The sequence below is a fragment of the Phaethon aethereus genome (assembly GCF_964289735.1).
Source record: "Phaethon aethereus genome assembly, chromosome: 11".
In the NCBI taxonomy this organism is placed as follows: Eukaryota; Metazoa; Chordata; class Aves; order Phaethontiformes; family Phaethontidae; genus Phaethon; species Phaethon aethereus.
In genome coordinates, this window is record NC_138587.1 from 10,602,881 (window position 1) to 10,736,193 (window position 133,313).

Consider the following 133,313-nt stretch of genomic DNA (forward strand, 5'->3'; position numbering starts at 1 on the left):
TTTTCAGGTGATAAGACTTAAATCTTTGGGATATTGCAAGAGGTTAAATTTCTCCTACAAAGGCAAGTTAAACTCAGCTCAGGTAAAGGAGTTGAGATAAAGTTATCTTAGCAAATGGTTTCAGAAACTTTGACATGCTTATTGTTATAATTGATAGGAAGTTCTACAGAGGGAGTTGTGTAGGCTTAAATATTTTCTATTAAATCTTCTAATATTTTTAACTCAAAGAGATCTTTTTAGCCATCTTTCCCATTTCTTCAGGAGCAAGCCTGCCAGTCACAGTTGATTCCTGATTTCCCCGTGCCTCACAAGGATGTCATCCCCTTCATTCCAAACCAAATCCTTTCTAGCATTTCAGAAGAAGGAATAAAATCATCTACTCACAGTTTTAGCTATAATAGTTCTGAATAATTTATATGTAGGAAGAGATGGAAAAGAGATGTATAGCATATGACTGATCATATTACCATAGTACAGCCAGATAAAATGTTTTCCAGAAGAAAGGCAGCTTAGTTGCATCTTTGTAAATTACACTCTGAAAACTGAACAAGGAATCACTTTCAAAATGTAAATATTTCTAATGAAAGCACTGTGTATGAGAGTAGCTTCTCCTACTTTACTGCATAAAGTAGACACTGATTATTTTTCCCATAAAAGCAGAAAAGAATTATTTGTTTATCAAAATTCCCATTAGATTAGGGGACGGTGCACTGAGGTATGGGTCTGAGAAGCAAGAATTCAGTTCTCATTTATCCATCTCACTGGTCTTTCAGAGGCAGTGATGGATGGAGCATCATGCTGAAGTCAAAAGACACGGTCTGTTCCCAATTTTGCCAAGTGATCCCAGCCAAGACACTTGTCCTGTTAAAATGCTATAGTCTTCACAATACAACAATAGACTTTTATGACTTTAAGATCTACAAGACATGAAAAATCTGCTAAGTTTAGTGAGATTGCAAAATTAAACAGATGTGGTACTTGTCCTAGCATGACAGAATTAGTGAATTGCCCAAATAATTACATATAGTTACCCACTCAGGTTAATAAAACACACAAAGTCTCACAAACAAAAAACAAAACTCAGTCCAAATTTGTCTACCTCCATGTGCCTTTGTAGGCTGGCATCCCCATTAGTAATAGAAATTTCCTAATATATGCCTATTGTAGACCTTACTAGGAGGTGACTAAGTCCCTGTGGATGGGTCCTTGGCTCTTTCTGTGCAGCCATACTGATTTAACAAAATGGGACACTTAGAGTTTAACAGGCTCAGGAGATGAGGCAAATTCCACCCTTTGACTCTACAGTACTCCTTGATTGTATCATTAGTGGAATGCCTCCCACCGGAGAGAAGGAAAAGTGGGTGTGAGTGAGAAAGACTGCATTCATTATACACAGATAGAAAACTACAACGGAAGAAGTTGATGTGAAAAAAATTAGTGAAATGACTGACACAAGACAAGAAGGAGTACACTATCATTCATATCTTATTGTGTGCCACTCTGCTCCATAATAGCATCAATCATGATGGTTGCTGGAGTGTACATGGTGGAAGCAATATCTTTAGATATTAAAAAAACCCTTTTTACCATTGGGTCAGACACCTGAGAGAGGAAATAGCACAAGAGACACTTGACCGATTCCCTGGGAAGGGTAAAAGCATTGCCTTTAAAATTTAGTCCAAAGTGACTGCTCTTCCTTTTCTGTCTCTCTCTCCTGAAGTTGCCTACTGAGAAGTGACAGCTTCCTCACCCTCATCCTGAGCCCCACTTGCAAAGTGGATTCTGGCAGGAAATAAAGGTTCTCAGCTCCTATTTGGACAAGGCTGCTATGTGTTAGTAACCCCGTACAGCAGCCAAAGCAGGCTGTATCGAAGTGTCACATCGTAGCCAGTCTCTGCTTAGCACACTGGCTTAATGGAAAACAGTAAGTGAGACACTCTGCTTCCTCCTGTGTCTCTGTAATAGCAAAAAACAGAAGTCAAACTTAGTAACTCACCAGGAAAAGTGAATCCAAAATTGATATTCAACTTTTTGGAGACTTTTGGCATCCAAGGAGGTCTCTTCTCATACCTCTGATACTTCTTGTTTTCCAGACATCCTAGACAGTGCCATGAGGAAACGGGTAATTGACTGGGGCCTCATGATTTAATGTATTCACTGAAACCTGGTCTACTAACAGCTCATACTCATCTCAGTACAAATTGAGTCAGCAGGTCACACCATGCCACCAGGACAACTACAGACAGAATGTGTGATATTTTTAAAAGCTGCTATTTTTTGTGTAGTTTTAGTTTATCAAGCATGAATGACAAGGAAGGTCCAAAAAGGTTATAACAAATGCTTAGCACAATAAATGGACAGCAGAATACTGTGATACTCAGACCCAATCCTGCTATGTTTAGTGAGTCAAAACACAGTTATTTTCAGTTGGAAGATTTTTTTTTCAGTGTTTTTTGTTTGCTCAAATAACAACTGCAAGATTTGGCCCTATTCACATCTGAACCTAGAGGCACTTCATTACAATTTATAGTGAAACTCAGGGAGCAAATAGACATTTAAAAGTATTTATAAAAGCAATCACTTCTACAGTCCACAATTTCCACACTTTAATTTGGATCTTATTTCTTCACATTTTGTTATTTAGTCAGTAATTTCTGTTTATCCAAGAGTGCACCGCTCAGATGTATTATCTCGCTTTCAGCAAGTCCCTGCTTCTTACCCAATTTTTCACAGCTAAGTTCACTGGAGTAGAAGAAGGTCAATAAGCAACTCTCTCAAGAGTCTTAATATATAATCCAAATATTTTATGCATTCTTTACTTGACAATGTGAAGGGCTGATAATACCAGAGTTAGATAAACACACTGGAAACAGATGTGGCGAGGAGGTAAACTCTTCTGGCTCCCTGGTCTCTGGGTGCTACCATTGGTCAAATTACAAGACTCTTGTTCATCCATACCAAGAATAGTTCTTTACACCCACTAAGTTACATCACTAGCCTAATGACTTTAACAGATCTGTTCCTGTGTTAGTTAGGTACCTACATGACTGAGTTAGGTACCTACATGACTTTGCTGAATCATGACCAGGACCAACTTTGCAGTAGTTCTTGTGGAGCTGCTGCTAAGTGCTGACATTTCCATTGTGCATATAGTTAGCATACAGGCAGGGTTGAAATGATGCTATCAGAGCATTAGGAGCCAGACAAAGCCTCCTAATATTATCAAGTACTTTCCAGTATTACAGAAAAATAACTTACCCCTGAAGAACAATGTTTAGTATAACTTAGACTTTAATGTAGGCAGAAAAAATTGTGTCTAACAGGCCAGCTGACCAGAGGTAAATCCTACAGAGCTCTACTAACAGACAACCTTACTTTCACAAAAGCCTCAACCCACAAAGCCACACTTAAAGTATTAATGTATTCCTCACAACTGTGTTATAATATGGTCTAGTTTTTTTACTGAAGACCAATACAGACGGAATTATGCAGGTGAAAGGTAAGTGATGAAGTAAGGATAACGCTGTCAGTAAATCAGAACAGAAAAATGGCTTCTTGGCTGGTCAACCGTAACTCGCGTTGAGTTTTGTCCATTGCTACCACATAAAATCAAAATACTCCTGTAACCTTTTTTCATCCAGAAAAAAATCTCTGCTTATCTAGTCTTTGGTCTTTCTGAAGGAAAGATAGTATTTTGCACATAAAAACTGCAAGAAGTATGCTCGACATAGACATGTGTATGGCTAAGATCTAGACAATTATTCTGATTCTTTCTGCAGCTGAAGACTCAGGTTCAAAAAATCCCATACTACTTCTTTTTAACTTAAAGATTTTTCAAGGTCCTTCCAGCATGCAAGTATAGCACTTCTTTTGATTTATCCTGTCTGGTCAAAGTAACAGAATGATGACCAGACTTAGAGGATTAAAGGTAGGACTTTGATGTTACTGTAATAGATTTAATGGAGCTGAGGGAATACTATGCAGAACTCCAGCTTGCTACCCTTTTTCCTACAGCTGAACAGCCTTCTCTGCTGAAGTACAGAAGAGAGTTTATTCTTTTTCAGGACTTTAAATAAAAATATAGGAATTAAAAATCCAAGAGCCCAAGTGCCCAAAAACGGTATCTTTGCATATACATTTAAATCCAGCCTCTGAAAAACTAATGAATGCATTTCTTAGATATCACTATTATGTGGTCATTCTGCTGTTATTTCCAAAAGGTTTTTTCCTTCTCACTCCACTCAATTTATTGCTGCCACATAAACAGGATGCACCCTCAAAGTGGCAGACACTGGCAGTACTGGAGTGATGTCAGAAATAGTTCTATAGCTGGGGAGGTTACATCTTACTGGACACACACATGGGAACACAGCCTCTTCTGCAGAAATGACATCACAGTCCCTGTAATGGAGCGTCATGGAAGCATATACCTCAAATACAGGTGTACCGCACAAGCATACCACAATCCCTCTGAGGATGGCTAAGGAATATTTGAATGGTGTCTTGATGTGGGCATGCAGGTGTAGTAAGTGTGACAGTATCAGAGGTCTATGGAGTCTCAAGGACAGAAGTCTCTTGTTACTGCCTCAGACTAACTGACAGCAATGGCTGTTTCAATCTGAGAACTATGCCCGTGCCCATGCCATAGGAACACAGGCTGTATAATAAGATGACATCTATGGTGCTGTGATTGCCATAAAAAGAGGTAATGATGAGATACAGTAGAGAAGCGAGATTTATAACTGGACAACCTGAAATCTCTTGAGTGACTGAAAGAAATGAAGGAGGCCTGCAGTAATACGAAAAACCTACCTAATTTGACTACATACTAGGGACCAAGAGGAACTACTAATCAGGACAGGCAAGCCTGGCCAGCTTTTTTTCCTAAGTGCTGTATCTGCATTATTACAATGTGTAATTTGTTCACAGTTAAGCCAGAATAGCTGAATTTCCTTTGAATATTCCTTCCTCCCAAAAAATCCTACCAACACTGTCTCTAAGTCTTGGTTAGGACCCAAAGCTATGCCTGTTCTCCTTACCTTTGCAGAGATACTGAGGATTCATTATAATTTCATATCTTCCCTCAACTGTTTATCATTTACTTGTACTAAAAGTCCAATTCTGTGATGTAAACTTGTGTGCAATATTACCACAGCTGCTGGTAGGAATTCAGCACTCCACTATGTTACCTGAGTCTGCAGCCACATAAGTGACAAAAAATCCTTTTCCTTTTTTTCCTCTAAATGGAGTGACAATCATATGAGCTTCCTGGTATGCCTGAAAAAAAAAAACCCAAACAAAAAAAAAACCCAATAAATTATGTTGAGCTTTCACTACAGGTTAATGTATAATTTAAGTGAAAAGTTCTCTACAGACACAAAACAAACACACTATGCATTAACGCTGTGTTGGATGCTTTATTCAAGTGTCTCCTGAGGCCACAATATCTGCTGAAAGTACAATGTAGGGGAAACTTCACCTTGTATGGAGATTTGGTAACCACGCACCCCTTATATACCTTGAAAGTTCACAGGGTATGAAGTTCCCTTCCAGAAGATATTATATATAATAAAAAATAAGGTTTAGAAATTATTTCTCTGATACTCTTCATGGCTGTCATGTAATACCTGAAGAGGAACTTCTTGTATTGCCCCAGTATCATAAAAGACTCCAGTGAGAACGACAATCAGCCACATTCTTTCCTGGTTTAGCAATCAAAACAGGAAGTTTGCTGCTCGTGTTTAATTAAACAATGCATTAAATGCTGAGAAGCAATTTTCAGATGGGGAAATTTCAGGTCATTATGCTGCAGCTTGCTGTTTTAAAGATTCAGGATGTAAATATGGTTAACTTGGTATCAATCACCAATAACCTGGCACAGTTAATCACTGTCAAAAGGAACTGAAATGTTATTAAAATTATCATCGTAATACTCAGGAGTCACAGTTAGGCATTACAAGTCCTTGATATTAGACGCATATTAGATATTTAGACAGAACAGAAAGATGGTACCCACTGAAAAGCTTCGTTTATTATATAAGACAACAGAAGAATGGATAATCTGGAAAACACACACACTGAAAAAGTGTAAAGCTTATAGCAGAATGGTCCGCACAGATCCCCAAGATTATTGGTAAGTTCACACAAGAAAATGAACCCAACTCCTCGTGGAGGAGACCCTTCCAGCTGGGTGTTCCCACATATGTCCGCAGTACATGTGGTATCGCACATATGGGAAGGCAGCAACTTAATCGCATTGATTCACTGCACATTATTTACACTTTCACAGTATAACCCACACTCTCACTGGGACAGTGCTTCCATCTGCCCAACAATGTCAGATAAACATTAATACTTCCCAAAAGTTCATCCAGGATTTTGGCAGCACCTAAGGGCAAGGAATGTATTTCTGTTCACATACCAATGACCTCGAGTAAATAAGCCCTAATGCTCAGGCATATTAGCACAAAGGTGGCAAAATGTAAATGAGGTCACTCTGCTTGAGAGCCTGTATTAGTCCGCGTTCATGCAGGCTGAACGGCTGCATTTTGGTCAGTAGAAGCCAAGGCTTCAGCAGAATCTAACAGTTCCCATTCCCTGCAGAAGGAGAGAGGAATCCACTCATCGGCTGAAACGCAGCCGGACGACTGCCAGCAGTTCAAAATCAGCCCACCTTCCTTTGATACATACGCTGCAATTGCTAGCACATGCCCTTGGCTGCCACCAGTGAGGGAGTTATGTCATTATGATTTGTTGCCATAATTTCTTTTTCTGAGACATTTTAAAACAGTTTGAATCCTAAAGCTTGTCCATTCCCTCCTTATATTGCAATTTTGGGATGCGTACTCTGAAATTGTCATGTGGTGGAATACCACAGTGTATGTTGGTGATCAAAGATAAACAAACTCCATGTGTGGTTCAAAAGTTCAGCTACAATTTGAATTCTTTGGAGTAGAAAGTGATAAAAGAGCCGAGGGGAAAAAGTGGGAAAATATAGGATGAAAAATGCAGTTGAGAGGAGGAAAGAGAAAGTTGCAAATGAGCATAGAAGCAATTTAATTACCATATACAGCACACTTGTCAAATGCTACATTTCCCTGCTTTGATGTCTGATCTACAGAGGAAAACTGTTTGCTGTTCCTTCCAAGGCAGTTTGGTTTTGCTTTAGTGATTCAGTAGATACCATTGGATCCTCTGCTCTGGACTTTTGCCAAACATAGCCCAGAGAATTTCACCAGTTGATTTCTGCACAGAGCTCAATAACTTCTTGTTGAACTGGGGCATGTCTTTTAGGAAGACATCTGTTCCTGACTGGACTCATAGGTGAGTTACTTCAATTATTAATTTCCCTTGCTGTTAAAAAATTTGCACTTTATTTCCCATTTGAATTTGCCAACCTTTGTTCTAATAGTCACAGGTTTGTACCCCGATGACAGCTCATCTATCAGTTCAGCATTAGAAAATTCATACGTGCCAACACAGTTATTGGGAAGGGGATAATTCTGTCTTTGGAAAGACTTTCCTTTAGAGGGGGAAAGAAAAACAACCTTTAATAAAAACTCCTCAGCAAGAAAAACAGCCTTTAATAAAATCTCCTCTGTAACTAAAGAGTGAATCACAAACTACAGGGAGAAACAATACAGGGAGCAATCAGTAATAGGACTAAAAGCTGGAGTGACAAGCTTGAGTGTGTGCAGCCTGAAAGGCAGCTGCTGATGCAAAACCAGGACACCTTCTCAATGATTTTTTAATGACTCGGTGGTCCTGTGTTCGACTCTGTAAACTATCCCTAAAATGGAAGCGATGAGGTACCCAAAAATTGGCTGTCCTTATTACCCAGACAAAGTCACTGTCGCAAAAAGTTGCCACAGTTACTCCTTAATCACAGCAAAAGCAAATCACTCTTGCTGCTTTTAACACCCATCCAATGTTTGTTGCTAGTTGCAAATAGCCGAACACCACTTGTATCATCACCACCAGCTTCCCAGAACAGAGAGTAGTGCTAGGAGCAGGGAAGTGACTACTTACGGACTCAGCGTAGCACCTCTGAGTGAAACCCAGCTGGCTGAGGAAAACAGCTGTGTGATCTTTGTGTAGGGTTAACCTACTAACGGCAAAGGGCTGGGCTGAGGAACACCATCTTGCTGAACTGGCTTTGCAGAACAAGGGGTTTTGACCAAAATGGACAGCCTTCAGGGACATGGATGACTGTTTAATGCACATGACCTTCTAAATACACAAGGACACAATGCAACTATGGGAAATAGTAGTGTACCAATTCTGCCAAATGCCAAAGCGGGAAGAGAATAGACAACTACCCGGGAAAAAAAATCACAATTTTTATAGGTAAGATTAAGTATGAGGGGGCACAGTAATATTGGCTAGAAGGGAATTCATACCAAGACAGCAGAATCTTGTCTATATCCTCTAGTAAATCGCCATCTTCATTTTCCCAGTTCTCCATTAACATGCATGCTATGTGCTTTCCTAAAACCCAGCCTGAAATCCATGCGTCCGTCTATTTACTCACTTGGAAGCTCCACATTTTCTTTCTCCTTCTATTACTATATATATACACACACATATACATACATGCATATACATAGTATGCATGCATGTATGTACTAGTTTAACTGTAGCCAACATAGCACTTTTCATCACAAAAGATGATTGCTCACATTCTCTATCTTACAGACACTCCTCTATCTGCTATCCATTTGAGTTTTATTTCAAGTTCACTTCCTTTTCTAGTTACCATTGTTTTATATTGCATGGATGGAAATGTCTGAAGGAAATGAGAATGTCTGTTGCTAGAACCATACAGCAAGCTGACCCAATGCCAACCAACACTTCCTATATATTCCCCAATTCTGACCTTCTTAATGAGAGATGTAAATGCACATGTGAGATGGAACAACACTTTTTGACCTTGCATGGAGAGCAGACAGAAGTAGTAATTTCAGCCAAAACAGTTCACTTTTTACTCTGTGTATCAGGCATGAAATTAAAAATCACCAGAGCCATGCCTCAAGAACTAAGTTCAAGTTCTCTTGCACGCATCTACAATTTTGTCTATGAGAGTCTGGCAGGTACATCACTGAGCACTGGAAGGGCTTGAATCAATATATGCTTCTGACTGACAAATGGTCAACCACTTCATACAAAACTACACCACAAAGAGCCTCCTAGATGTTGTACCATAGTGGCTAAGCAGCTATTCAGGTTAATGTGGAAAAACAAAATGGAAAGGCCAAATGTGAAAAGCTGTGTACAAGCCAATTCCTGCTCTCTCTTCTGTGGAAACCCTCTCCAGAACGTATGGTAGATCATATAGGACATGTGTTGGATTGCAAGCAAACTGTTGACTTTCTCCATGAGGAATGCCAAACCAGGATGAATGGCTATCATACTGCAATTCAGCTTCTGCTCAGAGCACTTGTCAGATTGTGCTGGCTCACCCAGATTCAATTATGGACAAGCTGGCTTCCAGGAAGATTCACCATGAAGTCCAAATCAGTTACGTCAGATGAAAGGTCAGTGGTGAAAATCCAAGGCTGGTGAATGGCAGGCAAATGCTGACAAGCACCGTATGTGCTTGTTTTACGATGGGCTCAAGGAGGGTTATGGACCAAGACAGAACATGACAATGCTGATCATAAGTGGGGAAAAAAAATGTGTTGATCACAGATTGCCAAGGCATAAGGGCCCAAAACTTTCAGTATTTGTTTAGCAAAAGCACAACCACCAATAGAAATGTGTTGGACTCACTTTTGAGAAGGCTTGGTTGAGCTACCAGTTACAGACAAATTAGCAATACAATAGCATCAATGCAAGATGGTAAATGACATCATTTCTTGAAACATAAAGAGTGAGCTGCTAGGCTCTGCCTAGCAGATTGCAACACCTTTTTTTTGTCAGATTTGGAATGTAGGTGTCACTCCACAATTTCAAAGATAGATACATCATCTAGAGATGGAAGGAGAGAAATCTCACTGTAACTGCAGAGAGTAATCTTACCACTGGCCTGCACTATCCTGTATCTTTCTCAGATCATTTGTTCTTCCATCTTACAAAGAGGAAAGTTCTGGACTGCAGGGTATCTCTAAGGAAACCACCAAACATTTTACATTTATTTTGCCTGTCAGCAAATGAAGAAGTGTTCAAGTTTTAATTAATCTAAAATGGGGAGCTCAGCTTCACCTCTATGACTATGCAAGAAAGTTTCAATCAGCTTTAAGATAACTAGCAATCAAATGTACTGTCCAGCAGAAAACATGCCTCACCTTCTCCCTGTGACAGGCAAGGTTAAACAAGGATGTATCATTTAGGCTCTAATCTATTTGTATTATTTTATATGGCAGAGCTGGATCAAAGTGACCTAAACCTTGTCATGAATATCAAGATTTGCCTTTGAACTGCTCTAAATTTGTTTAACCTACTGGGTTATCTCAATGCTTAACTGATGGAGAACGGATGCTCAGTACTTGCCACATAGCAATCCTCTTTTCTACTATTCCCATATGCAGATCTAAGTATCTGCCTGCTTAACTGTTCACTTTTCTTGTGAGAGCTTTGAACAACTGTGCCAATTCTGAAAGTCTATTGCATCTAAATCAAATTTTCCACTAGACTGAAAGTGTGCAAAACTGTTTTGGCTACCACATTGTAAGTCATGATGTGGTTTTAGAGCCAAATTTATCAGCTGAAGAAATTCTACCCCAGTTAAAGGAATATTCAGATACTTTTCTGAATACAGTGTTAAGCATAAGTGATGATTTCTTGCAACATGTTGATTCTATGCTCACAAGAGCACTAATAATGAAGATATAACTGATGGGTCAGGCACAGTCTCCAGATGTGAATGCCTTACTACCGCTTTTATAGATCATATTTAGCATAGAAAGAGGAAGCTTGTTTGCCTAAGAAAGTGCAGCAAATACATACAAAAGGAATGCTTGTGCAAGTGCCACTTACTGGCTAACCCTCTCGAGATCTTAACTGCAAATAGGTAGCAATGGAGTAGCAATATGAGGAAAGGCATAGGATGTTTGAACAAAAAAAAGATGTAAAAGAAAAGACACAGAATGGCTCAAATAATGAGCCTTGCTAATGAAAGAAATGCTTTTTAAAAGCTTACAAATAGTCCCAATATTGTTAAAGATACCTTTTAGATTAGAACTTTAAGAGTATTGTATTATGTGTGGATACAGTGCAAGAAATTGATTTTAAAAATTCAGATGTTCTCTCCTCTCTCAGCACATCTGTAGTTGATAAGCTCCCACAACAATTCTGAAGTGTACCCTCATCAGCAAGGTTTTATTTTTCCCAGACACACACTGACCTGGCATCCCAGACCACAGAAGAAAATTCTTAGATACACTATATATTGCTGCATACCAACATGTTTTTTTATGAATCATAAACTTGATTTAGAGAAGAACAACAGTTGATTTGTGAAACTTACAATTTAGCTATCATACACCAAAACCAAGATACAGGAATTAATGGAGGGATGCATTCTCAGTTTAGGAATCTATTCCTTTGTCTCAGCTGTCAGTTCTGTTAACCACCAGAAGCTGTGAAAACACTTCTCCCTTCTCAGCTGTACACAACTGTCACATTGGGCTGCAGAGCCAGTTACTGTTCTTCCAAAATTTAGAAAATATAAATCAAAATTTACCTAGTAGGTAGCATTGTCTCTTAGAATCTGGTCCTTGTGTGGCTGCACTTGTATGAGTGTTTGTACATTTAAATTTTAGACTATAGCAGTTTACAATCTAAATTAAGAAGCACAGCTGGCATAAGGTTATACATAATGATGTTAACTCTAAACATTGCACCTACAGCAGGTCTGGAATGGGAATCCTCTCAAATACTTCTGAGATCTATGGGAGTAGGAATTTCATTATTAAAATCAATTGACAATTGTTCTATTTCCATAGATGCTTTTCAGAGCAATGCTGATGACTTTGTCAGGGCCCCCAGCTCCCTCCTGCTGACCTGTATGTCTGCACTTACCAATGGGAGAAACCAGGATTATGACATTTATATCTTGCACTCCAGCAACATGGACTGCACATAATCAGGCTACCGAGTCAAACAGAAAATTATCTGTTAATTTATATATCACCTGCCCTAATCAGCGTCATGAATCTAATATGACTGTATCCACCAGCAATGTGAGAAAGGGTATTCAACGATGCTGAAAGTCTAGAAAACAAAGGCAGCGATTCTATATGAAAAGCAGGTAGTAGAAGAGAGATTCAACAACAAATAATTAAAATCAGCCCTTAAGATAAGGACCAACCCAAAATTCAAACTATACCTCTTACTGGCCAATTTTTAATACGCTGCCCTTCTTCAAATATAGTTTTTTATTTTTAACATTGCAGGTCAATTCTTTAATTGTTCTCACTTTAGCTATAATGTTACCATAGAGCCATTGCCATGGTATATTCAAGAGGAGTCAAAGAAGGAAGTCCTATGGCAAATATTAATTTTACACTATTCCTACAAAATAATCTCAAACTCATGGGCTCCAAGTGACTCTGAGATTGATTTTGTGCAGTCACATCCATGCATACCCCCAGATTCTAGCACACTTCATAAATGAATTCAAAAGGTACAAGGAAACAGACAGACAGGCTTGGCAATTTATGTACCTTACTAAATTTTTAGTTAAGTTTCCTGGCGTGTATTATTTTTATTATTTTATATTATTGTTATTGTTGTTATTATTGTTATTGTTACTATTTGTTGTTGGTTTTGTTAGTTGTTATTAGTTAGTTGTTATTGGTTTTTTGAGGGCTATTATTATTGCCTATCACTAATTAATTCTGATGCCCTGGTAATATTTACAGGCTACATTCAAACTGAGCTGTGCTGTGCTAGCCTCTATACACATTTATAAGCAGCTCACCCTGGCCCAGAGGACATTGAACCAGAATTCTGGATCTTTCAAGGTTTGTCCTTCTCCTCTATTACCTTGGTTTCACATTTCACTTTGCATTGGCTATTCCATCATTTTTCAAACCCTTCTGGTTATTCTACCTGTCAAGGAAATATGCATTACCCTTCAACAGGAAAAGGCCATGTACCTGTAAGTGAAAAGCAATTAAGTCAATAATGAAAACAGTCAAGGTTTGTGTAGCTCTGTCAGAAAAATGAGAGATTTATTAATGGTACATTGGTTGGGGAAGAGAAACCTTAACTCCTGTTTAGTTAACTCGTATATGCTTCATACGCATTTTGCTTTTGTAAGAATTGGGGAGTTAAACTGTATTAATAGATGCCTATTAAGAGGGCAAGTTTGTGTTCACAAAACCTTTGACCCACCAATCAATATTCACTAGTCCCAACCCCACATTGATATAAATGGAGTGTAAGCTTTTTCTGTTGCAATGAGAAAGCACTTACACTTATGAGCTGTGAAAGTTTAAATAGGTTTAGAGCAGGTGAGGGAGAGAATATGAACAAGTTCATCTATGAGACACAGAAGTACACTTGAATTTTGTAGATTTGTGTCAAATAAGTCACAAAATACTCCTGCTGTGGGCAAACTGAGTACTCGAAGATACTGGAAATTTGGATCCTAGGACTAACTTCTTAGGAACTGACTTGTCATTGCCATTGCCAGACTATTTTGCCCAGCATCCTTACCCCACAGTAACTTTAAAGCACATTCTCACTCCAGTTAGCTTAGGTATAGCTCTATGCTAACAAAGTTATACTACTTTAGCTCTGGAAGGTAACCTGCATCTTTTACACTGTTGCGGTGACTCATGAGCCTCTGAGACATGTTTTCATTGCAAGAAACTTCTTTTGGCTAGCAAAGGAAATAACATATCTATTGCCTGCCCCTTCCCTAGCTCCCTTTCAGGTCTCTAGCAAGGGCTTGCTAGAGACAAGGAGAAAAAGACTGAGGAACACCACTTAACTGTATCTTTTACCACTGGAAAATCTAATGGAAGTTACGGAAATCCTGAATGCAGGCCAGAGAAGTCTTGAAATCTCTGACTCATTGCAAGTCACAGAAGTATCGAGCTTTCTCAATAAAAACAGTGTGAATATGGCCTAGAGCCACCTCTCCCTTTCTGCACTTTATTTCCTTTCTGACTTCATTCTTGCACTGGCATAAAGAAACAGGGCCATGTTGCTGAAGTATTTATTACAATCCATGACCACTTGAAATTAGAACTGACTCATAAATAAAGTGGCACAGGCAGATTTGGGGTAAGCATATCTGATTTACAGACTACAATGCTATGCACAGAAATAGCCTTGATTAGTAGCCATCTCAATTTAGTAGCTGCCTACTTACAGCACAGTTTATAATAGACTCTGCCTTCATTCATTAGCTGCTCTTGTTCAGTACAATATTTCCTCCTTTATCACACACACCTTTAAGCAAAGCTGCAGGGGAAAGCAATTAAATGCAATCGAAGCGTTGCCTTCTAAACAAAGATATACAGGATGTTCCTTCTGCTAACATAGCTGAAGGCCATGATTATAATTTATAACTAAACAAATGCCCATATGTATGACATTACAAGCTCTGAACCTTGATGTGCAGGTAATGAAACCGTACAATCCTTATTTATGCTATGAAACAAGCTGTTGCTTTTATCACAACTAGATAAACCCTTCTTCTGTTGCTGTATGCAGGTGCAGCCCACAGCGAGTCAGGCAGGATTTGCAAATGCACCACAGTGGCAGGTAAGGGCTGCTGACTTAAGTATGCACTTGGTTTTTAAGACCTCATACTCACGGGAGATATTAAATTGTCCTAAATGTCCTTAAAACCAAGCAGGGCAAACTGGTCTGAAAGCATTTTATAGCTTTATAGCCTTACAATGCATGTTTTTAACCTTCCTTTGCCCCACTTGGTCCCCTAGTAAACTGTGAAAGAAAGTGTTCAGTCTCAGTTTGTAGAGAATTTTGAGTTCAAGGGATACCAGGTGCTAAGTACTGCAATAGTAACAAGCAGTTGCCTTACTATAATTTCATTGTCATTAACAACCACAAAAAATATTATTATGAAAAAAGCGGTACCAGAACTTTGAATTGGGTGCAGCATATCCTGCTGCAATATCTCCTGATTCTAGCTACCAAAAGGAATGGCAAGTTCCCTAAAAAGCCACCCCAGTTACTAAATTAGAGAAAATGTAAAGAGATTTTTGTCTCTGCCTTGTAACCATAAAACACTAGAGGAAAATAGGAAAAGTGTCAGTGCAGTAGGGTTTTCTTAGCTGCTTGGAAGTGCTAGTAGCTGCATGCTGGAACAGCCCTGGGGTCTCTGGGTGGCAGGCGGGCGCCCTGCGCACTGCTTTGGGCTGTGCAAGAAATAACGTTATGCTCTTTTTGCAAGCCTTCAGCCAGAACCATCTGCTTCCCCACAGCAGCTAACAATGTCATCTTGTGTTACTGTCCTTTAGTTTTGGCTCCATACCCTCTTACTACCTCCTCGTCCATCCCTATTTCTATGGCTGGCACTTTAATAAGAATTAAACCTACTAACGCTTTTCTGATGTTAACTTTAATTTCAGTTTCTTCAGAACAGGTGTCATGAGGAATTAATACCATTGCATTTAGCAATTCAATTAATAAAAGAATATTAAAATTATAGTAGTAATGAATAAAAGACTATTTAAACCTTTAGCAGTGCCAGAACTCCCAAATTTCAGTAAAAATATGCAACCCTAATGAATTAATATTAACCCTGGAGCTGAGAACAAAATTTAAATTCTTTGCCATCCAATCACAACTCTGCTCTCAGCCTAACCAGATATTAATAATTTCTCTGCTGGTGATGAGAGTTATTTTGTAATTTTATTTCATCAGTTTCTAGTAGAGCAAAGAGGACATGTAGTTTGGTTCCGTTTTTCATCTCTGAAGACATGGGTAAATTATCTGTGGATACAGAATTTGAGCTTATGACATCTAAATAAATCATTTTCCCCTGTAGAAGTGATAGTAAACAAAAGTCAAACTCTTATTGATCTTCACCTCACATTCCCCACACTGGATCATAGAATTGGTATCCAGAATCTGAATGTAAAATACATATTTTTTTGGCATTATGATTGTAGAGCTAAGCTTGAATTTGTCACAGTTACCTGTCAGCATATGTGAATGGTTTGAATAAAGCTCTAGAGGTGTCAGCTGCTCTACTCTTCTTCTTCATGACAGCCAGGTAGACCCCACAGCTCTGCAGCTATACCATGCATCAATTATCCAACATGCAAAATACAAAAGTTTTGCTATGAGAAGTGCCCTGCTCCTGGCTCGATGTGGTATGACTTCTGCTACACTCGCTTGTACTCGCTTCAGCTTTCCATCTTTCAGGGAGAAAGGTTAGGAATAACCTGAGGATCAGCTGAGAGGCAATGGAGCAGCCAGGAAGATGGCTCATAAAGCAATCTACAGGTCACCACATATCTAAGAAAAAAGGAGATTCTATGTTGGATTGCTCAAAGAACAGAATTTTTGAAAACGAATCATAAAGTTCTTTCGCAAACTGTTGCAGACAACACAAACTACAAAATTATTGACTGACAGAAACAATCCGTTATACGTTTTATGTCAACTAGTGTTCTCAAATACAGAACCTAATTCTCAAATTCATATTCTCAAACATGCGTGCTTTGGTGACAGCAAGAAAGAGCGAGAATGGCAAACACACCTTGCTAAGAGGACAATTTAAGAAAGTGAAACATTCTGGAATTGCTGGTATCTAAGGAAGGACTGAACGCTGCAGGATGTGATTCCATTTTGCCACAGAGCCTTCACCAAACTTAGGAGCTGCACATGAATGGATTACAGGATCTGATTAATTTCTGTATTCACTTTTAAGAGTTTTAAAAATACAGGTAAAAACACTTTGAGTAAAAATGCCAAAATACAACCCATTACAAAGTCCTGGTAAATGCAAGTGGTAGAAAATGTGTTTTGGACTATTTCTGCACATTCTCATACTTCTTTGGGCTATGTGTGGCAAAAATTTGGCACAAAACCAAATTACTAGGAAAAAAAGCAGGATTTACAAAAATACTTCCCATTAAATCTCAACATTCCCAGAGTACAGGAAATGTTTCTTATACAATCATCTAGATTCCTTCCAGTAGGAAATTTCCCACTAATAGTCATGGAAACAAAACTGGATCCTGAATTATACAGAACATTCGCATCCTTCATTTTAGTAATTGCACAGAATTCATCTGTTTGGCTAAGTGCCAACAAACAGCCACGAGAATATGGTGACCAAACCAAACTCATGCCACGGAAGACTGGCACATCATACACGATTAACGTTACTATAATACACAGCCAGCAAAACTGCCGGTTACTTCAGACTCCTTCCTCTTCCCGTCAAAAGTAAAAAATCTTCTTAAATATTCAGGAAGGGAAAACAGGCTGGTAAGTCAAGTGACTTGAATAAAAAATCTCTGGAACCAGGCTTTTAGCTACATAAAACAGCTGTCATGTATCAAAGTCAAGATGTATTTAGGCAAGGACCACCCAAAGGGTTAGTGCTTTTAGCATCGAAGAACGAAAGGTCCACAGACAACCGCATGCGCAGTGTATGTAATAGCGTTTCTGAGCTGGGGGAACTAGATTCATGCGCCTGTAATTTGTCACTCTAAAATGTGAGCAATGGTTTGCCCTCCACCAGAAGTAATGTACTGTCACAGGGTTTATCGTCTGTAAATATCTGGGACCTTCATGAGATTTCCAGGACACTATTTCCCTCAAAACTCTTCAGTACTTCACAGATGCATCACCCAGGAATTAGTTTTCTTAAACAGCTTTATGATGACTGGTGCCATGACCTGACTCCAATGGAATTAATTCTATAGCCCTTTTAAACTTAATCCAACAAAAACCTACTCATCCCAACATGGGCTCATGGATCATTTTAATATATATATTTATGCTAGCATAATTAGTATTATTAATATAATAATAATAAATGAGAACCCTACCATTTATTTTACACAGAATAGTGATAGAATAATTAAAGCCAGTGAGCATTAGAATTATACAAAATATCTTTGAATACTAAATCTGATGTAGGTCATAGCTGTTTGAAAAGTATATGACCAAAGAGAATTTGTTGATGTAAAAAAAATTTATTTTCTTTTTGTTTCACTTTACACAAGTAATTTTTTATTTCCACATGCTTAAATACATATGTAGAAAATGGTTTATAATATATCACATTGTTAAATTCACCAAGTGAAAATGAAAATCCTTAACAACAGACCTAAGTTTAATTTCCTTAACCTACCTATATACCTGCATGTCTCCACTCAGCCACTACCTTTTCTGACAGAGACTATTGCACATTTTTACTACTGTGACAGAGACCTCCAGCAGATCACTGTGTCATTAGAAACATCAAAGTGTGATAAGAAGTATCTATTCTGTCCACTATTTAATACCTACTCAATTCACAGACTGTTGAGCTCTTTTTCAGCGGTACCCATCTTCCCTGGAGAAGCTGTATGCCACTTTTCCAGTGCCTCCACACCACATGTCTACAAAACACAAACTACTTTTATCTGGATTTTTTTCTCATTTTTAAGGGACAACCATGCCTTCACCACCTGCCCTTCCAGCTACCACTCATCACACAGACCTTCCCTTCTCCAAAAGACCAGCTGAGGGCCACCTCCTACTTCAGTGCCAGCAAAAGCAGTAACAGTCAGTTATTGTTTAATAACAATACACAATATTAATCACTTACTCTCAAATATCCAACTCGTCCTCAGACGAGGAAAGATTAAGCTTCTTTATAGCACAGAATAATACCCTCAGCCACTTTCAACTTCAGCAACACAAGGAACAATGTGGAAAATGATCATTTATCCTAAATAAAAATTCAAATGTCTCCAAGAAGTAAGAATAAACTAAGTTTATGCAGCTTGAGGAGTTCAAAGTGTTATTCTGTTCTGTCTGGCGAAAAGTCTAAAACTGGGCACTAAATTTTATTCAAAATCCATTTTCATTTCATGTTAATTCCTAAAATAATAATGGATTTATTTTAATGGGTTTTCAGATAAATAATCACACTCAAAGATATACTGCATTTTCTGTATGAGGTAAAGGCTGAATTCTTCATTTAAACTCAAGTGCAGACCCTAACTATAAAATCACCACTAGTGCTTCCGGAAATCTCTGTGGACAGATTTACTGGTGTGGAAAAATGCATACTATTACACCAAAATTAACAGGGCCAACAAAATTGTCACATATTTGAAACAGCTTTCTGCATAAACTGCAGCACCTTTGTAAGAGGTGGAGCTAGAACAGCCCTTTATCTTAAAGCTTTTGCTGAGAGAAAGGAAGGTTAAGAAGTATGGTTTTTTTAAACCAAAAGGCAAGTGCAAATATCTAATAAGTGATACACCACAAGTATGTGATAAGAAAGAGGGTTTCCTTGTCAAGTACTGTACAAAATAATAGCTGTGTTTATATTAGGGACAGATACCTCTCAGCAAAAAAGGCAGCATCTGATTACACGAGTAGAAAACATTCATCTGACAGATTAATTATTTTTTAAGAAATAGCAGCAATGAACTGATTAATACATAGAGCTCTTTATCCTTACGCTTCTATAACAGTCACATTAAGTAAATTCCATTTCCCTGAAAAGATTCAGACTTAGTGAAAAGACTTTATGTACTTATAAATGTGTCAACAAAAGACAGGGAGGTAAGGGTTTCTAAGAGGTATTACTGCAATTTATATTTGATAATGAAATTTGCTGGTTAAATTAGCCAAAGAAAAAGTATAAAGGTCTAATGGGCTTAGACTACCTTTCAAAAAAGCACACATTTCCAGCCGTAGCAAAGATATGATGGATACTTTCTACAATAGAGTATCACAACTAACAAGGACAGAGCTGAATTTACCTGTTTGCAAGCGAGATATTTTTACAAATAATTTTGGTCATGAGCATGAACTCTTCTCTTTCACAAACCAATCCCAATTACCATATTCATGAGTTGTAAAAAATAAATAAATAAATATTTTGTCTGGATCATTGCAACTTGTCCACTTCAGGACTCCTGTACTTGATATTCACAGTGGGTCACTGATCACTTAAATCGCCAGGTATTGCTACTGTTCTGATCCCTAACTGGATTATTGAAACCAGAAAGTAATAAATAGCAAACATGTCCATTCTGAACATTTGGATGCTTTCAATTTGTACTGAAATTAATTATATTTTAAGATTTGCAATTAAAGTGAGGATTCACAGACTTCTGGGAGCTGTTCAGAGTGCACACATTGGGAAGTTTATGTCCTCAAAATTAGTAAAAATCAAACTCAAAGCATCTACTTACCAAAATAACTTCAAATCAATCTTGTTAACAGTTGATTAGCCATACCAGCTAAACAGTTGCACCTCAGAGCTACTTATTACACTGGAGAGCAGACCTGCCTAAAAGCGGAAATCAAAATCTGTAGGATTTAAATAGGCAGAACATTGGGGAAGCCATTTGACCAGCACTCATTTATACACTGAGATGATATGACTAGTGGCTTATAAGGAATAATTCAAGGGTCAGAAATGTGTCATGTGACATCATGGTATGCTATTTAATATGTATATCACTTTTGTTACTTCGAGCTCATTGTTTACGAAAAGCAAAAAAACCCTGGTGTGATGTAGTAAAATGGTAATGGTATATTTATGCAAATGCATCCTTCTCATCAAACTTCTCACCAAACAAGATGAATTACAGTTTATTCTCAACTTGAGACAAATGATAAAATATCAGAATATTTTACAATTATGCAATTACTTGCACCTGGAAGAACCCAGTCTAAAGGGACAGTATGAAGTAGTGAAGGGCTCTGGGACAGGCTTTCTGTTAGTAAATACATCCCATATTTCTGTAGGGAATTACCTCACATTTCAGAGTTCTGTATTACTATAAAATAATGAAAAAAATTGTAAAACTTTACTGCTATGTTAATGGACTTCATCTTCCAAATAGGTGCCAGATTTATATTTCTTCTTATGAAAGGCAACAAGACCTTTCAGATTCCTTCTGAGGTGAAAAGAATTAATGTTCATTTCTGGAAGTGTGAGAAATTATGCTTTATATGTAAATATAATATCTTTACAGATTCTAGTGTGAAATTAATACATCACCACTACATAAAATGTATAATTCATGAACTGATACCCAGTCAGATGTAGCGGCCATGAAAACTGAGGCATCTGCAAATCATCAGCATGCAGCTGGAAAACAAGTGATGTCAACAATCTCATAAAAGTGGAATATGTTTTTTTTTAATGTAAAAATTTTTCACTGCATTTACCTGTTATCTTTGCAATGTAAGATTTAAAAATGGAGACAATACTTAGGAAATAAGCTATAAAATTTTTCTGAGAACAGCCAACAAAATCATTATCATGTATAAATAGGAAGCGAATGAGTTGTAACAGACTTTGGAAAACAAACAGCTATATACCATTAATATAATTATGGCACTATCTCTTGGACAATAGTAGGGGCATGTATTGAAACAACGATGTAGCTTATAGGCATTGCTGAGAGCAGAATTTGGGAAATCTACAGTGAGCAAATCAGGAGCTAGTGAAACAGAATATAGGCAAACCCTCACAAATTGACATTTACTTTGACTCCTTGTTGTGGACCAGAGTGAGGAGGGCAAAGGATCCCCCCCCTGCACATTAGGGAGGTGATGGATCGCAGGTAGGATCACCAAGGGCAGATTGCAGGGGTGGGAGAAGGGTAATCTGTTGGACAGACACAAGGCAGCACCAGCAGCAGCAATATCGACATTACACTCTCTTCTTCTCAAGTTTTTCAGACTTCATCTACATTGACAATTTCAAGGGTAGAGTCAGGGGGAGCACTCTGTGCTCGCTGCCAGCTTAGATCCTTAGCTTCTTTTCTAAAACTGCTCAAGTGTGCTTTCTTTAGTGTCACATAGGATGAGGATTACTGTATTGTGGGCACCTGCTAGATAGAAATTTGTGTAACATTGCTACCACATGCCAAACATATTTATTTGAATCAGCCCCATGCATTTACGACACATCATTGTAAGAATTTTCATCCAATTATCCATTATTTTAACTATTGTTCTGTACCAGGAAAACTTAATTATGCATTGTGAAGAATTATAAGTTGAAAAAGACATTTTAAATGGAAAAGAACCTTGATTATATATTCTACGGGCTGCTGTTGCTACTGTTCTAGACAAAGTGTCAAAAAAATAAGATCCTTGCTGAATTCCACTTGTTGGTTAAGATTACTCTGTATTACAACCTTTCCTTCTTGGGTTTTACAGAACTTCATCCCAGATATTCAAATACTTCTGGTAGAATACTCAACTTTCACATATTTAAGTCATTTGGCCCCATCCTCTCTAAGTTTTTCTAAGGATTTATTTAGATTTGTATAACTCTCCTAACCCTCAGAGTACAGTTAAGGTCTCCTCAAGATCTTGTTATTCATGGCAAGTGCTTCACTCTGACAACGAGACTGAATGATCAGCATCCACAACTCTAGGAGCTGGGCAGCTGGAAGCAGAATTGGAGCTGAGCTTTGGGACCAACCCCAAAGGAAAACATGTTTTTTCCTGCAGGCCCTATTAGCTCCTCAGTGGCAACCTCACCAGGGCTGAATCTGGAAAAGCTGTGTCCAGAAACAGAGTGGCACAGCCATAGCATGCACCATTATATTTTAAAATTCAGTCCGAAAGACTGGTTTCTTCTGGGCAGATGCACAATCTTGATATGAGGACAACTGAAGCCATGGAACATACAACATGCACCACAGAAGCAAAAACAGTAGAATATAAATTTGTGGATTAGCTTAATTGTCAGTAATTTAAACAACACAAAGCTAGATATCCCAAATATAATTTTATAAACAAACAAACAAAAAAATCCAAAACAAGCCAGAATCTGTACAACATATTTACTTGGAGAAAGAACTGAGTGGATCTGAGAGAGAGTGTGTAACAGGTGCTCAGTGTCTGACGTAGCGGATATCACAGCCACAGACTGAAAATGAGGGAACAAAATGCCTTGCATCTGCCATGGCTGGAGTGCCAGTGTATAGAGATCACAGCAGAAATAGCAGGAAAAGCCAGTGCAAAATGACTCTTGTGTTTGTAGCTCTTTACAGAGATCTCTTTCGCATTTCAGCTCAGTGCCAATGGTCGGTCCCACATAACCATTCAAAATACGGCCTGAAAGGCAATTGACTTTGTTGACTGACCCTCAGAGTATTCCCCCAAAGCATTCCTACTCATCCTTAGGGAAAATGCTGACACGATTTGCAGCATCTTGCACAGAAGCCACAGGAGACAGAGGCCTCATTCTCCCCTCAATCACCTAAGGCTATATATCCAGAAAAACCCTTCTCACCCCCATTGAACCTGATCCCACTTCACACACCAGCTGCCATTCGCTATGCTAATGGCTTCAAGCAGCCCTACAGCCTGTCAGCCAGGCACTGGCGAGCAGCCTTCCTTGCAGATTTTACATCACCCCAGGAAATGGGACATTTCCAGTGCACCCTGAATGCTCTGCAGTCCTGAGTTGTCAGCACAGCCTTTATAGACAAATCATGGGAGGTGAGCTTTCACTAAGAAGTGCAGGAGAAGTTGGATGGCTTCAGGGTACTTGTGGCATAAAAGACAGCCTTTATGCCACCTTCACATGCATCCACAATGGAGGGTCTGGCTCTTTGCATGGAACTGAAACATAAAAAGAATGTTTTAAAAGGATACAAGAGCAAAGAAGCATTTTGTACTGGCATATCCTGCTCTCCCTGCTGTGATCTCTGCACATTGGCATGCAGATGCAAAGCCTTGACAGATGCAAAGCATTTTTTATTCCTTCACTCTCATTTTGCAGTGGTGGCACACACTACAAGAAACACTGTGAGTGTATTAATCAATTACTCTCAAATATCCAACTCGTCCTCAGAGCAAACAGATGTCCCACAAACTTGTCACTGCATGTGGTGGGATGCCTTTGCAAAGAAAGTTGTTTAGTTGCTTTCACTTATATTACCTAAAGAATTATCCATAGAAGCTACATGGAAAGTTCGAGGAATAAGCAGAATTTGGTAACTTCAGGTAAAAATAATTTTTCAGACAACTTTAATATATTTAATAAAAATATTCATATATAGTTTAATAGTTTCCCATTTTTTTATATGTCTCCAAGATCAGGTGCTGATGAGGTCCTGGGGTCTTAATCCTAACAAATGAAGAGACAAATATGCAAGAAATGGGATTGATATACAACTTTGCTCTTAAGAAAAAAGAAGACAGAACCTCTTGGAGTCTAGTCTGCTCCTCACTCAAGCTACCATGTCATAATAATGCCTTCACACTGTTTTGTCTTAGAAGGCATTAGAATTAGTTTTGCCCCCACATCTTTCACAGGAAAGCTGTTCCAGCATTTACTTCATTGACAACTAAAAATGTCCTTCTAGTTTCCGAATATAATGGTATTCATTATCGCTTTACGCTCATTTGTCCTTTTGCCAACATTAGTCTTGAGCTTCAGCACTTCTTTTGCTTCCTCAGTCATTTCCCATACATGAGCTTGCAACTTTCTAGTCTCCAAATGCATGACCTTGTACCACACAGCACTGAGTTTCATCTGATTTTGACTACTCCAGGCCCTAAATTAATCCAGTTCTTCCTATCTGACAGGCTGCTCCTATTCAGAGTTCTGTCATCTCTATATTTTAAAAGTACACAGCTCCTTCTTGGAACAATGATATTAACAAAAATACTAAAAAAGATTAGTTAGAAGACCAGTCCTTAAAAATTGTCCTGTAACCTCCCCTTTCAACTAAAACTTTCAGTGTTTCCTGTAGTTCTTAGACCTTTACATCATTCTTCACTTACTTTGCAACTTTCTTTCTGATGAGCATTATCTCTAATTTCCCTAAGAGATGCCAAATCACATACACAACTACAGTCCAGCTAGAGGAGTCCAATTGCATTTTGTTATATAGAAAATGAGTTATCTTATCAAAGATATCCCCATGGATTTATCCTCAATGTATTCCATCAAATCAGTGCTGAGCAGTGGCCAAAAAGACAAGCTGCTGAAGGACTGTTTGCAAAAATGCCAGGTGCTATATTTTTTTATCCAGACCAGTTCACCTTCATTGCTCATAATCCAAACCTCCATTAGTGGTAAATGTGACATCAGTGCCAATGTTTGCCACTGCCAAGCTAAGCCAAATTCTATCATCACTTGGACCTGAGTAACCTTACTTATCTCAGCAGCTACCCTGGGGCAGAGAACCTCCCCATCTTCCCTGTTTTTAGATTCATATTGCATAAAGGTGCAGCATATTCTGTAGTCATCAGAAAATTACACCTTTAGCAATAAGCTCAAAAAAACCCCAAAAAGTTCAGGGAGGGAAGGGATGAGGTAAAAATGCGATCTCTTTTCCCAGGTTCATAATGACATTCATGAGGAATTGAGCCAATAAACACAGAGTTTCACATCATCAAGATGTCCCTGGTGTGCAGGACTCCTGTGAACAGTTATCTCCTGAACTATGCCAGTTTGATTTGTCCTAGGTGCAGTTGTTTCTTTGGGATATATCTTCTTGGGAAGAATTTGGAAACACCGAAGAAGGAGGTGATAATGAAATGTAGTATTACTGTATACAGTGATTGGCATCTCAAATTCTTCTACTCTGTGGCACAGCCCCCTGAGCTGAGAAGATGCTCTATCTCTAAAATCACTCTGGTCTGTATCCCAAGCTTCTACACAAGCCAGGGGCAACACAACAGAGACTGAAAAACTTTTCCTATTTTAGCAATTCCCTAAAGCCTATTTGTCTACAGTTTACTATGTGTTTGGCTTTATTCATAGCACCTAATGATGAAAGCATACAAACTATATTAGCAGAGTCCTGCTAAAACTCTGTGGAAGTTCAAATGATCAGTGCACACAAAAGCATTGTGTGCTTTCACCTTAGCAATGCACACTGGTTAAAAGTAAATAAATGTACCTCTCCACAAACTATCCTCTATGAGGGTGGCTGCTCCTCCATAGGTAAGCCACAGAACTTAGTTCATTAATTTAAAATGAAAGTTAGAGTAATTCAAGTTATGCGGCTTTTTTTTTTTTTAAGAGGAATCAAAGTCATACAGAATTCATGCTTCAGAAGAGAGCAATGTATTTATGTCACATTGCCTACTACAAAGTCCCTGCAAGTGAGCATATAGACTTATAAAAGGTATGTCACCTCCATTTCAGTAGGTTTGGATTTGTTCATGCTCTCTTCACAAAAAAAGAATTTGTCATCTCCCTCTTAGAAATGTATGGAAATATTTGTTTTAACTTGTTTAAAACAAATCTAGTACGAAATTATTTAAGAAACAACCCCTGTCGTTTCCACTGTGCTTACAACAGTGTAAGCACTGACTGTATCTGAAAGAGGAACACAACTTTAATCTTACCCATGTTGGGGTTTTGGATAGCCAACCACTCAGTCGTAACACAGTAAATACTGACTTATATTTCAGGTCACAGATATGAACAAAAGGCCATAGTCAGTCAACTTCCAAAATATACTGTACTACAGAGAAATGTAAGACTCTGTACTTAGGTCAAGTACTCCCTGCAAGTACTCAAAATCTTCCTCTCAAAATTTGTGACATTTTTTAGCCGTATTTCATATGGAATATCCTAAGATATTAAGTTCCTGGGAGTTTTATGAAAATCAACAGCAGGTTGGAGAACAGATGTTAGTAATGCTGCCACTACTGAAAGGTGGGAAGAATTAAACCACTATTCATTTTCTTTGGCAGCAGACAGGCTAATACACACTTACTGGCTGTCCACACAGCACACCTACTGCGTTGGAGACACCACAGTACATAATTTCTTTTCTGGCTGCTGAGCAGAAAAAGCACATAGAGGACTTAGGACATCTGGGAGCCCTGCGCTGGGGGAAGAAGAGTTTTAGGAAAACAATAACTGGCCAAGATACAGGATAAGCAACAAGAGATGTAGGAATATGAAAATATTACAGAAGAAAAAGGAAAGACAAGTAGGGTGGTTGTTTTAAGGGAGTCACAAGAGATGGAGGAAGTTGAGGTTGTTAGACTAGAGGAACTTAGGGCACAAATCTGCATGAAATCTGTCTTTGTGAAGACTTTTGTCCACAGAACAATTTCATAAAGCCAAAATGGAGAATGCTGTATGGAATCCAGTGCCTCAGCCCAAAGGAAATCTGCAGATGTACCTCGTTTCTCAAAATTTGTATTTGGGTTTGTAGGTTCATTTGTATTCCAAATGTGCAAAGAGTTTTATTTGAAAGTACTTGTTTTTCTGCAAAATGCAACATTAATTTAAAAAGATTAATTTAAGAGATATCACAACAGAGGCATTTATATGTGGTCCGTACTGTGAGAAACCTTAAACCATAACAATGTGACCAATAAATAAATGAAAAAAACAGTACCAAAACACTAAACAAAAATCTGACAAGTTGGATGAGCAACGTCAAGCTATACATTGACTTCTTCTTCTATCTTGTCAGTAAAAATATAATAAAAAGTGGAAAGAAAGCAAAAAAAACCCCACCCAGTAATCAGAATGAATAAAGGCTGTGTTTATCCTGTCTCAGCACAGAAGAACACAGGAAATGTCAGAATAGAAAAGATCATTTTGACCCATCACAAACAATATCTTGCCTTCTAATACTTCCTGCTACTTCAGAGGAAAAACTTTATGGCATTCTCCTTCACTGTACAATCTGTGTGATGGAGAGATGAAAAAATTCCTCTGTGAGTCTAGATAGCTGTCCCTTTTAACCCTGAATCAGGAGGCTGCTTGTGAAATTGCAATTTTTACCCTTCTCTATGGAAGTCACTAAAACCTTTTAGGCATGATAAACTATCTGCCTTAAGAATGCCTCAATAATAGCAAATTAATAGTTAAAATTTTACTGTATACTTACACACAACAATCAAACCGATAAAGGCCATTGGTTCATTTCAGAGGTGAAATCCTCTGCAGTATTGAGCCTAGTGTGGAGATGGCTTCATTCTGAGAATAGCATGAAGATGTTTTCATTCCAGACTGAGAACACGTCCGACTGACAATAGATAATGTGCTGAGTGCATAATACAGAAAATGTAAAATGATTTCTTAGGAAATCATTAGCAACTTGTGTTATAAATAACAATAGTTTGTCATTTAATGGCTTTACTGGACAGAGAAGAATGGCTACACTATTTAAAGCTCCCACCAGTCATCCAGAGGCTGTTTTCCTTTAATCCTTTTCAAAATTATGTGAATCAGAAGCATGAACAAACTATAAAAGAAATTAGACAAAATCTCCTTCTACACTGTAAAGCTGAAACAAAACAACCAATAAATCAGTATAGTTGGGAGTGTTTGAAGACTACAATTACTATAAAGCACAACAGCAGGTGCAAAGAGTACTTTTTTCACTTTAATATAACATGCCAAACTTAAGCACAGATTGCTTCAATACTATAGCAAACCATGGCAGCTTTTCACTTTTCCTGTACTCTTTCATTGTTATTACGTATCTTTAATGAACTATTCTGAAGGAATGAAGGTCATGAGCACACACATTGCATAAAGCTGATGGGTCTTTCAGTTAAAGAAATTTATTGCCTTTTTTCAGATGTTATCACATTAATTTTATCTGTAAACAGACACCAGTTGTCCCATATTAAACCAAACAAAGCAAGAAAGAGGAACAAATTAATATTCTTTTCAGCTCTCTGCCACATCCAATGCTGGCTAACTAGTTAGGCATTCCCAATAAATATGACTTCATAATTTTCAGGGTTTAAATGCCTGCTCTGAACTGAAATTTGGCCAACTGATCACATGGGTGGATTCCTATAAAGCCTGTCAAGACATAAGTAGCCAATTTTCCAGTTTCGAGTATTACTGTCTGAGCACTCAGTGCTTTCTGGAGTGGTGCAGCACATTTATTTCACAGAAAGAATATGATTTTTTGTACACTTCATGAACAGAATTAGTCTGGTGACAGCAGGATACTAATGTCTTTGTTCTCATCTCAACACCGTCCAGTGTGGTGTAAAGAAAAAGACAGATGCAGAAGGAATGCCTCCACAGCTTTCCCACCCCTACTTCAGCTGCATCCAGGCCCTTAATAGTCCCCTTGACCACGGCCCTCCCTGGAGTCTTTCCAAGCTTGAGCAACAAGACTGCATAGCAGTGAGAGGAAACTTGATGAAAGTCTAATCTTGGAAGTGCACACCACAGAAATTGGCCCATCTTTTTTCATAACTATCCACAATCCTCAAATAAGGCTTCTACTGAACCTCTGTTTATGAAGTATTTGTGGGGCTTAGAAAAACAGGTTGTGAACTAATTCTCGACTTTAACATTACCAAAGAACTGTCTTCTCCAGATTGCTGTTTTCTGAGTCAAAGGTGTTACTCCATCCTACTGAAAGAAAAGCCTTAAGTTAATGGAGACCTCTCAGAGAAATTATTCTGTTCTAGAAGATCAAATAAATAGAGACAGCCAGGATAGCTAATGTATTCCTCTATTTTATTTATTTGAACAGTATTTGTATCAGAAGACCAAAGTACAAATAAAAATGAGACAAAATTCAGAGTTCATGTATGTGGCTGAAGGAGGAAGCATTCTGCTGGAAAATTTTAAGAAATACACAAACAGTAGTGGATACAATGGTGACCACGCAGTTAAATTACCTTGCATGACGTAATCTTGGCAAACACATTCACAGAAAGGTCACTGGCTGAGAAGGAATGCTCAAAGGAAATGAAGATCACCCCAGCACAGGGGCAAATATGCCTCAGCTCCATGGCAGCTGTTACCAAGTGAAGGCTAAGCAGGCAGCAAGACACATGATGTTTATCTCCCCTGTAAGTCAAGAATGGCAAGAAGAACCTACAGAAAATTTCATAGGATGCCTGTGTGTCTTCTTTCTTAGCTTAACTAGTATTTATAATTTATATAGCTCTGAAAACATAACATGGCATTTTGTGAAATACAGTATGAACTAGAAAGACAAGACATTTCCCAACTACATGAAATGACAGAGTAAAAAGGCATAAACCAAATCAGTTCAGAACAGTACACTACAGAACAGACTGGTAAATGGTCCTTAGAGCTGAAATGGAGCTTTACACAGGAGGGAAGGGAGGCCACTTGCCATATATCAACTGGCAGGCTGCTCCAAGTGTGAGCAATGGTATGCAATAAGGCAAAGTCAGGAACGGATGAAGGAAATTACAGTACTATTCCCAAAAAACTATAAGCCCAAGCTATGTCAGTGGGGTTCCTTTAAAAATGTCTGGATTTAATATCACACATCAAATATCAAGTGCACATTGAATACTCTCCTAAATTAAAACAATTCAGTTCCCAGCATGACAATACTAACATCTTAGTATTTTAATTTAAGACATAAGCCCTAACCACACCTTGTGCTTACGGCATTTATGAGAAGAAGGGATGTCCATATGTTCCAATTTCCTACTCCAATACAGTGAAAATATCTCTTCACTGAAATATGTTCCACCATGCAAGGGGTTAAGTTCAGAACATAGAAAGGCTGTATTAGAAGATAAATGTATATGAGTTCTTACAGTTTTCCCCTAATTATTACCCAAGCACTTGCTGAACACTAGTCATACCTTTCCAGAGCTTTAGTAGATGTACACTGCACAGTGGCCTAAAATGCTTATACAAAAATACATAACCCTGCAGCTCAGGTACCAACAGCAGCTGATCTACAGATACAGCCTTAAAGAAGTCAGTATAACAACTGTCCTGATTGTCTGATCATTACTTTTACAGTGTTTCCCACATTACCATAATTCCAAACCAGACTTTGGAAGTATGACGGGCTCAGGCCATAGATGGGCAAAATTTAACGATACAAGGTTCCTTGCTAGTTTTACATTACCTGCAATTTTTGAGGCATAGTGTCTACAACAGATGATATGGGTTTTTTTCTGTAAAACTGGAAGAAACAGAGAGAAAAAATTTCCCCTCACAGTATGTCTAAAACCAGTTTTCTCTGGCAGCTGGCAAAGGCAACTTGTGCAGCCCAGTTTTGCCCCGAGCAGGCAGGTAGCTGCTTCCACACACTACACTCACACCTGGCTGCTTCATGTACCAGGCTCTTCAGCCTGAATATCAGTTTTTAACTGGAATTTCTTAACTCCTCAAGCCTTAGCATAACTCCTGCCACAAAAGATTTGGGCTTTTTAGATAGAGAGTTGTATGTAATGAATTTCAAGATTACTTCAGGTTAAACTGTATATAATGAACTACGTAGTTTCTGTTGGCTACAGAACTCCCCAATAGCTTTTTAACCTTTCTTTTGCTATCATCATATCTCTTTTGTCCTTGTTCTATTAGCTGTTTTTATTTAATAACCTGTAGCTCAGTTTTAGTATTATTGTTTTCCTTATCTCCAGTACCCAAGAACTGTAATCAGTGCAATCCAGTGTATGACAAAACTACACTGGATGTGGTTTCTTTGAAAATCCCAAGGTAAAATGAGAAAGCTAAATAAATCCAGCAACTGATTTAACTCATTCCCTTCCTTGACAAAACCAGGATAGTACCTTTCAGAAGCAGAAGCAAGGAAGGTGAACAGGGTGATGGTGGGCCAAGACATGGCAGGACCCATTGATGGCTCACCACTTTCAGTTCACGTATCATCAATCTGTGATGGGTTACAGGGATCTTAATAATTGCTCTTTGTAGAAACATTGAGATGCACTTTGATGAAGAAAACAATATTCCATTACTTTTTTGTGATGAAGAAACTACAAAATTTCATGAAGAAATACTGTGACCCAAAAAGAAGTCACTTCAAGGAAAGATCTTCTTTAATATGTCATTATATAAATCAGGATCAAATTGGTTCCCCATGGACTTCTTTCCAGAGGTTTTTGAAGCCATCAGAAGGCGTTTGCTTGTTCTTGACAGTGACGTTAAACTAACGGGGTCTTCCTCATGTCCTTCTTTTAGAGAAAAATGCCAGCCCTGCAAGTGCATTCTAATTCCTTACAATCCAAGGACTTTGATGTGTGCGCTCTGGCTGATAGCTTCCTACATCCTTCTCCAGAAAACACTTTACACAATGAAACTTTAAAAGAGTAAACGCCAAACATGCTTCAGGAGTTGAGTTCTTCACAACATTTGCACTTCAAACACCTCCACAGGCCCTGGCTGACGGCGCCATTCACATGGCCACCCTCTGCCTTGGGTGCCCCAAGGGCCACCCTGTTCGGGGTCCAAGCACAGCCTCCTGTGGCAGCTTTGGCCAGGTTTTATTCACTCAGGGAGAGCCAGGGATGCCCGCGGGCAGCCCTGCCACCACCAAGAGACCAGCACCCCCCACATCCTCTGAAGAGCCGCCGACGATGGGATCCGAATCGATGGGCGAAGGCTCAGCCTCACACAGGTAACGGCCGCCCGCCATGATTGATGGATGGAGCCAGCCACGCCCCGCGCGCCGCCATTTTAAACAGTTCCCGCCCTCCCGCCTTCCCCCCATCTCGCAGCGAGCCCTGGGTCCGCCCCCTCCGTAGGTGCGGCTTCGTCCGCAGCCGCCCTCGCCCAGGTGAGAGCTGGTGGGGCCTGAGCTTCCCGGGCCGAGCGGCCCCGGCCCGCTGTGGCGAGCGGTGGGGACGTGGCGCAGCGGGAGGGCGCTGCCGGCCAGGCCCGCCCCAGGCGGCGGCGGCGGGGTGGGGGAGGCGCTCCGGCGCTGGGGGTCGCGGCATCTCTGCTGTAGTTGTGCAGGGAAACGGGTCTGGAGGGATGTTGGTGCGTTTAAACGTTTTATGATCGTGTTTTTTTATAAAAAGTGAAAAGCTTGATTTGAGTTACGTTTTTCTTCCGAATTCTGCTCGTGTGTAAAGGCTAGTTGTGCCACTTTTCACATAGGAATGCCAGTAGTCTTGCTATAGTTTATTAATGGTCTTTCTCCCAATTTATTATGTTAACTTGTATTTTGAGAAAATATATAGCAGTGTTTCACACTCGGCTTTAAATATTCAATATGTGGAATTCATTTGTCTGGAAGATACTAAAACCCTTCATCAGTAATGAACTGCTTTCTCTGGTGTGTCCCAGCCTACCATAAATCAGCACTGGCTTTGAGCCTGTGATGGTGAGTTGTACGCATTAACAGTCTTGAGTCTAAGCCTATGTTCCCTGCCAAACATAGTGTGTTTGTGTTATTTTTCCATGCAAACTCATAGTAGGTGCAAATTCACTTCATTTTGCCCTGCGCGTTTGACTGTGGAATAGGAGGTCTTAAATAAACAGCTTTTTCAATAGTGGGGTGTTGATCAGAAAAATGTACTCATACTTACGTAAATAGTCCCTTTTAAATCAAGGGACTAGCCATCACTACAAAGGTTTTTAGAACTGTGTGAGTCTGTTCATCCCTGTCTCCCTTGGGGTTAGGATGGTGCTTAGTGTTAAGTAATTTAAAGAAGCATGAAGATCTGTTTGCATTAATTGTTTGTGAAATACTCTTTTGCTTGTAACTTACAGAGGACCAATTGTTTGAATCATGGGGCTATATAAACACAAATATTATTGAAATATTTGAATGTGAAACAATCTAGTTTGAAGAAAAAAACATGCATAAGAAAATGTCATAAGATGGAAATATTTTTGCAGGGTCCTAAGTGGTTTGTGTGAATCGAAGGATTAGAGGGCCCTCTGGACTGCTGCTACTTTATTTTTGGTGCAGGAAACATTATGAAACGAATGATCAAAGTCCATGCACAAATCACGATCTCACAAGGTAAATCCCGGTAGGAATCTATTCTTCCAAAAATAAATATATTTCATTATTGCTTAACTTTATAAATTACCTTTTTGATGGTTTGTCATTGGCTGCCACTTTAAGCCTGTATTTCCAGTTGGACAGATGTACTAAAGTACGTGGTTGAGGGCAATGAAAAAATAAGTTTGATCTGAGACTGAAAAATGAGGGAACTGCCACTTCATGGCATTCTATAAAGATGTCATATCTACTTATTTGACAAATACGCAAAAAGTTGAGGAGTTACATTTCAAGATGATGTTGATTTTTTTTTCTAAAATAGCCCCTCTGGATTTTAAGCTGTCTTGCTTTTTAGAATTTCTGGAGAGGCTAGGAGGAAGAAAGATGAAACGGGAAAAAATATTGCAACTATCAATTTTCCAAACTATTCTCTCTCATTTTTAAACATAGGTTACTATAACTAAAGAGAAAGATACTTGCATAATGAAAGTACCTCTTAATGTTATTTCAGTAATTACATGACAAATACGTCATTCACTTCGTGTTTTTGGTAGTTACCAATCTTAATAGTAAAGGTAATTTCTCATCTTCATTTGTAGTAACATAATGGAAATTGGGAAGTTAAAAGTAAACAGTATATGAGCAAAAATGTATCGTAGTGTCACTTGCAGTATTTTTTGCCTTTATGAAAAACAAACTGATGTTTCACTGATGTGTTTGTAGTAATCAGCTTTCTAGTATGAATGAGTTGTCCTGACACAAACGCTTGCAAACTTTGGGTCTAGTTTACCTTTCACTACAGTTAGGAAGAGCCATCTTGTTATGAGCTTGATAGTTACAAGGGTCATCAGTTTTCTGAGTAAGATATGTTCTGCAAATTGGTAAATAAGCTAGCTTGCCCATATGTAGGTCAGTTTAAAAAACAACTGCACTGGTGACAATTTTAAGCAATATTGTAAGAGTGAACTTTATTTGACAATTTGAAGGTTTCTAGTGATGGTATGAGACTTCTTGTCCTTCGATAAGTGTGTATCACCCCAGTTTTTTGTATTTGTTGTTATTACTACGTACTTCCTAGATGTTATCTCTTCATTTATCTCTCTACCCTTTCTGTGATTCATTATGAAAGTCTTTAATTATTTGGTCATCTTTTCTAACTTAAGTATATCATTTGAATGAGAACTTTTCAGTTCAGATATGTGCTTCCTCCACTTAAATTTAGGAATTAATTAGTAGCAGAAGTTTTTTGTGTGATACAGGTGTGTGTCTTCATGGTGTTTTACCAGTGCATGTATGTTCTTTCTATACTCAGAGCCAACAGAGAACTATTTCCATACAATAAAGTGTGGAGATAAATTGGTGATGTCAAGCCAAAGCTAATAAGCACTGCTGAGAGGCAAAGTGTATTATCACAGTATTGAACCCAAGTTAATATATCAACATGGCTTCCACTCACTCTATGCAGAGCTGTTTGCATCTTCCTTCAAAACTCTGATGTGCCATCAGTGGACTGGCTCTTCTGAAAGCCAGGTATACTCTGAGAAAACAGTGAAGAAAACTAAGTATTACTTTCTGTGTCTTATGTGTAATTCTGACTACAGCAGCATCTGCAAATACTGTAGTTGTCCATCTTGCTAGGTAGCTTTAGCCTTTCCGTCCTGAAAGGTGGTATGGTAATGAAGATGAAACTTGGCCTCTACACCCTAAATGCTTGTTCTAACATATATAGTATGATTATAGTCAGCAGAAGACTTCTGACCAGAATATTAATAGTAGTCTCTGAAAGACATGAGTTACTCTTTTCAATCTCAGAACTTTATACTTTCCACACAATGACCCTTATATCAGGATCCTTCACATCTATTTAGCCTTGATATTTTTCCCTGAGATGTAATAAGGTGTAACAGAACTACAGAATATGTGAGGGCTGTGTTAGGTGCATGGTGCTTGGCAGATCTGGAACTGATTTTTAAAACAAAAGCAAGTGAAAGGGCTTTGCTCCAAGGGAAAAAAACATGTCTTCCTTTGTACTTGCTTTGCTTAAAAATAGTAAGTAAAAACTGGGGGATGGTGAAGTCCTAGAAGGACGAGTGCCTGACTGTGTGAGTTACAGTAATACACTCCTTGTAAGTATGTACCATAGGAGGGCATGACTTCTGCTTTGGTTTCGCTACCAGTCCTTCACATTTAGCTCTGGGAAAGTGAATCAAAACAGTAGGTCACTCTGGCGTTGTGGAACTAATCTCATTGCTTCTTACTAAGCATTTAGTGATCATGCAATTGTCATGCCATTTTGAGTGGTACTGGCTTGTTTAAAGATTGTAGATAATAACAAAGATAGGGTTGCAGACAAAAATATGAATGAACAGTCGTTTCCAAAACAATTGCTCTGTATGCAAAGTGAATATATGCAAAAGGAAGAAATAATACACTTGCTTTAGAAGTGCGTTCTTTAAAAGGCATTTCTGAAATGTCTAATTCTTAATCTAGAATAGTTCAATATAGCTATTAATGTAGTCATTCTTAAAAAAAAACAGTTATGCCAAATGAACAAGTGGGAAATGTGTATAGAAAATGGTCTAAAATGCAGAATAATGCAACTGGTATGTTAGATGTGCAGTGACAGTAGTAAAGTAATAAGAGTAATAATTTTTTTTGATAGGCCTGTTACAAATGCTATCACTTCTAAATTTCATCTTCCTTATAATTGAAAAGCTTGAAATGGACTAATGTTCCTGGCAACAGCATGGGATAAATTTCTAATATTTGATCTTTTTTCCATTTCTATTTCATTTACAGACAACTTCAAGACTTAAAATAATTGTTCCTGATTTAAAATAATTGTGATTAAACATTGACAGATTTTGTCATGTTTTCCTAAATGAATAATGATGTGCTTTTTAAAATAGAATGCTGCTTTAATCCTTGAAATTTGTACATTGTTTATGAACTTATGCATATTGTCACTGAATTTCTAGGTCATATGCAGTCATATGTGTCTTTAAAATTTTTTTTAAAACTTTTTGTCACTTTCTCATTGTGAGAGCTAAACTGTTCTTTATGAGAAGCTATACTTACATTCTCCTGGTGAGCATATGTTTTTCTATCTGTTAAGAAAATGGTTTCAGGCTCAAAAAAAAATCCAGTAATTAAAATTAACTTAATACTTTAAGTGGTCTGTGCCTGAACTGAAGCAATGAACATAAAGTATATCAAATAAATGAGACATGGTCTTGTGAAGGATTTTTCTGGAAGTTGATGAGCACTTTCAGTTTCCACAGTGAAGGTGCATGTTGTCTCTTGTGACTGGTTCTACCTGTCTTTGGGGATTGGCAACTGCCTTTTATGTTCAGGGTCCCTTCATTTTCTGTTGAATTCAGGTGAAATTGCAGACACTCAGCATGATCAAAGAGGGATGTGGGAGGCTTCCAGTATCAGTCCCTTTACTTTCTACTGTTCTGATTCTCCAATGGCAGACATCTCTTAATTCACATTGACTTTAGCAGCCCTCAAGCGCTTGGTTTGAGTCTTAAACTAATCATCTTCAAAGAAGAATGCTGAATGTGGAAGAAGTAATTTGTCTCAGAAGTCTCTGCCAAATATCTATAGATGGAGTGGTTTCTATTGCAGCTGTTCCATATGTTTCTCTTTTTCTGTATTAGATGTTAAGCTCCTCTTTAGTGGTGTCTAATGTTTTCCAGTGGGCACTCAATAACAAAGAATAATAACAAAAAAAATGTATTAAAGATTATTTTCAAGCATTTTTAAAACATGAGAAAGCCTTCATTGTTAAAAATAAAGGCTGATGATAAAATTACTAGTTTTACTTGGAATATAAGGAAAGACAGCCCTGAGTACTTGATGCATGAAGAGAACATTTTCTGAGACAGCATCAATATTAATTTTTTTATTTTAATTCCTTTGTGGTAGCACTCTGCAGCTGATACACATTCTGTACTCATGAAAAGTATTTCATAACAGTACTCACAACTATTAAAATATGGTTGGGGTTTCATGATAGGATTTTTTCATGTCAAATCCTATATAAAGTTTTTTGGTTTTCTTTCAGCGTAGTGTGTAAGTGTCTTTACTAAGAAGCTGAAATTATTTTTTGCCTGTGAAAGCTGGAAAATGTTTAAAAATCAGTATCAGGTAAACCAGAAATAGTTTTATTTTTTACCTTCTTTAATTTTGCCTCAGAGAACTCAAAATGGCCTATTCAGGGGGGTGGGTGTGGCAAAAAGTCCAGACACAGAAATGTTTTGGAATGTTTCATTATTCAGTATTTTTATAGAGATGTTATGAAATAGTGTTTAGCTGCTGATGCTGTCAGGTCTAGAATAGACACCAACATGGTGTTACCGATGGCTTTTTGTCTGTCTTTACCCTTGTGGGCCAGGGAAGGCACACCATCTGCTCCTACCCAGTCATGGAAGCAGGCCCAGTTCTAAAGGTAATTGGAAAAGGGGAGTTGGTTTATTCTGTTGGTCCAGCTCAGGGTTGTGACAACACTAACTGCATCATTCGCAACCCTTATTATCCCTCTTACTGTTTCCTGGCCTTCATTTTCACCGCACTTTGCCTCCCTTTATCTGCACCAGTCCTCTCCCAAAAGAGCAACCCACCCCAAATTACTTTTTCCCGCACTGGTCCCAGATGTGCTACATCTGTACCTGAAATTAATGTTTCTGATGCTGGTGCCTAGGCTATCACAGCTGTATATGGTATTTCTGATACAGTTGCCTAGGTGCTGTTGGCTTTGCAGGATTGTGCTCCCCAAAAGATGCCCCATCCTCCCCTTCAACTGACTGTGGAGTTTGACAGTTTCTTGCTTAGCTCCCCCTTGGCCACCCATGAGATCCAGCCGTCTTCCATGATACTAAGTAACTTCTGTCATCTTCTCACACTGGTGTTTGTTCAGCATTTTCTTGTCATGTCCAGTAGTTTTCCATGCTGTTATTTTAAGTTTAAATCAGGGCCTACTCAGGGGCTGCAGTATTAATAAAATGTGTTTGTAAATATGGGAGAAAAGGCTACTTGTTTGTTAAGATTTGCTACAAGCACATACAACTTGGCAGGGAAGAATCTTTTCTAACTTTCAGAGAGCTTGCACCTGTAGTCCTTAAATATGTCAAATAACTTTCAAATTGATAGTATGCCATATTTTTAATTTTTATCCATTATATGGATATTTTGAGTGCAGTTTATGGAATGCCAATTTGAATCCCCTTAGAACTTAATGAAGTCTAGCCACTGGGGTTAGCCAGGTGACTGGAAGCTGCCAGGTGTGGGTGGACAGAGGAAAATACCTAATTCATATATGGTGCAGTGTTGATGTTCTCTGACAGCATAATTTGAAGGCATTTATTTTGCTGCTAAGACTGCTTGCCCCTCTGGCTTGTTCAGACTTGTGTACAATGGTTTGAGCAGCTGAGCATAACGAGAATTGGCAAGTGCAGGCAACTAGGAATGAAAAGGGAGTGGCAGTGTTGTAATGATTGATTAGGTCAACCATGCTGCTGAAAAAATGCATATCAAACTGTAAGTTGAGTTACATCAGATGTCACATTTCTTGTGACATCAAATGGGAAAAATATTGAAGCAAATAATTCCCTAAGAAGAGGTGAGAAAGCCTACCTCCCCAAGAGGGATTAGATTCTTTGATGTCTAATAGGGCATATCCTGTGTAAGGAGTTTTAACCTGGCAGGGGCATTCATAATTTTTTTTCTAGTATTAATTCTCTGCCTCATGAAGGCTGCAGCATGAGTACACCCTTTTACAGTGATACTGGTAGGATCGGATCTACTACGAGGCAATCTAAGTCAGCCCAGAAAAGACAAATTTTTGTTTCCCAGACTGTTTGATCAAATCAGGATGGAATTTGGTAGCTAGTAGACAAGTTACTTGAAAACGTCTTTGACATAGTCACATATGTAGACTAAGCCAAACATACTCACATATGTAGACAGATTGTGTAAACTTAATTTCCGTAGGAAATCAGACAAAACATTCAATCTGCAATGGGTTTTATTTTTTAGCAGTATGTTTTAAAACTCACTTCACTTGGTGAGTTGTAGAAATAAACCATATCCAAACATAAATTACTAATCTCCTGCATGTTTTTAGAATTTTTACAATAAATTTTCTTTTTAGAGAATGACATTATAAATAAAATAATTTAAAATATTGCATGGTATGCCTTCAATGTTATGTTCTTATCCTCTGCTAAAGCCAAGTGTTGACTATATGGATTGTTATATTATAGTAGTCTGAAAGCTGTTATTAATATTCTGCTGTCTGACTGATCAGTAATACTTACTGTGATAACAGCCTGATGTGGGGAGGGATTGTTCTTATGTACTGATCTTGACCATTGTTGATTCAGTGCTGAACATTGGGTTGGATGATGTATCCTTAAACCATTTTATCATAGGGTGGCCCTTTTGTTGAAATATTCAGTGCTCAAGGCAAGAACCCAGGAGCACAGTGGAAGATATTTGGCAATCCCTCAGCTATATGGAAAGTAAGTTTTTAAAAAAACTTAAAACCTAGAGTATTAAACAGGAAAATGTGAATGAAGCTTAAAATTAGAAGGTAATGAGGGCTTTGACCTGACAGTGGAGTTGTCACTTGTAGTTCTGTCATTATGACTAAATGACTGCTTATATTAGTTCTTTATGCCTGCTTGCAGACTAGAGTGCTTGCAGAGTAATTTTATAGTTTAAATATTTAGAAAGTAATTTTGCTAGTCTGATAACTAATGGATTGAGTTGGGCCCATTGGATCATGAGTCCTGTTTGTCAGCATTATTTGTTCATAAAACATGCAAGTAAAGGACATATTTCTATGGATTATATTATTACCATCATATTTGAACTACTGTCATGCTTGCAGTGCCATCTGTCATTTGATTTTTAAAAAAAAATTAGCTTTGCATGTTAGTAGCATGGTTGGTTGTGAGGAGAAGAATTCTGTCAGGATGCTTATGTTTGTTTATTGTTCCTTTTTGTAGGAGTATGATAAAGAAGTAAAAGGCTTTGTTTTTGTACTTGAAGGAAACAGTCAAATCAACAAAATGCAGCTACCAAAGGAAACTAGACAAACTTGTAAGTATCAAAGAATTAAGTGTCTGTGATGTTGTTCTGATTATTAAATCAGTCTTACATTGGAATGTAAAACTTGCATTGTTCTCCCTTACTTTGGGCATAATTCAACATTAGCAAAGTGGTTTTTCACTAACTTCTTAGCAGGTCAGTTACAAATAAGTAAAAGATATAGAAATGACATATTAAAGTAAGTACTATAGGGAATATTCTTGTTGATACATGTTGTCGTAGTGCTGCTAGGTTCACTTCTGTGCTTGATCCTGCTACAGACCGATGTCTGGCAAGTAACTGCTGACTCCATACAGCATTTAAAATCAGTAATTCTATTGGCATTACAGAATGTGAAATAAGTTCCTGTCCCCTTTCTCATTTTACTCTTAAAAGTATTTTTACTTTTATGTATGAAAGCTCTAGTAGTACAAAGAAGTTATACCCAATTTTCAGATGTGTTTATATAATCAGTCTTTGGTTTATATAACCAGTCTTAGCTGGCAGTTAAGTCCCATGCAGCTGCTTGCTCAGTTTCCCACCATGGGATGGGGGAGAGAATCAGAAAAGTAAAAATGAGAAAACTCATGGGTTGAGATGACAGTTTCATAGGTAAAGCAAAAGCTGTGCACACAAGCACAGCAAAACAAGAATCTGTTCACCACATCCCATTGGCAGCCCAGTGTTCGGCCATCTCCAGGAAAGCAGGGCTCCATTGTGCATAGCTGTTACTTGGGAAGGCTAAATGCCATCACCCTGAACATCTGTCTCCCTGCTTTTTTCTTCCCCCAGCTTTATATGCTGAGCATGACATTGTATAGTATGGAATATCCCTTTGGTCAGCTGGGGTCAGCCGTCCTGGCTGTCCCCCTTTGCAGCTTCCTGATCATGCCCAGCCTCCTTGCTGATGGAGTGAGAAGCAGAAAAGGCCTTGACTCTGTGTAAGCACTGCTCAGCAGTAACAAAAACATCCCTGTTACCTACACTGTTTTCAGCACAAATCCAAAACAGAGCCCTATACTAGCTACTATGAAGAAAATTAACTCTATCCCAGCCAAAATTGGCACAGATGGATAGTATGGAATATTTCCCCAGGCTGCCTATTATTTGCACCAGAATAAACCAGAATCAAAGCAGTCAGTGTTTACTGGGGCATACAGCAAACATTATTTATGCCTTAAACCCCACTGCAGGGTATTGTACCTTATAAGGCTTGCAGTAATGAATTGAGCTGCTTTAGAATTAACTACTTGCTTTTGAAGAAAAATTGAGATCGTGATTTTAGGAATCTTCTAGTCTACTTCTCATGCAGGGTATATAATTACAAATTAGTTTTTCCAAACATACACAAAAAAAATAAGAAACTATATGGTCTGGTCATGCACTAAGGCCTTAAAGATTAATCTGATTTTTGTGAAAGAAATTTGCTGTTATCTTCAGTATAATAAATATTTGTCTAATGTATCTTTAGGAAATCCAACTTTAACTTGTTTATTGCCAATGTTACAATAAACTATTACAGCCTAAAATAAGGATTGTGAATTAGTGTTGTGGATTATCACTGCGAAGAATAGTTTGGTTTCAAATTTACTTTAGTGCTGCAACACTACAGTCAAATTTCCATCTGTTACCATTCTGTCTGTCTCTCTTCCTCTCTTGAGGTGTATGTACCTCAAGTATTTCACTTATGTCAAGTATACAATCTCCCAGTTGTACTGTAATCTTTGAATACTCTTCCAAAATAAAAGACATTATATATATATATATAAAAAAGTATAATGTGAAATTTTAGTGTCATTTGACCCACAGAAGAAGGAAGATCTGAATTGGCATTTTTTTAGAAGACGAGCTAATGTTGCTGTTGAGTCTTCTTAGGTCAATGAAGCCTGTACCCTTAATGATAGAATAACTAAGAAAACAATATATGGTTCAGTTCAGACAGCTTTGTACTATATGTTTTCCCTTGATAGGTAGCTACCTGAATCCTGAAAGATTTCTTGTGTTTGTTCCCTCAGTTAAGTTCCTTTGCTGTTCTAAAAATTAGAAGCTTCTGCTGAGCATTGTTGTCATGACCTGGATTCCATTTTTACCCAAGGGTTTTTCTGAAGTTGTTTCAGTTGTACATTGTCACAACCATGAGAGCAAGCTTCATGTGACTATAAGATAATCTTGATATAAAATAAAGTAATACTTTCCTAAATCCTGTGGGATATTTGTTGTCTACATGCTCTTGGAACACAATGCAGAATTGCAAGTAAAAAAAGGTTCCTTTTATTTTCATAAGAATCCCAGTAAAGCCACAGATGGGACTTAAAACAAGACTTTTATTGCAGCTTGAATTGGTTTTCTTGAGGTTTTTCTTGTGTTCGTATGTTGTGTGAACATTGGGAAATAGTGTTGCAGGAGCACAGCTGTATGGTACAAAATTGGAATGCTTGATGGTGAAATGTGCATTTGCATGCACACAGCACATGTTTAATTTTTTTCCTGTTTCTAGTGGGACTGATCCAGCAATTTCTGACACTTCAGATTTTTGTGCCATTGGGACAAGACTTCTCCACTGAGTTACTGTAAGATGCATAAAATTTCCTTGAATACTTAATGTAAAGTGAATGCCTGATTGCAGCCATTAATTGTGGTGGCAGATTTCACATTAAAGCGCAGTGACTTATCAAGTCAATAAGAAGCAATTAAGTTATTTTTTGGATGTTTTAAATACTTATTCCTTTGAAGACAAACAAATCACAAATGAAGATGGTGAAAATCTGAAGAAATGAGACATGAATTTATTAAACATATGAATTTTCAGGAAACCCTCATAAGCCAGTATTTTCATAAGAGATTTATGAATAACTATTCTGGGGCCATTTGCTTCAGGCCAAAAAAACCCCAAACTTTGCATTCATCTGTACCCATAGGTGTCAGCTTTGCTTGATTGTCTGAAGTCTCTTGTGTCAGGAGTAAGGGGAAACGGCTCCTGTAGGTTTAAGTCAAAGAGGACAAAATGAGATGCTGAGAAAATAATTTCTGCTGTACCATAGTAGAGCAACAGTGTTCACTATAATGTGAATAAACTTATTTCACTCAATTAGGATGGTGTGCTATTTTACGTTGCTGGGTAATTCTGTTCTGTGCCTTCACATAAGTAGAGTAATCTCAGAATATTTGTTATTTTAACGAAGAATATGCTAGTGTGAATTGAGTCATATTGTTAAAATCCTTCAGTGGATTTATTTACAATCTATGCAGGCATTTTAGTCTTGATGGTTTGTGAGTTAGTGGGCATTTATAACTATTGGGTTTGCGTGGCAAGGTTTTGGGGGGTGGGGGGAAGTTGCAGGGGTGGCTTCTGTGAGAAGCTGCTAGAAGCTTCCACTGTGTCTGATAGAGCCAATGCCAGCTGTCTCAAAGATGGACACACTGCTGGCCAAGGCCAAGCCCATCAGCGACAGTGGTAGCACCTCTGGGATAGCATATTCACAGAGGGGAAAAAGTTGATATGCAGTGGAGCAATTGCAGCCAAAGAGGAGTGAGAAGATGTGAGAGAAACTGACACCAAGGTCAGTGAAGGAGGGGAGGGGGTGCTCCAGGTGCCAGAGCAGAGATTCCCCCACAGCCCCTGGTGAAACCATGGTGAGGCAGGCTCTCCCCCTGCAGCCCAAGGAGCTCCACACTGGAGCAGATCTCCTCTTGCAGCCCAGGGAGGACTCCATGCCAGAGCAGATGCCTGTCCCAAGGAGGCTGTGACCCTGTGGGAAGCCCATGCTGGAGCAGGCTCCTGGCAGGACCTGTGGAGAGAGGAGCGCAGGCTGGAGCAGGTTTGGTGGCAGGACTTGTGACCCCATGGGGGACCCATGCTCCAGCAGTCTGTTCCTGAAGGACTGCACCCCATGGAAGGGACCCAGGCTGGAGCAGGGGAAGAGTATGAGTTCTCCCTCTGAGGAGGAAGGAGCAGCAGAAACAGTGTGATGAACTCACCACAACCCCCATTCCCTGTGCCACTGGGAGGGAAGGAGGTAGAGAATTTGGGAGTGAAATTCAGCCTGGGAGGAAGATGGGGTGAGGGGAAGGCATTTTAAGATTTAGTTTTTATTTTTCATTACACTACTCTGATTTTATTGGCAATAAAGTTAATTTCCCCAAGCTGAGTCTGTTTTGCCCATGATGGTACTTGGTGACTGATCTCTCTCTGTCCTTATCTTGACCCATGAGCCTTTTGTTGTATTTCCTCCCCTGTCCAGCTGAGAAGGGGGGTGATAGAGAGGCTTTGGGCATCTGGTGTCCAGCCAGGGTCAATCCACTACAATAACCTACATCATGTTGGTAATGTTATACATTCCTCTGGGCATGCTTAATTTCTAACATGATTTTAAAATCTGAACATTGAGAAAATTTTGAAGGATAAATTAACTTACTTAGCACAGATATTCACCAGAGAATATTTTTGCTTCTCCATGGGGCATAGAAATTTGAGCGAGAACACTGGGCTCAAAATACTTGTTTTCAAGACAGCTTTGACTCTGAGTCAAGATCTTGCTGCAGAAAATACTAACATTTTACTAACTTAAAGTGAGAAAGTGTTGGCACGAAAGCTCCTAATTGTTGAATAGACCAGAAAACTGCAGGTATTCAAGAAACTTCCCTTTCTTTAATTTCTCTTAGTATCACAGCCGTTATACACTTTCTGTTGTGTTTTTCTTACCTCATTTTGAATAATTTTTTTGCTTGGGTCTTAAGGTATCTCTAACATAAGCGTACACAACTTTAAAGCTACCTTTTTATTTCCTTGTAACAAATAGCTTCTTGGTGTGTCAAATCATACTGACTTTTCTGTTCTTTGAATTTCCCGAGTGCAGTTCTAGTTAGACTTTGTGCTCCTATGATTTTAATTGCTGCATCATTTCTAAAAGTGTGTAGCAAAAGGGGCAAAACAAACAGGGTATGTCATGCAGTAAACAGAAACAAAGTACATAAATTTGCTTTTCATAGGTATTCTGTAGGCAGAAGGCAGAGATGTAGTGACAGATGCAGAAATTCAGATTGTCTGTAGTGTTGTATTGAGTTTGATTCTTTTGGTATTTGCCACCGACCTATACCTATTTATCAAGAATCTTATCTCCACTTTTCTACTCATTTTTTTCATGATTTTTTAACAACAGTGCTCTAATTTTCTGCCACCTCTCCCACCTTTCTTTGCCTTTTCTTTCCAGCTCATATCTAGACTTCACATTTTCTTCATCGTTTCTTGCTGCTTCCCATTCCCACCATTACTATGTCCTTCTTGTAACAATATATTTACTTCTGTAATACTTGTACTATTTACTACTTGTGTACGTTTATAAATTCAAATACATGTATATTGTATTTTCTACATATAGCTTATGTAATCATATACTATATTACTATGTTTACTATATTTAAGTAGTTATAGCTGTTATTTTTCACTCAACTTTCCTGATTGTAAATTAGTATTATCAGAGAGCCTGATTATCTCTCCTTTTCGTATGTGCAGTGATTTCAGTGTCTATGTGGATGAAGTAATCTCAATACATTTCTGCATACTTTTTACAAACAAGTGTTTAATTCAGTGTAACTGCTTCACTAATGTTATAATCAAATCATGCTTACTCTGATAATTACATAAGTTCATCAATGCATTCAAACTGGAGCTACTTAAAGGTGTATATGCCTAAAAATTAGTCTCATTTGTTGCCCACAGTGCAATTGTAGCAGAAGCTAATAAAACTTGAAAAATTTAGTACTGAGCTTTGTATTAAAAATCAACTGTAACTTATTGATGTACCTATAAACTGCTTCAAGACTTGCAAAATAGGAAGTGTATTTTATCCTAGCAGGCTCATGACAATCCAGTAAATAATGAAGACAAGTCCTTTTTGCTTCATGGAACGGCCATTCAGTTCTTTTAATTTCAGATGTTTTGAAAGGAATTTCTTGCTTGTTTGTGGACAGAATATTGATTGTGCTGGTGCTTCCTGGAGTTTAATGTTTGAAGATGGTTTCTTACATAATCTGACTACTTACTACTGAATCTTAGAGTAGCTTCAAATGAAAATTGATAGCATTCCAAGCCATCAAATTTACTTTATGTAAAAAAAACACTTTGGCAAGTTTTGTAATAGCTGCACATGATGCTTTATGGTACATTTCCTCCTCTCCCATTCTGCATAGAGATAGAAATACGAATTTAGTTTGAGCCTAATCCTCTCTTTTGCGTTCTGTTCGGTGATTGATCTGATCAGCAAACAAGAATTTTTTCAAGGCTATCCATCACTGCTGGCATCAGCTGAGCTAAACCTTCTAACTTGCTGCTATCAACCAGTCATGTGGGATTGCTGTCATAAATACTGAATGTGCAAACAACTGTTTAAATTAGCTGGTTTGCCTTTTCCTCAGAAGAAATTTAAGTAGAATTTTAGATACTTTATTAGGTGGCATGGTTAGTTGAGTATCACCACATTAACCATCAATGTAATGATCTGCCTAAAAAATGTTTAAAATAGATTGTGTATGTAAAACTTGGTGAAGCATAATAAAATCACAACTAAGGTAGAGAGCATGTAATTTATGCAGCCTTTTTGAAGCAAACAATAGCAAAGTTGTTAGTAATGCTGAATATAGCTGTCTCTTGCAAATGTAGTAGCCAGCTGTTAAATCTTCAGTATTACAGATTTTGTTACCTTTTTGAAAAAGCAAAAGTTTGAAAACATTTCTGTGTAAAAAGAAAGCAGCATCTGGCTGGTGTTGGCACTCTTAGTTTGATTCCCAGTATATAGACATGTGCAGGTGCTAGTACTTCTGCTTGGCATTTTGTCAAGCATGTGAACATTCGTTCTTATTAAAATATTGTAATGCCATTGTCATACTTTATTTCTGTTTATTTTTTATGTTGTATCACATGAAATTAGTACATCATTTTATAATTTTTACAGCAAATGATTAGAGCTCTTGCTGTTTGAAAATAAACCTTCAAATGCATCCAAAAAAAGTAGTCTGAGGTATGAACAAGGATCAGAAGCTCTATTTCTGGTTATGTACTGAAATATTATATGGTCTTGTATGAGTCCCTGTAGGTTGCTCAGCATTTTTCCCCCAGTTCTCGCATACAAATTATGGGACTAATATTTATCAATTTATTTTGGAGGTATATTATAAAGAATTAACTCATTCATTGTTGTATGACACCTTTAAATATATGAAGTGATAAAAATAGGAATTATAGTAAATTTTAAAATCTGGTGGTTGATAAAGTACACTTTCATTGATATGCAGGCTGGTATGTACTGATAGTACAGATTTAATCTTTCATATATTATCCTATCACTGAATAGAGGCCAGTTTAGGAAAATAGTGGTTTTGATGAAAAAAGTTTCCCAGTCTTGCATTTGAGCATCGGGACAGGAGATGGTAACAAAATGTGTTCAAACTAATGTGTAAAGTGATCCAACAAGGTTAGTGGCAGAACCAGCTATGGTATTTAGTGTCGTTGCTGCAGTTCTTAAGCCATGCCATCTACCTCAATGACAGCCAACTTCCTGGTGCTTCAAACTATTTCTTTAAATATTTGGATTGTAAACTATTCCATTCTCTGATTCTATAAACAGATATAAATCACATGTGGCTTACTCTGTAAAGTTGGGGAGGTTTGAGATACTGTGTAAGATCCCCTCACCTCTGAAATGAAAATCTGCACAGCAAAAATAGTCAGTGATAGCTACTTCTTAGTCAGTCCTGCTTATGTAGTCCAGAACTTGGTGCCCGATATTAATGTGCCCTGGGACTCTGCTTTGTTACCGCTTCCTAGAATTGCTCACTACCTTATGGACCATGTTGCTAGCATGAGCGTGCTGAGGATCACAGCATGGTTGCTCATTCACTTTAATGGTAACTATGTCTCTCTTCATGATTTTTTCAACCTTTTCTAAGGCTCAGCTGGCTAAGTGCTTACCAACAGGTTTGCTCAGTTAGTATCCCACTGTTCATAGATTAGCTTTGCTTGCCACTAGCCTTCAGCAGCTCCAGAAGGCATCAGTGCTTGTTATATTCTGAGGGGAGCACACAACATTTTACAAGTATTTATATTAATAATGCATTATTTTTCTGGTAGACAGACTAATCTTACAAGGTACACTGTAGTCAGTTATTTTGTCAGATGGACTGCTTTATTTACATTTCAGTTAAAAATCACTATTGCAGGAAAGTGAGGGTGAAAGGCTGTTACCTGCCCTTGAAAAACATATGTAGTAGTAAGGTTTTAATTTTAAAGTATGAAATGATCTATTAAAAGCTATGTCCTATAGTGTGAACTATAAATACTCTGCTTTTTTCAGTATGTTATTTATCAGGTCTTGTGGCAGATAGTTTGCTTGAGTTGTATTATTTCAGTATTTGTACATCTTTCCTTGTACTTGATAGCCATTTCATTTGAAACGTGGACAGAGAACATATTTAATTTAGTATATCCAATTATGAATCAGGAGATCAATTAGATGATCATATCTGCACAAATAGCTTCATAGATATTCATTTTCTCTGTTCTATTGTCACTTTGCAGGATTTTGTCATCTATTTCTGATCCTCTTATTTGAGAAGAAACAGAATTAGGAGTGATTGCAAACACCATCCAACACTCTTAGATCTTTTCTGTCATAAAGAGGTTATCTGTTTGCTTTCTTTGCGAATCTATCATCAAGTCTTTATTTTTCTGTCTTACTGTTGGGTAGAAATGAAGATATTGCTGTATTTTAAGATCCAAGAAAAAACTTTAAAACACAAATTTAATATTACTCTGTGTGTTACAAATCTGAGCTTTGGTAGAAATAGTTTGGATACAGAACTATGTTGTGATGGAAGGAAAGATCTTGTCAGGATGCTAATAAAAATACCTGGAGTAGAGATCAATTCCCATTTATAGTACTACTTCATTCTGGGTAGCAACTTGGAGGAAGGTAGAAGTGAAATTTGCCAGTGATACCAAAGAATAAAAGCTATGTAGCTGGTAAGTAGATGTATAAAACTTATCCTGCTTTGGCAAGAAAGATAAACTCAGCTGAAGATTCCTCTTCAGGACTATTGGAATAAATGCTGGGTATTTTTGTTTTAATCAAGTTAGTTATTTGGCTTCATATGAGGTGTGATTTCATTGGTCAGTGGAATAATTCCTACAGTTTTTTTCTCCCACTATTTGTGGTTTCATGAAGACTTTTTTCCTTTCTGTTTTTCTCACAACCATGTGCTGACAGGAAAAATACAAGGAACCACTGCAGCCATTCACAGAATCAGATCATAGCCGAGGTTGGGAAGGACCTCCAGAGATGGTCTAGTCCAACCCACCAGACTCAGCTGGAGCCGCTTGTGCAGGACTCTGTCCATTTGAGTTTTGAATCTCTGCAAAGATGAATACTGTACAGTCTCTCTGGGCAACCTGTTCCAGTGTTCAATCACCCTTACAATAAAATTTTGGTTTCGTATATTTAAACAAAAGCTCCTGTATTTCAATTTGTGCACATTGCCTCTTATCAGTTCTTTAGATACTGCTGAGGAGGATCTGGCTCAGTCATCTTTATTCCCTCCTATCAGGTATTTATACACATTAGTGAGATCTCCCTTGAACCTTCGCAAGGATAACTGATCCTAGCTCCCTCAACCTCTCCTCCTAGGTCAGATGCTCTAGTCTCTTAATCATCTTCATTATCCTGTGCTGGACTCACACCAGTATGTCCATGTCTCTTTCTTATCACAGAGCTGAGCACTGGATGCAGCACTCTTGCTGTGGTCTTACCAGGGCTGAGTAGAGAGCCAGGGTCACCTCCCTGGACCTGCTGGGAATGCTCTTCCTAATGCAGCCCAGGATGCTCTTGAGTTGTCTTTGCTGCAAAAGTGCTTTGCTGGCTCATGGTCAACTTGTCCATCAGGACCCTCAGGTCATTTTGTACAAAGCTGCTTTCCAGCCAGTCAGCCTTCAGACTCTGCTGGCACGTAGGATTATTCCTCCCTGTGTACAGGACTTAGAGTCTGTAGCTTAAAGTTATGACTTTGTATTTTAAATCTAATTTTGTTTTGGGTTTTTTACTTGTTGAAATTCATCAGAATTAAGGCAGATACTTGCTCTTTGTTCATATGTATTTTTTGCTAGGGAGAAGAATTTCAGAAAGCTTGGGAATAATCAGAGTTGGTAGGTATTAGCTTTTGAAAAATTTGGCGTTTTCCTAACTCTTTGGAATGACACCTCAGAATTAGCATGGCCTGAAACGATAGTTGTAGCTTATTTCTACTCTGAGGGGTGATGGTTTTGATCATACATAGAAACTTAGTGGGTTTATCCCACAAAAAGATGCTCTTGATTTACTCAATAAATGGGAACTGTCTGGGTTTTTAAACCTTATCAGGTATGTTTCAGAGTTTAAGAAGTTTTCTGTCAAAGTTTAGCGAGATATATATAGAGGAATCTGCAGGGGGAAAGGGCTTAAAATGTCCACATTCCTAAAGTAGTTGTACTGGTTGATAAGAAATTTTATTGCAAGGCTTGTAAACAGTGCAGTAGAATATAGATTGTTGTACCATATTTCATTTTTTCTAACAGTTGTTTCTATAAATACAAGTTTATTACTTTCACATTTTTAATAACCAGAACATACTAGATTTTACATGCAGAGCTAATTTATTCATAGACACCATAATGGCTTGAATTTATGTGAATCGCATGCTAACATAATTAGTCAACATTTTAGCTTTGACAGAGATATGGTAAATTTTCATGTTAATCTAAAGACCAAGCCTGTTTTCAGACACAGAACAATAAAAATATGAATCTTGGTTAGTCTTGCAAAACTTAGACCAACCATTTAAAATTAGAAGCAGGACATGCATGCTAATTCTGTCGTGTACATCTGACACTATCTGAAGATTTTAGATACTGAAGGTAAATGTTATTGAACAGATTTAGCTGGAAACATTATTTGAAATTCTGATGGTTAGTAGCATGAGGCTTGCTCCTTGATTTTTTTTTTTGTGAAGCAGGAGTGAAATACAGAAGCGGTCTAACTTATGAAGGAGATTAACTCATATATTTGAAAGTAAACACAGTAAAAAATAAAGTAGGTTAATTAGAATATCCTGTAGTTGTAATTACATTGAGGGTCTAAGGAGACTGCCAACATGGTATGAAAATCTACTTGAGTTAACCCTTCAGAGTATCCTTTTGGTTGATTAGAAGCCAGGTTAGTTACTGTTTGCCTTAATGTGAGTGTTCATGTCTAAATAAATCTTTTTTTTTTATTTGCTCACTTTAATTGTAGACAGTTGTATTTGCATAGTGATTTTAGTCTAGAGGTATCAATCTTCAACCCTTTAAGGAAAAGTGAAGTAATGGTGGAGCCACCTCTTCTCTTTTCTAATTCAAAAAGATAAGGAGTAAGGATTGTTTGTCTATAAAGAATGCTGCTGGCATGGCTGCAATCTGACATACAGCAATAGTGATCGTATATAAGAACAAGGTTAGTGAGGTGCACAAGGACTTCGGGGCTTCCAGCCTTATGCAGCAGCTGTCTCCATATAAGTATTTTCTTGTGTGTGCAATTACCATTTTAGAGACAACATTAAAACTTCAGTTTATTCAAAAAGAAAATTCAGGGATAATGCTTTATAAAGTTTCATCTGTTTTGAGATTTATTCTTGATAGGACGTGCAGCAACTTAAGTTTCAGTTTGCTCTTGTAGAAATACTTGCATGCACATGATAGGAAGTCCAGAAAGTGAAGAAAATAACGTGATCTGACTGGATACCTACAAGCTGTCCTGTGTTCCTGAGTAGGGCATGGCACTGTTACAGATGGTGAGTCAAGCAAGTCATTTAAACAGGCAGCTGAATACACATAACAGTAAATGTTCCATTATACAAATATACAGAGATTCTGCAAAAACTTTAAATTGGAAAGATGGGAACTGTCTTCCATACCTTTATTTTTTACCTTAACTGGGTATGATCCTTTTAAGGAGAAGAAATTCCCATATAGTTGCTTGAAATCAGGGTAGATGATTCCTTGTATTCTTTTCAGGTCCCATTTGGCAGGCTTTCACCATGAGCTCAGTACAGTTGATCCTTTCCTAAATCTTGCCACTAACATTTAGATATTCTGTTTTATTTTAAGTTGGTACACAAAACCATTTCTCTTGCTGTTCTGACCCTGAGATGCTTTCATCCTGTTACTACTTTCAAAAAGGAATCAGAGCAAAAAGGGAGATAAAATCATTTAACTTAATTGGAACACTATCAATCCCTTTCTTAAAGGAAGAGTGCAGTGAGAGTCTAATGGCATAGACCTTGATGGGAATAAATTTGTTAACATCCTACAGGAAAATGAAGGATGGTGTTAGAAAACGTTTACTAGCTTCTTTGATGTAGAGATAAACTAGAATTCTACTTTTAGATGAAACTATTACATTCTTCTGAATATTTAGTGACAAGTAAATTGAGGTTTGAGAAGAAGGAATTACAGGTTATGATAATTCAAGTAATATACTTAGTTTCAAACTAGAAAGGAGATGGTTTGAGTCCAGTTCTAGGCCAGGTGGCTTACAGTGGTTGTGAATTCAGGTTCTTTTTTTTATAGCTGAATCAAGAACATTTTCAAAATAAATTTACGGTTAATATTTGCCCATGGTGTGTCTTGAACCTCGTGACTTCTTTTTAAAACACCCTAAATCTGGATGAGGTCTGATTGCCCTAATGCCTTAAACCAGTATTTTCCAGTCTACATGCTTCTGGTGATATGATAAAGCCTTCCACGTAGTATTCAGCAGAAATTTGTCTCTGCAGATCAGGAGCCAAGGCAGGAGGGGTCAATGTGGGAAGGCAGAACAAGCATGAAAGCAGAGGAAGACTGCTGAATAGGTCATTAAGAGTGTTAGAGGAAGCGGAGATCATTTCTTCAAGGAGGGAAGAATGGAGGAAGAGCCTCTTCTCTTTCCATGCATCAGTCTCCTTTCGGGTGATCACTTTGAGCCTGCATTACCATTTATTTAAAGACCAGAAAACCAAAATGATGAACAAAAATACATTTCTCGGACTTGTTTCAGAAATAACATATTGCTTTCTGCTCAGACCAGAGCATACTCATTAGTTTGCCAAGCTCAAATTAGATACAGTTTGTACAGTGAAATCAACAGCTGTGACAAAAAGGAATATTTCCTTCATGAGGCTGTTGCATCCTCCGAGGCTGATGTTACATGATTTGTGTTGCAGGTGTAGTATCTGCAAATGAACAGCTATTGTAATTGCTTTTTTGTAAGTGCAGTTACAGGCAGTCTTAATTTAGTATAGCACAATACCTTTAGCTCAGTAGGCTGATGAAACACTGTGTCTCCAGTCTGTACAGTTCCCCCTTTTTCCACTAGGCACTTCAGGTGCACGATCAAGAACACTGTCTTTCTGTGTTGCAATATTAATGCATAAGTTTCAAAATGCCCTGAAAGTAATTATTGTAACCAGTATCACTTTATCTTTGCTTAAATATCTTTGATCTGTTAGAACTGATGGGAGAGATGGTTTGTTCTGTTAAGTTTTAACTTGCTAGGTAGTGAATCTATTTTAACCTATCATGATATGCTGTTAAATGAATAGAGTACATCTTATGGTGTTAGGTGATGTCCTGGTGATATTACAGAATAAATTGCTGTCTTCTAGGACTTTAGAGAGAAGAAAAGTACTAATTATATATATTTTGGTTGGTGGATCAATTTAAGTAACACGGAGTAATCTGAATGCTGTTTGTTTGGTTGGAGGAGTTTGTTAGTCAGGATTTTTCTATGCCAAATAAAGTAAATGCATGATCCAGAATAATTGTTTAAAAGTGAGAAATATGGCTGTACTTAAGAGAACTGTTACATATAGCAAGTGTGAACATAACCTTTTCTTTGTCTTTCTAACATGAAAGGACAGATTGTCTCTTTAGAATAGATAAATTCATGGAAAGGAATTCAGCGGAAAGAATAACAGCCAATAAACTAAAAGGAGCCAACAGAATTAGTTCCAGGCACAAATAACTGCATTATAAGGGTAATTTGTTTAGATTCTTGAAAAGTAAGCACTAAACTTTCCACGTATTAATACTCATTAAAGTACTTTGTACAGAAGAAATTAAAAACTATTTTCTAGCATTATGGTTTTCTAAACAATTTGGCACAGTTAGCCATGCTTCAGAGGAACATACCACCATGCCCTTGAAATAGAATTTACTAAATACTTGAAAATAGAGAAAGATGAGATAATTTCAAAACCAAGGATGTTAAAATACTGATAGAAGTTTCTAGAATATGTTACAAATATTAATGACCACTTCCAGAATTTTTTAAATATGTGGAGTTCTAAAAATAATGGCATTTTCACAACAAATTATTCTTGATGAATGAAAATACCTGGTCATTCTTTCAGTTGGAGAATTGATTGCAAATATGTTAATACCTTGTAGGGAGAGCTCAGGAATCACTAGTTCTTCATAATTGCTTATATTTGGAAAGCTTTTTCTATTCTAGCAACCAGATTTGATGATTCATTCTTGCACCTGCCATCTGTACTAATGCCTTCTTATTGATATTGTTTAAGGGGACTTTGTGGTTTTTATTTATCGGTCTCCAGAAAGACGTTATCAACACAAAATTCCAGTATATAAAAATAAAGCTGGTTCTTCACAACTTGTTCTCTAGGTCTAGGTGACATATCAATCTTCCTGATCTCTTATTTTGTAAAGATTCGATTGATTTTTCAACATAACTAAGTCTGTTTTTATGAGGGCAGAATACAGTGCTCTGGATTTCAGATGATCAGACAGCCAGTTCAATAACATAGTATCTCCTGCAAGACCAATTTACAAGTAGTGCATAAAATAAAACATATGTGAAGTACAGACTGCTCCTGAATAAGGAAACTTAAGAATCTGTAAGCATGGGAAATCAGCTGACCATTGTTATTGCTTTGTTTTTCTATCTTTAAAATGGAGATGATGATGATGATACAACCTAATGTTTCTGAAGCCCATACTTTTTATGGAGAAAATGGCACTACAATTGTGAAGTACTAATATGCTAAATACTAATAGTTAAGCTTTACAAGAGGATTCTATCTGGATTTTGACCAGAATACAAAGAAATTTTCATTAATAATAAATTGTAGGGGAGTTGCTCTTTGCTTAGCAACATCGATGTAATAACTGCTTTCATGTTTGGTAAACTTCCAGTTTAAGTCATTTATAAGGAGAAAAACACTTTCATTTTAAGAATAAGTGAGCTTGATAAATGAAGCATCCCTTCAGCTGTCCAGAATAATTTTTTTCTAAGTTCATTTTAAGCCTTGAACATTAACAAATGGTTGTAAATTATTATACATACAGAAGCAAACTGAATAGGTGATCTGAGAAGATGATTTTATCTGTACTCTTGGGTAGTCACTACCACTTACTTGCAATCTCACTATAGTTACCATTGTGAGGAGAATAGTCAATCAAAGTTGAAGATATAAAATAAAATTGAAAATTGGATTGGAAGGTAATTTTACTTTCAAATGGTTTGCAAATATAGATGTTAAGTGTGAAATGACTGCAGCTAATGACCATAGCTGGGAGAGTTATGCACCTGCTGATCACAGGAATATTATTATAAATGAGGTTGATTTTTCCTGTTGACTACCTCATTTTTCTCAACATGGTCTCATTACTTTTCTATCAGATGTCTGACCCTTAGATACAAATACTCGAGCACAGACATAATAAAAATACATTAACTCTTATATAGATTTTTTTAATGCATCGTTGAAAATCAAGGTGTGTGCTGCAGATGTTTCCTGCTTTTGTAGGTTTAACATAGGTCATGCTCTTCTATAACAGGGGAAAAAAAAAAAGTTGTTTCACCACAAGTACTCTTGAGTCATTTAACAAGTGAGTTCTAATGTTCTAACTCCCATTGTCTAAATTACTACAGAAAAAGTTTCACTAGACCCTTGTTTTGTCAGTTACATTGCTTCTTGCAAAGTAAAAATAAATCTGAAAGTTAACACTAACTCTCACATAATTATCTTTCCTCTCCCAGGAAATCAGTTATTTTACAGAATTTTAAAACCATCTTCTTTCTCCAATTTTGCCTGTTCTTCAAATGTTTCATCTACTTTTGCCTGTAGAGTATAAATTTCTATTGTTTTAAATTTATTTACTGAAATAAATTTTAAACTTCTTTAGTTTAAAGGTTTGCTGCTTCTTAACAGCATACATACATCATAAAAAAAATCTTATTTTAGGCTTCTATGACAGTCTGATATAAATGTGTGTATTTTTGTCTAAATGAATGTGTTTTGTATTGCACTTTGGAATGTAACTGAGCTTTTACATTTACTAATAGCCTTTTTATTGCTAAGGTACCTAATATTTTTCAGGATTGAGAAAGATAAAACTATTCATATAAAAATAAATAATAAAATTTAAACATTGAACCAATATTAGAAAGTGAACTTAAGTTTTTATTGGCAGTTGTTTGGAGATATGCATGCCTTAAGTCTAGGTTCCTACTGCTTTGCCATAGCATCATTTCAAGCAACAGTCTCCATTGAGAATTACACAGTTTCAGGTTCAGCAGGAATAGGTTTTTTATTTGTGTTTCAGCACTCAGGCTACTGCAACTACCTGGTTCCTCAGCTATATAGTTGAGTTGCTCAGCTATATACATAACCAGGAGATCTAGGGGAGTTTCAAGCAACCACTACTCCAATTCTTTGAAGTTCCTTGGTGCCTCAATTTCTTAGCACTTCTGAACATCAAGATTTAGAACAGAGTGGAGAGTTTCTGAAGACTACATCCATACTTTTTTCATCAAAGGGTATATGAGAAGCAAAATGATGGATGGAACTGCGCCTTGATCTGGCGCACAGACTTAGCTATGCGGCTAACTTGCTGATGATATTAGGTAAATTATTTCACATCTTGCTTAAATTTCTTCAAAAGTTAAGATGAAGCCCAGAATGCTAGCATTGGAAGACACTTTGAGGTCTTCTGATGTGATTTCATCAGATGTCATCAAAAGTCCTTTTCAAGGACTTGATTGTATTATTCATCCATCTGTAAATATAATGTGCAGCTGATACTGAAATCTGCTCTGTCAAACGATACCACTGGTGAGGATATAATGTTCTTCCCCCAGCACAGTAGTGAAATTTCTGCCTTTGAAGTGCATGTGATTTGTGAGAGGAATTGCTAGTCTTTCAAAATGAAACAGCTAGTAGACTCTTCCACTTTGTCTTGATTTGCCCACCCGTGTTATGAGGATGAATAGATTAAAGATCAGATTGTCTGCAAAGGAAAGGAAAGAATCAACAAGTTCTGGAAAGCTGGTGGACTTCCTATTTGCTTTGCATGATGGTTTTAATGACTATGGGGAAACAAGAAGGTGCTGCTGTGTTTTTATCGCCTGTACTAACTAGTAGAACCTTTTGATGTTTACCTACTTGCAGTATATTCTGTACTGTGCATGGTTGAGCTCTCAAATTGCCAAAAATAGCTAAATCACGTAACTTGCTCCAGAGTTAATGGCCTCCTAAGCTGACCTAAGGTATCTGAAGAACATTTCAGCAAATTTTGGATGACAACATTTCATTAGTTAAGCTACAGGTAGGTCCTTACTAATGAAAAATTGTTTTCAGTAATAAAAGAAAAAAGTCTACAGCACAATCTCACAATTTTAAAGTAAAACCCAGTGTTTAAATATAATGATTATGAGCAATTATTTTTAACAACACTAAGTAGTGACAAAGTTGTTTATTGTCATTAGTTGTCATCTTCTCAGGGGGGTTGCTAATTACAGAGGAATACTTACGTGTCAGGAATAGGCTTGTTCAAAAATAATAGGTAAACTAATCATTATTTTCTCATGCAAATTGCAACCTTTAAAGAAATGTCTGTTCTCCGGTATAATAAGGTAGGACTGCTGGGGGGATATGAAGGTTGTGCTGCTGCTGTGCTTTAACACTAGTAAGCAGCTAAGCCACGCACAGCCACTCTTTCACTTCTCCCGCAGTGGGATGGGGGGGAGAATGACAAGGGAGAAAGTGAGAAAACTCGTGGGTTGAGATAAAGACAGTTTAACATGTAAAGCAAAAGCTGCACACAAGCAGAGCAAAACAAGGAATCCATTCACCACTTCCCATCGGCAGGCAGGTGTTCAGCCATCTCCGGGAAAGCAGGGCTCCATCACATGTTACACTTACTTAAGAGAAAACACCGTAACTCTGCACTTCCCCCCCTTCCTCCTTCTTCCCTTCAACTTTAATGCAAAAAATGTATTGCTTTTTTATTGCAATAAACTTCTGTATTATAATTTACATTTGAAGTTATGTGCTCAGGAAGTAAACCAGACAATGTCCTGTGTCTACCTTTAAGCCAACAAAGAGTCTATATAAAATGACAGAGGCATTTTTAGGAAAAGAAATATTTTTCTAGTTAGCAGGTGACGGGTTGTCCCGAGATGACACAAGCTTAAGGGGCAGAAACAAGTGTGGTTATTAAAGGCTACTGGATTCTCAGTTCAGCCAAATTGAATTCTTTCATAGTCTGGAGGGCTATGGAAATCTAGCAAAGTGTAGACTGTTGAAACAAAATTAGCATGTAAAGTGATTTTATATGTGCAGGGATATAGCCACCAAGTTTGAATCTGAGAAAGAAATCTTGTTACTAATCTTGTAAAAGAAGTAAGTCTTAAATACCATATTTGCTATCACTGACATAAAGGTTCTGCATACGAATAGCTCTTTTGTGATTGCCCAAAGACACTGGATTATTGAATTGACAAAGATCTGTTCCATTCTCTCCTGCTTTTTCTTTTATAGGATAACTGATTTAGGAAATATTAAAAGAAGATTGTATTTATCAACAGTCCACAAGGAATTGTCTGTAACCCCTCTGCATGCAAAAATTCCTCTGTTTACAATCAAGCGCAAAATAGTAGGTACCTTGGGAATATCCCTAGAACTGTGGTCAAGCATGCTTTTTTATTCAAAATGTTTTATGTACGTTTATAGACCTGTTGAAATTACTGTTTGGTTTAGAACTCAGTTCCCGCTGGTTCATGATACATGCATATGTCCCCTCTACTGGATGGTATCAGAACCACTTAATGCTACTACTCTTCTACCCTTCTTTTAACATTAGGAGCTCATTCCCATGTTTCAAGACTAATGCTGTTTGTGATGTGTTTATCTCCCACTTTTGCTGTCTATTGAACCTTTGTAAAGTTCTCTGTGTCCCTGATACTTTTTCATTATAGTGCTCCTGTTCACGTGTACCTTCTCCTGTAGTGACCTTTTATCACATTCACTGGAGCTGCAGGTAGACTGTAGCTGATGGTTACTTTCATGTGCTTCAGGTTCTTTGCAATTTTGGTATATATAAAATCACATATATATGTCAAACTGATGAAAATAAAACAATAGCCGTCAGCTTCTCCCTGTTCCCCTCTCCCACGCCCAGCCACAACATGTGGTAATAGCTGTCAGGATACAAAACCCGATGGTTACCATATAACCTTGTAAAAAGGCTCAAGTTTCAAATATGCTTTAAAAAAATCGTTTGGAGATGAGACCAGTTAGATTTCAAGTATTTTAAAATATAAGTTTGCACCAAGAGAACTGGATAACAGTATACTAAGCAGCTGTGGACTTAAGGCCAGACAGGAGAGAATATTTTACAAAAACCTCTGAAGTTATGACTTCTTTTGAGATAGTTCAGGTGAAAACAGATGTAATAATTTTAGATTGCAGGAGTTTTCTGCTTTGTGGTAAGAACTGGTTGGATTTTTTTCAAATTAATATGCACCAGATTATACTCCTGAAGTTGCTGTTAATTCAAGATCCACTGAAATTAAATTATTTTTCTTCAGTATAATTTCAGTTAGTTGATCTTGGTGTCAGACTAGCACAAATGTTTCAGGATTAAAATATGCATTAATGTACATGAAGTTAAATTCAATCAGAATATGAACCTAAGTTATGTATTTTAATTTAGATAATAAAACATGAATCAGAGATCTGTCTAAATGCTCTGATCAGTTATAATGACAAAGTATGTTAATAACTTTAATCCTTGACTGACCTTAAAGAGTAGATCTGTATTTCTTAGTGTATCTGAATACGTATCTGTTGTCTTTTAAATGGTTATCTGCCTTTTTATTGTTGCTTTTACTTGAAGGAGGGAGTATGTGCTGCTTTCAGTGCTTAGATCTTTTACATGGCTCTGATAGTTTAACATATTGTATACAGAAGCTGATCATTGTTATCAGTATGATTGGTTATGTATAAGAATATAATGTGGTGTTTGTTCCATCGGTAGAACATAGATTACATTTCCATATGCTAGCTTCTTGTATTGTATTCTTACAAATGATGCTGTTTTCCAACCTCAGTAATAGAAATATCAGTTATAATTAAGTACTGCATTTTCCATTCCATTGCTTGGTGTCTTCAAAACAAATATTCCTTTCCTTCCAGAATTTCAGATTTAGAAGCTGAATAGTAATGTCTGGACCTAAATTTTTTGCTCAAAAAATATTTACTATTTGGCATTTAGAAACTAGTACTTGACTTTATAAGGAAATGAGACTTACACAATCATTATGTCTTAGTATTCTTCTCCCTTAATAAAGCTTCAACCCATTGGTCAACTAAATTTTACAGGTGCAAATTTCATGAAAATGGTTGCATTTCTCCTCAAGGCCACCTCTGTTTATTTCCTGGTTATATAAGATGTGTTAGCATCAGCTCGTCTCTCACTAGATACCAGAATTGATGAGGAGAATAATTGTTAGGAGCACCAGGACTATGACCATATGTGTTTTTAAACACCAGAGGGACTCAATGGAAAACATAAAGCCACAAGAAAGTGTATTTTGTTAGTTCTTCTGCTTGTGGAGTTACTTGTTTTATATGAAACTTCATTTTTTTTTCTAGGAGGATAATGGAATTGTAATATGGTCCTCATTCAAAGTAGATACCTGTAACTGCTCATTTCTGTGTTATAAAAAACAGCAATATAGAAGTGTTGAATTAAGTGGAAAAAACTTGGAACTGAGAGAATTTAAAGAGCTACTGGAATAGTGCAGGAGAGCATAGCTCATTGATGCTACTGTTCTAACAGTGTTTCTTGAAATAAATGGAATAATCATCTAATGAGAATTAAAACATACTTAAGTAGGATTTTTAGAAACCTAGGCACTTGTCATTATCTGATTTGTCTTTTGGAAGTGTCTTATCAGGAATGGATGACATTTATAATAACATCTTAAAACTACTTCTTGTTTTATACACTGGGGTCTTGTCCATACTAGAAATTGGCCTGATAGTTTTCAGTGTGGAAGGGGTGCAAGCCTTGGAGAGGTCATTTCTTTATGAATCTCAGAAAGAAATCATCAAAGAATCTCCAACTATAGCTTTTGGAACACTTACGCTGCAGTAACTTTAACTTACGAAGTAATATTGAATAACAATTCTCTTTTTTCCCCCAGAAAATCTTCATTAAATGTACTTTCTCACAAGTTAGCTGCAAAACATTTGGTGGACATGCTAGGTAATAGAGCTCACTTGGGCTGGTACTCACCAGGTCATTATGTACTAATTGTATAAATAATTGCTGTAAGTGCAAAAACAGTATTTGTTTTAATATCAAAATGTTATGCATGGTGAATCACAGTCTCTGAGAATCTAATACCCCACAGAGGCTTCATTTATAGACATCTATACACTATTCTGCAATGATTACTGTTTGGGTTTCATTAAAGAGTATTTTTTCTCTTTTCTAGTGGTGCAATATGTGCATTGACTTGGTAGCATTCACCAGTGAAATATTCAGAGGAGCAGTCTTCCAGTCTTTGGATGGAATTAGTATTTCAGCTAACTGTAAACTGAGGAAGATCTTCACTTTAAAATCCAAGCCTCAAGATACAGTTGAGGAAGATGGTGTGTTACAATTTCTGTGTAGTCTTACTCATAACTGTTCATATTATAAAATCAAAAGCTGCTTAATCATCAGATTGGCAGTTTGAAAAATTACATGATTTCATGAAAATTGAAGTGGTAGTACAGCGTATTAAATCTGCAAGTGTTGGACTTTAGGTGACTAAGTAAATATATTGTGTACTCTTCTGTTTTAAACATTGACTTCCATAGAATTATTTTATTGAAGAAATTCTTGCAAGATTTATCAAATAGAGAGCTTGTTTTAATGAGGGTATCTTATGCTGGTAGAAATCAAGTTTTGCCTAAGAAGAGATTGTCTGAAAGGAAAGAGAAATACTTAAACTTAGTAACATCTGCTGTTTGTTTTAATAATTTTGGACATTAGCAGCTGATGAAAGATTTCTTCTTTAAATAATCCAAGACAGAACTGTAATGAAACAGTATTAAATGAAACAGAACTATGAAGCTATCATAAACACCTCTGTGATCTTTATTCCATTTATCCTAATGTGTCCTTGTTCATTAGGAAAGTAGTATTGGTGGTGAGCTGAAAATGAGAGGTTATGTTTGTAACAGAGCAGGATATTGGTCAAAGGTTTACCAGTCTCCAAATTAGCATCATAATCCTGAACATTATTTTCCAAGGGAGAGAACTTCCTTCCTCATTGATATTTGCAGTAATAGAGGAAGAAGTCAAAAAGCACAGTTGGCACTTTATTAGAGGAACCCTAGGTATAGTTCATCTTCAGTTTCATTCAGATTTTCATTTTGTGACTTTTAAAGAACACACCTGAACAAAGCCTTCTGGTATCTGAAGGAGGGATCATTAGCAGTACCATAAGTGTAACAAAATGTATCTTCCATTTAGAAAACCTAAACCAATAAGGATCATTGTGATTACTCCTCTTGTTTTTGTTGGTGAAATTGGAAAAAAAAAATTAAAAAATTACTACAGAAAGAATCTGGTAAATTCTCAGTAGAAACTGCAGTTAGAGGCCTCACTGGCTTTAATTTGCTTTAATCCAGTCAGTGCATTGTTTTCTCTCTTCCATTCTAAACTGGTTTTGAAATGTGCGTAAATGTTCTAAATGAGTTCCAGAATTCCAAAATGTGGTTAAGATAATGAGTAGACAGCTTTAATAAACTGTACGCATGGTAAAATACTGCACTTCTAATTACTGGATTATCAATTCTATGATTATTACACAGCTGGTGGGCGTTAGTATTTTCTGTATGCTTATGAATTTTCTTATCTAGGCAAGTTTTAAAATTACATTACTGCTCAAGGTTTGGCTGTATTAAAAAAAACTATACTTCATACCCAATTACAGAAAAATCATAGTAGTTTTTTGTTATTTCTAACTAACTTTCAGTTAATAATGATTTGATAAAGTTTTTTCCTCTGAGATGACTGGACCAGTTAGTTGAGCTCCACTGAATGCAATGACATTGCAACTTCTAATGAGGGTCAAGTTCCTTGCTTAAACCTTGGTGGTGGTGGAAGTAGTGATTTCAAGGTGCAATGTGTATGTTATTCTTTCTTAGTAGCTCATATATAGTATTTTTTGCATTCTTAAAATGATTGCAAGTGGAAAGGAGAAACCGCCTATACTAAGAAATAATTTCTGTATGGGATCATTGAGATAGAGGAAAGAATTCACCTTCTCTGCCCCATGATATTGAGGCATATAAGCTTGATACGTACCTAGTCTTTGGTTTCCATAGTAATCCCAAAGTTACATATGGGTTTTTATCACTAAGTGTTGTCTTACAGTGGTAAATAAAGTACTGGCTTGGTGGAAAAATGGTTGCTAGCATTTGTCTTAGTTAAATATGTCCACTACTGAAATATGACATGGGACACTTGAATTTTTCTATTAGGATCTCAATAGTTGATCCATTATTTGTGATTGGTTTGGGGGTTATATTTTACTCTTCTTATCCTTGGAAAAGAGACTAATATTCATTAGCTTACTCTATTCAGTTCTTATAAAATTTGGAATGGATTTGCATCAGAATGAATTTCCATCAGGAATGGTTCTGACTCTGGATACCTTTCTTTGTAGAGAATAACTTTCATAAACTTAGCTTATATTGGTTATCAAAGGGAAAGCAGAGGCAATCAGATCACATTCTACTAGTGTCTAGTGTCACAAGAATAGATAGGCTGACACCTTTATAGTTTATCATGAAAATGTAATGGTGTCCAAATTTTGGAATTAAAGTTTGTAGAATTCTTTATTTGCATATGTGAGAACCTCTGTTTGCTACTTCAGTCCCACTGATATCCGTACCATTTCAAGATGTTCATTTTGTCTGAAAATCAGTATATTAGTATTAGAATTAAAGCTGAGTTCAAATAAAAATTAACTAAAAGTATTTTGTGATTCTGGTTTGCTGTTCACTTGCCAAATCAAAGTTGTTGATTTACTATGGATATTCTAGCCATTAGTGCATATTTCTTAGTTTAAGTTTATTCAAATTTTTGCCCTAGAAAAATACACAGTATCATTTAAAAATTTACATGCTTATTGCCTTAAAAGTGAACAATTGCAGCAATTTTTTCAGATTACCATAATCTATTAAACAGTTATAACCATATGACTAAGATATATGCAAACTAACAAATCATGTAAGTCAAATTTCATTCTGTTATGTCATCTGAGTGAAGTAAAGTCCATGTTTTTTGATTCTAGATATATATGTTGTTCCATTTATGCCATATGATCCCACAGATGTTATTCCCCGAACCTGCCAGCTAAATACAGATGTGCCACAAGTTACACAATTGCTGAACCTGACTAAAATTCACAAGCCAGAAATAAAATGCAGGAGATATCCAGTAACAGTGCAAGAAACAGGTATTCTGTTGCATTAAAATACTGTGAATACGATCTATACAGTATGCATACAAATAACAGCGTTTTGCAGAAGTTAATGTTAAGAGTTCCAGTGTCTTAAAATAAAATGACAGCTCTTGCATAGCTGTAATATCATGAGCACATAGACACGTGTCTGTTCTATAGTTTGAGATCTATGTGCAGCCTGAACAATTATAATTCAACTGTGGGATTTATAATAACAATATTTGAGATATGTCTTCTGAATGTACATTGAAGTGTGTCTGTTCTGTTTTTACACTTTTTTTAAAGTATGTTTACATTAATGAAACTCTTCTAACAATATGACCACGCATAGTCTCCTCATCTTGTACTCTGAAGAAGGAAATCTTGTCTTACTGGTGTCTTGGAGTTATTTGAATGCTTCTGTAAGCTAGAAGATTATAAAACATATAATTTAGACTTTGATATCACTGCATAGAAGGGATTTATTAAAGAAGCTAGGCAATCATGTGCCAAGATACAAACTATTGACTTTGATAAAAACCAGGAGACAGAAAGCAAGCAGAGGATCAAATTTTAAATTTTTATTATAGCTGAAGGCTAACAGGAGGAGGCCTCAATTTTTTTTATTCTAGGCTCTGTGTTGTTTATAGTTATGAATAATCTCAGAAGTAAATAATGTGGGAGCAAAATTTTCATACGATACAGTTACTAGGTTAGTAAAGAGTGGGACTTCAGAGAGTTTTGAACTTGTAAGATGGGCAATCCCCCATGTACTTTTTCATGAAAAACACTACAGAGCAGGTAACATGCAGGACTTGTAATATTTTTCTAAAAGTTTTTTTACCGTTTTTATTTCTTGTGGCCACTGTGTTGAAAAATTGTGACCTGGGGACCACTGTGCTAGGTAAATATGTAACATGATACCATGTAAAATCTAGCTTTGATAAATGCAAAGGGTTGTACATTGGGGAGAAATGCTAACTGTAGTTAAGCTTTAAAATGTCAAAATGAAATGACTCAAGGAAGGAAAGTCATCATCACCATAGATCTTGCTCAGTGGAATTCTTGGATTAATATGTAGCTACATTTTTTAAAAACTAAGATACTGAGTTGCAGGAAGTTCAAATTCGTATGAAATGGAAAAGGTATCAAACCTTTAAAGACATCAGTTTTGCATTATTATCTGAAATACTTTATAGACTATCAGTTTAACCATCTCAGGAAAGGTTTTGCAGGTAAAGAAGTGTTTGAGAGAAGCAGCATGAATAAAAAACTCTCACGTGAAGATATGCTGAAAACATTAAAAATTGGCTTAGACGACTTTCTTTGTACTACTAGTTACTTTGTAAAGTTTGATAGAAGCTGCTTTTCCTGTCTCATGACACACAAACAAGACATGATCTGATCTGATTACGCAGTTGAAAATTAGAAACTAATAAAAGAAAATACCATGTTACACAGAATATTACTAAAATGTGGAATCCACTACTACAAAAAGCTGGTGAAGTAAAGAAATGTGATTCCAAAATCAGTTGGCCATTTATATGAGTAAGGGTAATGTCTGTATCGTTGTATTTCACCCCAGTAAAAATGTGAAGGGAAAATTTAATCTTGTACTTCTGTGTTTTTGCAGCCTTAAACTAAGAACAATGTTGAAGGCAGATTATTTCATAAATCCCTTCTGAAATTATCTTGTGGCATTTCTGAAGCATTTGGGTTTGGCCATTGAAACTGGCTGTTAGACAGATTATTGGCCTGTTCTAGAATAGCACTTCCTCTGTTCTTATATTTAAATTTACGTGTCTGTCTGCATAAGATTTGTAAGGCAATACTCAGTAGAAACTGAACTGTAGAAGCAAATGCCAAGACTGGAATGTGAAATTTCTTAAATAGACTTGGATCAGACAAATGAATGCTTTTTACTAAAGCTGCTGTTTTGCTTTAAAAACTGTATATTGCGTCCTACCTGCAGTGAAGTCAATAGCAAAATTTCACTGGGGCAAGTGTCTTTCAAGTCCTTAATGTTTTGATTTTTTAAAAATGAATATTTCTTTAAAACAATTTTGTAATGCGATAGGTAATCATTAAATAACAGCAATAGAGATATAGATTGTTTGTGTTTGTTAATGGAGCTCTGTAGTTATAAATTCATACTTGTAAACAGTAGTGGTCTTTACATAGTTACCTTAAGAATGAAATAAAATTTTCAGCTATTGACAGGTGTTTTGCGGTTGAACAAAATCAGGTTTTTTAAATCAGTTGATGAGTTTTGAAGACATCGGCTATATTTCCAATGACGAAATATATCAATGTAGGAAAAAAGTGTATTTTTCACAAGTATTACATTTCATTGATTAGAATTCTAAACATATTAAAAATATAACTTCCTTGCTCCCAGGATATTACTGTTTTTGTAAATCCAGTTGCAAATAACTAATCTGTACTCTTTTTTTAATAAAAGAAAGTTATTCTGTAGATCCATTTGCAATAGTAAATATCCTGGAATATGTGCAAGCACTTCTTGAAAAAGAGGGTTATAATGGATTTCAAAATGAGAATATTTTGTATGCTCTGATTCCTGTCCTTCATGGAGAAGTAATAATTTCACCCCTTTTAAAATGTTGAATAGATTGCTATTGTCAGCTTAAGCTTTCCAAGTACATAAACTTATTGCTGCTGAGCTTAAAAATGCACAGGTGAAATCTCTATCTATAGGCACCCTCTTTCCTCTACTCTTTTGTTATGTTATTACTGGCTTGTGTATGAGACACAAGACACGAGACACAAGACTAAGCCTTTAATTTGGCCCCTATAATAATTGCAATGTCTTACTAAAGTTTTTCTTTTCCCCTATACTCTGTTCCACCTTTTATGAGTCGCTGATTCATCATACTAAAACAGGGTAGTCGAACAACTTTTGAGAAGGAAGTAGGTCTGAAGTAGCTCAGAAGTGGGTCTCTACAAACAAATCAGACAAGGACTCTATTTCCAATATATCTTCATCAGTGTAGGCAATGTTAAAAGTGGTGCTGTAGGTAAGGAAGATACATTTTCATTCCACTGGCCTTGAGGATTCTCATCTTTAGTGTTTGAATTCAGTGAATAATCATTTCTACCATTTCTGTTTAAATGCTCTGGAAATACATGTGCAAAGTATTGACCAAAGGAATAAGATAAATTACAGGGAATGATAACCACTAGTGAAATTTAATACTATGAAAGATAAGACTGTTACAGCCAACAATAGTATTTAGGGTGTAGCATCTCATGAAACTCTAAAGAAGAATAAACTTTGAAAGAAGTGTTTCTTTGAGAACACCCTTGATAATATGAAAGGTTTAAGAAAACACTGTTTAAACTTCTTTACTACTTTTACTGGAATATGAAAAAAACAAGTCAAAGATTTTTATCTGCAGTAAGCTACCATGCTGATGCTTTTTCAAGTTGTTCTCTCTCTAGTTATACTCAATAGTAATGGCAGTCGTTGTCCTACAGCAGCTGAAATGAATAGGAGAGGTTTTAAATTTTTGCTTAGAGTAAGACCCTTCATACATTTACTTATTTAAATTACATTCAGCTTTTTCTTACACGCAAGTACCATTTTTGTAATATTAAAGTGTAAATAGTATTTTTAGAGTATTATTGCCCTACAAGTAGTCAAGCCTAAGTTCTGTTGTGAAGTTTGATTGTAAGTTTGCTTTTGAACTAGCAGAGGAAACACTGGAATTCAGTTTCTCAGTGATTGTATTAAAATCAATACTACTTGGCTCGGTTATCAAAATACAAGGGACTGTAAAACTGAAGTGAGTACAATAGTGTGAATGATATATCTAAACAGAAAAATGAACATTCATTTTAAAAAAGATTCAGGTTTTACCATCTAGACTACAAAGATATATAGCCCTTAGGTATATATAGTAAAATAATTAAGGATAAAATCCCTGACCTGCATGAAAATGAGATGCCTTCAGTTTAAGTTTTAATCCTTATTCTTAATCCCATTTTATGAACCTAGCATGTGTTCTTCCAGACATGTTTTTCAAATTTCAGAAGCTGGCCTTCTTGAAAATGGGAGCTTTAGTATGTTTAAGTACATTTTAATTGGAAAATATTCTTTTTATCCACCAACTTTTTGTTTATTTGATAATCAAAATCCCAAACTTTTTTGTCTTATCTACATATTATTTCATTATGACATCAACATGCTATTATGTGTAGATGTAGGTAATTAATTGCAGTCAATTAATGTGTTCATAAACAGAGATTTTCATGCAAATCAGCTTTTATAATTGGAGCTAACAACATCCCAAGGTAGTCAGCAAATTAAAGAAATTGGTGTTAAACCAAGACAGGTCATCTCATCTTGTGAAATGGCAGCTGTTAGCAGCAACCAAATGTCACATCAGGAAAACGGGAAGAAGGTAATGGCAGAAAGCGGTGGCTTCTTTGTTTATTACTACAGTGAATTATGATATTTGGTGGGTAATGCATGATCTTTTTTCATTTCCTTGATGACAGTGGAACTAAATATTTCCATGAAAAATTCTTAGGACAATCAAGAAAATGTTTTGTTCCTACTGTATTGCTTTATGAAGATCTCAAGTGAGAGAGCAATTTAACACTGAAGTTGTAGCAAGAAAAAATCTTCAGACATTGTAAATTTTAACTACTAAATGTGAAGATACCCTTTTTTATCAGCTCTGGAAAGGAGAATTCACTGACAAGCTTGGAGAATGAAAAAAGAGGACAATAGATACTACATGCAGTTCTGCAGCTCTGGTGGTAGAGTTAATACGTAACCATTTTACTGACCTTCCCTTTTCATTTTTTTCCCAGCTGCATTCCATGTTTACTTCTTGTTTGTCTTGCGGACTGGTTGGCATTTTCTGTGCTTGAAAAAAAACTATAAAAATATGTCTACATTTTAAAGGATGAAAAATAAATAATGAAAGGAGTAGAACATTTGACAGGAATAGAGTATGTTTTCAATATGAGGGCTGAGCCCTGGTAATACAGTAGATTCAGTAATTTCAAAAAGCAAGCTACATCTAAATCGTTCTCCTCTGAGCTGTGAGTGATACCTTGACATTCTTGCCTCAGTTTTCCTGTGTTATTTATTTATTCTGTTATTTATTTATTAGAATTGTTTTTCTTCCTGTCACAAGTTAGGTTTTCATTAAGTTCCAAAGAAATCATGCAAAACAATTTTTTTATATTTATAAATAGCCCCTTTTCGTATAAATCTTTAAAGCAAGGAGATTAGAAATATATCTGTATAATAGGCCAAAATTTTCTTGCTTTTATGTTGACACACTTTTATAAAATGTGCATTTGGTATTCCTACATATTTCTAGGGATTGTGCTGTAAAGGAACATAATTTTTATTTATGCTTAGTAGTCATAATTCTTTTATTTCAGTTGATTTGAAAAAAGTATATTTATTCTTTGTAAGTACTGTAATTTTTTTTAAACTATTTTTCTTAACTTAGGCAGCTTGGTTAATAGAGGACAAGGCAATACACGCAGCAGTAAAACTCAGGATGTATCACATATTGCATTTGGATCAAAGATCCTTGGGCCACCTCCATCTTCAAACAGAAGAGTCAGTACAAGGGTATCTGGAGAGGTAAGAAAGCTTAAATTACAACAAAACAGCTGCCACTTCTACAAAGGAAGAGACTAACAAGCAGAGTCATCACACTAAAGGTTTTTCTCAGAACTGATGTGGGGCTGTGTCTGGAGTCCTGTGTTCGGTCATCAGCTCCCGATGCAAGAGAGATGCTGTGACATCCAGTGGAGGGCAAGTAAAATGCTCGGGTGGCTACAGCACATGGCGTGGGTCCGTTCAGGCCACAGAAGAGAAGGCTGAGGGAGAATCTCATTGCTGTTTTCAACTAATGCAGAGTTGTAGAGAAGACAGGCCCAGATTCTTCTGAGAGGTGTACAGTGAAAGGGCAAGAGGCAGCAGGCCCAAATTGCAGGGAAGCTCTGGCTGGGTATAACGATAAAGCAGTTGAGTCCTGCAACAGGGTCATAGGGAGGCTGTGGAATTTCAAAACTTTCAAAGATAACAAAATGTGACAGGAACAGGCTGATCTAATTTCAGCATTAGGCCTACAGAGGTCTCTTCCGAAGAAATCACAGGGTAATTTCATACCATTCTTATTTTTCTGAATTTTTTTGTTCTAGACTGCTAAAATTTATGTGGGTAAATATTTTTCCTTATGATGAGAGCTGTGATGCAGAGCAGAAACTCTGCGTTTCAGTATGCTCTCAGTAGACGATAGTCAGCCAAACAGTAGCTCATGTGATGCTTTCAGTTACAAGGCCAGGGAAGACAGCTGGTCTCACTCTGCCAGCAAACAATACGCAGGTTTTAGGAGTCTGGTCGGGACTACAGTTCCCAGTTTAACACTGTGAATAAAGGATCTGGCCAAAGGAAATAGATTCTTCTGTAGGAAGTTAATTGAAAGCTAAGACATAAAATGAGATTCCTTTCTCCAAAGAAGAAAGAATTCCTTCTGAGGTCTAGAAAACCTACAAGTTTTATTGTCTTCTTATCCAATACTTAATTTATTTTTTCCTTTTCTTTGCCTTGTTTTCCTTTCACTCAGTGGAAAAAACCCTGCCTGCTACTAGACTGTAAAGATTGAAGATAACCACACAGAACTGTACCTACCATAAAGTTTCCCGAAAAGATAATATTTTAAATAAAAAAGTGGAAATATTTATTTGAAAAAGAAGCTTAATGCAAAATGTGTGTTTAGCTTTGAGTATCTTGAAAGCTGTTACGTTTTTGTCTTTCACTAATAAAAGAATGTCTTTCAAGGTAACAAGGACCTCGAGCAGCAAAAGTAATAGACCATGCCAACTTCAAAGTTCAAGAAAGGGAACTGAATCCATACAAGACATTGAGAGATTGGAGCTATCGTTCTCAGCATGCAATGATTCTTTAGATCAAAGAGTCAAGAGAAATACTCCCCAAACAACTGAAGATGTATGTCAAAATGGTAAGAGCATAATGCAAAGAATATGTAGAATTCAAACTACCAAAATTTTTGTGTGATTCTGACTTCAGAATGTAAGCGTTAATTCTCTTCTTCTAATCCTTTATCTACCTTGTTAATTAGTGAAGGCACTTATATTAAATAATGGCTTATTCTCCTGTATGAGCTTGCATAAATGCTCATTCTCTCTGCAGGTATTTGTATTGTAAGTGTTTGAGGCAGGGATCACCTCCTGCTGGCAGTAGCCACAGGTTATACACATAATCCGCTTTTCCTCATGCTGTGTATATAACTGGGCTACTGCAGTGGTTCTTGATTATTTTGCAGACTTTTGCAAGCCTTCTTTTATAGCTTGTATGGTTGGCCCTTCCTCCATACCTAGTGTTAAATTTTTACTTTCTTGTGAATGTCATATTCCTGCTGCCCTACAAGACTCCTGTGCTGTTTGAAAGATATGTGTATCCCAGGACAATGCTCCATATGCTGTTTTTGCATACGTCAAGTAAGAAAAGCACACAATATGAGTGTTCACAGGCATTTCATAAGCTCCTTGTTGTATTTCAGACCCTGTAATTCAGACTCAGCAAACCTCTGAGAGTGGAAGAGCAGTTTTTCAGCTTGCCTCACCACAAGGACCATCAGCAGACAAGAACAGGCATAGAAGATTATCTCTACAAAATGCAGCCAAAAACACATGGGACATAACCAGTGGTATGGTCCTCATTTTATGTTATTTTCCATCTCAGTTATGTGTGGCGTGGGGACTATCTGTTGTAAATTTCAAAGGACGCAGTAGTAGCTAACATAAAATATAAATGTCTGTGTTGTGGAGGATTATGGAAATCAAACACCCTGCAATAGAATTGCTTTTGAGCATTGATAAAGATTTGCAGGATAAAGCAGAGTGCCAGAGCAGTGAATGAATAAAATAAAAATTCTGTGCTGTCATAATTAAAGGAAAAGAACTAAAAATAATTCTTTAAATCCTTATTAAATCTAATGGTAAAGACTCCGAACGTCAAATGTACAAGAAATTTACTTCTCCCAGATAAGAGTTTGGGATATTAATTATGGTACCCATGTAATATCAGGGTTTTTTGGGTTTAGTTTTAAAGTTCAGTGGTGAATTTTCTTTTTTTAGTCACAGAAAGACACCTCAGCTTATGTGGTTTTTTTCCTTTCACACCTATCTGCCAAAAGGTGTGGATATTTTTTGTCATACAATGTCATGTCAATCAACTTGCTTTGCATGTTCATGTCAATCAACTTGCTTTGCATGTGTCTGGAAAGTACATTATTGTGGCAAAACCAGCTCTTGTCTCTATGAAAAAGTAGTGTTACTTTCTGTTAAAAGGCATAACCACCAACTGGTAAAGTATGCAGACTACTCAAATCTGCTCAAAATTGACCAAAGAAATTTTTACTCTTTGGAATGTTTAGAAGCAATTATATACTATGACAATGTCAGTAATCCATAATTACTATTATGGGTTTCATAATTTTACTGAAACAGATGCAAGATGCTAAAGCAAGTAGAGCCTTCTGGACAATTTTTAAATTATTTCCTATTTACCTGAATTTTGAGGATTCTGAGGCAGGAATCACCATCTTGTTCTTCATCTAGAACACCAGGGCCTCTATCTAGTGCTGTAATTTCAGAAAAATGAATAAACACTTGTTGTTTTATGTAAATGTAAGTGATATGAAAAGACAGAGGCTTATGTCAGTAGACTGGCATGTCTAAATGTCCTATTGTAAATTCAGAAGCAAAGAACTGAGGAGGAAAGCTATGTATAAACACTGCTATTTTACTGTTTGTGTTTGTGAGAATGAAAACTGTTTCTATGTAGTCTTAATTGTGTGTACTGGCAGATAAAGTCACTCTGTGACTTTAAGTTACAGCTCACCAAACTTTTTTTTTTTCCCCATATTTTGATTGCTTGGCACTGGTAGCTCAGTTTGCAGATTTTATTTTCAGTACGTGCAGATGCCTAACTATATGTAGATGACTTAACAGTTTCTTTATCCTGTAGTACTGAATTCATCTGTGTTGAAGAGCTTCGTATAGGCAACCTATTCATCAAAGTCCTCTTCTATGCTCTGTTCTGAACTTCTTCCAAAGTGGGATAAACTTGACCTCAGAGAATGATAGAGATTCTCTGAGGAAAAGTTCACAGAGAAGGGGGGTGGAATTCAAGAGCAGAAACATCTAACAAAAAATGAGGAACCCTAATATTTTTTTAAAAAATTACACCATTCAACATATACATCTGCATGAAATATCGTAAAAATAATTTACAAAAGAAAGTGAAGTGTACACTGATATTATCAGATAAGAGGGGAAAAAACACTTCTGCCCATTTCTTACCAAACTGTTTCACTTTTGCATTTACATTTTAAAAATAAATACCTTTCCATTAAAAGCAAAGAAATTATGATTTCTGTGATAACTAGTTTTGTAGCTGCTATTCATGCACACTGTCAGGACTGTAACCCCATAAACCCTCAGAATCAATGTTCTAGTCAGGAGACCCAACAACTGATCTTGCCTCATAGTGAACAACCACAAGCTTCTTTCAAGTGGGGATGATTCAGCCAAAAGTTTAGTCCTGACACTTCTGACAGTGTAAATGCACATACACTTGTGACAAGTCATCGGCACAAAACTGCATTCCCCAAGCAAGTGCAAGCTTGCGTGGTTTCTGGCTCCCTGTTTATACAGTGGTCAAAGCAAGGTATATCAACAGGAATCTCTCATACATTACTCTCTTATCACCAGGCATTTAGTATTCTTGAGCCCTGTACAACCATATCCTATCCCATATCTTGGGACAGTACTGCATTTGTTCTGCCATTAGCTTGAGTAAATATTAATTAAAATTTCATGAGGGGATGGATGTTTTCATAGGTGATCTTATTACCTTAGAGGTTAGTCACTTCTATTTATAATAATACCTTTTAGATTTATTATAGAGCTCAAATCAGCATGTCTTCTGTAGCAGATGTGCAGTACCTGTAGAGGTAAATTTTTTTTTAAGCAAGGAAAAAAATAAAATGAGTGAACATTGTTTATAGTTTGCAAATCTTATTTATGCAATGCTGAAACCTTCATTAAAATGTTAGGCTGCAATTAGAAGCTTTAGCATAAGTCTGACTATGTAGAACTAATTAGATGTTTAGGTGATCGTTCTTGCATTTATCTTGTTTGCTGCAATGTTGTGATTACATAGTAATTTGCATATTTTGCTGAGAAGATACTCCAAATTGTTCATTACAATTGACATGGAAGTGCTAAGTTAAAAAGAAATTCCAGTACAGTTTGTGGTGGAGAGATAATAGGATTTGGTTTGGTCCAAAACACCCCATATCTTTCAGTTGTTGACTACTAACAAAATGCTACACTGACTACAGGTTGCAGAAGTTGCCAGACTCTGTAGCCAGCATAAAATGTCATCTTAAAGCCTTACAGACTTTTCTGTCTTCCCCTGCATGTTTTCTTAAGAAAAAGTACTGTGGTATACAAACTAATATTTGCATTTAACTTACTAGTAACCCAAGTATATTTCTTCAACATCTGTGGAAATGAATGTTGTTCTTTACAGAGAAGACTAGCCTAAAAAAGCAGAATATTCAGGCTAGATACTACACAGACACTAACTCTTTTAAAGTAGTTCTTTATATTTCTGAAGTATTTTTTATCTCAGTAAAGACATTACTTTACTCACAATGGTGAGTAAGGAGTCAGGAGTTTAAGCTTCTGAGTGTCTCCTCTTAAGTGCCTGACAAACTGTTACTTAAGATTTTTTAAATATTTTAATACTTAATTCAAAATTAAAACCACAAAAAAGTGGTTTAACACCTTTTTTACTTCAAATTTCATTATAGAATTTTTCTGTAATGGCCTCTGCAAATTAAACAGCAACAACTGCATTAGAAGTCATTCTAGAATGAGAAGAGAACAGAGAATAAAGACTGCAGTTAGGGAAGTTGGTTGTTTAAGTCAGTAGGCCACAATAAAAATTAAGCCACTCCTCTACTCATTCACAGTCCTTTGTGCATAAAAATTAGCCGGTTCTCATGAAGTGGGTTGTACACTAAATGTATAACCATACCTTAGATGGCTCGTTACAGTGGTCTGAGCTATTAGTGCATATTTGAAAACTGCAAAGACAGCATCATACGTGTCAAGTCTAATTTCATGATGGGTGAAAAGGCGTTCTGAATACTGAAGAAGTATGTGTTATACATCTTGGTCTTAGTCCAGCCACTGCTGTTAAAACCTGGTGAAATGTGCCTAGACTAAACTGTGGAAGGGTGGGTGCCAGACTGGTCAGAAGACTGCAGAGTGCTGAGGTAGGAAAAACTGAAAAAAAATCCAAACATTTTCTTAGCTAGGGAAGTTTTGAAGATATTTTTTCTTTGAAAAATGCAGCAAGCTCAATATTTTAATATCATTGCCTTAGAAAAATAGAGTTAAGAGCATTTCAGATTTAGCATCCAGAATAGTTGGCCAAAAGATCTCTTTACATACAGGAGAGTTGTCCAGCCAACTGAAGTCTGGGGATAAGTAGTATTTTTTTGGGGGGCATTTCTGCACACGACTTTCTGGAGTTGCAGATGTGGCAGCATCTCCAGGGCCAAAGACATCTGAGACAATTTCAGGCTTGGTGGGCCAGACTCCTAATGGACAAATGACTGGGTACGTTAAGATACTGATTTAGTGTGGTATTTTTAGAAATATAGAAAATTAGTGTGTTTTCTTATGTTTTCAGTTGTTTTATTCACATACAACCTTTCACATGTAACTCCAATTGCCTAAGAAAAAAATGTTATCAGAGGAGTGTGACACAATCTTGAGTGATCAGACAGGAGAATTCTGCTCTTGTATCCTCCTTTGAAAAACTTGTAGTTATTGATCAGAGCACAGGTCATTGATTTTACCCAAATGAAGGGTGGTTCTTAGAAGTTTTTACTAGTCTCATTTCTTAAGGCCCTTGAAAAGAACAGTCCACAATATTTGTAAAATAAATGGCATTACTTACAAGTTCATCTTGCAAGTCGTTTACTAATTAAAAGCAAGGTGAGATTTCTGTATATCTACAAAATAGTCTTTTTATATAGATCTACTAGACTGTTTTAAACCAGCATGATCATGTAACACAAAAAGAATTTACCTGAAAAGCCTTGAGGCTCCTAACTGTAGCTGGTCTTCATGTAGAGAGTGAACCAAGTCTCTCCTGGAACAAGTAGGTGCAAGCCATGGATGTAAAAGATGTGTTAAGTACCTACTTTTCACTGTTAGGTGCAAACTACCGTTTAGGATATGAACTGCAGTTTGGTAGCTTTACCAGCTATCTTCAGTAAACTGGAAAACTCCCAGCAACTCAGTAAGAAGACAGCTGTTTCTCCTGGTGTTCTCACTCTTCTTTCTTTTGCCTTCATTTATGGTGGTTCAGACTTAATTTATTTTGCCAAGGTTGATGAATCTGTCTGAAGTGATAATTATCCCTAACAAAACTAAAGAGAGTAGAATACCGTAGTAAACTTACTGTCTTCTATGAGCAAGCATTTTATTATTGGCAGTGCTACTTTTTTATTATGTGTTTTTTTATTGAGCCTTTTTTAATACGGTTGGTGGTAACTTTGTTTTATGGAGCCAGAAAGTTTCAAGATCTAGTGAATAATCCACACCACACTACCTTTAATGATGATAAGGGAGTATTGCATACTTGAGCAATTCTCCTTTTCTCAGATGCTGTTTGAGATTGGTTTTAATCAATCATATTGACTTTTTTCTATACCATCATTCCAAACAATAAAATATAAGTTAACAATGAGAGTATAAAAATGGACTTTTCATGTTTATCTGGTGCACTCAATCTTTAAATCCATTTCTGTAGTTTATTGGTTGTTTTAAAATTGGCAGATTAGTACAGCCTGTGTTCAGGGAAACTTTGTGAAACAGATATCTTCATACATTTTTCATGTCACATTATTTTTCAGCAGAGCTGTAGTTTGAAATTGAGATTTAAACCATAAGTTCTGGATATAAAAGTAAGTGTAGAATTTCAGCAATAAAGAAGCAGCAGATTGTAATATGGTGAACTTTCCACCAACTCTGTATGATTTTTTTTTTTTTAATGTCAGCCACAAAAACGTGTGTAGATGTGGTGCTTAGGGCCATAGTTTAGTGGTGGACTTGGCAGTGTTACAGTAGTGGTTGGACTCAATGATCTTAAAGGTCTTTTACGACCTAAATGATTCTATGATTCTATGCCTGTAGAAAATCAATAGCCAAACTTAATAAAAATATGTTTTCCTAGAATGAAGTTCAGTTGAACAGTTTCAAATCTTAACAGCTAAATATTTTTAGATTTGCAAATTGCAGGTGTGCATGTCATATATCATAGCATGCACCTTTTTTGAGCTGTCATTTGGAAATGTTTTGATTAACCTTGCCTCACTTAGAAAGCGAGGCTGATCTTTTTTGTTATATCGTCATCACTCTTCCAAAAGCAGCCTGATCTTTTTTGTTATATCGTCATCACTCTTCCAACTGTATAAATCTGATAAGCAGAATGTTTCTGTATTAGAAAAACTTACTTTGCTGTACAACTTCCAGAGAAAGAGTGTGATCAGTGTAAAATACTGTTTATTTTAATGGCAAATATGTAAACTTTGTATGTTTCAGATGAATGGGTGTTTCCTGAAAGTTTCACTGAGACTATTCAGTTGAATAGGAGTGAGCAGTTCATAGCTTCTGAAGATTCAGCCTGCCATAATTTAACCTCACCACAGAATGCCTCTGTTGAACATCACAGCAATGAAATAGGGGATCACCAAGCGAATAATAAAGAGATTTTCACGTTTTCATCAAGACCTCAATCAGCTCCTCATGGGAAGTCTTCAAATATGTCACCAGAATGTTGCATTTTCCCTTTGGATTTGAAGCAAGAGGGTAACAGAGTACATGGTAAAACCCAAATTGAAGATAACTTTCAAGGAACTGACAGCAGTGAAGAGGTAGGCCATTTTGTACATGTAATTCTTGATAAAGTAGTCTTCATCCTAAAAATCCTATTCTGTCTTCAAGCTAGACAGAGAGGATAAATCATCTTTTCCCCATATACCTACAGGTAGATTTGTGTTTGTCAGGTTGCTGTGTCTAACTGGATACAGGCGTGAAAATGCAGGTATAACTGATACATATATACATACCTCTAAGAAGTGGCCAAACGAAACCTAACCCTCTGTCAGCCCCTGTGCTAACAGAGACATGAGTATAGTGCATCGCTGCAACAAAAAAGATTTTAGGAAAGCCTGCATCATAGATTTGAGCGAGATGTAAGTCCGTTATGGTTGAGTAAGAGTGCAGGAAATAAGGCTTCACTGTGCCTTTTAAAACTGTAAGCAGGGACTGTTTTATTCACCAATGTTGTTGAAAGTGAATTAAGAAATGTCAGCTTTTTAATGTCATTGGTATATAAAGCAGATTGGTATTTCTGCTTTATATCCTGTCTGAGTGTCGTGGTTTAGCCCCAGCCAGCAACTACGCACCACGCAGCCGCTCGCTCACTCCCCCACGGTGGCACGGGGGAGAGAATCGGAAGAGTAAAAGTGAGGCAACTCATGGTTTGAGATAAAGACAGTTTAATAAGTAAAGCAAAAGCCGTGCACGCAAGCAAAGCAAACCAAGGAATTTGTTCACCACTCCCCATGGGCAGGCAGGTGTTCAGCCATCTCCAGGGAAGCAGGGCTCCGTCACGCGTAATGGTTTCTTGGGAAGACAGACGCCATAACTCCGAACGTCCCTCCACCCCTTCCTTCTTCTTTGTCCCAGCTTTATATACTGAGCATGACGTTATATGGTATGGAATATCTCTTTGGCCAGCCTGGGTCAGCTGTCCCAGCTGTGTCCCCTCCCAGCTTCCCGTGCACCCCCAGCCTGCTCGCTGCAGGCCAGCATGAGAAGCTGGACTGTCCTTGACTACTTAGCAACAACTCAAAACATCAGCACCTTATCAACATTTTCTCATCCCAAATCCAAAACATAGCCTCACGCTAGCTTCTATGAAGAAAATTAACTCTACTCTGGCTGAAACCAGGACACTGAGCTGTGTCAGCATCATTCTTTTGCAATGTAGAAATCTTTCAGCAATAAACTTAATGAAAGAAATGTTTTTTTAACAAATCTATCAGCTGATATTATATAGAAAATCACCAAATTGTTAATGCACTGAATAGTTGCATTGTGTCATTAGTAACTGCTAAAAGTTTCTACTTTTAGCAACATTCTAGTGTATTTCAATTTTAATTATAAAATCTGTTTCTTAACATTCTAATCTGTTGCTCATAGCTGAGAAATAAAATACAACAGTTACACAGTAGCAAGATGGACTGAACTTAACAGAAATACTGCTCTATATTCCGTATTTCTGAGAAACCAAATTGCTGATGATAATTATAAGAAATAAAAATTTTCTCAGTTTTTTTCTGTAGTTGTAGGGCTTTTCCCATTGTCTGGGACAGTGTATTCTTTTTTAACTTCAACCCATAAGACTTCATTATTTTAAACAAAGTTCCAGCATTTCAGGATTAAATCAGTTTTAGTCAAGCTAATAGTTCATGAGCAGTGCTATATGGGATATCATTCTGAAGATACAGAGCTGGTTGGATTTCAAAGAATTTCTTTGGTTGCACTACCATTTACTCAGCTTCAGTAGCTTCCAATTTGATTGCCTTTTTTTTTTTTTTTTTTTGGCGGGGGGGATGAGTAAGCATTCAAGTCCTTTGAAAAGCTGTGTCTCCAAAGGAGTGTAAAAATGGCAAACAAAAATTTCTGAAGAAGTACCAAACAGTAAATGCAATGCTATGAAAAGTGGGTGAAAATGAAATGTCTTTCAAAACACAGTGCATATGGTATACTTAACTGATGTACTATAGAGCAAGACAAATTTATATAAAATAATCAAAAGCTAAATTAATCATTAAACTTTGCTGCTGCTTAAGCCTTTATTGAAGAAGATAACTAACCTTCCATGCCATCATCCTCCCCCGGAGATCCAGTGCCAAACACACAAACAGAAAGCAGTAGCCAAGCACTCCTGCTTTTACAGCATAACAACATCATTGGGGCTCAACATTAATGGCCATTCTAGAGGCTTAATGCAAGAGAGACTGACAGAAGATCCCTACCTTCTTTAAAAATATTTAAGATGTTATATAAACTAAGAACTTTGACTATGTGCTGGGGGTGTGCTAGGGAACAGCCTATGTTTCATTCATTATCTTTGGATGCAAACTGCATTAAATACTATCAGCACTGCAGCTGGAGGTGCATTAGACTTACAAAGGTAGAAGATAATTACATTACACAAGTCTACAGCATGCTAACAAATTATCAAGAGGTTTTTTCTCAGTCTAACTACTACATTAGTAATTCATAGCTAAGCCTTTCTTTCATGTGAAAGAAGTCACTGAACCAACAAATTACTTAGCAGTCATATTTTGCCCATATTCATCCTCTTCCTTGTACAGATACATTCTGTGTTGCTTCTTGAAGTCAGCTTTATATTGATAGTCTATTGAATATTAAATATACATTTAATATTCAGATTTCTGTACTTTGCTTTACTGAAGTAAACTAGAAAACAGGTTTATTTCAAGCGCTGAAAAGACAGGAAAGAAGATGCTGGAAAAGCCGTGATAGCTGAACATCAGACTGCTAACTTATTAGTGTCTATTTGAGCATAATTTAAGGTATATTTGCAAAATTATCAAAATTCTTTAGCCCAACCATAACATATTTCCCAGTTTACTTCATTTATATGACAAAATATTGGTTCAGTTACACTGAATCTTGCAGTGCTTTTTAAAAATAAATTTTAAACTTACATGCTGAAATAAGCTACATTGTTACAGGTTTTCAAGCTATCGTGTTTCTTAGAATCATTATATTACAGCTTTCTTTGAAATTATGTTTGTGTATAACACATGGATATGTACACATTCTTGAATTATATCAAATAAGATAGATGTTTCAACCTATAATTTAAAGAACTGCATGGGAGCATATATTGCCTTTCTCCTGGAAAATATAAGTAAACCTTAGTTTTAATTTAAAAAAAGAACATTTTTGCATATCTTTGTAGTTTAAATATCTCAGACTGGTAAAAAGTCTAAAAGTTCCAAAAGTTTTCCTTGGATTTTTTATGTCGCTGCGCCATAGAATTGTTTGGGTTGGATGGGACATGAAAGATCATCTAGTTCCAACCTCCCTGCCATGGGCAGGGACACCTTCCACTAGACCAGGTTGTTCAAAGCCCCATCCAGCCTGGCCTTGAACACTTCCATGGATGACTTAAAAAAATTAACAGTTAAAGGGGCTAAATCCCAGTTTCATCCTCGCCTACATTTGAAGTTAGTGGAGCTGCAAATGAGAATTATGTACTGTCTTATTGAATCTGTAGAAAAATCAGTATTACCTACAAAAAATATTTACTTAATTGTAAAATATGAGAGACAGGATAAGTTTCAAATAAGCAAGCATTGACTCTCAATGTACATTGGCATATACTGAGAGCCATAAGATATGCACAGTAACTGTTCTAGAATTACATAGTTTCTGTAACTTTTGGCTTTTGTGGAGGAAATGTTTCAGCCTGCAAACTGAAAACAGCACGTATTTATAAATTCCTTTGAGTGGTTTCTAATTAGTCACTGAAATATTTCAATGCTGTTATTCAATTATCAGAGTCAAATAATCAGTCAAGGATAAAAATTGCTTCTTCTCTTGAAACCATTCACCATCAAGTGACTTATTTTGTAATTACATGAATGTCCATGCTTTCAGCTCAAATTTCTGTCTGAGACTTTCTAAAATTAAATTTGTCATGGCAGCATTTATGGATTCTGTCATACCCAGAGCAAAATCAAGAACTCTTGCTGTTCGCAAGAGTTGTGTGACTGGCAGATGTAACCACATGTCACACAATGCTATCAAAAGTGTAACAGGCAAGTTCATCGGTGAAGACTTCAGTGAAGAAATTGAGAATTTTTCTGTCCTTACACAATTCAGAGAATAAAAGAATAAGTAATGTACCCTTACAAAGGCTAATTAGATAATTTCACTCTGATACCTCAGTATTAAAACTCAGTGTACAAAGGGACTATATCCCATCTGCTCCTAGTAGGTGGCCCTCTAGAGTCATTAGAATGATGTTAAAATTACAGCCCAGCAAGAGCAATCAGGTTTATGTATCCAGAACTGCACATCTGGATGTTCTTTGAAGGAATACAGTACTTCATGGAAGTGCTCATCCCTCAGCAAAATCATTCTCAGCTGCAGTTTACATATGCTGCATTATAGTTAATCAAACAAACTTTATTGATGTTTCTGGCACCATTTCATGATTTATTATTTAACAAATTATTCTAGAACCTAAATACATGTGGCTAAAGAGAAAGATGGGAGAGATTTAAGCTTCAGATAAAGCAAAGTGATCCATTTATCTCTAATGTGTGGGGAAAAAATAGAGGATTTCTTTAGTAATCTTCCATCGTAAGTTAACCTAACTTAATATGGGTTTCCAGCACAGATTTTAAGATAACTTATGGCAAATAAAAATCCATGAAAAATAGGGAAGTACAGATTTGTGTTTCACAGAAATTACTAATTGAGGGAATAAGACTATAAACTTCCAAACCATGTATCATTAATAAAATTGAGGAATTGTTTTCATGAATGTTCATTTCATTCTGTGTAATCCAATCCTGGACTTGCTGAAGTCAGTAACAAAGTTGGATCCACTTTCATTTACAGTAGGACTGCACCTTGGCTATGAGAGGCATACTGAAGAGGCTATTTCAGTGTTTCATTGAATCTTGCAATATATACTGCTTTACAGTATATAGGCTATATATATACAGCATATATATATATATATATATATATGCGCGCTACCCAGTGTGGTAGCATATGGCAGAGGACCAGCACGATGAGATGATGAGGCCTCTCTCATCCTTTCTTCCTTGAGAATAAGAACACTGAGGCGAACACTAGATGTGCTTCCCCGTTATTTTTCTTTGCATGTGTTCAGACTTGCTGTTTGTTGTTAAGAGGGGGTATGAGTGATTGATTCATGGGATATTCTGCAGAGACATTGTTAGAAGCATTAGATTAACAAGCTAACCTCCAAAATTTGTGAATGATATTCAAATGGTACTGAATATAATATTCAATGCTATTGCCAGAGGTGAGCAAAGTGATCTCAGCAGGAGTTACTCCTTCTACATTTAAGTTGAAGATGCGATGTGAAAATATGGAATATTAATAATTCAATGGGAAGACATAATTGTTGTAGAATTTTTGCTTACTTTTTGTTTACAGTTGTAATCAATTTTATTGAAATTATTATGTAACACAGGTTTGGGAGGTATTCTAAATTTGGGCCGACATTTTGAAAAGTGTAATCTTGCCTCTCTCTCCTCCTCTTTCTGCTTTCTACTTTTTGCTACTTGAGATGTAAGAATATGTTTATGGTATCCTCAATGTAGTTGCCAGGAAGAGCAGCTGGTTATCAGAATCCTTGCAAATTTAGAATTAGGCAGCAGAGATTAAAGAGCCATTTTGAAATTTTAAGGTTACGTAAAACTTTATTGTGTGATGAGAGGGAATCACTCTTGCTTTGTTTCCTAAATTTAGGATGACAACAATGAATTGATCCAGGGTACTGAGAACCTTGGGATCAGCCACAGCAGGCAAGGAACACCTGATTCAGCAGTTTTTAAAGAGATCCCATTAAAGAGGATGTCATGGAGAAATGAATACTGGAAGAATAAGGGACACAGCAAACATAACCTCGAAGAGTCCGTATTACCAAAACCACAGAGTTCCACTGTGAGAAAAAGAGATTCTGTTAGTTCTCAGAGAAGCTTAAAGCCTACCCTTTCTCTTTCTCCAACTGGAAGTAAATCTGAAAAAAATGAAAAATATGACAGAGTTTCTGGTCAATTAAAAAGATCTGTCAGTAAAAAGTGTCTCAAGAAGATCTCAAGAGAAAATTCATGTCTGACAACACAGAATTGTGTAAGTGATTTTTCCTTTGAAATTAAGTTGTTAGATTGTATAGAGAAGCTATATTAGATATACCCATTTGCATGAAGTGAGAAATAATTTCTTTCATCCAGATATATTCTGGTTTCATTATAACAGTATTTACTGAGCTCAGTCTGTTGAAAGCTGATTTTATAGTTTTTTGTGGCACACAAAACAGTACTCCAAATAAAACAGAAATCACAGAGGTTTATAGATAAAAAGAGGGTCATTGAGCAACTCACATTTTGGAAACGTGAATTAGAAAGTAGTTTTGGGCTGAAAGATTACAAAGACAATTGACAGACTTTGAATTGATATATTAACGAGTGCCCACAGAAAGAGCGTTAATCTAGGTAGTTCATAGTCTCTCTGCAATAGCCCTGAAAAATAATAAATTATGTGATTGAGGGCCAGCAGTAAGGCTGTGTCATAAGCTAAATTGCCAGGCTGCTAGAGGAATTTTTTACCTTCGCCGGTGTTGTTTTATTCCTGTTTTTTGCTTCCTGGATTCTCCTTAAGAAAACATGCAGTAATTCGAAAACCAAGTTTGTCTGAAGCTAATTATGTTATTAAATATTTCATAATAGCTAATTCTTGTCTTTTCAGTTTATAATAATGTGCTTTGAATTGTGCATTGAATCAGGAACTGGAGCTTAAGAATCAAGTGTATTCTGTAAATGTAAAAAAAATAAAAAATAAAAATGTTACTGTTTCATATTTTTGGATAGAATTTTTTTTAGGGTTTAGAATTACTGCAGATCCATATCTGGATGGATGTAACTAACATGTGACTTCGCTAAATGTGTTACAAATAGATTAGATTTATTTCTGAGCATCAGAGAGTGGAACAGGCCAAATTTCGTCCTCAGGCTTCAGAAATCTTTTTTTCAGATGTCAGCTAATATCCTACGGGACCAAAGACTTACATAGCCAGCATCTTCTGTCCAGCAGTGGTCAGTCGTAGATGGCTAGGGAAAAAAAACAGTGCAAGGACAGAGCAAGCACCTAGCAGTACCTCGCCAGCATGCCCTGCAGGCTTCCTTACAGCAGTCCACAGCTTACCAATTCATTCAGTGAGAGATGCTGCCTTTGTGGTAAATAACTGGTGGTGGAATTTTTTTCCACAGATTTGTGTAGTTGCTTTTTGTATCTATATAGCCATTGCCTTGTGACAGTGAATTTCAGAGTTTTGAATGCACAGCCTCATTCTTGGTGCTTTCTCATTCTTGTGTTTGTTATAAGAAACTATGAATAATCTATTTTTTTAATTATTATTCTTACCTGTGCCACTTACTATTTGATGTCTGTATATCGTATTCCCCCACAATTGTCTCCTCTACAGGTCAAGGGGTTTTATGGTATTTAGTTCCAGGATTGCTGTTTTGTGATTTTTTTTGTCATTTTTACCCAAGGATGTTGAATCTAGCTACTGCACAGTCATTAATGTAAGAGTGTTTTTTGGGTACTACTATCTTGAACCAGGTGTTGCACACTACTAAGGACCAAAAGAATGGATACTTCTCTTTTTTGTGGTTCTATGAAGCAGTTACGTATTAGGAAAAATTTAGCTACAGTATTGTCTTGCAACATGATATATACCGCATTTGTATGAAGGAAATGAACATCTTCCATGATTATTGTGTTTTCTGTCCCACCTGCTATAGGATACCACAGTCACTGTTCCGGTCAGGGGGATACACTGTCATTCTGCTATGGGAATTTTAGTCTGTAGCAATTAGCAATTCTGTTACTTGTTGATACAGTTAATTTTAGTCCTCTGATTTGACAGCATCTGTGAAAGGGGAAGCAGGAGTGACTACTGCCATGGGACGAGGCTGCTACTGCTGCGGCAGGGTCACCATGTAGAACAGTTCTACCTATGTACCTAACGGCTGCTATGGCTGCTGAGGAGGGACCACGCTGCAGCTAATCGTGGATATAGAAATCTGGGCACTGGGCTAGGAAGAACAATCTGAACTGGGCATCAGATTAAAGAATTCTGTCCAGGAAAGCGTATGTTCAGCTTTTCTGTGTATCTTTGGTAGGGAAATGCACATACTGTCATGCCACTTACACTTCAGTGCTTTTTTTGTGAAATGAGGTGCTTTTAGTACTGGTATAGGGGTTGGGTTTTATGTATCTTACAGTCCTATGAGATAGTCTCTCCAATGGAGGGTTCTCGAAATTTCTTCCTGTATTCTGCAGGTAGTTTATTGGATTGTGTAAAGACCTTGCACTTTTCCTGATAAAAACAAAACATCCTTTTCCATGAAAGGTATGGAGACTGTTTTCCTTTAGGAAGGAAGCAGATTAGGGGGAAGCAAGGGGAATGGAATACAATAACACAGGTGAAAATCAGAAGCAGTGCTGAGACCTTAGGTTGATGAAAAATATCAGTGGCTGGTGATCTTAAAGACAGTAAAAAGAAAAAAGTTTTAAAAAAGCAGAGAAAATCCTACCAATAACAGCATATGTTCTATGTATTTATTATCTGGAAAAGACACTAGAATTGCCACTAGTGATGTAGAAAACGTGGAAGGATGCAATGCATGTGTTCTTTTGTATTTGGGAAGAAGTAAGATAATGTTTCTGTAATTTTTAGTGATAGGAAAACCCCAGTTGATAATCTAATTCTGTTTCTTAGATGTGTTAATATCCATGTATTTGTTTGTAAGTGTATAATAAAATTTGTTTACATTTTTACCTTCCCTTTCCCTCCTAATTTTATCTATAGGATTTTTTTTTTCCAGTTTCTAGTAAGTATTCACATTTTTGTGATTAAATGTATTCTTCCCTTGTTTCCTGATTCTTTTCAGTTTTGGAAAATTGTTCCACTTAAAATTCAACTATATTTACTACTAATCATAACTGTAATCTATTTGTCCATAACAAATGAAATATGTTGATTACTTTCCTAAATTATGTTATTGGTGTTTAATGCAGTGATCAACTTTGTGCTGTAGAACATAATAAAGTATAGACTACCTAGGTGGATTGCAATTAAGTTTTTAAAGTTAGATATACTTTACAACTTTTTTGTGATTTTTTTTTTTTTAAAAGATGAGGGAAAAGAGCTGTCATTTTTCCTCTGCTTGAGAAATAGTTGATTACTAAATTAGACAGTAGGGTTATTGCCCAATATGAAAGTATCTGGCAGATTTAGCTCTCATACTTGATTTGATCGAGTAATAGAATTTTCCCATCCAGAAGCCTTTCCTTGGAGTTGATACTTCCTTTTGTACTAGGACACAGTCAAAATCTGAAGCCAAATTTGAGTGCCACTGCCTGCCTTTTAAACAGTAGTTGTTTAAATTAGAAAGTATGCTCACCTAGCACTTACAAAATAAAGTCAAATATATATTTTTATTATTTTTATTAAGAATATTTCCAATAATTTTAAAATTAATATAATTTATTTGAATGTGGCCTTTTTCTTCCATATACATATGTAAAGCGCTTTTTTTATCTGCTGGAGCAGTTTTGCAGGAAGAAACTAGTATTCTAGGTCCCCATAAGTTTCAAGAAAATAAGTGCTGACATGTAACGTTGTTAACTACAGTGAGACAACACTGGAGTTTTTTGGTTCGCTGTGGGCATGTAAATATTTGATTTCCGTGTTGAAACATTCTTCATTGTTCTAAGAATTATGTATGAAGGGATAGTTTCGTATGGAAAGGTATTAGAGTGAAATTTTATCTCTTCTAATCTGCTCACACAGAGAACTGGTGAAGAAAAAAATGCTTAACCAACTCTTCCTACAATCGATTTGCTAACTACTTGATACACTTTAAGGACCTGGTTGCTTGCAATGTTTTATTCATGTTTTAATAGAGTTCTCTATTAAGTTAAAATATTTTTAATTAAGAAAGACGTTCAGCCCTCTGGGTAATATTGCAAGCATGTAGATAGCTGGTAATTAAAGTTTTCCGCACGTATAACTACATTCAAACAATTCTGAATAAATCATTTGAACCTAGAAGAATGCAAATGTCATTATATATGAAAAAAAGTCCTTTAAACAACAGGTTTTGTCAATCTAGCAAAAGTTTGAAGCGCTTAATAAAAATACTTTATCATGAGGGGAGGATATGCAGAAAGACAAGATAAGCTTTAAATTACTAAATGAAATATTAATTTTAGACAAATTTACAAGTATTGCAAAATTGCTTCTTACATCAGAAGTTTGTCCTAAATTACGTTAACTTAATCTCACATTCAATTTTCAGATTCTGTCTTTGAAAATTGGCTAAGGCAATATTAAATTTGTGAAGAGGCTTTTTTGTAGTAATCATCTGACGCTACAGAATAAATAGTCCAAACTATTTCTCTTTTATTACAAGGAGTTTATTGTGCAGGATGTTTAACACAGAAAATTGTCATGACATCAATTCTCCTTTCCGAGTATGGTATTTCTGGAGTGAGACCATTACAAGAAAAGAAAACAGAATGACAATTTGAAATAAGCTGGGGGAAAAAAAACAACAAACGTTTAGAATCGTTTTTTAAAATTTCGAAGATTTATTAAAAAGAGAATGAGAAAAATGTTCTTTCAATGCTTAGTGCTTTTATTCTGTGTAGCGCTAGTTCATGCTGTCATTTTAATGACTGCATGCCAATGGCTTCTTATATGAGGTAAGAAGGATAAGCCAAAGCTTCTCTTATAATAATCAAATGCAGAAGGCTTCTATATAGGGAAATTAACCAGAAATCGGCATCTTCAGTGAGATCAATAAAAGTTTTAGCAGCTGTAGATCTGGTAGAACACTAATACATCAGAGCAAAGCAGGCTTTCCAGGTGTAGCATAGCAAGCTTCATATGAAGTGAACAATAGTAACTGAGCTAATAACGTACAGTAAGGGTCTAGGAAAACATCACGTATTATTTTAGGATTAAAAATGGTAGTAATAATCACAGTATTCAGGAATGAAGCTTGGGCTTCAAAAGCCAGAGGTAAAAACGAGGTGGCAGCTGTGCTAATAGCTTCTGTCATCGTCTTATACCTCGCACAAAATGGCAGACTACATTTATCTGTGCCAAAAAAGGAGCCTCTGAGTGCTTGAGGTGATTCGGTAGGAAAAAAAAATCTTTGCCAAGACATTTGACTTAAGAATTTGAGATACATAGTAAAAAATCAAAAATGGTTGCAATAGGCTTTAGAATTGTCTTTTCCACAAAGTTTTGCATACTTGCGCGTGCAGCTGTTTCCATGTGAGCACCCTTCAGTCATAAATCCTGGTTTATGTGATATATTTACCTGCTGATTGTCAGCTTGCAGGCACACTTTCCATCAAAGATGGTTTACTTTGTTATTTCAATGCTAATTTTCTTTTTGAATGGTTATTTGCAATAGATGGCTTTCAGGGAAATCTACTACCATTGTAGTCAGAATGAAACATCAAAATATATGATAGAGTTGCTACTCACAAAAACTTAATGTTGGGCAGCAATCTTTACTGAATGGTACTTAATTTCTTAACTAGAATTAAAATAGGAAGTATTGTTTTACATACTATTGAGATAACTGTAGATTTCTTTTATGGCATCCATGAGGAAATAAAAATATGCTACATGCTTTTATTCTAAAACTATTTTTGCAAATACATAGTAAAATATTCTAGAGCTTGAGCTGAAATCAAGGTTCGGTTCTGTGTATGATGCCATTACATTAATTATTAAAAAGGAAGCGTTTCTCCATCTGTTCTTGATCCAAAATTCCCTTCCAGTGTGCAGTGTTGCACATCCTATGCTTGGAGTTCAGCACTGTGAATGAACCTATGAGCGTATTCCCAGTTAAACTTCTAGAGAGGAAGTAATGGAGTGTCCTTTATTATCTAGCTTTGCTTTGATCCCAAGGACAAAAAAAGCTGGCAGAAGGGGATCAGATGGACAATAATGCTTTCCTCATTCCCAGAAAATACAGATTTATATGGAATATGGATTCTCTATATGGAATATTACAGATTTATATGGAACTCCCTAAAAAATGAAAAAAGTACTGTGTGTCACTGGGAATAACCTCCGTTTTCAGCAGTGTTGTCATATATTCTTTCTAGTGAAAGTGAGCACTTTGCATGTGAAATGCTAAGCAATATACATGAAAATCTAGGATATACACATATCTTTTTGCATGAGTTCCTTAAAATAAGGACGTCAATATCCAATGTATAACATCTTTTGTGGGCTGTATATGTCATACCTCTGTGGAGCTGAAAAATTGAACCTATATAATATTTTATTAATCACTTGCATATATTCCTGAGTCTTTTTAAAAGCAAATGTCACGTTTGTGTGATGTTGTAGCTTGAAGGTATTGTACTATTTCTCTTACTAAGATAAAGCTGCAGTTCAAGTTTTCCTGTCTAGGGTGTGACCAGTTTATGATTATAATCCACATAGAAGACTTAGATATGTGTCTTGCATACGTAAGAAGAAAGCAGAGGATGTTGTAGTAATAATTCCAGTGTGTAATATTTCTGTGTGTCTTCTGGCGGTAAGGTGACTTTTGTACCCCCGCAAGACACACTGGAGCATTACACACTGGATTTCTAGCGGGAAGAGCTAGCAACGTTCATATCACTAGTACTGCTGACTCGCTCGTGTTCTTGAGGTCTTCAGTTGTCCTGTACCTCCCCACAGCAAAGCAGCCCATGAGATTGCCCCTTCTGCCAGGAACATGATAAATTCCTGGTCTAAAAGCCCCGTTCTCTTCACTAGGATCAGAGCACTGTCCCTCTTTGGGATACTGTTACATACTGTCTTGCAGCCCACTGGCAATATTCCAGTGATCTAAATCCTCTGAAGTCCTGGTCACTACCTGGATTCACTTGTCAAGCAGAAATGCTTTGTAATTCCATTCAGAACCAAAACTGGAGGCCTCAAGCACTGGACCTGTTCCTTTGTGAAATATCAATGTATGTGGACCCTTTAAAAAAGGGAATTTTTTTCTTAAAGGAGTTCTATAAACAAAGATGGTGCCACAGCGGGTTGAGTGAACTTAAACGATCTTACCATGAGATTTTGTGTAAGGCATAAGTACAAACTGCAAAACAGTTAATACCTGTTTTTAGCTTTTGGCCTGTGGATCAAGTTTGATATAATAATTAGAGTTACAGTAACAATTCAAGCAATGAGTATAAACAAAAATGAAAATACAGTGATGTTAATTTTAAAATGTATATGCTAGCAAGTAACCAAAATAACTTTTAAAATTTAGTGCTGGTATGAGTAGCTTTCCAGAGAAATTTTATACTGTGCTTGACAACTAAATGTTATGTTGATGGTGTTTATGATACTATAACTGTGTGATTTGGTTTATTTCAAGATTTGCATTTAATGCCTAAGCAATTTTAGCTGCTGGATTTTTGAACTCTCTTATTCTGAAAGCCTGCTTTTATCTTCTGTTTTTAATTGCAGTAGAACAGCAACTTCACCAAACACCCTGGATCCAAACTGCAGTTCATAAGTGTTTGTGTTCTTCTTCCTTCCTGTAATTATGTGTAAATATGCTTGATTTTCATAGTCGAACAGAAATCTGTTAACTAATCTTTTCTAGTAAACATTTTGTTTCTCTTTTACTACTGTAGCTTCTTGAAGATTCCCCAAGAGATTCTCCAAGGTATCTGTTTCATTCATATATTCTGTTCTGTGATCCTCTCTATATTGTTGACTTTTCCATTTTCTTTCACAGGAATATGACTGGAAAAACTACCAGTCCAATAGACTGAGTTCATCTGAACTACACATGCTGGCTAGTATGAAGAGACAACAAAATGAAGAATTAAGGGATATTGGGATCTCACATGGGCTGAGTGCATCACAGATAGACAACTGCAATGTTAGCATAAGTACAAGCAGTGATGATACAGCAACCTGGAACTCTTGTTTCCCACCAGTAAGTCTAAACCCACAGTATTTTCTCTATATAGTTTCTATCAGTACTGAGACTCTTGAATATTAAAATTTCTTTGAGTAGCCTTGAAATTTAAGGTATCATTACCAAACATTTTGTAGAACTTATCAAGTAAAACATGCAACCAAAACACATGCACTTCCAGCAGGTTCTGTAGTACCACCATGGACAAAGAGCAAACGTATTATATATATTCCTTCCAAGAATCCTGAATAATCATGTAGGCTGTACAGCTTGTCACAATAGCGGCTGACAACCTGCAAGTGTGTGATATAGTACTTAAAAATAGTTCCAAAATGAATGAAACCAGATATACCAGTCAGCAACTGCATTCAAGTGTGAGTAATGGAAAATAATTGCTTCTTACAATGATAAAGTCTCATTACTGAAAAGCTAACTGTTGAAGAGGACTGAAGGAGGACCACAGCGGCAAAAAGCTGCAGTAGTTCTGAGCACTTAGTATGTCATTGTTCCTTATTTTACACCTTGTATCCTTATTTGTCCTGGTACAAAGTGGTACAAAATGACACACAGCTGCACAATGTGACAGGGTACTATTATAAGCAGCAGAGGAGTATGTTACACTCCACCAAAGAGTATTGAATGTATGAAATCACAGAATGACATTTCAGCAACTATATAAAGGTACTTGCAGGAGGTGCTGTAAAACCAGATAACCTCGTACCCATTTATATCTCAGCAAGATAGTTCTTATTTTATTATATGTGAAACAGTAATAAAAATTATAAGGAAAGTACACAACACAACTCTGAGGCAGATCCAAGGTTAGAAGAATAAACACTGCTGTGTTGCCCCAATATAAACTATTGTAGAGCAAATACTCTAAAATGTTAGGTGCAAATTACCTCCAGAGAGGCCTGTAGTAGCAATCTTCCGTAGCGATGGAAGATTCAACACAGCATTGGAACTTTGTGGTACACTGGTAAATGAAGGTTTCAAATGAGAAGTATTGGTGAGTGGATAATTGTACAAATAAGAACTTGGTTTACAGAGTAATATTTTGCAGGCTATTCGAGCAACATTAGTTGGTTTTAACTATTTGAGATATGTCACTATTACACGTTTAGTTGACTTCATCATATTTCCAATGTGTTTTCTCAGTACTTGCTAAATAGACTCAAACATGGTGTAAATCTGCAAGACTGGACAAATGGAAGTCAAGTAAATAAAGAGAATAGCAGTCTCATTAATTTTTGAGTAGTTTAATTATAAGGAAATTTGTAGTCACATTTATGGCTAATACAAATTACATGACTAAAACAAAGTAGACTTTTAAAGAAACATATAATGCACTACTTCTAGTACATTATATATAACAGTGAAGCACAATGTGGTTGCAAAGGCAGTTCTTTGATCTTGCTGCCTTGATCAGCTTCTGTAGCTTCAGACTAATCGTATCAGTCTAAAAAAGTGTTTAGATATAATAGGTTAGTCATTTAAATTCTAATTTAATATAGCAGTAGTTTTTCATAATACTCCTTTGTGGCCATCTTTCTCTACATAAATCAAGTGTACAACAACATACTTGTCTTTGAGAGAGAAGTTTTTCTAATATCATTCAGTTGGCTGAAGTGTTGGTGTGTCTTACACATACAGCCCTGTTAAGTTTTTTCTCTGCATTTTGGAAGGTGGACATTGAGGTTTTAAGATTTAATGGCAAGAACCTCGGGAAGAGGTAGTTTAGAAAGCAAACCTAATCTTTTGCAGATAGGGACTAACCACTTAGCCCCTCACTACAACAAAGACTGCTGAAGTTCAGCTTCTGCAGTCTTCCCTACCCATATGCCTCTGCCTTTATGCAGAGACACTCTGTACCAGTACAGTGTTGGTTAGTCTACAGTATCTATTGATTCACTTCTTATTTTTCTTTCTGAGATAGCTGCTACGGCACCAGCTGTTCATAGATGTGATAAAAGACTTTGGAGTATGGATTTGTATGTTTTATCACTGCTTGATGTAATTCTGTTCCAATATTTGTAAGAATGCAGAGTAGTCACATGGCGGGTGATAGTTCATTTTCTAGACCTTTAGTATCTAAGAAGGTTATAAACAGCATTTATTAGGGAAGGTGATTATTTAATCATACCAAGTTGTTTAACACAGTTTAAGTTTTTAAAGAAATGATTGGGGGCATTTTTGGTGTGCTGGTGTTCAATTTTAGTATATTTTGGTATGCTTACAACATTTCAAAAGACTTTAGAGTAGTGAGGCTGTGTTCAATATTCAAATGGGTGGCTGAAATGAAAAAGTTAATGTAGGCCAGTTAGTCTGATAACATTGTCAAAACAGTGAAAAATCTGGTGTGGGATTCAGTTAAGAGAGATTTAAAGGGTGGTAATATGGTTAACGATAGTCAAGATCGTTTTATAGAAAATATGTCCTGTTCAAAAAATCTAATTTTATTGATAAAGTTACAATTGATAAGGGAACTGCTTAGATGTAACATGCTAAGACCATATTCTTTTAAAGATTACTTTAATTTAAAAATGACCAGCATACAATATTGATAAAGCACACCTTGAATGAATTTAGGACTGGTCAACTGACAAATATCAAAACAGTCAGCAGGAAACTTATCTGTGACCTAGAATATATTCAGAGGAACCAACTTCATGATTCAGTCAGTTCTAGATCTGATGTTGTTCAGTGGTTTTTCTTGGTGATCTACAGCTTAATAGCCTGTGATACACATGTGATCATGGGTTGATCTAATTCTTCCTTCTGGCTTTCAACTCCATAAATCTGTCAGATAATTTCATATAGCTGTTTTCAGTGAATTCCCACACATAGCATTCACATGTGCAGTAAACATGTTACTGTATGAATAGGTAGTCTACATAACTGAGAGATCAAAATACATCCTAGTTGGAGGGATTAGAACACTTTAGAAGGTTGTTCCTCCTGGATTTCAGTCTGCCCTCATGCGTTATCTTGGTGTAAGACCTAAAATGAGTAGTCATCACTTCTTCAGCTTCCAGTTTTTGCCAAGAAGTGTTCGTTATGTGTATATTTATTTAAAAAATGTGTAGAGTAAAAGGAAATTTGTTTTTATGTCACTGATCTTTAGTACCACTATCATTTTAGTTAAGAGAATTTGCAAATGATCAATCCTTCCAAAATCAAATGTACAAACTGCAGAAAAATTTGTACATATCTGTAGCCATCTTCCAGTTGTGTAGGCAAATGATTTTGGCAGTGCAGTATATAGAAAAGAAATAGAAATAATCCTCATGTTTTTGTTTGAGAAATTAAGGACAGCTTGAAATCCTCGTCATGATTAAACTTTCATGCTTACATGTGTTTCCAGGTCGTATCTTTCTGATTATTTAAATCAGTAGTATCTATTGCTTTCTCTTATGTTCTTCAAAGATAAGTAAGGAGTATTTTTATTCCAAATTTTCATTCATTTTATATTTTTTTGTCCCTTAGTGGAGTCTGTGGCAACAGCACCACCAGAAGGCAGCTTTCTGTGTATCTTTCATTTTGAAATACCTACGATGTTTGGCAAGGCAGGGCAGGATATAATCATGTTAGATAGTGAACTGAGGTATCAAAGTAGCATTTTATATATAAAACACATTTTTAGTGAGTTTATTTTTTCCATCATTTGCTATTGTTAGCCTGATATCCAGATTCATTGAAAATTCTCATGTTACTGACTCTAATGAAATCCTTCTGAATGTAAAAGCACATAGATCAATCATACTGCTAAGTTGCAGTTAGAACAGATGTCCTTAAACAACTATAAAACAGATATAGTAAAACTCTATTTTATAACTTATGATAGTTTACCAAGAACTGAATATATGCTGTCAGGAGTAATCGTTGAAATGTAAGTTTTTTAGCAGCTGCTGTAAACTATGACAGCCAAAAAGGAGTAAAGTAGCTTTGAATATTCTACATTACCCAGCATAGCTATCAGTTATAAATATGAAAAACTTCTATTTTAAAATGGGTTTACTTCGAAGGACAATTGTAAACCCTTGTAAAATGTGTGTGGGGTACAGTTCCAAATCAATACTATGTGTATGTGGAACTAAATATTTTAAAATACTTTATTTGACTGTGTCTTACCTGAATGTTTTCCTAAATCTTAAGGTCTATGAAATTCCATGTTAGCTTTGCAACAATATGAAAGACACAGTTCTATATATTGTGGAGTATTAATGTGAAGTTTATACCCACACATATACACATTATCCAGGAAAATTTGCAAAACTTACAAAATACTTCTGCTTAAATGCCTTGCTTTGTTCTAGAGATCCCATAAGACCTTCCTGCCCTGTCGGGGAATTGGCCCATTCAGCTTCTTGGATAGCTGTTTCCACACTTCAGACACCACTTCAGATATAACACAAACATTCTGGAGCAAGATCATACGTAAGAGAATTCAGGATATCTTTCTGCATATGGTCCCTGATTCTCAGTAAGAAATGCAAAGGAGAAGGAAGATTCTCCTAGATTGCTCATTGATATATCGTAGAAGCTTGTAATGGTATAATGCTCCATTAGCAGACTCCAAAATATGCTCACCTGTCTTTTGAGTAAGGGGCATTCACGGAGAAGAAAGATTACTTGTTCCCCAAGCAACTTCCTAAATATAAATAGTCACATAGGCCTTGATCTGCAAAATATCTGAAAGGGTACTTGCAGGTTCTTCTGGCCTCCTTTGTGATGATTCAGAAAAGAAAGCCGCTTAACACAGAAATGGTCTGGCAGAAATGAAGTCTGACAGACGAGAGGAGTGATATTTAAACCCAGAATTATTCCAGCAGAGAGCTCAGTTTGACAACCCCTGGAGGGTTCTGTTCGCATCAAGTCAAATTGCAAAACTGAGGCAGACTATTCTTTACTATGAAATGAGACTAAAAATTATAGACAGCTATTCTGGTTCATAGACCGACTAATTCATTATCTGTCTCATCCTCAGTCTTCTACTAGCCATCATTTGGGAACTGCACTATCCACCACCATGCAGTGACTCATATTTGGCAGTAATTAGGATGCCATTCATCCTGAACATATATTTTACAACATCCCTCCCCACTTCCTGATACCATGAGAACATACTAATTTTAATATTGATTTCTGAAAAAAAAAAAAAAGCAAGTGCTTTTATAAAGCTTAGTATATATTTTTAGCATTTTATGTACTAAAGTGTACAAGTATCATTAATGTATGCTTGTGTTGTCATTTCTTTTGCATTTGCTTCAGTGATTTGTTTAGAACTGCTGTTGAGGTGTGTGGTAATGGCGGGGGGGTCTCTTCTGGAAGCACCAAATACATACTGAGAGAAAATGTATTTCTGAATTTTAGAATTCTTGAATTTTTATACCAGTTTATGAATATTGCAAATAACTTTTTAAATTTCTCTTTCTTGCACATAGCTTTTTAATGCCATAAACCAAATGTAGTTTGAAATCTTTGGGGCACATTCTTACAATGGGTAGGTAAGATTTGAAGACTGTGGAAAATTACCTTTTGTATGAATATTCATACAGTCCATTGTTAGCTATTCATGAACAGCTTAATCCAGGTTTCAAATTGGCGGTGCGTAGAGAATCGTATGTGCTTCAGGAAACTTCACTTGGGACTGCTAAGATTACTGTTAATGGTGCTTCGAAGGAGAGAGAAACCATGCCTGCCAGCCCTGTTAGTTCTGGCTCAGTGTTGTCTAGTCTTAAAAATGGGTGTCTCTGCAAAGATCCAACTAAGAGTTCCTGCCCTATGCTTCCTACGTACAGTCCAGACTTTTCTGTCAGACAAGACTTTGCCACCCTTCCCCCTCTGAAGTTTCCTGACTCTGTCCCAACACTCTCACAGGCAGTAGAGAAATGACCATGTGGTCGACTCCTTAATTCATATGTATTTCCACCCAGACAAGAATCATCTGTTAAATTGTACTTTTGCACGGTTAGAGTCTGAATATCCATTTTAAATTTCACAGATAAAAGACTTAAATTATAATATCAGAAGCTGCAAATGTGTATGCTCATAAAAGATCTCTTACATACTTCTAAACATTTTGAAAGAATATTTGCAAGGTTATTTTCTTACTATTATTTTTTGTTTTCCATAGCCCATCAGTCAGGAGCATCACTATCAGAAAGAAATGAGCCCACTTTCTCATTCCAACCCACGGTAAGATTCCACTTATAGCCCAGGCAGTAAGAATTCAGTTAGAGTGTTTTGAATATTAAATGTGACATTCTTGGATTTAATCTTAAATCTCTTTTCCATTGCTACCTCCTCTCAGAGGGCTTTACTATTGCTCGTTTTAGTCATTGTCTGCAGTATGTCTGCATTGTCCTGGAATGCAGAACTGAATTCTGCATGTTTTGAATGTGCCACTGTATTTTAAGTAACTGTCATAGGCCTTGCTCCTACACCTGCTTTGATGTGTGATTCAGCAAATCTTCCTCATCTTACATACATACACCTATTTCTTTCTTCATCTCTGTTCTGAAGGCTTAGAACCAGAATGCTGTATGCGACTGTAGGTGTCAAGGAATCCATTTGTTACAAAAAATTTTAATGCTACTTATTTAGACAGGGCTTTTCAATAGCCCAGTCAGGAGAGGGTGTTACAGTGCTGTGGGATAGTTCAAAGGGATCCTGTCTACAACATATTTTGGCTGCCAGGTAGCTTGATCTGTTTTGTTTAGAATCAGCAACAAAATCCCTGTGATTTTAATGTGAGATGGGGATTTGAACATAAGGGGAGAGGGTGGCTAGGGACAAATCAAACTGAGACAATCAAAATTAATTGTCCGGTTTCAGAACTGCCTTCTGTGAAGCCCCAACATCACTTTGTCAATGTTTTAAGAGACTGAACAAGAGGTCTACTTATTTTAGAAAGTAGCCCTGTTTCACTTTCACTTGGTGTGATTAATGTGGATTTTGCTTGTCCGAGTTTAACTGGACGATGTATGTGTGTTGGGGGGAATAGAAGGAAAGGATGTTTCAGACACAACTTCTTTATCTTTTATCAACATGATATGAAATGTTTTATGATAGCACACTGCCAGTCAGTTGTGCAAGATAATATGCATTTCTCCTCACACAGATGTTTTCAGTCACTTGTCTCACTTGCCATCCACATTTTTATTACCTTGTTAGATTTTATGAAGTGAACGCTATGAAACTTGCTGTGCAAGTTCACCCAGATGTGTCAGTTATTGCAACATGCATCTATTTCCTACTACACACAATGTATTACTGGAGTTAAAGTATAATGGTGGATTCCTGTTCCCTTTCTCATGTAAATCAAAATGCTCATGTTAGTCTAGAAAACCTCTCTGCCTTGGGTGCTCGTTATCAATGGAACTATCTCTGTCCTTGTGAATTGTTACAATGGATGAATTGAATGGAGACGCTTGACTGTAGTCTACAGACTTAAGATATCAGCTATCTTGCGACTGACACTTTGTCGAGGACTCTTTATCCCAGAATCGGTTTCATAATTTTCATGGCATTAGAATTGCTTATATTTTAGTGCAAGCTACATTGTTTGTCTTCTTTTTGCCCATATATTGGTTGAGTCAGGTTTTATTAAGTTATTTTTATGCATGTGCTAAAGCAATTCAGTACTCGGTACATTCTATATACTGAAAAACAGAATAAACACCATTATCTGTAAAAATAAACTGTTTCATCATATCAAGTTAATATGCTCAACGATGAAAAGTTGTATTTCCATATAATAAAATTTAAAACAAAATAGTCCAAATTACAACTTAGTTCTTAGGCTATTTTAATCCAGTCTAGACAGTAGACTTAAATTTCTCTAGAAATCATTTTCAAGAAATGCAGGCACAGTATTCGTAAAATACCTGACTTGAAAGTGCCTCATAAATTTAGTAGCCCTTGTGAACTGCCAGAAAAGCATTATTGGGCTGTAAATACAGAAGATGACAAAATTATGAGGTCAGTTTGCATCATGATATAAAAACGAGATGATGTGACTTGAATACCATTATTCACACCATTACCTTTCATTTGTAATGGAAAACTCCGAATGTTTTTCACAGAGGGTGTGTACCTAAATGAGAGGGAGATAAAATTAATGGTAATTCTATAACTTACTTCCCAAACTGTTTTTAAAAACAATTTTAACAAGTAATGTATGAGCAACTGGAAAATGTCGAAATGTCTTTGAAAGCCTACTGTAGCTATGTAGGGGAACACACAGAATATTTGAAAAATTGATATATCCTCTGTAGATGCGCGGGTATAAATGCCATGGCATGAAGACAGTTACATGATGCACTTACTGAAACAACTAGTTTGTTGTAAGGAGGGATAAAGAATTTGACAGGTCTCAAGTAACTTTAAAAAGTGTAGTAGTGATGTTTTCTGAGAAATGAAAAGAGCGCGATGTGGAAGCTATTGTCCAGTAAATGTAGCTTCTGTCCATAATAAGATAAAAGAACAAGCCAGGAAAGAAAGCACCTGTGAAGATAATGGAAATGCAGTCAATAAAAAGACCCAGCTGGACTCATTTTCCATTGGTTCCACTGGGTAAAGGTCATAAGTCTGCCAGGAATATTGCCACTGCAATCCAAATCACCTCTACATCATGCTGCTTTGCAAGGAGTAGAACCAGTTAATGAAAGGAGACAGGCTGATTGCAGAGGTTACAGAGCCAGATGAGCAAGATGATACGCAGTGTTTCAAGCCTTAGCTATGCAGTTCCCACTGACTGATGTGCTGCACAGTCCTAGCTGAACGTCAGAATTGCGCTCTTCTCTCCAAATAGCAAGCTGTAACTATCTATGTTACTTCTTCCTCCAGTGCAGGCACTGGAAATTGCTGGGTACCCTGCACCTACTTAGTAAGCATTTGTCCTCCAAAATATTTGTGTGTCATAGAAGGTTTGGAAGTTTCATGAAAGGGAATGCTGAAAGAAAGTAAATATTCTAGAGGAATTTCAGCCATACTGAACTGCAAAATGTGGAGCTGCTCTCTGAAAAAGATCACTTGAGCCTAATTCTATGAATAGACTTTCTGAACTTCTATAAGTGCTCTCCAGAAAATTTATTTCTGATAAAAGCTGATTTTTCCATCTTTGAGAGAGAGTTTTTTATAAGTTGAAACTCTCCTTTATAAGCATTGCCTCACCAGGTCCTCTGCTGGCATCCCACTCAACTCTTCCCAAGCTACCAAAGAAAACTTGTTCCTCTGAAGTTCAAACAGCTGTTCCCCAGAAACCACACTGAAGTAGGACACAAATATTTCAGCATTTCATTGGGTATCCCTTCACAAGCAGTCTATTCTACTTAAGTAATTTCATACAAAATGTACATAGCCAAATTTTCAGTTAGGTTTTACCCAGACATTTAACTGTATGTGTTTAAAAAAAAATTATTCCCGTAGTGAGTTGTGGGCACAGAAATTTGATGGTGGTAAATGTCTGCCTGATTTGGACTATATCCAAGAATATAAAATTAGCACATAAAATACAGACATCATTTTATGAGAAGGTCTATTGATCAGTGGTCTCCAACCAAAGAATGAGTGATCAAGCTGTGTTTCATTCACAAATGAAAATAATTGTTAAACTGAAGTTCAGTTTGTTGCCCCTATGAGTGGCTGGTAGATTTCATATGTTAAGAGCTCTAAAATCAGCAGCCCCCCAAACTATTCTGTGTATGTGGGGCTGACAAGGGTGGTTGGAACCTGCAGAAGTTATTTAATGTATCGATCAATGAACAGGATTTTTTGAAGTATTGCTTGTGCCTCTGCTGTGGGCTTGGTCAGGGTTACCTGCACAGAATTACCAGGAGTAAATAGAACTGTACTCCCTTGTTAGCTCTACCTCTATCTCCTCTTCACTGCTGGAAGCTCACACTTGCCAGGCAGATATGTGAAAGTGTGTGCGTATGCATCAGCATATAGCGTACCCTACCCATTCAGCCCTATGTGTTCAACTTAGCCCCACCTGATGGATGATCATGACCCAATGTGGAGACAGGAGCAGAGTCTTAAGCCTCCTTACTGACACTGAGAGTCCATCTGTAGCTGATTATGTAAATTGTCAGCCACAAAATTCCAGAAAGAATCTGAAGAAGCAATGAGTTGTCATTTTATTAGGTTCCTAGCTACCCTTTCCAGCATCTTGTTCTTCTCCATGATGTTCTGACCATAGATTTTGCTGTGAAATGTGAGTGTTCCGGTTACTCTGAAGTGGTAGGATTCAGGATCATCCTCAAGCCAGTCCGGTAGCTAACTTGTAAAATAAGCTAGATTTGTCTGCTGTGTACATGCAAGTCAGTTGCTTCTTCAATGGGATCTTTAAAAAAGAAACCTCTTAAAACTAAGGAGCATACAAGATCCCTAAAATTTTAAGGAAAACCAGCGATATTATGAAGTGTTTACTAAAATTGCTAAATGGAATAATGGTGCAATTCAGGCCAGCATTTTGTCTAGATTTGTTCTATCTATAAAAAGTGTCACCACTGTACTGTGGTTTAAGTCCTTCATAGCTTTGCCACTTGTGGATGTGATATAAAGTTCCTTGTAGCTATAATTGGCTGATAAGGGCCCACAGTCTTTGACAAATGATTAATAGTCTCTGACCTCACTTCACATGGGCTTGGTACAGGCTGACTAAAGCAAGCTGTCTTGTCATTGTAACCTACATGTGTTACGTTAGATGATCAGGATGTCATCAATCTTCTTTCCTCTACAATCAAAAAAAAAACCACACACACACCTCAAAAAACAAAACAAAAGAACAAAAAAAAGCCTAATAGCGTTTTCTTCCTTTTGGTAAAGGTATCTCTCCAATTACAATAAACGTTGTAGATTTGAGATTTATCATTGCAAAAGAACTGTTTCATTGATGTGGAGATTAACATGTTTGGGGAGGACAATGACTATAGTCAAAGTTGTAGGTTTTACCTTAAGGAAAAAAAGAAAAAAAAAGCAGAACCCCTATCCTTAATTACTACTTTATGGAACAATGTGATTTTCTATTGTACTGCATGCACAGTAGTTCAGATAATGAATCGTGAAATGGTTAAACGTTTTCCCTTAACTAAATAGATTTTTAATTTCTTTTCAAACTTGATATTGGTAAAATTCTGGTATATTAGTTAAATATAATGAACACCTTTTTCTATGGATAACTCTAACCACTCTGTTGATTTTAGGAAGTAAATTATTTCTTTCACTTTCTTTAAAAGTTTCTGCTAGAAAAGTCTTTTTTTTAGAACCTATTGTTGCCATAAATGTTGCCATTATCACAGCACCTAAAATTTGTATGATATATCAATGATTCCAGCACAAAAACACCTCTACTGCAAACTCTCAAGTATTAAAAGTATGTTCAGCTTTGAGACTACCATTCAAGTACTCTCATCCATCCCAGATGAAAACTAAACATTCCAATAGCTGATGCATGTATTATACCATTGAGCGATTCAGTAAGATTAAATTCACCTAAAAAATGGTGCAGTAAAAGAAGGATTGTGGCTATAACATTTGTTTGCACTATATCAGATCTTCTCCAGCATGCATGCTGTGGAATTCAGACACAAAAGGTCTTTTTCTCCTGTATTTCCAAGCAAAGGCTTAAATAGCAGAGTAACTTAAGAAGCAAATGTAAAGATTGAATTTTGCAAACAAAGCAGCATACTTATTTTTATGATTCGTTAAAATATCAAAGTCGTACAACTCCCATTACTTCTGCAAAACAGACAATATTACATTATGAAATATTATAAAATTGCACAACAGTTGTCAAAATAAGTGAGCAAGAACAATGTATGACAAAATGTACTTTGGCTTTTCATTGTACTTGTTCAGTTACTTTACTCATCCACAAAATAGAGTAATTTGCAATAGGTCTCCCAATCGTTAATCTGAACTAGCAAAGTTCTGCTGCATTTGCCAGTCTATAATATGCATGAAAAAGAACATGACAAAAGAAGCAAATGGCACAGGAAACATCTAGTTGAAAAGGTTAAAATTTTTAATCATTTTGGTAAAAAGCTTAGCTCCAGAAAGGTGGTTGAGAACCAAGTGTCTAACGTGGAAAAGCTTGTTAAAATAATCCAAAAATGGCTTTCCCTTGTATGGGAATCTGAGAACATGAAAAAGTGGCAGCATAAACACTAAGGGTGTGAATATAAAACATGGCAAACGTTTCCAAATGTGCTGTTGCATCTATGTTAATATAAGGTAGTTTATCTCTTTTTTTTTTCCATAGCTTCAGGACTTACTGAGAATAATTTTTATTGATTCCACACTTTTTCTGAATATTCCTGGGTCATGCAAACAGAGTTGTCTGACTGTGCTTATATGTAGATGGAGAATAGGCAGTAAAAGATTTTACATGCCTCTAAGATCTCTTGGATTGAAAGGAAGAGACAGGTGTTTTCTTGTAACAAGTCCAGGATTCCCTGTGCACGGGGTGTTGCAATCTCTCCTTCAACACTCAGCTGAACTGTTGCTATGGCCCTTTCTTTGCCAGTGGCTCTTCTTCCAGAGGATCTCCAGTGTTTACAGATGACAAGACAGAAGCTATGATAGAGGTTTCGTGTATTTAACTGCAAAATATTGACCAAATAGCACAATATATTAATTACTAAGCTGTTATACCTCCAAATTCAGGTCATTCGTATTTTTAGACTGATGCAGATGACTATGTTTTTAATAACCTGCACACATTTATCATTTGAGCTTTGATAATGAAAGAAAAACAGGATAACATTAACAGCTCAAATTTTCAGTTAATACCAGTCAGCCTGGTTATACTGTACACACTTGTAATAGCACCTTACACTAGCTAAATATCTTGTTTAATAAGTAGAATTCACATTTCCTCTGTTATCCTTGAATCTAGTCTAGTAAACCAGATCATTTACAGATTTAAGACTTTAAGAGGAGCAAATTCAAGTCTTCTATGCACAGTGGCACTTGTACATTTTATCATCACTTTAGTTATTAATTCATTGAAAATTAAACAATTTAGGTTTTTAGGAGGTCTCTCTACGGTATTTGGCAGGCTGGACTTGCTGAAGTGGTTTGGAGGAAGGAAAAGGCATTCTGTAAATATGCTCGTGATTTTCCAAATCTTAGTGCTAGCAAAAACCAGAAAGTTCCAGTAAGGCATACAGTAAATGAAGATATTATGTATTAGGGATGGAATGAATCTGTCACTTTGACGGATTGTGAGGCAAAGAACAGATTAACAGATTACTCATAGTCAGAATGCAGCTCACTGTGAAAAATGTGCAGGAAATGATAAGTGTTGGTTTGTGCTGATTTAATGATATTTTGAAAGTGCAATAACACTCCAGGAGAATAATACAATGTAGCTCATGGCTTGCATTTTTTTAATCATCAAGATATTGCCAGATTGCACTTAAATACTTACGATATTTCTTTTTAAAATAGAGCTTTCAATTCATGCAAAGTCATATGGACATGTGTATTTATTTTATTTTTCAGTTTTCTTATGAAAATGTGCATTCAAAAATCATTGATTTGTATGTATAATTACAGTCTGTATTCTTTTGATAGTATATCTTCTTCTGTATACTCATTTAGTTTTCCATTATAAAGATACTGTTTTTCCCACCTGGAGCTTAGTAGCACTGAATTATTGATTTAGTAGCACTGAGTTATTGATGTATAAATTAATACTGAATATTTCTTGGGTTATGGCATATTTATGGAAGAGCTTTAAGAATGTTCAAAAATTGAAATTGTTTGAAGCATTTTAGATACAATAATGGACAACTGAAGGCTACAATGACTTCACAATTATTACAGACGTATAGCGGCAGGACCTGAAATTTCATTTCAACATTTTTTCAAATATGATTGCATTTTGTACATAACACAAACATACCTTATTGTTAATAGTGTTCATAAGTCCTTGCTTCACTACTGAAACTCTTATTGAAGAGTTTATTTCTATGGAAATACTCTTATTAAAAAAACCCTCCTATTACACATACATAATTAATATATTACAAAGCAGAATCCAAATAGGTGTGTATAGGTAATCTGATTTAAGGTAATGAAGTTACACGTATGCATGAAGTTCAGCAGATAGGTAAATAATTAAAAATTCAGATCTGCTAATCTAGAGGAGCCTAGCAAGTAATGCACGCTCCAGAAAAGGTGTATCAGGGAATAGGTGAGGCGTGTTACAAAGCTAGGTGACTTCTTATTGATTTATCTAGGAACTGAGTTAGTCTCTAACAACCTTTCTTCAACAGATACAATTAAAAATCCAGACAAGCAAGAAAAATAGGTCTTCATCTTAGCTGAATCGAATATTTAGGCTATACTGAACCATACTTTTGATGTGAACTGGCATTTGCATTCAGTGGATCATGGTAAAGTATTACTTATTCACTTTGAGCATTTGCAGCAAAATTTGCTTCATGTGGCATTATACATTACTAATACAACAGAAGTATGTGCTGAGATTTTAGTTGATAGTTGCACAAGGTGTCAAGAATTGGTCCTTTTTTCCTTAAAATATTTTTGTGCTCTTGATTCACACATTGGCATTCTCTGGCCCTCTGCAAAGTTAGTCAAATTATCCATTGTAAAAAATAATTCAGCAAACGTTCCCCTCTTATTATCACTCAGGCATGAGCCAGTCCTTCTCTTGTATTGATAAAGTTTTTTTTACTAAGTAGTTTACACAGTTAAATATTGTCTGTTTTATTCTTTATTGATTGTACTTTTCAGATGCTTAATAGTCTGTCAATCTGATGTGTTCAACAAAACTGATGTTGTTTTTTCATTCCCTGATTTGATATAATATAGCCCTTGCCTTGCATTTTTTAAGTACATTGCCAGGCTTTGAATAAATTTGAATATTACTTTTAATTCCTGTCTAGATTGTTGAACAAAACCATACTGAAGCATTTTAATTTTGTTAATAGTGTGGATTAAATGATCCCATTGATTTAAGAAATACAAATTAAATCTGATCCAAAAGAAATGTGATAAAGTATGCTATGAATTGAGAATTCTCAGCAATGTTAAAAATCTTTATACTAAGCAATTTGACATTTTCTCAGTCCAGCCCATAGGATAGACTAAGAAGCAAAAATACTTGTAAAAAATCAAAATATCAAACGTGTTCATTAAGTTTTAAATCAAAACCCTCTGATTCTCTGGATTTCTATTGATGGTAATAATTTTGATACATTTTCATTGATAAGTGCTACTTAATAAAGCGTCACTAACTTTCTCAATGGATTTTTCTGACAGATGCCTTTTTCTGCAAAATTTAACCTACTTTCATAAAACTGAAAACAATGTTCATAAGTCAAAAAAGTTCTTTTGGTTTCCATCACAGTTCAGCTATCGTGATATTTCAATACATGACAATTATTTTATGAAACTATTTTTTTAATATAAGACCATGATATAACAAGATTATATAACATTTGTTAACATTTTTAAATTATATTTTGGTGTGGAGAATAGCTCTCAGAGTAATGAAGAATTTCAGTGCAAGCATTGAAGGGGCATGGTACTTTGAATGTGTGTGGAAGCTATTCTGAGCCTTCATACAATGCATGTCACAATGTCAAAAGATAATACTTAGCATTCCACATTATTATCAGGAAAGCTGTAGATAGTTTATTGCATGTTGATAGTATTGATTGCAGCTGGAGGCATTGATAGCATAAATAGAGTATCTTTAATTAGTCAGAATGCATGATTAGCTTTTCTGCTTTAAGGAGATAAACTAGCTTCTTAAAGATGGTCCCCAAAAAAATATTCTTGATTCAGTTAGAATAAAAACACAATGGGAACACAGGCCACAGTCTGCATTTCTCAGAACATTGACAGTTGTCTCCATGCTGGGCCCTACTTTTAGGCAAGGTCTACAAATTTTTCAGGATTTTGTTGTTGTTTTTTAATTCACTCATACACTCTCTCACACACGTACATGTTTTAGTTGCATTTAGGATGCAGTTTTTGTTGTGGAAAAGTCTGTCTTGACTGGTAGACTACAGCATCTGTCAGAATTACAACTGTAAACCCACTTTTCAGGAAGTTTATCAATCAACTGCCAGTATTTGTGTATGTCTCTACTGCAGTTTGGCTAAGAAGATTTCAGCACACGAGATGGGGTTTTTTTTCAAGATTTTAGGAAAAGTTGATTTAGACATCGCTAAATGTCTAGTAAGGATTCCATCGCTAAATGGAAGTAAGAAACCAGTTTTTAATATATATTGTGTAAAATGTTTCAACCTTAAAAGTTAATATTAAGTCAACAACAAATCCCTAATATTGTAGGGTTTTGATTACTTGTCTGGGTAGGAGGGGTTTGAAGAGCAAAAGTATTCATTTTTCTTGGACATTGAGAGAAAACAACATGAACTGAATTTAGACTGTGTTAATAGGAAATACCAAACTTGCCAACACACCTGTTGCCTGTATCATAAATAAACACTCCTTTGCCTCCCTTTAGAACCGTCAAAACGCCCAGATCTTACACTTGCATCTGCTAGAGAAAATAATAATTCATCTACTGAACCAGATGCATCAAAATAAATATAAAGATGAAACTGAACAACTCCTTTACATGAGAATTGACGCCAGTACATGAAGCACAAAATCAAAGATATAATCATCTGGCTGCTCACAAATCATCCCATCTCTGATTTCTCACACTTGATCTGTCAGGAAGACCTTCCAGAGATGAGACTTCAAACTAAAATTCATAAATTTCCTGAGTAATAAAATTATTGATTTAACAGAAATACTGGTTTAATGACACATGATTACCTCACTCCCTTGATGTTCTAAATTGTCTCTTTCTTTACCATTGGAGGTAATTGTCTTACTATCTTTCCTTCTTACCAACATCCTCTCTGCTTTCCAGATACCAACTATTTTCTTTAGAAATTCTCTGATACATATTTTATATGAAAAACATGTATCTTTAAACTCTTCTGGTTTGTGCCAGACCTGTATAACTGGATGTATACTCTAAAGCTTCTTTACTTTTCTAACTGCATTTGTTGGTCTGAGATAATTCTCTTTAGAAGCAAAGCAGTGTCTTTGTCCTTGCACCACTTTTGCTTCAGCAGTCTTCCTAGCAGAAATAGTCTAGTTTTTCTCTGGACCTCAGACATCACTGTCTCTTAAAAAAGCTGTTGTGAATTTGGAAGAAAGGGTAGCTTGGCAAGCAGACATGTAGATTAGCACTAATAGTTCCTCCTTACCTTCTCTAAAATTGTTGCAGTTTATTCCTGTTATTCCTAAAAACTTTTGAAGCTTTGATGTAAACAAAGAGCCTTTGGCTGTATTCAGGGAATGCAAATATGGTGAGTAATGACCGAGAGCACTAATAATGAGATGTCTAGGCAAGCATATTGCTGTGTGGATTAGTTGTACCAGTTCTCACTGGCAGTAGCTGAACAGCAGAAGAGGAGAAGGATTGGTTGTGAAGTTGGCCATATATGTGAAAATAATATAATGGTATAAAAAAATTTTGAAGTATGTTTTTTGCATATTGAAATGATGGAAAATTCAATATCTCTTCCTTTAAATCTGCTATACTACTTGCTGGATTTCTACGCCAGCAGTTCTGTTTCCTGAGGCAGAAAATTAGTTTTTTCCATTTTGACTGCAAACAGATAGGTGGTTGTCCCCTGATTCACCCTGGATTATGTGTACATGCCAACAGGAGATGATGTGGAATCAATAACAAGTCCAGAAGTAGCAGAAAAATCTAACACAAAAAAGTGCCATTGGCATATTTTAGCAATTATAACACATCACTGAGCCTTGCCAAATTTCTCTGTCAGTAGCAAATCTTACTGAGATCATCAAGGCTTTTCAGAAAGTAGAAGTATATTACCTGTTTACTTGGTCTTGGACAACTGAGATGAGACAATTACATTCTGGCGATGTAATGAAATCTTTCAAGCTTTGGAAAATTTCATGCCTTCTAAGAGGAAGCCATGGATGTTGAAGTTACCTCTACAGCTCTGGCTAATCTCACTGGCCTCCAGCACAAGTTTGCATGCATAATGGTTTTGTGACAGCTGTTGGAACCACCAAGTTGAATCTTCCCCAAACCAAGTTTAATTTACTCTGTAGAGCTGCACTGTTCCCACCAGCATGAAGCAAACATAAGGAAATTTAAAGACCCCTTTTCTCTTCCGTTCCCCTTGCCTTGCAGTGAAATAGGTTGATCAAAAAGAATGGATCTGGTTCTATCAAAGTGAGACGATTTACTGAGGTGCCTTGAATTCTATGTTCAAGTGTTAACTTGCAATAATTTAGTTAATGGTTATATGGAAGCTTTAATGTATTAAAGCTCTTTACCGTTGAAGAGGAGAGATGGGAACTTAAGGAAGCATCAGCTATGCACAATGTACAGAGATTAGTTTCATATTTGAAAGTAATTACAAAATGTTGTTACCTGCACAAGGAATGTCTGAAGTTGGTGACTTAGCTGTGTCCTTCCAGGCCTATCTTACTCTGGTTGATAGTATAATATGAGCGACCTTCCATTCTTGTGTTTCCTACACACTTTTTCAGTGAAGTCTGCAGTTCAGTTTGCTGTAAAAAGCAGTAAGAGTAACAATTAAAAGGACTGTTCTGTTTTCTTTTCTTTGAACTGTAACAGTCAAAGACAGTGTATCATAAAGTGGCACACGTGAAATGAACATTGAACTTTGCATGAATGTATGATAATGTGAAAATCATTTTTAAAAGCTATCATCACAAAGTAGTGTTCAGGAGAAGCACAAATTGCTATTAAATTGAACAGGTGAAGAAGGCCCATACTGCCTCCTCTATGATAAAGATCCCATCAAAACTTTATTTTTACAGAAGCGAAGTAGATATGTGACAGCTGTGAGGAGAAGGGTCTTCTGTATGGTCTTGCTGGTAGCTAAAATCATGTTCCGCTCAATAACAAATTTTTTATTTATAACATATAGCATTTTATAGCAATAGAAAATTGTTACAAACAATTGTTTATAATGTATTTACCTAAAAAGCTTTTTTTTCAATATCATTAATTCTCTCAACAGCAAGATCCTGACTCAATCCAATGTTTCCTTCTTAAAAGCACTAGAAAACTGTTAGTATGTTACTCTCAGCTCTGATCACTAATTCCATCCCTTTATTGAAAAAATTTAAAGGTAAATTAAACTGGAAAGATTAAATTATTTAATACAAATCAGCTGTCCCAACAGTTTATGAGCATCAAGTTGGTATCACACTGTTGGTGGCATCATCTCATGTCTAAACTCAGCTCTAACTCACCAACCATCCAGACTGTGAAAGGTATGGCACGTGCTATGTCACCCCGTTACGGGGGGGCTCCAAGCAGTGCCAAGTCACTGGCAACCAAACACATCTCTTGTGATTGTCTTTAAGCCTTTTTTCTTAGAGAGAGTAAGGATTTTTAATCAAATTGACCTGCACAGTCTCTCATCAAACACAGGTTGTCCATCTGAAGTCTTTATTCCTCAGAAAAAGACTCACGTGACTCCCATAGGCTTTCAAAGTATAGTTGTGTGGGTTATGGATCACACCTCATGTACACCTTTTGGTGAGAGAGCAATGCCAGCTGAAATCTGCAAAGCAAACTGGACTTAAAACTCAAAAGAATTAGAACAAATAGAAACACAAACTGTGCTTTTATGAATGATATTTTGATTTGTATTTTTCAGGGACTGGTTGAACGTGTTTAGTCCCCCCATCATTCCTGGAAGCCAACAACTAGAAGAGCACGCTAAATCTTCAACAAATCAGAGTATTCCAGGTAGGAATTTATGAAGACAATGAAAAGGCCCTGGGTAGAAAGACATTTCGAAATGCTGTTTCTGTACTGCTGGTGCTGCCTTTTCATAATTTTCTATACTGCTACTTTTTGGTTCCAAGTTCTCTTATTTATTATTCCCAGCTCAAGCTAGCAGAGTTTTCATGCACTATTATTTGCCTCTGATAAAAGAGTAACTTAGGCAGTTGTGGTTTCCTAATGTTCTGGCTTGATACAGATTAACTTCTTAAAAATACATCTTACTTGTTTAAAGTAGGGAATTTATGCTAGTGGGGATGGCAAACCTATGCAAGAAAGAACACAAAGACTAAACATTTTTATTCAGAAGCACAATTACACTTACGTAAGTGATACTTCTCTTATGAAGAAGAATTTCAGATTTAGCCCTAAATGAAATCTCAGCATGATATCCTGAGTAAAGACTGTTGACACCACCTCAAGCGTTACAGGTTTTTGTTTATTAATGGTGTTTGCTTAGAGGATGGCAAACAAATTAGCTGAAACTGGAAAGTCAACACCAATAAAATAAAAATAATACCTTGTTTTCTTCAAATGCCTTTTTTTCTTATCAGTTGTCTTAGGAAACAGGGTAGTTAACTATATTTTTCTTCAGGTCTGGGGAATTCAACATGAAATCTCATAGATCTGACCTGTGTATTTTGGCTGCCTGAGGGATCAAGATGTCCCAGTGATTCACTGTCTAAAATAGATTATGCCCCTCAAATTGGGAATGCTTTCACAGATGTATATTTGTGATTGTTTATGACAGCAAAATAGAATTTTTCTGTCAGGAAAGGGCCTTGCTTTGAAGTATCAAATAATATGTTTTGTTAAGTGTCCTAAGTAAGCCAAAGAGAACTGGACAGTAATCCTTGAGTAAAAGGCACATTTTGTGATAGGTCTCTGAGAATTTTTTTATGTTAGTATTATGAATCCAAGACTTGCTGCAGTAAAGCTAGAATTTCTGTAAATTTTAAGAATTGGATAATTATCCTTCAAAAGCTTTAAAAAGGAAGTATACTTGGGAATATGTTGGATTTCTTCTGTTATTCGCACTACAGTTTCCAAACTGTTTTGTGAATTGTTCCTAAACTCCTTTCCCTTTATGCTGAAATATTTTATATCATGTGTCCATGATTGCACATTTGGAGAACAGAAAATCTCTATATACCATAGCTTTTTATTTTGGCTTTTTAGTTTTGTACCTTTATTAAGTCAAATTAAATTCTGACCCATGTGTATGTATGGTATTGTAATTTTGATAACTTCACGCAGAAAATGCTCTGTCTTCAAATACTCCAGAAAACCTGCCATAGTGTTTACATGATCAAGCTGCATTTCCCCAAGAAGTTGGAGGATACGAGAGAAAAGCAAAGCTGTTCCATGACATTCCCTCCCTAAATAGGACAGTTTGGATTTTTTCTGAACTACTGGACACCCTTCCCTATTAAAGTACAGAGAAGCAGCAGAGTAATCATAGCAGCTGTGGGTAGGGGAGGCCTGAGTGGCAAACTAAGGGGGTACCTGTACAAAATACAGCATCTTCAAGGAACTCCAAACCTTCCGTTCTGATTGTTTGCAGTCCTTGGAAAATAAAGTCCTTGCGCTATATTGAGAGAAAACCACCATAGTTTGCTCACATAAAAGGCATGCCGAAGTTAAACACAGATCTTTGGACATAATATGGCGGTGTGTGAAAATGCAGTGCCATGTAATACATGCCTATCAGATTAGGTTGTACCTATCAAACATTAGAATCTGTGTGTTTTCCTAGATATCTTGGTTTTAAGAAATCTTGATGGGTCGTGGTAACTAGATGGCTTGGAGTATTGTTTTTGAAAGAGATGTTGAATAGGTCTTGTCCTGTGATACATCTCTAGCACTTCGAAAAAACTTTTTCTTTTTTTACCCAGGTTTAGACATGTTGAGCAAAAGCCTTTCTCCATAAAAACAATAGCTGCTGTGATTTCAGTGCAGCAGCATTTCATTTAATATGACAGGTATTCAGAGGTACCAATGATCTTCAGTCTTCTTTCAGCTCAGAACTAAAAAATACTCATCTCTCTATAATGTATATCACAGGCTTAAATTTTCATTTAAAATCAAGTTATTTTCTAGCCTAAAATACTGTTTAATTTTACAGTGATTTAAGAACAAAAGCTTTGATTTTGCTTTCACCATGATATTCAAACTGCCCAGAGTTTTTTTCGTGCAATCCCGAGCAACTCCGACCCCAAAAGTCTGAATGGTGACAGCATAAACCACTATGGAAATTTTCGTTGAAACAGACTTGTTTCTCAGTTAATTTGGCCATGGACACTTCATTCCAATATATGGTCAGGTTGCACACAATATATCATTTGAAAGTAGAAAGACGCCTTCTAATGAAACTGTTACATATTAGTTGAGTCTTGTAGAAGAATATCTCTTAATTTAATTAGTACTTCTTTTTAGGAAGTAGAAGAACAGAAGTGAGGTTTTCATAGGTTTTTTTAATCTGTTCAAAACTGAATACTCCATGCTGCCATTGGAAATCTTTTGCAACATCTAGAAATGCCTTAAAATGCCTTTGAGGATATTGTGCTGAAAGAAAGAAGCCTATCTTTAAAAACAAGATGCATCTAGAAAACTAAGTTCTCATCTTGTTCAAATGAAAATATATGCAGGGAATTATTGCTATAAAGGTATAAATCCAGCTAGTCCTGGATGCAATCTAATTCTAATTTGGTGTGAATTGAAGGCATACAGGGAAAGAGGTACACCCTGATGAGTCTGAAGAATGTCTTATTCCTAAATCAAACCAGGGACTACATTGAGAGGCCAGTTCTGAGGCAGAGAGGGAAGGGGATTTAACCTTAGAGAAGAAAAGAAAATAATTTTTGAGAAGCATAAGTAGGGAAAAGCAAAATAATAAAAGGAAGAATTCAGTGGAAATGGTATGGTTTCAGGTGAAAATACAAGGCTATGGGAGGGAATAAGGCATGGATACCATTTGCTTTTTTACTATGATCTGAAGTGTAGAAAAAGACATTCAGTTCTACGCCGTCTTTCTGCACTGCATAGTTTTTCCCAAGAGCTGTCCAAACAAAATATCTCAATTAACCTCATTTAGCTTACCAGGCCTGATGAAGTACCTTCACTTACGGTAAGAGACAGTTTCTTTCTGATGGCATTTGCTAATGCTGCTGAGGAAACAAAATGAAACCTCTTCCCAAACGATAAAGTGCACGCTCCTTCTGTATGCATTAAATGCGCCAACCTACTTTCTGGTCTCTAGATAATGTAACCTATATATCGTTGTGATCCTGGCTGTAAATAGTTTCTGAGCGTTATGAAACTGCTGCTGTTAGCATAACAGGCCATTACTTATAATGAAGTGTTAGGGCAGACAAAGCATTCAGTTTGTATTAGCAGTCTGAGAACGAGATGAACATTTATGATGAAATTCAAGATATAGATTGCGTTCAACTGTGAATTATTTCCTATCAAAAAGCTGTAGATCATATAACTTAGATTTAGCTTATATGAAAGACAGACAGGTTTAGAAAAGGAGCTACAATATATAAAGCATCTGTAATAAAAGTCTATATGGCTTTATCAGGGTATTTCAGCCTAAGGATTCATTTCTGTTACCTGAAAACATTCTTAGATTTTACATAACTTACATAACTACATATCTAGGTCTAGACAACCCAGATTTAAAATTTTTGTTGTCTGAAAGAATCTTATTTCCTCTTTGGTATTGAAAGCTCTTTTGTACAGATTTACCTATACTGGACATTTAGGTCACATATTGGATAGAAGACATTCAAATTCTTTAATTCTTACAGGTCTTAAGTACACACTGACTGTGTTTCTTAATGTTTCTTAAACATTATTGTTTAAGAAAAATAGCACTTCGGAATACTTTGAACCACTAGCAGTAAAGGTGCTTCTGGTGAACTGCGCTATTGGACTTTGTAAAGGCCAGTTGTTAAGCAAATTCTGACTGACATCATTTCACCTCAACTAAATACAAGTTTTCAGAAATACAATAAAAATGTGTAAATTGCTGTCATTTTGAAGGTAACAGTTCAGAAGTCAAAAGATTAAACACTTTAAAGAAAAATTCTGTCACATCTGACAAAGGTATTTCCATGTTATTGTCTAAGTAAGTGAGCAAGAGTGATTTATTCTTACTTTTCACACTTAACACAGGTGAAGATGACCTCAATGCTGAAGAAGATGAGGAAGTTTTGACTCTTTTGTATGATCCATGTCTGAACTGTTACTTTGATCCAAATTCGGGGAAGTACTATGAATTGGCATAGACAGATTATGAGAGGATATCATTTTGTATTCAGAGTAGGTTTACCTTTTAACTGTTTGTAAAGTGTGACTGAGCTGTATAATTTATCATGTAACTTAAAACTTGAGTTAACTAATAGTTTTGCAAATTAATATATTTATAAAAATAAGTCACTATTTACAAGTTTTATATTAAGTTGGAGTGCAGTGAAAAATCACATAACATAAAAGTTCCTTGTGACTAAAACATTTATTTGTTAGTCTAATTGATTTCCAATATTCAAAGGTTTTATATGGAAACAAATGCAGTTGAATCAAGAGGGTTTGTGGTGTTAATCTGTAAATGATGGTTCTACTCAAAGTTAATTTCTTTCATTATTTGCTTACTGTATGTTTTTAATTGGTTCTGAGCTATCTTATTCTTTGTACTCTAAGATAGTGTGTTGTTCAAAGGCCTCTATTTCATAAGCTCACTCTTTCCCTTTAGTCATCAGAGAAAGCAGTATTTTCCTCATCTTCAAGAAATTCTCTGCTGTTGCATATTACAGTATGGGATGGGATGATGTTAAAGCTGCAGGGTGGTACAGCGTGTACAGTGTGGTGCACTTTAAGGTTTGTGCTTGGGCAGTTTATAAGTCTAGACCACAACAGGGTGAATATGGCAGGCTGAGAGGACCAGCTACTGTCTACTTTACTGCTGTAATTTACCATAGGAATGAAGAGCAGTAAGCGTGATTGCTTCAACTCTCAAAAATTGTTTCAGTGTAAGGCAAGAAAGTGCGGATATGATTCACATGGGAAGTTGTGCTCGGAGTCCAGATCTTACATGTTTGTATTAGTTTTTCCGTTACACCTTGCAATAAAAGAATGTATTTAATCCATCTGTATTGGGCTTCAGTTTGGTTTTCCGTGAGGGTCCTAAAGTTCCAACTTAGAGATTTAAATTGCCTGCATTACTGTGCTATTTGTTTTCTGTGGTACATAAAATACCCCTATTGACCATGGAGAAAGACTACAGATATAAACCAGACCGTAAATAGCCTTTGAAAAGAAAATCAGTGTATGAAAAGAATAAAATACTGTGTATGGAGACATGTCAAGCTTCGTCAGCTCTAAAAACTAGTTAACCTGATCCTGATGTTTCTGCGTTGCCATGGCTGCTACTTGGCTCCAAGCAGTGCTCAACATTTCCAGCCCCAGAGCAAGGGAGATTCTGCAGCACTGTGCGGTGCTGCTCGCCATTAGTGTGTCCCCCAGCCAACAGGACCCTTGCTCAAAGGGTAAATAAATCACTAAAAAAACAGCTGCCTGGTACTGAGGAAAAGGTATGGGGCAGGGGTTGCCCATTGAACAAGAAGTCAAAGGAGCTATGTTGTAATGGAGTTAGTGGAACAGCTTTGGAGTCCGCTAGTTCAGTACATAACAGCTTCCTGGAGACAGTTGAAAGGAATGTCAAAATCACATGGCAAAAGTGATCTGTAGGTATTTCTGGTGATTCTTGTTCTAAGTTTCTACTTGATTATATCCAGTGCTATTCCACTGTAATTATTTGCAAGCTGATTACTTAGTGAATTTTTAAGAATAATATATTTGAATGTCATAAAGTGAGCTTAGTAAGCTCACTGGCAAGTGATTTAAAATGATATGTCTGTAAATTATTTGTAATTATGGATCCCAGTTAATGAATATCCTAGAATCGATTGAAAATGCCGTTGTTAATAGTGGCTTGGCATAAGATCAGATTGTGTACTTGGCTTCTGTGGCAGGTACAAACATATCATCACAAATTGCTTCAAGAGTAGCACTGAAATCCACAGGAAGACAGAATCTGTGTTGAGATAATTTACTTACCCTGCTATAGCCTGTTTCTCCCAGAAGGATTTGTACCTCTTCCTGCTAATGCTATAATCAGTTTAAATGTTCAATGAAATCATAATTTTGACCTTCAAAAATCAGATGCTAGCTTTACATGCTTGTGCATAACCACTTTCTTTTTAGCATCATTTAGTGATCAGGACTGTGCTCCCTGTTTCTGTGGTGAGGGCTATTTAAAATACATTGTTAATTTTCGTTTCATAGCCCTGTGTCTCACAGGAGTGGTTGGATGTCCTAGGGCACCATTGTGAATCCAGACTGGGTCACTGATGCTGCTGAGATAACAGCTTTCTTTGCAGGGCGGGGGGAAACCAGAACAAACACCTGGCTGTAAACTGGTGTGTGTCATTCACGAGTCAGAAGTCTGCAAAGGTCCAACAGATTGTCTGCCGATGCCTGTCTGGGTAGCTGCGCTTGTCCTGGCTTCACAGCAGGCAGTCACTGATGTGTCACCATTAGTGTACCACTGGACATCCAAAGCTTGGACAAAAGGGAGTCCTTGGAGATGCCACGCTCTTATCCCCACCTTTAATGGGGTAAGGAGGCAGGCGGGTAGCAACACTAGGTTCAGGGTGAGTGTTGTTCAAGGCAGGTTCATAGGCAACTCCAGATACACCCTGTTGTCCTGTCATTCACACAGCAGTATCTTATAGGTAAGTCCTGCTTCTGAAAATCAGCAGCTTGGCATCCTTGCCCTTTGTGTTCTGGTTAGCAGCTTTATGTCTTCAACATCCGTGGGGATTGATTGCCATAGTGCTGTGAACAGCACCTGTGAGTTGAGCAGCACGAAAGGCTTAGCTACAAGGACCGTGAGTTTCGCTCACAATGTTTTCTTAATCATCATCCTGTGAACCTAGAACTAAAGCACTGCTGGCACGCAGGATGCTTTTTGTTTAGCCAGTTTGCCAAAGCCAGCATTTATGGCAAGTGATGAAGAACACAGAGGTTTGCTTCTAGCAGTCACGTGCAATGTTTTAGTCCATGAAAATCACATAGTTCTCACTAGAGTATGCTTTCCAACAGGTAAAAAGACCTGCGTCTGGGCATAAAGTTTCACGTTAATGAAACTGTCTGTGGGGATTTATTTCTACAGACGCAGCATCAGTTATACTTTTTGAGAGGAGGAATTTTGAAATGCAGTAAATTTTAGTAAGGCTTCATTAATGTTTCCTAGATGTGCATTGAAAATAGAGGAACTGAAGTTAGCTTGGTAGAGCTGCTGGAGTCAGAAGATCGCAAATCAATCAGTTGGTCTCTCTGGCCTTTCTGTGTTCCTTACACACGTGAGGTATGACAGGCATCTTTGCTTTGTTCCCAGTTGCTAAAAACAAACTTCCCTTCAGTCAACCGGCTTTCACATAGCTCAGGAGGAAGAAGAAATCTTTAAAACACTTTTTAGCCACTGCCCGGAGCAGTGTGTTTGTATGTCGCTGGAACGATTCCCTCCATTTCTCTCATTCTTTTTGCCTTAGGTCCATCTGCTGAGGTTTTCTCCAAAGCTCAGCCAAATAACCAGGTTTCAGCCTTTAGATCTCTGTGGATTGCAGCAGCATTGAGTTGCAGGTCACAGGCAACCTGGTACATGTGAGCACCAGCATGGACTCCTCCAAGCAGATGCTAGAACTTTGAATCTTCGCTCTTGCAGTACTGTCACTTGTACGTGAGTGCTGTCTGTACGTGTGAGCCTCATTATGCCAAACAAAGAACGCACTCTGTCCTAAGGAGCTTACAGTAGGACTTCTATATTGATTTTTCCCCTCCGCTGCCGTGGTTACTAGGTAAGAAAACATGAAAAGTCATGCTTTATTATTCATCTCTCCTTCCGCTATGAAGTGTTCTCTTTAGGGGCACATCCTCTAAACTTTGGGTCAAATGGCAAGGTTGCACAAGCTGAAAAATCCTTGAAAATAATTTTGCATAATGCGTTTCATGTCCAAGTAATTTTTCCATGGCATTTCTTTATTTTAGAAAAGGGCTTATTTTTTTTTACGCAATGGGCTACATGAAAAATGAAAAGGCAATCCAGTCTGTCTTTTCTATGTGGTACTGCTGATAATCACCACTTTTCTCATGGTTACTATAGTAACTTGGCATCCTTATCTGCCACCTTTTTTGGCACCTTGAAAAAAACTATTTAAATTCAGTTCCCTGATAAACTGAAAGCTTGGCTTCGCAATACCCATGGGAGCACGTAAGTGTAACAACAATACTTGTCATTTTTTCTTATTTGGTGTTTAACTTGCTTGTTAGCAGCTGTACAGGCAGTTGTAACTGTGATGTTTTGGGATGCTGCTGCAGGTGTTAAGACCAGTGCAAATGCGAACGTCCTGGATGAAACCCCAGAAACAGCCATGAGCTCCCACGGGGTTGCATGCAGCAGCCTACGATGCAAAGACCTGAGCAGGATTTTGCTTTTATTATGCCACTCTAAAAGCAGTTCTGTTTCCAAGCTTGACAGTTTTCAAGAGGAAAAATAATCTATGGAGACTAAACGAATTATTATGAAGGTTCCTGTGGTAAATCAGTGGTGAATCAACAGCCTTGTGATGCTTTTAATCCCTTTCCAAGTGTGTGCCATCCAGTCTGCATGGCAGATGAGAGTGGACCCAGGCTGGGGATGCTGGAGAGCTGAGGGACATTACTGGAGGTGATAGGTTCAAGGCCAATGCAAAGACCTTATTTACATTCTTGCAGCATCTACAGCAACAAAGTTTTCTAACATAGTGAGCATTTCCAGTCTTCATGATCTAAAAACTTAACTGGTCAAAGTTAAACAGTACTCATTTTAAAACAAGTCTACAGAGAAAAGCTATATGCTGAGCACGGCTCTCCAGCAGTTCCACCTCTTTTTTTGCTCTAAGGGCAACAAAATGGTGCTTGTGATAAACGTTTTTTTTCTAGTTTTGTCAAAATGTGGCCCAGATACATCTCTCTGCTCATGCAGCCCCTGTGCCGATGCCCTTAAAGCTCTCTGCACAGGAGTACCCTCATCCCTGGAAGAGAAAAGGAGATGTTGTCACCTGAACAGCTGGTTTTAGCTCCCAGCCATCGGGCACAACGGTCCGTGTCTGCAGAGAGGCTGAACATTTTGCTGAAGCAGGAGCATTTGGTGATCCACCCTTGCAGGGGTGGCCTCTTCAGCAGATCTCAGGCTTTTTCTTTTGTTATCATGTTCTTTTGCCAAGAGTTTTGAAGAGCAGACAGGTTTGAAAGATATGTGGTTGCAAAACAACAGAGGAAAAATGCTATCAAGAGCCATTAAATAAAAAGCAATTTTACGTTTGCAGTGTGGCTGGAGTGCTCCTGGGGACTGTCAGTGTGTCCTCGTCCCACTCCTCACAGATGTCCTCCCCTGGCCGCTGCTGGAGAAGAGCTAGGGCTACGCCGACAGCAGGTGCCCTGCGCTGAGCAGGTACAGCCGTGGCAAAATACTTTTCGTAAAGAAAACCAGCTAAGCTCCTAGTACAGCCATTACAACATCGGTAGTGCTAGTGTACTTCAAATGATGTTTACATTACACTGCTTAGGGTTTTTATCTATTAAAAAGTTTATTATGGGATGATTGTGCATTTTATCCGCGTGGGAGACCAAAAAACCTTAGGTCACGCAAATTACAAACGTCGTTTCAGAGCACTGCATATTTATTGGGCCATCTGCTACTGCAACACTCAAGGCAAAAATCGTCATACACGCAATCTATTCACAGCTACTGTTTTACCACCTGATGTGCAAAATATCAAAGCTCTGGATGCATTTATTATTGTGCTGAGTAATTTTCTAATGAATTCATAAAGCTCAAGAAACATCTCATGCAAGAGTTTCCTTTATATTAGGCTGCTGTTTTCTCACTAGAGCTTGAGAGGGGTCTCTGAGGAGGAATCCCACCATATCAGGAGGTTTGTTGTGCTGGACACATGGCTGGGTGGCACTGAATTTTGTCATTCCAACCTCGGTAAGATGGATTCTGGCTGGAGGGTCTGGCAGATACCTGTATGGCATTTCCCATGAATTTGTGTGAAGCTCACATTAAAATAGCTGCTGTTTTCCCAAGAATGAAAAAAAAAAAATAAAGCAAGTAGCTTTCAGACACAGCCAATTCCAAAGTAGCATTAATGCCTGGGCAAGCTGCCTGATGTTCACAAGAATACCAGAAGATGATCCAGCTTTTGGGTTTCCTCGTTTTTCCTTACTAGTAACCGGAGAGCCTCCACGGCACCTGCATGTTCACAGCCTGGGCACCACTGTGGCCGCTTTATGGCCCAGGTGTCTTTACCCAGACACATCCCTGTGTCCTCTGGGACAGAGCCAGGATCAGACCAACGACTACGGTAAAAGTCGCCCTCGGTGCTGTTCAGAGACATGCAGACCGCAGCATAGCAGCAAGAAAGAGAGGTCTGGCACCACTCGCCCGCTCAGAAGTACAGCATTACTTTTCCAGGTACCGCTTGCTGCGTCCCAGCTCAGCTTTCAGCCCTGTTCTCCTGCGCGCAGCCCTAAGTCCCTGGGAGCAGGGCCAGCCGCCCCGTGCCTGGCCCGCACCCCCGGCCTCTCCTCCCTACGCTGTCAGGGTCTGACGGCGCTTCGTGTCACCAGGGCCAAGCGGCTACTACACTGACACTTCTGCAATTAATTTGCAATACTCGGTGGGGAACAATGGAGGGTGAACCAAGCGGGCAGGATCCTGCTCGGGAAAAGCAATGAGGCATCAAGTGTGGCAAAATGCAGGCGTGCTCTCTACGTGCGCACACGGCCTGCGTGCGGCTGTAAGCCCTGGCACGCCATGCTGCTGGGACTGGGCAGAGGAAAATGGGGATGGGCAGGGGCTGTGGGAGAGCCTGGGCACCTGTGAAGGGTTCCCGCCACCCCCAGCAACTTGCCCGTCCCCTGCAGTGCCGCATAGTTCGCCCCATGCATCGAGGGTCCTGGGGTACCCAGCCCCAGAGCCGCCTTCTCTGGGGTGGTGCCAAAGGGGCCAGAGCTAAACATCTCTGTCTCCCAGACACGAGCCCAGGGCATCATGTCCTCAGCAGCAGCAAAGGCAGATGTTATTCAGAGGGACGTGTTTCACAAGAGAGTCTCTTACACAGCAAGAGACCCTTCCCCTGCTCTGTGCGCACTCAGCAGGGCCGGGGCTCTTCACACTCGACCCCGTGCAAACGTCGGGACTCCTCCACCTCTGCACTGAAACAGCTTCATCCTGCCCGTGGGTGTCTGTGGCAGCAGCGGAGCTGGGCTGAGGGCCTGGCAGCTGCTGTGCCTTTGATACATTACTCTACAGTGCCCTGATCTCCCGCAGTGCATTATACCTTATTTAATATGAGCTATAAACCCTCACATGCCAATAGAAGGAAATGGCTGATCGTTCTGTAAGGTGCTCAAAGGACACATCTTTTACTGACGTCTTCTGTTAACTCCCAGCTCGTGAGCAAAGCCAACACACGCCAGGTGCTGAGACACATGAGAGGAGCATGTCGGCTCTCATCGATCCATCGCTCCATCTCCTGCTGCGACTTCCCCTCCAGAGCCACCTGCGAGCCCCCCGCACGCAGGCAGAAGGTGTTTATACCTTCCTCCGAGTGAAACAAGGGGCTTAATATTACTTTGTGCACTGATCATGCTGAATACAATCATGGGAACCCTTTGTCACCGTTAGAAGTTAATGACGCATTGTTTAAGTGGGAAAGAAACATTTATAGTCAATTTTATAGCTGGAGTTGTGACACTGAAGCCCAGGCACGGTCCTGGCGGAGCTGAGCCACAGCAGCGTTGCCATTGCTCGCGACAGGGAAGCCACGCTCGGCCCCGGCAAGGTTGGCGGCCTAGGGGAGCTGCTGGCCCGGCCTCGCTCCCTGGGACGCGCTGTACCCCTCTGCTGGCCCGGACCCCAGCCATGTGCACCCCGGGGCACCCCCAGCCCAGAACGCCTCGGCCACGGGGGTTTGCAGGTTCCTGCACAAAGAGCCCTGGTGCGTCCGGAGCAGCCCAGCAAGATAAGGGTAACGGTGCTGATGGGGCTTAACGCCGGCACCTCCAGCACCGCAGTCCTCTCAGCTGTAAACTCAGTGCCGTGAGATTAAAATGTACAACTGTGTGACATCTTATAAACCACATAAATATGAACTGTCAGGGCCCCTTAACAATGAAAGATTTTGCACAAAACCTTCAGGCACTAATTCAATCTCAGGGCTCTCTTTCCATTGCAGTGTGTATGCAGTGCCATTAGAAAACCTTGACTGAATTACAACCTTTTATTCTTCCAAGGCATCTTGTTTTCTATCTGCAACAAGGTTTTATTTTGACCTAATCATGAACATAGAAAGCATAAGAGATACAAATGCACTTAGTGATAGATTTGTTTTCTTTGGAAAAATGTGCGACATTGTGATGCTAGGGAAACAACTATTAATTTGGAGGTTATTTCAAAGCTAATGGATAATTATTATTCTGTGGAAGTTTTTTTTCCAATGGAGACTTTAGTTTGCTGAACGGTCCCTTTCCATTTGCAGCGCTAATGTTTCTCTTGCCCTGCATTAACATGTTACCATTCAGAACAAATGACTGTGCTTTTGCCTTTGAATTTTTCTTCCACATTTTTCACAGTTGTTTTTTATGTCTTGTATAAATCATGTAACACATGATAAAGTCAAGCACATTCAATGCCTGTGAATAGTTAAGTTACTGTTTTTCCTTTGTGCAATAGCCCATAACCACATTTTAAAGCAGTTACAGTCTTTTATCAAGCACATGTATTGGCATATTTTTGTAACTGGATTACTGAGCATACTCTAACAACTCTTAAGCAGCTCTCATGGACTATCATGTAAATCCCTCTTAATTCAAGGTTTATTGACCACAGTGGTTCTGGATGAGCATCTGATGCCAATTTCCTCCCGTGGGCAGCGTGCCACCCACTGCCGCGTCTCCATGGAAATTCCCAAGATTCCTCTTGAGAAACCAATCTGCATGTCACCGTCACCGCTTCCACAGGAAAACCAAACCGGAGAGGTCACGCCGTTTGCAGCGGGTTGATGAATGGAATAGCCCACAGCCAAGCAGACAGAAGCCCCTTAGTCCTACTGGCACCCCACAAGATCGTGGGAGAAGCCTCTGTCTCGTGGGTGCACGGGAGTGGGAACAGCCCATTCCCACGAGCAGGAGGGTCAGGTCCTGGGGAGACGGGAAGGGACACCCAGCACTCGGGGACATTTGTGGCTGTAACCAGTCTGACGGCACCCATGTCTGCAAACCTCCAGAGTGTCCCAAATCAGCATATAGCAACACCCAGGACACTATTTGCTCAGTGCAATCTGCAGTCACTGCGGGTGGAAGGGGTTTATTTTGCCCATTTTATGGGCTGATTTATGGCTTGTTTACTTGGATGCCTCACCCACATTGCTAATGTTGTAATTAAACCTTGTTAAAGTGCTCAGGCCCCCTCAGGCATGTGGTGTAACTTTTTTTTCCCCTGAAAGATGATGATTATGTGGGGGGAAAAAACTGCGTGGTGAGGAAGGGTGTCAGGCAGGCTTGGTTGTAATAAATACCTATTTAGCAGGCAGAGGATGTTTAGTCCTAAATCAAATTGTATATTAAAAGCAGAAATTGCTGAGATTGGTGTTTACCTGTGAAACCAAAATTACTTCGTGAAGAAAATAATTAGAGACAGAAACTCTTTAAAAAAACAGTTGTGAGCCCTCATTAAATAGTTATGCTGCTGTGAAGCACAGCATCAGCACACCATGCGTGGGTCGGCTTGGAGGGATCTCTGTGGCAGAAGCACACCAGTGGGCTGCGTGTGTACACAGAGAGCTGTGTGTGCTCTCCCCCACATTTCTCTGGTGTATTGCAGTGCTTTCCAAGTTCAAGGTCTTCCAGGAGGTAACAAACCCCATGAAGTAATATTAAATCAGGTGAAACAGAGCACAAGGGATAAATCCTATTACCAGAAAAGGCTGATGAGTTCAGGGAATTAGTGAAGGAAAAATGAAAATTATATTAATAACAGTTGTTTATTACTATAACAAGGCACCAAATGCCCTAATGAGCGAGTACGGAGGCACAGTGCTCACCCATGGCCGTGGCGCCTGTTTCACGAAGCCCTTCCCCTTATTTTAAAGCAGCTTCAGTTCAGCTTAACTCAACTCAACAGTGCTGGATTTGCTCAGGGACCTCTCTTCCGAGGCAGACCCAGCAGTTACTGCCAGGAGAGAGTACCTATAGAGTTGTGTCTATATAGATACTTACACAGCTATGTGTGAGTGCCGCTGGGCCCGGCGGGAGAGCCCCGGGATGCTCCGGGGGAGCAGCTCGGCCACACGTGCAGCACCGGAGAGCTGACAGCCCCCCGTACCTACCTGCAATGTACCCACCCCTGAGGGCAGAAAGCCCCACAACGCCATACAACGGCGTATTCAAGGCTCTCGCAGGGCCAGCGAGCTGCTTGCCGTCACCTAAACCTGCTGTCCTCCCGCGGACGCGGAGCCAGGAACAGGGCAGCGTTGGTGGCCCGTTCCGGTAACTCCTCCAGCACCATGTTATGAGATGGCGCTTCCAGGAGCAATCTCCTCACGTTCGAGCTTTACAGTGGAGGCATGCTGGAAGCTCACCAACGATTGCTTGGCTGTGGACTTTTTCCAGTCAACCCTGTCCAAAAGCAGAGTCTTTCTTGAAATAGCAGGCGTTCCTCCTGGAAGAGTGGCTTAAAGCCAGATCTGGGAGAGCCGCTCGAAGGACAAAGATGCTGCCAAGCCTCAGGGAAATGGTTTGGTCTGAACCTGGTGCGCTGCATCGGTGCAGACAGCGTGGCTCCCCAGCACACGTCATTAAAGTGCTGCCACATAGTGACTCACCAGCAGTTTGACGGCATCTTAAAAGCTTTGTTATTTGGGAAAGAATTGTTGAGGTGTTAAAAACAGCAGCTGAGCACAATGCATGCAGCGTAAGGTGCTCGGATTTCACGAGCTGAAGAAATATGAGTGTCTTCAAGTCCCGCTTAGCACTTTCCCCTCCTGAGGATGACAGAGCTACGTTGAGGGACTCCTGGCAGCCCGAAGGCCTTGACTCTCGCTCAGCGGGGACAGTTTGGCTCTGGACATGCACCATGTCTCCATGCAGCTGCTGGACGGATACTCAGTGACTGTCAAAGGTGGGAAGAAAAGGGGGAAAAAAAGCTTCATTTTTCTTGCGGAGCTGCATGAAAAAATATCTTTATAATTAGCCAGGGATACCAGATGGCACGTGGAATCTTTCCTGAAAACGAACTGGTTGCTGTGCTGCCCTACATAGAAGTTAATGGGTATTGAAGCCACGCAGTTTTCAAAGAAAAGTAGTGTGTGTGCGCGCACGCGCGTGTGTGTGCATGCACTCATTAAGGACAGCCATTAGATTTGGCACTGGTTCTCCAGAGTCAAACACAGGAGACCAGCTGTAAGGAGAGCCCAGAGCTTTTGGATGCTCAAGTGCCATTTTTTGATGGGAGAACAGCATCTTGCGTTGCCTCAGTCATGAGGGAATTTCTTGAACATGTGTTACACAAGTGCCCCTCATGGCCGGCCAGTCTGGCCTGAAAACCTCTGGAGGAATTTGCACCTTTGCGAATTTTACCGTTTCCTTTAATAGCATCAGCAATTCCCCCTGGACCAAACTGCTGCTGTGATGGCTTTGAACTGCATCGCTGATGAACATCCTCTCGAGTACAGCAAACCTATTGGGAAAACACAAACTATTGAAATATAGCAGGCAAAAGAAAGACTTCTCACCCTCTAAGACTGTAATGCTTGAACTGTTGGTGTGTTTTCACTGTAAGGGACGCTGGGGCCAGGGCTCCAGCACGGGGCTTCACGCTCCCTCGGGCACCCCCTTTGGAAAGTGAAGGCAGCGACTCCAGCCTCTTGCTCATCAAATCTCTCAGTGTACTTGTCTTAAACAAGAGTAAAGGCTAAATAAACACATCTAAACAATAGCACGTCAACATCCAACTTCAAAATAAAATGCAATGAAGCGTGAAATTATACCTTTTATTCCATAATTCTCCAGCAACCAGCACAGTTCTATAACTTCTATCACGCTTTAATACTGGCAGAATTTAACACACCATGCAAACCCCATACAGTAATTACATTTCATCTCAACAAAGAAACAAAATCCCACCTCATTCAACCCCCTCCATCTAAGGAAGGATTATAAACAATTCAGTCCATGTCGATTTTTCCTGGTGATAAATCCAAAGCAGGTCACCAATGAAATGGTAATGTCGGTTCCCAAGGCAGCTGATTTACAGGGAAAAATAGAGCTGTTATTTGCTGTCCTTCAAGGCAGCGTCACCCTGCTTCTGAAACTTTCTGAGGCTTGTTCTCTACTTAAAAGAAGCTTTAAAATGTAAAACTTACTTACCTTGAACAGACCAGTTTGGCACTTGGCAATTGTCCCTCAGCAAGTTGATTATGTGCTTCACACCAGATTCCCATTCAGCCTTTAAAGAGCTACTTCATTTTGCAGTAAATGAGGTTACATGAATGATGATGATGATGATGATGATGATGATGATGACGATGATGATGATGATGATGATGATAGAAAGCCAGCAGAAGGCACCCACAGGTCCACATCTTGCAACACCAGCCATCAAGCCCCAGAGGTTCAGGCGCTCCCAGAAATTGGGAAATACTGGTCATCAGAGCATGTGTTGGCTGCCCTTCTGCTAAACCAAGGGTGTGTCTGTACACAACAAACCACAATTAATTTAACTAATTTATCTATTAACTGCCCTCAAATAAATCCACCAAACTTTAATTAGACCATTGTGATTAAATGCAATTAAAACCCTTAAAGCAAGTCACTGCAGGCACTCTCATTTCCAAAGCCCAGCACAATGCTCTGAACACACACAGGAACGGGTAACTGAGGGTGATGGCAAAAGATGTTTTTCCCCACCAGGCACAATGCAACAGTGACCTCCTGAAGGATGTGGATGAGAGGCTTAAAGGTCCTAAAAGGGGAGGGGAATACGATTGCCTGCCATGCTCTGTGCTGGTGCATCAGCTCAAAACGCGATCACAGCCCTCAGCAGCACTGACGGTGATGGGGCTTGGTAATGGGACAGACACACAGGAAACTTGCAAGTACACAAGTTTTTTCCTTTATTTATTTGAAAGCACTGAGCATCAGTTTGCTTCTCCTATCATGTTTATTATTTGCATCTCAGGCCCAGCCTTGCTGCCCTGCTTCTGACCCAGGCAGATTCCGCAATAAATGTTGTACAATGATGGGAAACATGGTGGGGAAAAGCCATTGCAGCTTCCCAGCGTCTGGCACTGTTGTATAACATTCAAGGCAGACAATGCAGAAGTAACTTGCGCAAGTGTTTCCACGCTTTTTCAGCTGAGGTGCCTTGTGAATGTAGCTCAGTTCCCAGTTTACTCTAAGAAACCAAAGACTTGAAATGGTACATGCGATTGTATTGCCCTACTTGAGTCTTGTGCACGGAGAGGTAGGAGGGAAACCATCACGATTGCCAAGACAGGGAGAGCGACACTGGGCAGTAGCAGCAGAGAGGATTAAATTATGCTAAGCATCACCTGAACGCAGAGTGGCCTTGGTGGGAGACATAAAATTTGATGGGAAATATTTGTATCAAAAAGTTCACCACCTTTCTAGGAGACTATGAGCAGTGGAAGACCAAAATGAGGCAAAAAACTGCAAGGTGAGCGCTAGTCAGGTTGCACAGGGCAATGAATTTGATCCTATTATGATCAATTATGATGAAATAGGAAGACAAAACTAGAAAAGGCTCTGAGAGGCCAGGAAATGTCATTGGGGGGGGGCAGCAAGGAGGTGAGCAGCAAGCAAAAAAAAAATCAGGTTTCTATATATAAATCCAGGCCAGGTCCCTCGTTCCAGCTCTGGTCATTTCTTTTGCCCTTTAGACTTTTCAAAAAGCTGACGGTATGCTATAACTTTAACAACCCCGAATCATTCCTCCTAATGGCACCTGTATTCAGATTTATATTCTGTAGTAAGTTGGAGTAAAAGGAGAGTTGCAGTAGGCACCCTGCGGCACGCCGGCCACCGCGGTTCAGCGTGTGTACGGCACCAAGAAAAACCCAGCAGGTGCAGAAGAGTTCTCCCAGTTATTCCCTATTCTCTGTCTGGCAATAAAGACACAGTTACACCGGGTGGTAACTCTTAGCAGATGGTGACTTTTTAACGTTGATTGCTGTATAAATGATACTTTCTGAGTTTGTTCCTTTTAATTCAGATTCTCAGAAGTGTGTTCAAATGTCAGAGAGCATCATATTTCTATCTTTTATTTCCTTTGTGAGCAGAAATCTTCTTTAAGAAGTCTAGGAATTACAGCTTGGGAGAAAAAGATAGGCTCTCTCGATAAAAGTGATCTACTTTACAAATGTTACAGAATACAATAAAAACAGTAGATGCAAAAAGCCCCACTGGCTTTGTTCTCAGCGGAGAGTTTTAATTTCTATTGCACTTTTTAAAGAGACATTTTGTCTGCACTGTAATGGCTTACTGGATTGGTGCGGTCCATTAGCAGCACAAAGGCAGGATTTCCTCTGCTGCAAGCACAGGGACGTTGGGGGAGTGGGGGTGGAAGATATCTAATTAATAGCTAGTACTGGAGGCAAATAAAAATAACATGACAGCGGAATGAGTACCTTGTTTATTCCCCAGCTGCCTTGCAGTTCCAAGCCGGGGTGGTCGTGCACCAGACCCCGCGGCACGCAGAGTTTTTGGGGCTGCACATGATCTGGACTGGTAGCCACAGGCTGTAAGGCTGTGCTTTAGCATAAACCCGACTCAGAGAGCCCAGAGTCAAAGCCCTTGAGCTCCGGCCGCAAACCGAAGCCTGTGCAACAGTTTCCGAAGACCAGAGGGATGTTATATTGGTCCAAGTTTCCTACCACCCGTGGCTGGTGGGTTTACCTGCTTACCCACACTTCTTTACTCTGCTGAGCAAGGTGGCAAGTCAGCGTGGTCCCAAAGAGCTGTACCTGTACCTGGAAGCTGCAGCTGGACGGCTTTTCTGGTTTCCTGCAAGATGAGTGTATATGTTGTCTTTTTATTAAAAGACAAAAATAAAAATTATTTCCAGCATTGTAGCTGGAAACCGTATCCCCCACCTAACCTCTGTAGCAAGGGAGGGTGTTCAAACCAGCGTGGGCTGCGTACACAAAACTCGTCGGGGCGCACCGCTCTCCCCCAAAGAGGAGTCCCTGCGAGGACGCGGGGTCGGCTCTGAGGGCTTCGCTCTACATGATCCACCAAATCAGAAAAGATGCGTCTGTCAGTAAGTACCATCTATTCTCCCGCGATTTGCTGCTACGGCTGCCGGCACCAGGTGCCCCCGCACAGCCCCGTCACACGCACCAGGCCTGGCCTGCGCCGGGCGTTCCTGGGGGAGGTGCAGAGGAGCAAATGAGCCCCCCAAAGCCTCCCCCGAGAGCCGGCCAGCGTGCTGGGGTGCTCCACGTCACGCCGGCGAGCGTTCCTGCGGCACCGGGCGAGCAGCCGAGGCCTCAGACAGCGTCCGACCCCCCCCGCCGCATCCCCA

The 133,313-nt window shown here is 37.6% G+C and overlaps 1 protein-coding gene across 1 annotated transcript; it reads left to right on the forward strand.

Moving 5' to 3' along the window:
* Positions 1-37,955: 37,955 nt before the first annotated feature.
* CFAP20DC (CFAP20 domain containing) lies at positions 37,956-117,894 on the forward strand (the record flags this gene model as incomplete). The annotated part of the gene is made up of 16 exons (XM_082004445.1): positions 37,956-37,976; positions 40,259-40,348; positions 40,838-40,931; positions 43,417-43,489; positions 59,799-59,913; positions 62,762-62,918; positions 65,615-65,779; positions 71,254-71,390; positions 72,594-72,774; positions 73,336-73,482; positions 79,463-79,794; positions 85,475-85,858; positions 93,556-93,759; positions 99,878-99,939; positions 113,475-113,566; positions 117,782-117,894. 16 exons carry the CDS (start codon positions 37,956-37,958, stop codon positions 117,892-117,894), a joined length of 2,367 nt encoding a protein of 788 aa, XP_081860571.1.
* Between the last annotated feature and the right edge of the window lie 15,419 nt (positions 117,895-133,313).